The sequence below is a fragment of the Hypomesus transpacificus genome, chromosome 12 (assembly GCF_021917145.1).
Source record: "Hypomesus transpacificus isolate Combined female chromosome 12, fHypTra1, whole genome shotgun sequence".
NCBI lineage: Eukaryota > Metazoa > Chordata > Actinopteri > Osmeriformes > Osmeridae > Hypomesus > Hypomesus transpacificus.
Window position 1 is genome coordinate 4832010 of NC_061071.1, and position 142190 is coordinate 4974199.

General features: G+C 44.9%; 6 protein-coding genes across 14 annotated transcripts in view; 2 read left to right on the forward strand and 4 right to left on the reverse strand.

The window, feature by feature from the left end:
- Positions 1–303: 303 nt before the first annotated feature.
- On the reverse strand, positions 304–16036 carry LOC124474675 (poly(rC)-binding protein 3-like). The gene is made up of 13 exons (XM_047031045.1): positions 15975–16036; positions 9716–9886; positions 9555–9578; positions 8798–8830; positions 8441–8557; positions 8168–8299; positions 7817–7945; positions 6924–6998; positions 5987–6028; positions 4992–5070; positions 4233–4285; positions 3414–3583; positions 304–887 (listed from the first exon to the last, which is right to left on the reverse strand). The coding sequence occupies exons 2-13, from the start codon at positions 9788–9790 to the stop codon at positions 833–835; spliced, it is 984 nt and encodes a 327-aa protein (XP_046887001.1). The 5' UTR covers positions 9791–9886; positions 15975–16036; the 3' UTR covers positions 304–832.
- An 8745-nt stretch (positions 16037–24781) lies between these two features.
- On the forward strand, positions 24782–32896 carry slc19a1 (solute carrier family 19 member 1). The gene is made up of 7 exons (XM_047030385.1): positions 24782–24937; positions 25713–26459; positions 27853–28482; positions 28765–28942; positions 30163–30355; positions 30500–30641; positions 30820–32896. Exons 2-7 carry the CDS (start codon positions 26172–26174, stop codon positions 31021–31023), a joined length of 1635 nt encoding a protein of 544 aa, XP_046886341.1. The 5' UTR covers positions 24782–24937; positions 25713–26171; the 3' UTR covers positions 31024–32896.
- Positions 32897–33204: 308 nt separating this feature from the next.
- On the reverse strand, positions 33205–75367 carry LOC124474355 (collagen alpha-1(XVIII) chain-like). Of its 4 annotated transcripts, none has more exons than XM_047030384.1 (43): positions 75038–75367; positions 55219–55625; positions 54842–54976; positions 53925–54005; positions 53740–53796; positions 53463–53538; positions 52966–53022; positions 52330–52487; positions 52192–52209; positions 51755–51961; positions 51579–51605; positions 51360–51422; positions 51145–51228; positions 50881–50931; positions 50565–50699; positions 49953–50006; positions 49794–49835; positions 49014–49097; positions 48387–48518; positions 48174–48239; positions 48067–48093; positions 47856–47954; positions 47733–47768; positions 47431–47517; positions 47181–47216; positions 46875–46934; positions 46557–46634; positions 46441–46476; positions 46189–46242; positions 45837–45908; positions 45506–45565; positions 45247–45277; positions 44927–44980; positions 44800–44834; positions 38393–38509; positions 38121–38277; positions 37839–37903; positions 37606–37734; positions 37389–37421; positions 36655–37125; positions 36343–36540; positions 36059–36168; positions 33205–34743 (listed from the first exon to the last, which is right to left on the reverse strand). In XM_047030384.1, the coding sequence occupies exons 1-43, from the start codon at positions 75123–75125 to the stop codon at positions 34527–34529; spliced, it is 4284 nt and encodes a 1427-aa protein (XP_046886340.1). In that variant the 5' UTR covers positions 75126–75367; the 3' UTR covers positions 33205–34526. The 4 variants fall into 4 exon arrangements, with proteins under 4 accessions (XP_046886340.1, XP_046886339.1, XP_046886338.1 ...); XM_047030383.1 differs by lacking the exon at positions 75038–75367 and adding an exon at positions 63727–64223; XM_047030382.1 differs by lacking the exon at positions 75038–75367 and adding an exon at positions 63625–64223.
- Positions 75368–78910: 3543 nt separating this feature from the next.
- Positions 78911–95348, forward strand: obsl1a (obscurin like cytoskeletal adaptor 1a). 3 transcript variants are annotated; one of them, XM_047030458.1, is made up of 26 exons: positions 78911–79601; positions 80850–82162; positions 83169–83438; positions 83966–84226; positions 84633–84941; positions 85233–85499; positions 85661–85936; positions 86083–86358; positions 86912–87026; positions 87322–87482; positions 87801–88073; positions 88320–88595; positions 89004–89279; positions 89417–89692; positions 89918–90193; positions 90353–90622; positions 90811–91077; positions 91213–91482; positions 91788–92054; positions 92218–92484; positions 92678–92790; positions 93038–93191; positions 93414–93575; positions 93788–93892; positions 94103–94369; positions 94496–95348. In XM_047030458.1, the coding sequence occupies exons 2-26, from the start codon at positions 80956–80958 to the stop codon at positions 94765–94767; spliced, it is 6933 nt and encodes a 2310-aa protein (XP_046886414.1). In that variant the 5' UTR covers positions 78911–79601; positions 80850–80955; the 3' UTR covers positions 94768–95348. The 3 variants fall into 3 exon arrangements, with proteins under 3 accessions (XP_046886414.1, XP_046886415.1, XP_046886416.1); XM_047030459.1 differs by lacking the exon at positions 86083–86358; XM_047030460.1 differs by lacking the exons at positions 93038–93191; positions 93414–93575; positions 93788–93892; positions 94103–94369; positions 94496–95348 and having other exon boundaries at positions 92603–92685.
- A 2493-nt stretch (positions 95349–97841) lies between these two features.
- LOC124474396 (carboxy-terminal domain RNA polymerase II polypeptide A small phosphatase 1-like) lies at positions 97842–104279 on the reverse strand. Its single transcript, XM_047030462.1, has 7 exons — positions 103907–104279; positions 101144–101289; positions 100945–101046; positions 99238–99294; positions 98695–98787; positions 98411–98596; positions 97842–98098 (listed from the first exon to the last, which is right to left on the reverse strand). The coding sequence occupies exons 1-7, from the start codon at positions 103977–103979 to the stop codon at positions 97970–97972; spliced, it is 786 nt and encodes a 261-aa protein (XP_046886418.1). The 5' UTR covers positions 103980–104279; the 3' UTR covers positions 97842–97969.
- Positions 104280–104994: 715 nt separating this feature from the next.
- spega (striated muscle enriched protein kinase a) overlaps positions 104995–142190 on the reverse strand; it is a 42053-nt gene continuing 4857 nt past the window's right edge. For 2 of the 4 annotated variants that reach the window (XM_047030821.1, XM_047030825.1), the window contains 43 exons: positions 136904–137008; positions 134553–134700; positions 132255–133256; positions 131710–132155; positions 131490–131633; positions 131141–131323; positions 126847–127001; positions 126609–126697; positions 126231–126418; positions 125514–125700; positions 125299–125372; positions 124946–125104; positions 124498–124687; positions 123855–124084; positions 123519–123638; positions 123191–123295; positions 122015–122221; positions 121705–121828; positions 121275–121447; positions 120916–121028; positions 120584–120752; positions 119914–120013; positions 119421–119621; positions 118798–118855; positions 118626–118703; positions 118287–118459; positions 117895–117921; positions 117426–117578; positions 117161–117203; positions 116964–117029; positions 114820–116856; positions 113969–114672; positions 113502–113734; positions 113089–113256; positions 111451–111573; positions 110610–110774; positions 109884–110380; positions 109277–109422; positions 108373–108612; positions 107804–108027; positions 107491–107566; positions 107152–107301; positions 104995–106747 (listed from right to left, as the gene is read on the reverse strand). In XM_047030821.1, the coding sequence (XP_046886777.1) occupies positions 106498–106747; positions 107152–107301; positions 107491–107566; positions 107804–108027; positions 108373–108612; positions 109277–109422; positions 109884–110380; positions 110610–110774; positions 111451–111573; positions 113089–113256; positions 113502–113734; positions 113969–114672; positions 114820–116856; positions 116964–117029; positions 117161–117203; positions 117426–117578; positions 117895–117921; positions 118287–118459; positions 118626–118703; positions 118798–118855; positions 119421–119621; positions 119914–120013; positions 120584–120752; positions 120916–121028; positions 121275–121447; positions 121705–121828; positions 122015–122221; positions 123191–123295; positions 123519–123638; positions 123855–124084; positions 124498–124687; positions 124946–125104; positions 125299–125372; positions 125514–125700; positions 126231–126418; positions 126609–126697; positions 126847–127001; positions 131141–131323; positions 131490–131633; positions 131710–132155; positions 132255–133256; positions 134553–134700; positions 136904–137008 (10223 nt within the window). In that variant the 3' untranslated portion in view covers positions 104995–106497. The remainder of the gene's footprint in view (positions 106748–107151; positions 107302–107490; positions 107567–107803; positions 108028–108372; positions 108613–109276; positions 109423–109883; positions 110381–110609; positions 110775–111450; positions 111574–113088; positions 113257–113501; positions 113735–113968; positions 114673–114819; positions 116857–116963; positions 117030–117160; positions 117204–117425; positions 117579–117894; positions 117922–118286; positions 118460–118625; positions 118704–118797; positions 118856–119420; positions 119622–119913; positions 120014–120583; positions 120753–120915; positions 121029–121274; positions 121448–121704; positions 121829–122014; positions 122222–123190; positions 123296–123518; positions 123639–123854; positions 124085–124497; positions 124688–124945; positions 125105–125298; positions 125373–125513; positions 125701–126230; positions 126419–126608; positions 126698–126846; positions 127002–131140; positions 131324–131489; positions 131634–131709; positions 132156–132254; positions 133257–134552; positions 134701–136903; positions 137009–142190) is intronic. The other 2 variants (XM_047030824.1, XM_047030823.1) reach the window with 2 other exon arrangements.

Here is a 142190-nt window from a genome sequence, read left to right on the forward strand (position 1 = left end):
CACATGCAGAAGAAGTAAGCATGTCAAATAGAGGAAATAAACATTGTAAAGGGGGGTCTAGGAGTGATACCATTGGCTCAAAAGGGTAATGTGATGCAGCAAAGACTTATGGGTAGAGATTGGATTTGAAGGTAGACAAATATCTGAAACGGGGTGGAAATAGAACCATTCTGCTTTTAAAAAATATCTATTTTCTAAATAGCTCAAAGTATCATCAAAAGTTGATAATTTGGCTACATCCCACCACACATTCTGCCGATGGCATCACTGAGCAGCTAGAAAATGTAATGAAAAAGTATTTTTCTGACTTTTACAGTTTTTTTGTTTTTTGGGGGGGGAAGGGAGGTGGATTCTGAAATCCAATGACGCAGCACTAACAGAGAAAGATAGAAACAGAAAGAGAGATAGATGAAGAGAGAGAAGCGAGACAGAATAGAAGAATAACACAACTTTATCCTATTAAACATTCAACATGCTTCAACATCATTTCTAGAAAACAAAAGAAAAATCTAAATAATCAACAGACATTTTATTCTGTCCTCTGAAAATGTTGTCCCCCCCCTCTCCTTGAGCCCTTCAGCTTTAGGGGAGAGGGACAGGGAGATCATAGGGCAATCCAGGTTTTATCAGTCTCATCTAGACCCCGTTGGAATACTCTTCAAAATGCAAAAAGGGAGGAAGTGAGGGTGTGCGGAAGTGAGAAAGGGAGGATGCATTTCCTAGAGTATTGAGACGGGGCCCCAGAGTCCAGTGGGCGTGGTCAGGGTCGTGAGGTGCGGGTCATCATATCTGCCGTGGTCATGTGATGGAGGGTTTTCAGCCAGTCAGGTTCTCAGGATGTAGTCATGGAGGAGGGGTCGTTCCACATGGCTGCCACATCTCTGAACCTGCACAGAGGCATGATGGGAAAACAAACCAGCATTTAGTCGTAGGTTGAATCATTACATATTTATGTGTGTGTATGTGTACACAAATGTAACTGTGACTGTATATGTTTTTTTTTGCCTGCGTGCAGATGTTCCTGTTGAATGATAAGGTAAGGCAAGGTCATCTGAAGTATCCCCACAGGGCAATTTGTTGCACAGCCAGCAGTACATACAATCAATTCACAAACGATTAACAGAAAAAAACATATAATACAAATCTAGAATCTATTGGTCTTGCATCTTGGCAGATGATATCTGTGACCAGATGGAAATAACCTGAACTGCCTCTGACTGTTCAGTTGGGAAGAGGTTATTTAGGTTTGTGCCTGCAATTCTACTGCACATTTTAACAATATACAGTGCCCTCCAAAAGTATTGGAACAGTGAGGCCAATTCCTTTATTTTTGCTGTAGACTGAAAACATTTGGGCTTGACATCAAACGATGAATGTGAAACCAGAGATCAACGTTTCAGCTTTTATTTCCAGGTATTTACATCAGGATCTGATGCACAAATTAGAAAATATCACCTTTTTGTTCGAACCCACCCATTTGTCACGTGAGCAAAAGTATTGGAACATGTGACTGACAGGTGTGTTTTGTTGCCCAGGTGTGTCCTATTACATACATTATTCAATCAATAAATACCACTGAATGTCTACACTCAGGTTCAGATTGGGTAAGATAGGTTTTGTCTATGCAGACTGTATTCAGAGGTGAAAACAACATGAAAACCAGAGCGCTGTCTTTGGGTGAAAAACAAGCAATTGTGAGTCTTAGAGAAGATGGAAAATCAATCAGAGCCATTGCAGAAACATTGGCCATAGCCAGTACAACCATTTGGAATGTCCTGAAGAAGAAGAAAACTACTGGTGTACTAAGTAACAGACGTCGAACAGGTAGACCAAGGAAAACATCAGCAGTTGATGACAGAAACATTGTGAGAGCTGTAAAGAAAGACCCTAAAACAACTGTTAGTGAGATCAGCAACAACCTCCAGATGGCAGGAGTGAAGGTATCACTATCTACTGTTCGCAGAAGACTTCATGAACAAAAGTACAAGGGCTACACCAGAAGATGCAAACCACTCATTAGCAAGAAGAATAGGAAGGCCAGGCTGGAAATTGCCAAAAAGTACAGAGATGAACCTCAAAAATTCTGGGACAAAGTTTTATGGACTGATGAGACAAAGATTAACTTTTACCAAAGTGATGGAAAGGCTAAAGTTTGGAGAAAGAAAGGAACTGCTCATGATCCCAAACACACAAGCTCATCTGTGAAACACGGTGGAGGTAATGTCATGGCTTGGGCTTGCATGGCTTCTTCTGGGACGGGCTCATTAATCTTCATTGAGGATGTAACACATGATGGCAGCAGCAAAATGACCTCGGAAGTCTACAGAAACATTTTGTCTGCCAATTTAAGGAAAGATGCAACCAAACTGATTGGCAGAGCCTTCATCATGCAGCAAGATAACGACCCAAAACACACTGCCAAAACAACAAAGGAGTTCATCAGGGGCAAGAAATGGAAGGTATTAGACTGGCCAAGTCAATCTCCAGACTTAAACCCTATAGAGCATGCATTTTACCTGCTTAAGAGGAGACTGAAGGGAGGAACCCCACAAAACAAACAACAACTGAAAGAGGCTGCAGTGAAAGCCTGGGAAAGCATCAAAAAGGAAGAATGCAAAAGTTTGGTGATGTCAATGGGTCACAGACTTGCTGCAGTTATTGAAAGCAAAGGATTTGCAACTAAATATTAAGTCTTATTCACTTAAATATGTTTTAAGTATATCTGTTCCAATACTTTTGCTCACATGACAAATGGGTGGATTCAAACAAAATGTGATATTTTCTTAGTTGTGCATCAGATCCTGATGTAAATACCTGGAAATAAAAGCTGAAACGTTGATCTCTGGTCTCACGTTCATTATTTGATGTCAAGCCCAAATGTTTTCAGTCTACAGCAAAAATAAAGGAATTCGCCTCACTGTTCCAATACTTTTGGAGGGCACTGTACCTTCAACCATGTTCCTGTATCTCAAGGTAAGTCACCCAAACCAGCAAATAAAAGACAGGGTGAAAACAGACTCAATAAAACAGGAATAAAACCTTTTCATAAAAGTGGTGTCAACATTAAAACTTCTAAACTTCCGATAAAAGTACATACAAGGATGAGCATTGCACAAACAACATCATTATTTGGCAAAAATGTTAATTTATGGTCAATTATTGTCCCCAGATACTTGAACAACTTCAACAGTCTCGTCATAAACAAGAGCAGGACGAATAGAGGGAGGCTTTTTCCTAAAATCAATTATCATTTCCTTTGTTTTTGACACATTTATGTTCAAGAAGGAATGTTTGCCCCAGTCACTAAATTCATCCCACCACTGGACTATGATCTGTTTCAGTATTACTGAGGAAGGACACTGAGGAGGGACGGGAATGATGTAACTTGTGTGTGTTAGTGTGCATTCCCCAACCTGGCGTTGATGAGGTACTGAGCCAGGCTGATGTTGGCAGGGGTTCCGGTAATGGTGATCTGGCGTTCTGATGACCCTTCCATGGCATTAGCAATTTTGATCTGTGCCCCAGACATCTGACGGATCTCGTTGATTTTGGTTCCCTGGCGCCCGATTATGCAGCCTATTAGCTGGGAAGAAGATGGAGGAGGGACTTACAACAAGGGAATGATGAGGGAGGAGGGACACAGGCAAGGCAAGCCTCCATCCCCAGCTCAGGGCCCAATGGATCTTGGTGGTATTGCATTTCCATTTTGTAATTGTTCGGGATTGTTCCAGTGATTTTACCTATAAACTCCAATCAAAATACACAATTCAAAATTCCCCAATAATTATTTGTCTGTTCTAAAACCTTGCTCAAAATAATAGATTTTTCATAAAGAGTTTTGCTGAATTATGCTGATTTTTCAAACAAATCCCAAATGGGGAAAGTAGCACACCATTTCTTTGCTCATGTCAAAGGCGGCATAGATTAATTATTACAGTAAGCCAGGACCTTATCTTAGTTTTGCTAGCTTTAATTCACCACTCACACACACGGGCACAGACACACACGCACACAGTTCACGCATACAATCACTGAGTAACATACAGGCCCAGATCCATGCACACACACACCCACAGACACCAACACAGACACAGATACAATTAGTCATGGATACGAACAAACACTCTCTGTCTCTCTCTTACTTACACATACACATACACACACACACACACAAACACAAGTACGGGAATCCACTGAGATCCTGTTAGAGATTAAATGTCCCTCATACTCACATCATTGGGAATGGTGAGTTCATGAGTACTGGCCTGGTTACTGGCATCCAGACCTGCTGTGAATGAAGAAAGAGAGAGAGAGAACGAGAGTGGGAGAGAGAGAGGGTGTGGGTGAGAGAGGGGGGCGAGGAAGAGGAAAGATCCAAAGGGAAAGATAAAGGGGAAAAGCAAGAAAGAGAGGGAGGGGAGTTAAAAGGGAAAAGAAAAGGGAAAGACAGAGAGGGATGGGTGAAGAGAGAGGAGAAACAGCATAAAATAGAGGTGGATGGGGAAAGGTGAAATAATCTAATATTATGTAGCTTTCTAGACCTGCGACTGGTTTTAGGGATCTTCCTGGAAAGGCCACAGATGGTCAGGACCCACCTGTGTGAGCCCAACAAACACGTACTGTGTTTCAAATGTTTTTGTTAGTCGTCCATTTCCAGAGCCTCAGCCCTAAGATACATTCAGTATGTACCCAACACAACCTCAGACAAGACCAAAGAAAGAACGAAAACGAAAAACGACCTCCCCGTCAACGTCAACAATAGCAACCACCAGGGGGCGATGACACTGGCAGCACAAAGACCGACAGGAAGAGAAGGCGGAGGAGGAGGAGGAGGAGGAGGAGAAGGAGGAGGAGAAGCAGGAGAAGAAGAAGAGAAAAGGAGAGACAGACCTAAAGAGAGACAGTGAGAAAAGAGGAAAGGAAGAGTGTGTCTCTGGAGGTATAGAAGAGAAGGATATTGGTAAAGGGTTGTGTTGTAGGTGACTACGTACCGGGGAAGGCAGGGGTGGTCTGTCCAAGGGGGGTAAAGGGGGTTTGCTGCATAGCCAACTGGTGGAGCTTGGTCAACTGCTGAGGGGGGTAGGAGGGACAGCAGAACTATGAGGTCATTGTTAAAACACACGCGCGCGACTGAACACACACACACACACACCCAGGTCTGTCACAGAGAAAGGCTACAAGAAGACAGTGAGGATTGGCGGATCCGCAGAGACACAGAGGCGTGGAAGAGAGTGACAGAGATAAACAAAGAGAGAGGGGGGAGGGTGGAGGGATGGAAGAGCAGAAACTCATGGAGGACTTGGCCTGAGTTTTGGGAGCATCTGTTTAAGTGTCCATTTTAGTGGTGGTGAGTATTTGTTGATTGTATTTCCTGGTACTGTAGATTGAAACACGTGGGTCAGCACAAGCTCAGCCACCCTTACCTGACCATACAGCTTGTGGATTCCTTGTTGCAAAAAGAAGCACTGTCCTTGATTTCCATCTTTAGTGAGCTACCCTTCCTCAAAAACATGAATTGAAGAGATTTAAAAAGAGAATTGAAGAGAATTCAAAAGAGGTATATAATATCTGTAACCCACATGAATGCCTGGAAATAAGGTTACGATATGGTAACGATTTCATTCTCCACAGGCACCTGTGGTTGTTGGCCACAGTATATTCAAACAACAAATCTCTTCTTCTAATTTCTGTTTATTCTGTCTTTTTCTATCCCCATGTTTTCACAGGCCAAGCCTTATGGAGTTGGGCTCCTGACAGAATCCAGAGGAAGAGAGTAATTTCAGAGTTGAAAGAAACAGAAATTACCCTTTAGAGAAGTTTTATTAATATTATCGGTTAATATTAATACGAGGAGTGGAAGCAGAGAGAGGAATAGATTGTGGGGACTGGAATAAGATGGAGAGTAGAGAAAGAGAGAGAGTCATAAAAAAAAAGAGAGAGAGAGAGAGAAAGTGAGGAAAGGCTGCAGTGTGTTTTAGAGACTCACATCTGGATGCGGGATGGCATACTGTCCCTGGATGGTGTAGGCCTGGAGGAGGAAGAGGAGAGCACACTTACCATCTGTGGACTGTAGTTCCCCAGTACTACCACTAGATGGAGTGGAGTAGCTTCATTTTGAACGTATTACACCAAGCCACCTTACAACATCCTGGAAGTGCTTAAATTCTCAATAAAGTACCCATTTACATTGATTACATAGCCAACTAAAGTATACATAGTATATATATAATCAAACATACAATGCAAAACAATATGACAGCAATATGAAGCAAAGCTCATGCAGGAATATGTTTTCTGAATGGAGGTCGGGAGACCCATGTAATGTTAGAGAATGAGATCAACTGTGACCAGATTAGATTTTTTTTTATTACAAATGCTCACAGGAGTTAATTGAGAACTAGGCAACTAGCTCTACTCATGATGATCTAAACTGATCCCAGATCAGATGACCTGACACAAGGAGAGTACAGGGTGCTGGTGCTTGCACTCAGACAAAAGAGTCATCCATGGACCTATTATTGAGGGGGTCTTCAGATGAACGTATTTTGATTTTGTGACCAATTTCCATGTAACTGATTCAAACACAATATGTCCAATGGTGTAAGAACCAGTTTGTGTTCTCAGAATTGTGTGGAAATGTGCTGAGGTAATCAAAATACATTCATATTATTTGTGTGCTTGGGTGGGTCATAATAGGAACACGGTGAACATGGTCATGCTAGTGGGTGTGAGGCAAGGTTGTGGTGAGGTTGTGACAAGGTTGTGACAAGGTAGTGTTGAGGTTGTGACAGGGTTGTGTTGAGGTTGTGACAAGGTTGTGTTGAGGAGGGTGAGTAGAACCTGGAGACACTAACAGGCAGTGGCTGGTGCTGCAGTAAGAGGCTGAGGTTGGCTCCCGAGGCCCCCAGGGGGTCCGCTCTTACCTGGCCACCTGAAAAGAGGACCGGGGTGGAGGCAGGCTTGGGACGGTAGGGGATAGTGGCACCTTTAGGTGGGGACTGGGGAGAGGGGAAAGAGGGGAAAGAGGGTGTTAGAGAAGTGGGAAGTGTGCCGGAGAGAGAAAAGAGAGACTATATGAAAATAGTTGTGAGCGAAGGAATGCGTGAGAGAGAAATAGTCCGAGAAAAAGACACTGTGAGTGAAGATAGTAATAGTGTGTGTGTGTGTATGAAAAAGAGGTACAAGTAAGGTACAGACTAAGGGATAGCGCTTAGGGAGAAGGCAGACAGTGACATCACACATGCATGTTCTTTACAGACACCATGTTGTGACATCACTTTCTGGTCCACAAGCAGTGCCGGTCCTAGCCCCGGGCGAGTTTATCACTTGCAACCCCCACCCCCCCCTTACCAAGTAATCTTGTTCCGCCCCCTACCCCGCCCCCCGAGAGTACACGGAAGGAGGACCGCTACTACCTGGCGGCACAAACGACGGAAAATGCTGCACGGCACCGTCTCAACAGGCAGGGGTGCCTGCAGCTGCCTAAAGGGGGCGCCAATATGCCAATTCCTCATAAAGTGAACTGATAGATAAGAGAAAAACGCGCAGAGATGAAAAAATGTATAAATGCTTGTGCGCCCCCCACGTAACATGAAAAAATGCCGCACCGGGCGACTGCCCGGTCCGCCCGTGCCTAAAACCGCCCCTGTCCACAAGAGGTGCATTGAAAATGTAGATCAACCTGACTGAATCGGACAGTGTGGATTATTGATAACGAATCCTACAATGAATCCTACAGTTGACGATCAGCTGTGAATACTGTTTCTAAGAGTGGGTAGCCTTGATTCGACTCCTGAGTCATCCCACAGTACTCTACCTCCAGCATCACCACACAGATCTGCTTCACACACTGGATGATGGCCTCCGGGGCACCAGAGATGGTGACTGCTCGTTCTGTGGAGTTGGGCAGCATGTCCCCTGCCACCTGCACCTGAGAGCCGGTGGACTGGGGTGGGATGAAAGGGGGAAGGGGTGGGGGCGGGGGCAGGGTCCTGTTGTTAGTCCTCAAACCCTTCTAGTCAGGCAGCAATACAATTCTGTCATCACCACCCACCCCCACCAACTCCCCCCCCCCCCCCCATTGCACCACTCACCTCTCACATCTGTTTACTGTTGATCGTTCTCATTAAACCCATTATTAAATACATTAGTAGCCGCCATTGCTTACCTCCCGCATCTCTTTGATTTTGGAGCCCCCCTTGCCTATGAGGGAGCCACACTGGCTGGCCGGCACCACCAGACGCAGGGTGACCGGGGGCTTGCTGGTGGCTGGGCTGTTGCTCATGGAGTTTATGATATCCTGGGAGGAGTACACAGAGGATGAATGGAAGGAAAGAAGGAAGGAATCAAAGAAGGAAGGAAGGACAAAGTCAGTGTGTGGTATGACAATTTGTGTGTTGACCCCATGTCTGCAAATGTATTTTGTGTGTGTATGTATTACCTCTTCAAACTTGTAGGCTATCATGGCGAAGGCCTTGAAGATGGCGTCTGTGGGTCCAGTGATAGTGACTATCCTCTCTGGACAGTTACCCTCAGAAATGTTGATACGGGCGCCACTCTGGAGGACCAACACACACATATACACACACACGCACGTAAATACATTGGCTGTGTTTTTACTGAATATGCATATATGCAATATGCATCTTTTTGAACTTTGCCCCACAACAGCTTCACAATTTTTTATAATTTTTTATGGGAGATACATTATTAAATTCATTTATAAATCCATCCATCCATTCACTTTTGATTCATTGGCTCATTCATCGATTTATTCATTCATTTATTCTGCACTTACCTCCTCACGCATCTTCTTCACCGTCTCTCCTTTCTGAAAGGAAAAAACAGACAGATCTATCAGATACCTGACCCGACCTACAGAAAGAACAGATACGGTCAACTCCAGAATTATTGGCAACCCATGGCAAAGATGAGTTAAAAGTGTGATAAAAAGTCACCTTTTTGTAATTAATTTTCATTTCACATTAGAGCAATCCAAACTTTAATGGAAGAAAAGTCATTTTGAGAAAATCAGATTTTAGAAATCTGTCAATTATTGGCACTACATTGAGTGCTTTGTAGAAGCTCACTTTGCCAAAAAAACTGCACCAAGTCATCTCCTTAACATCTATTGAGATTGGAGAATACAGAGCATGGAATCTGAGAGCATTCCTGTCTCCAGAATCTCTCCAGACTATCCAGGGTCTTAGGTCCTCTCTTGTGCACTCTGCTCTTCAGCTCATTCCACCGCTAATAATTCTGGCACTCATGGTTCGAAAAATATTTATTTCTTAATGACAGATTTATTTTCTCAAAATAAATACTTCAATTGAAAGTTGGATTGTTCTCTTTTTACAATGTGACATGAAGTAGAATTACAAAAGGTTTTATAACACTTTTTACTCATCTTTGCCAAGGGGTGGCTACAATTCTGGAGTTGACTGTAGATCTATCAGAGTTGTATTTTCTTCACAGTTGGCTCCTAGCATGGAACTGATACACTTGTTTCATCTCACTGGGTACAAAACATAAGCGCTCAATACTATAGTTCTTACCTTGCCAATAATGCTGCCCACCTCCTGGAGAGATAAAAAGACCTGAGTCAGTATGAACATCCTGACGCTAGTGTTTGGACAAGACAGGTAGCTTTGATGTCCTTCTTATTGGACTACAACCACTTGTTGCTTGCAATTCTCAGAGGTGGAATGCAGCCTACCTTGCCGTGCATCAGAAGCCTGATGGTGAGGGTAACGTTTAAGCCACCTTCTGACTGGACTTTGGTGGGTTCCATGTCGGGATTAGAAGTATAGGAAGGGGTTTGGTTGTGTGAAAGAGGAGCGTCCCAGGGCCAATGAAAGTATGATGGAGCAGCCAGCCAACCAGTCACCTGCAAGACGTAAACAAAATTCCTTTGGTCTCCATCTTCTCTGCATTCTGTGTTTTTGATTACACAGCACAGGGCTGAATGTGAGATATATGGTAAAAACACTTAAAAATAAAAGAGTTACATATGAGGTAAATATATGTCATATCATATGAGTGTGTCAGTCTGTCTGATCCTAGGGACTAATTAAGGATGTCTGTGATTGGACGTGGCTCACTCAGAAGCCTGTGCACCTTTCTGATCTCTCTAACCCCTGTGATGTAACAACTCAGATTGTCGTGCTAGCGTTGACCACAAGGGAGCACTCTAACAACACAACCAGCAGTGGACCCATAAACAGGATAGAAAAAATTAATATAGAAATCTAAAAAACAAAAAGAAACTGAAAAAGAAACAGAAAATAGGGGACAGATTGAGATCGAAATAGGGTGTGGGTTGCACGAAGGATATCAGTTTCACTCAGAACACAGATAAAAGATATACGGTGTACAATCCTTCGAGCTGAGGTTCAGGCCATGTAATCTGACAGTCTGGATGGTTAGATGATCATTTGGGGAGATGATACAATAGTTAAATAGTTAGGTTGAATGTTGAAACATGGCATGGTTGGATGTTGGACGGATTGTTCAATTGTTTAATTGTATGGTTGTGTGGTTGAATAGTTGGATGATAAAGTGGTTGGATGGTTAGACAAGGTCATATGGTTTCATGGCAGTGCTAGGAGTTGTGTGGTGCGGTGGTTTTGGTAGTGCGATTGTGTGTTTTGGTGGTTGGTTAATGGAGTGATTGGTTGGTGCAGTGGCAACACAGATAGACTACAGGAGGTCTCACAGATCAGGCCAGGGAGGGATTCTGCTGCCAGATGTCTTTCTCTCCAATCTCCAACAGGAGGCCAGATTACGTAAACAGCCTTAATCTGGGTTTAAGAGGCGGGCCTGGCCAGTGGTGGAGTTTTGGGCAGAACCAAGGGACAGAAATAAACCCTGTAAGACTGGGGTCCTATAACCAAACACGCAATGGAGAGAGAGAGAGGGAGAGAGAGAGAGAGAGAGAGAGAGAGAGAGAGAGAGAGAGAGAGAGAGAGAGAGAGAGAGAGAGAGGGAGAGAGAGAGACCAATTCACGACCAGTAGGTGTGTATATGGAGTATGAAGTAGCTGTCTGAAGCTCTATCTCTCACTGTAAAATACTGTCAACCGAAGCTAAGATTTAGGACTGTCTTTTTTGGTTAACAATTTGAGTTTAATTCAACTGGAAACAATTAAATTAGATTTGTATTGTTTCCATAAAACATTTTGAAAGTGTGTTAGAGAATTTGTGTTTTGGTGAGTCTGTCCTGTGTTTGTTTTGGTGAATACGTGTGTGTTTGCATGGGTGACTATGTCTGTTGTTTGTGTCTGTGTTTTTACAGGGTGTATGTGTGTGTGTGTATGCGTGTGTACACGTGTGTCCATGTGTAAGGTAACACAAGGTAAGAATACGCACTTCCCTTTCGGCGTCTTTCCTACGTGAATGAGGTCATCATTAAATGAGATATGTACTTCCATGGTGAAAGCCTCTACTGCTCTATGCTGTTGCGAAGCACAATAGAATTAGGTCAAGGCCCTCTGAATCATACTGATGGGTAGGGGTGTATGTGTGTGTGTGTGTGTGTGTGTGGGGGGGGGGGGGGGGGGGGGGGGGGGGGGGGGGTTGGGGGTTCCCTGAAGCCAACTGGTTCTATGTTATTAAAACAGAACAAGGTGCAGAACTTGCAGCAACACACTATCCATCCAACTATCCAAACACCAATGGGATTCTGATGTTCATATTTGAAATCAATGCTAGGTGAATTTATTGAACTCCAAGGACATTGAGGACTATAGTAGTCTACTACCACTTATACATTGACATTATACATTGACTCTGATTATGGGGTTCTGAGATCACCAATGTTCACATCATCATAATGATCTTCATCATGCAACAAACATTTGCACACACGCTACACTTGGTTCCTAGTTTTTTCCCACAGTTACTGATGTTGATCAAGGAGAGAAGTTAGAACATTAACCAGCTGAGTGTGATAGTTTAATTTAAAAAAGAAATTGAAAATAAATAGAGAATTTCTCGTGACATCTGATGGTGAAAGTGGGTCATGGGCGTCGTGGCAGGGCTGCTGGCCTCCTCTAAAGCCGCTATTGAATTAATCACGCTTTATGCTCGGATGGACAGGACCGCAGCGCACAGAATGCCTCTTCCTTTCTCCCTCTCTTCCCTCCTACCCTTTCTCCCCCTCATCCTCTCTCCACTCATCTGCCAACAGAAAAGAGTAACACTATTCGCACTATCTGGGGAGCTCCACTTCGACTCCTTTTTCCTTCCATCTTTAGCTTCTCCTTTTGTGCGTCTCACAATGAGCAGTCTCCAAATATAAAGGTGCGCTGGACTGCACATAACAGGAAACTCTTCACTTTAACCATGTCTAGAATGGTAGAGTAGTGGGAAACATATGGCAGGAAGGTCTGTGAGGCTCTAAGTGGTTGAGGTTTGTCATCATGACAGGTGGGAGACTTAAGTCGGCTTCAATTTCCCCTATTCTTTCTCTCCCAGATAATAATATCTATCCTTCCAAATTACTCTCTCAAATCACAGACTCTGATTATTGTCAACATAAATAAGTGAGTGTGAGAGAGTCAGACAAAGAGAACCCTGAGATGTGTAAAAAAATCAATAAGAACATGTTGTGTGGTACAGTAGGAGCAGTATACTAATGTAGGCCAACCCTTGGTCATCTGTCCATATTAATCCTCAGAGCTACAGATATGTCATTATGATATTTTCACATAAACCCTCCATAAGTATAGTACACTGTTTAAGCCCAAAGCCACAGTATCAGAGAAAGAGAAAAATAGAGAGGCAGTGAGTGAGGGAGCAATCACTAACATCTGATTGGTGCCTGCTACCTTAAAATCTTGATTTAGACAAACAGTTGCAATGGTTTGTTCTTTTGGGGAATTGTATTTGCTTTTATTGTGGCAACACTGGTGTCTGTCAGCTCTAGTGGTCTGTAATCAGATTCTCCTCTGAATTATTTTAACCTTTAGACACTTAAAAAGCGAAGGAAGTCATCAACAAGTGGGTTGCACAAACAAACACACAATTTGTTGGTGAAAATTGGAGATTATATTTTAACATGAAGGGGGTTGAGGACAGAGACAGAAGTATTTGCCAAGCTTTAATCATTGAGAAGAACCGTCTGAAGTCTAAAACAACAGAAGTATCTGTACCATGAGTAGTCAACTTCTGTTGGCTACATTAACGTCACCAAACTTCGTAGGCTTCCTATGCGTGAGTGTCCTTGAATAGACCTCGCCCCATGGGGATAAACCCAACAATTTTTGTCCAACATCTCAGTACATTAACCAAACCTTAAATAAGACAGAATGGCAATTTAAACCCAATTTCTTATTAGTGCCAGGAGGGTTTCACAGAAGGAAGCTGCACATGCTCCATATGCTTTTACTTGAAACTAAATGTATTTAGTTTGGGTCCTGATTATCACCCATATCATTTTTTATTGTTTGGTGGTAAATCCTGGTTTTTGTTTTTACTTGTAGTGGTTCAAAATATTTCAGAAATTCATAACAGATGAAAACCTAAAGCTCTAAATACTCCTAATACTAGGAGTACTAAACCTACTAATACTAAACCTAAATACTCCAACTTATTTCAGTGAGCATTTATGTATGATAATTGGCCGTGTTTAAAATCACTTTGAGCATTTCATAAAGCCCCAAAATGAATGTTAATGAGGACCCACAACTTTTTGAAAACATGAAGTGGCGGGGCTCAGGCGGAAATTGGGGTGTTTAGTAACTCTATAATGAGTAATGTACAGAAGAACCACCTATGGCATGGCAGGTTTGTTCAGTCTCTCTATCTTTCAGCTTCTTTAATAAAACTGATTAAGAAAGATTCCAGTTATTAAAAAGCACTTCAAAAGGCTCTAAAGGTCCAAATAAATAATTAAAAAACAGACAAGGGTTGAATACAATAGTTGCCTATTGGGGTCTCAAATGTATGCTCCCAGTTTGCTGGGATGTGAGCAGTTCTGGCCTTGTTTGGCACTCACATGGCATGGTGAGTAGGCCCGGGTGGGGGCGTCTAGCAAACCAAACCAAACGCCCCTCCTCTACGCCACTATGACAGCATGCACTAGAGCTGTCACCCCACATCAACCGCTCGGGCGTTGAGACCAGCCTCCCCAGCCCCAGTGTCAGCCCCAGTCTCTCCAGCCTAAGCTTCAGTCTCAGTCTCTCCAGCCCCGACTCTCATCCTAATAGCCTCAGCCTTAAATTTAGCCTGAGGCTTCGCCTCTGTTCGCCTAGTAACAACCCCCACCTATATCCCCAGCCTCAGTCCCAGCCTCAGTTTGTCCATCCCCAGCCGTAGTTTCAATTTTCTTGTCCCAGCCGCCACCATTGAGCTCTAGCCTACAAACGCCAGAGCTAGCCTGTTCACTGCAGAGTGTAATAGTGAGTAGATGGCAGCAAATATGCTAGCTAGTCCTAAGCTAACATTAACTCTGGTTCCCCCTCAAAATCCCCCCTCCCTCCCATTTGTCCTCAGCAGGGATGACAAAAAAACAAGGTTATTAAACTCCTGTATAGCAACTAGAGTTCAGCAGAGAGCAGGGAAGCGGCAGAGCAATGCGCAGCAAGCGCACCATGTTGTAATGAGACAGAGGAGAGCGTGACGTCGGCCATTTTAGATTTGCCACGATCCAACATGAGATCATGATGAAGTCACTGGATACGACAGATGGACGGACGGACAAAAAAACACCCTGAAAAGCCAGACAGGCTGGCTGGAATGTCACTAAAGAAGCCATTCAAGCTAAAGAGGTCTCGTACAAATCATAAGATAAAAAGTAAACTATTGTGGAAGAGTTTGAATGTAATAGTATTACATTGTTGGTACCCAACTATTTCCATTCTATATGGCATGATATTTGATTGAGCACTTGTGAATCGTCGTCTTAACAGTATTCCATCCATCGGTGAGGATGAAATAATAAAACAAAAGATTCACAGTACAATAGTAGTAATCATGATAATAAATAAACAGCTACCTTGCTTGTTTTAACTCCTGATATCAATTCTAGATGTTGCTGCTTTTTAAACCTGACTGTCTCGTCATGGCCGTACATCTTTAGGTGCACCCCCTGCTCTACTTTCACCAAGAAGATTGGAGCTAACATCTAACGACATCTTCGACTAACAAGGCGATGGATAGAGCTAATATCGGCCTGATGATAATTGGGGATAACGATCGTTGTGAAACCCAGACACATCAACTCCATTGGCCATCAGGTTTAGTTAGCGCTCACAAAGGAACAAGGTCAACGCTCAGCTTCATTGTCGTTCTCTATAGAAAAAACATACTCATACATGTAATTTGTCAGACTGGTTAACGAGTGGTGTCGGAGCAATTAAAACCATCAGGGACTCTAGCATGTTGGAACAGAGTTTCTCGAAATGACAGCAAAGGCTCCCACACCAGGGACTATGGGGGAGACAACAGTTACCGGGGTACAAACAGGAGTCACACTGTCTATTCTCAGGGGGATATGGGAATATTTTCACAGCACATGGGGTTAGTCTTTGTATTTGACTACTAGAGGGTACGGAAAGACACAAATTGGTGGGACAATGAATTAAGTTGAACCTATTGTCATCGTACATAGGATCGCAAAGTAAACCTGATCTAAATAACGACGGCAAATTAGATAATGAATCATTGATATGTCAACGAAACACATCCGTGGTTTAGACTATGATACCGTTCACTGATGTAAAGATAAAGTCCCTTGATTATGAATTATTGATGCAGTTTCCTGACTCGGCATTGGTCAGCTTTTCATGCAAGTTTGAGAAAAGAGGCTCAACAAGCTTTTTTTATCCTGAATAGTTTGCTACTACTGTCCATACATGATCCTATATTTAGTATAATTTTATCCATGAATATTTTCATTGAGTTGATGACACCATTGTTACCAACCATGGCCCTGAAAAAAAACCAAATTTAATATCTTAAAAAAACAAGCTTTACCTTTGCGCTGCTTCAAACAGATGGCGACTACTTTCGACGTTTCGCAAAAGATGACAATAAAAAAAAACTGCACAGAGAGAAAATGATTTTTCCTCTTTGGCTCTACCCAGGTTGAATCATGGAATTTGATTGGACAGCGAGACCAGGTCACATGGGCGACGCGTGGATTCCGTCACTTCTCCGAATTGTACGAGGAAACGAATACGCCTGGCGTCCTGGACCAACTATACTGTACATGATTTGGTTGTGACATCCCAACAGGAAGGGTGCAGATATGCAAGGGGCTGACTGTCCCCTTATCGCCCCCATATCACCCCCCCCACGCCTCCCCCCCAAACACCACCCAAGGGGGCAAGGGGAGGGTGCCCAATGAGATACAGTGGCATCAGGGATTGGGGTTGGGGGGAGGGGCTGAGAGTAGTGGGGAGGGGGATGGAGAGGTACGCATCAGAGCTCAAGTCCCCCTTGGGCACTCCTGTGGGACAATTGAGCACCCAGTCAGTCGGCCCTCATCCATCTACCCAGGCAACCAGCCAGCCAGCCAGTCAGTTCATCTATTGATGATCATAGATGTGCGAACCAAAGTATTGAATCCGAAACTATGGACAGAGAGAAATACCAACCTTAATACCGTGACAGAGTCCTTGGCTCCCCTCATCCTCACACTATACTTCCTAACCTCTAGTGTACTATAGCCCCCAAGGCGCTGGGCACTGGAGGAAGGTATGGGGGTTCAGTCAAAGGGATACGGAAGGGATGCAGAGGTCACATGAAACCACAGACACACCAACACACACGTACACACAGACACACAGACCACTACCGTCCTCCTGATTCTATGTTCCCTGGATTTTAATCCATGTGTGTGTGTGCATATATCTGTGTGTGTGTGTGTGGAATTACAGTGAGATTTAGAGGCATTCCGTCCAGATTATCCAATCCAGAGTAAATCCAGCGCCTGTGTCAGATGGACAGTTGTGCAGGGTTTAATCCCACGTCGTTAGGCTTTGGCCCTAGCAGCAGCAGAATGCTGGGTGGTGTGTGTGTGCAAGGGGTGAGCGGGGGCGGGGGTAGGGGGTTGTTGTACACACATGTCCCCCACCCCCCACAGCAATGACCGCCATACAGTGTGTGTGGGGGAAGAGAAAGGGGGTGATGGGGGTACACATATTGGATTAGCGTTGACCTAGACAGAGTAGATGGTGAGGCAGCCAAAGAGAAAAAAAAATAACATTATTTAACCCAGATGCCCTCTTCTCGGTGCCATGACTGTAGTTGTAATCTCAGTTTAACATAGAAAACCATAAGATCCTATATCCCAAGGTTTCTAAAAATGTGCATCTTGTTTGGCCCCAACCCCCTCGCTCCTTCTAAAACACATGCTGGTAGCCCCCCCCCCCCCCCCCCCGTCAGTAAAACAGCCCATGGGATAAAGCTACAAATAGAGCATTAAATTTGCTCCACATTGAATCATAAAAGAGGAAGTGGATGTTGGCTAAAACAGAGCAATGCGTCAAAGAAGATGTGCTTTATATTCATAACAATGATGGCGTTCCTTTTCCAAATCCCACACTAGTATTACAAAATAGCACTAGCTCCCCCAGCTCGGCCCAGATCAATACCAAGCCCAGTCCAGTTCGGTACAGCTCAATACCCAGCCTATCCCAGCCCAGCACAATACCTAACCCAGCCCAGCACAATACCTAGCCAAGCACAGCCCAATACCCAGCCCAGCTCAGCCCATACCTAACCTGTCCCCGCTTGTCCAAGCCCAGCCCAGACCAATACCTAGCCTGTCCCAGCCAAACCCAGCCAAATACCTTGCCCAGCCCTGACCAGCCCAGCATGGTGTCAGGGCATGGGCAGCTAATGTGGGCAGACGGCCGTGAAGGACAGAGACATCAAAGGACAGTCGATCCCGGGGACTGTTGACTGGCGCCATGAGAGTAACCAAAAGGGGCGGAGCTGACCCCTCTGAGGCCATAGATGAGTCTATGTCTTTGCATGTATTTGTGTGTATGCCTTTGTGATCCAATGTTTAAGTAGGTTCCGTTGATCTTGTAAAGAAGATGTGAGTGTGTGTATGTCCTCTTTGTTAGACTAGAATAACAATCTCATTGATTTGAAAGGACAACAAATCTTGGTCTGGTGGTATTGGATGTGTAAAAGCCAGTTCAAACTCCAGAACCCCCAGCTCCGAAGAGGAGGGACATACTACACACAGTACGGTGTCCATACTTCATTGTCCTTAGACTGAAGAACAACACAAAGCACCTTTGAATTTCTCTGCTGCTTCTTTAAAAGACTTCCTTCAAATGCTCTCTCTCCTTGTTGTCTGTCTATGGCTAATGGAAAGTATGGCTTGACCCCCTTCTGTTCTGTGGTCAATGCAGCCAGTAATGGCTCCACATTGCCCCCAAGCTAAAACCAATAATGAATGTACCATGCTGTCTGAAATGGAACGTCCGTTATCCGTGACTCTTGACTGTCTCTGGCTCACAGAAACAAATGTGCCCTTGGCTTCGGACAACAGGAATGTCAGGGTCGGTAATGCTGGAATGGGCAACCTTTTTGTTTGTTCAGTCAGATCCCCAATTTTCTCGTGGGAAATGTACCTACGAAAACTAATACACAGCAAATCCCAATTAAAGATCCACTGTGACAGGCCAAGTCATAAGAAGATTTCGAAACATATTCTCAGTTGCCGTCCAATCTGGTGTGTTGTGTAAAGAGCAGGTTGGTGAAGCTGTCCTGTGTGGTAAGGACGGGATTACAAGCTGGAAGTATGGGTGGGTAGAGGGAGTAGCAGAGGAGGATGAGAGAAAACGAGAGGGGAAATGGATGACAGAGGAAAGGGGGTAGACAGAGAAGAGGGGAATGAGGGTGGGATAAGGTTGAAGAAGAGAGAAGACGGGGTAGGAAAGGTTGGGGCTGGGATTGGAAGAGGATCTGAGGAGGAGAGCTAAAGTGAGGACGAGAGTAGGAGGCTGGTCTCTTTATAATATCTGTCTCTTCAATTAAAGATGTCTAAAAGGGACTTTGCTTTTTTGTTACAAGGATGAAGCCATTAGCTGCAGGGTATCTCTCTCCTTTCTCTCTCTCACTCTGTATGTATTCATCTCTCTCCCTTTCTCTCGTCTTTCGCAATCTCTCACTTTTTCTCCATCTTTCTCTCCCTCATTTTCTCTCTCACTGACATGTCCTTCTCTCTGTGTCTCTGTCTTTCTTTTACAAGCTCCCTTCGGCCTCCCTACTCAGTGCAGTGACCCTGCCCTTTTCCCTGCCCTAACACAGCTCACACACTCACTTTAAACAGGGTGTCGCTTGGACACAGAGATTAGTCTCATAAATGTGTGTGTGTTTGTGGTGGCGTTATTGGAGGCTGCTATATGAACGGTTAGCTCCCATAGCTGATTGTGTGATACGTATTGAAGTTGAACATGCCAGGGGCTGAGATCCACCCACACACACGAGAGAGGTGACATCATCCATGCCCCTGTACCACCATCCTCAAGAATATGGAAATCACTCAAATCTTCACTTGGTTAGAGGGACTGTACACACACACAAAATGCAAACACACTGTTTGAAAGCATCAAGAGGAGGCCCCAGGAAAGCGGCTACTCCTCATATTGTGTAAAACACCAGACATCGCAGGACACACGGAACACACATGGCTGCAAAAACACCAGGCTAAGAGGGGTGTTGAATATTTCTGAGTAACCAGACACACAATCCCTCACACACACACACATATACACACCCTTATGAGCAATGCTAAGGCCCTTGGTGATGACTGCCTGTGAGCTAGAGCTGCCAGTGTGACAGAAGCAGTTGTGGTGACAAAGGACACAAGTTCCCCTGGGTGTCAGAGATCAGACCTTAGAGAGAGAGAGGGAAAGAAGCCAGACACATGAGGGCGGAGAAGAAAAGGAGAGATATGTGGGACGAGGAGGGTTGAGACAGTGGGGGGAGGCTAAGAGGAGAGATAAGGAGAGAGGGAAAAGAGAGAGAGACATAAAGGAATAGGCAGAGTGAGAGAGGGAAAAGGAGAAAGAGGAATACACACGCGGTATGGGAGAGATGACAAAGCTAGTTACAGTGGTAGAGGGGGAGAGGCCAGAAAGTTGTCAAGAGTTAAGCCAAACGCTGGACATTTACATCCAAGTCATTAATGCAATGTTTTATGTTTTGTTTGTGGCATCATTTTACCAGTGTATGATGGGGCTGAAAGCAGGCTAGCATCTCTACATAAGAATGTTATTTGCACCTGGGGATACTTCACACGGCTGGGAGGCCACACACACACACCATATGTGAACCTACTTAGCGAACCTATGCATGGCTGGCTTTCATCATTAGGAAATGTCAGAAATACAAATACTTTTTTGAACATCCGTTTCCCCTCTAGCATACACAACACATCTTTTCGATGAAACGTTTGTGGCTGCTTTGTAGTAAGCTCCTGTTTGTGTGTGTGAGAGAGATTTTTGGGGTTAGCCCTGCAGAATTTGTAACCCACCTTTGCTGTGTGATTATAAATATACGTGCATGTAGGTCCTAAATGTTTAAATCAGGTTGATTATTCCACCTGATGTGTAACACCACTGGAGGATGAAGAGTGTGTATGCACATTTGTGTGTGTCTTACCAAATAAAGGTCCGGTAGACCTCCCCGCTCGTCTCCCCTTGGGCAGTAAAGAACCTTGTGTTACCCAACATTCTGGAACATTAGAGGAGGTTCCACTTGTCCCTGCCTAAGCCTCCAACAGAACACAACCGCGGGCAGGTACAAGCAAACTAAACACTCTTCCATGACATGTTTAGAGACATCTGACTCATTTGTTCATCCACACATTTCAGTTGTCTAAATACAGCAAACTAATAACTAATTTCATAGAGAAAACATTTATTATCTTAAACTGTCAGAACAAAGATTTGATTATGGCAATCTTCTGGACAGTCTAACTGTTGCTTTTGTTAAGAGTAGAATAAACCTTGTGCTTAGATTTTTGGGTTTAACTCCTATCAGATAGCTCCTGATGTGGTGGGGACTGAAGAAGTGACTTGAGGTGAAGAAGACTTTTACACACACTACTGGACTAACTGGAAGACAAGCTGTAGGCCATAAAGTGGTCAACGAGGGGATGTATTCAGTTCAACATGTTAACAGTGCCCTCTACTGGTACCTGTGTTAAAATTCAATTCCATGGTATAACCCCCTAACAGCGCCTCCTTGTGTCGTTGTCTTGACTAGAACCCTTTTGAATCTGTCTCACTGTCTATGCTGTTCTTTCCACCACTACCAAAACACATATTACAAAACACACATATTATATATCTTGGTCACTACAATAGATTTAACCCTGCTGGAGTCACTATAAAACGATCAGATCCGAATTAGACAAAGGTGCTGAAAAATCAACTAAGCTTCCAGTAGAACACCTTTTAACATTTAGAAATTGTGCCTAGATAATGGAGGAATAGTTTAACAGTTCATTCCTCACAAGGCTGTCATGCATATATTTAGGTCAACGAAAATATGCAGTGACTCGGAAATCATGAGCTTTGATGTGTACCAAGGCCTCTACCTGAAACCTAAGGTGAAGTTGTGCGTAAATGCAGGTATACCTCTATGGAAAATAATTTACAGTGAGACAAGCATTGTGATTTGTTGTGTAAATAGTGAGAGACATCAATCTAATTAAAGTTAGCCAGTGGATAATTCACAGTCATTATGTCAATTAATTTTTTACAGCAGAGCAATGACCGTTGACAGGTATGGTCTCACGCCAAACTTGATAAAACTTGAGAGCCCAGATGATTGAAGCGCACTGGTTCGCCACATTTTTTTACGGTGGCCCTGAAGTGCAAAACACAACGGCAAATAGCGAAACACTTGCAAATAGCAAAACACAACGGCAAATAGTAAAACACAACGGTGAATAGAAAAACACAACGGCAAATAGGAAAACTAGAGCTGTCAAACGATACAAATATTTAATCGCGATTAATCGCATTAATGTCATAGTTAACTTGCGATTAATCTCAATTAATCGCACATTTGTATCTATTTTAAATGTCCCTTGATTTCTTTTTCATCCATTCTTTTTCCAAATTGTAATGCTCTTATCGACATGGAAAAGTGGTTCGGATTGCTTCGTGCAAATGTTTTTTTTTTAATTGAAAACAACATTGCAATCGCCTGGCTTTGACGAGCAGGCGGAGAATTCGCATCAACTGTGTGCTTGGCTGTGTGCCATCAAAATTATATTTTCGACTCCACGACGTGCTGCAATGATAGCTCATTCCCTCCGGCTCAGTTCACAACGACAGAACACACTGATCACTTTGGTCTTGTCAATGGAACCATTTGGCAACCTTTTAAAAGTAAACTTTCCATTCAGAATCTTATTGGCATCCATTTCGGCGTCTGGCAATCAACTCAAAACATAACGTTAGCCTACTACCAGAGAATGTCTAATATCCGTAAACGGGCTCTGCTACGACTGTTTAGCCGGCTCGCAAGCCCAAACAAGTGGGTGTGGCGTGCCTGTTGTTTTGTTTCCGGTCTAGGTAGATCCGGTGTGGTATTGTAGTTTTTCTAACGTCAGTGGTTGTTGCAACAGAATGTGAAAAAAAACTACAAAGTTTGCTAGGTCAAAAAGAGCGTTAATCGCGCGATAAAAAAATTGACGCCGTTAATTTGGGTTTGCGTTAACGCCGTTAATAACGCGTTAAACTGACAGCACTAAGGAAAACACAACGGCGAATAGGAAAACACAACAGCAAATAGGAAAATACAACGGCGAATAGGAAAACATAACGGCAAATAAAAAAACGCAACGGCGAATAGGAAGATACAACGGCAAATAGGAAAACGCAACGGCAAATAGGAAAACACAACGGCAAATAGGAAAACACAACAACATTAACTTCTGACGGAAAAGGTAGGGCCTATCTGGCAGAAGACAGACCCTCCTGATTGGACAGACAGACCGTCTGTCTTTTAACAGGAAGGAGAACGCCTATTTTGAAAACATGAATCCTCGAAGATACTATCGCTATTTTTAAGAATGATTTTGATGCAAGGCATAGGTGAAAAACACGTTTGAATGGTTTTCAACGGGACAGACAGCGGCACCATCTCGATTTACTGACATTTTCGGTATACTAACAAATAATATCAATTGGTTACTGGTGTGTTGCATCATGTATATGTCTCATACTTTATTAACACTCATGTATTACATGATTAACCTATAACAATAGGCAGCCATATTGTGAAGCAGAGCTAGAAATGGCTATGCTAGCTGCGTACTGTAGCCTAATGATTGAGGACTATTGACTTTCGACTGTTGAAGTAAATGGGACTTGTTAAACACGTTTTTTATTCATCGGTCCACTTACAATTTACCATGTTAACAACATGTGTTATGTTCTGTGTACTTATATGTTATGCCAGATTGCTTTGCTTCTTGTCGTAAGACTTTCCGTGCCGAGTCGGACCCTGTGTTGTTCTGTGCACCTGACAATAAAAGACTTGAACTTGAACATTTATATTTGTAGTAGCCTACTTGATGCAAGTTGAATTTAATCTAGATAGCAATCACACCAGCAACTGCTCAATTTAAAACAACAAAAGGAGTTTGGTAAATAGAACAGAATATACAAGGCAAATTGCATTCATTAAAACATTTTGTTATACAATATGTCCAGTGAGAGGGTCATTGTTTTTAGTGTGTGGACCTGAAATTTCTGCCGAGCGTTGAGAGCTAGCTGGACGATAGGAACCCTTGATCTGCAATTAATTGTTGCTAGCTCTAATCACTAACTACGCTAATAAGAGAAGACTAACTTTGTATGCCAACGAACACCGATAACTAGAACTCATTTGACAAACGTGACTTCAATTGCTTATACTCATCCGGATGTTGTGATTAGTTGACAACTTATCAACTATCACTTCGTATGTAGCCTATGCCTTGCATCAAAATCATTCTTAAAAATAGCGAAAGTATCTTCGAGGGATTCATGTTTTCAAAATAGGTGTTCTCCTTCCTGTTAAAAGACAGACAGTCAGTCTGTCCAATCAGGAGGGTCCGTCTTCTGCTAGATAGGCCCTACCTTTTCCGTCAGAAGTTAATAGTTGTGTTTTCCTATTTGCCGTTGTGTTTTCCTATTTGCCGTTGCGTTTTCCTATTTGCCGCTGCGTTTTCCTATTTGCCGTTGTGTTTTCCTATTTGCCGTTGTGTTTTAGTATTCGCCGTTGTGTTTTCCTATTTGCCGTTGCGTTTTCCTATTTGCCGTTGTGTTTTCCTATTCGCCGTTGTGTTTTCCTATTTGCCGTTGTGTTTTCCTATTTGCCGTTGTGTTTTGCTATTTGCCGTTGTGTTTTGCTATTTGCCGTTGTGTTTTGCACTTCAGGGCCACCGTAGGGTTTTTTAACCTGAGAAGCAATTCAATCTTTGGTTTGAGTCATGAGTCGGAACACAAACGAATCCAACTTTTTCCTATTTGCCATAAGTGAGTCTATCACAGTGGTTCTCAACTGTTCTAACCTCAGGACCCACATTTTACTTGGTTATTAAGTCACGACCCCAAAATATTTAATTTACTAACCATTTTAAATTATTTCACAAAACAGTGCTGTAAGTATTTGTGTTCTAGAACGCAGGTGGCCCTTTATGGACAGGGCCATAGAAAAAGATGGCTCATTTTCTATGGCTGTGGGTATGGAGCCTTCGTACATTTCAAAATAAAAGCGCACCATCGAAGGTTCGGTAACTTATAAAAAGAAAAGTTTGACTTTGTGACGGGGCCGAAGCGTCCGCCGCGACCCTTCCTCCACATTACCTCTTGAACTTCAACTCCCACAAATATCGTCTGTGAAAAATGACGGCCACGCCTACTTCACGAATCTGTTCTACACACATGTCACAAGTACTCTGTACAGAATGAAAGGTAAGGAAGAATTATAGATGCATAACTCTTTAGCTAGCCACAGTAGCTGTATCTCACTACTTGAGCTTTGTACTGAGATTTAAACTAGCTAGCTAGTTGGCTACCTATCTAGCCATAGACTAACATATCTAGCATAGCTAACATTAGCAACTAATATATTGTCTCCGTTATCAATTCATCCATTCAGTTTAACGGTGTTGACATCTTTGCTATGACTTACGATGTGACCTGCATATTAAACTGGCTTGCTAAAATGTAATACAACTAGTAAACAAATGTAGCACTAAATGTATACTAAACTGCACGTGTAGCAATTGCCTGCATTGGGCAGCAACTAAGACACAAAGCATGGCAAGGATTGACCGTGGATATTGGCTTGCTATAGAGTCACTGGTTTGCTGCCAGATTGCAATAAATCAAACACTTTTGAGCAACTAGTTAGTTACGAGTTTTGGTTCCTTTGCTCAAAAGTGTTTGATTGCAAACTGGCAGCAAACCAGTGGCCCATACACGTAAACAGACGCAGGAGGAGTAAGCCCTGACAATAGAGCAATAGGTTTGTGTTACAAAACACAGTTGTTTACAACCAATAATGTATTATTTAACCTCAGGGTGTGTTAGCTAATTAACTATTTGGGTTCTCAAGGATCTGTATCTATCTTCCTCTATACGCCATAAAAAATATAGTAGACAGTGTTTGTTTAAAACTTATACTGATGTACTGATGTACAGCTAGAAAAGGATTGACTTGATGCCTACAAACTTTGTTTTTCAGGGTCAAAATAACCGCAGATTCAGCTGTCAGCTACTGTCATTCAATCATTGTCAAGTTTACAGAATGAAGCAAACGTCTCATTGTCTCTTGTGTGGACTGTACATGCAGAAGAACTGCATGTAGCATTTTAACTCCATTCATTTCATTGTCGAACACCCTCACTCGCATTTCCATGTAATGTTTAACACCAGATTGAAACAATGAGGAAAACACGGACAGAGAGATAGGGCCGGCAGAACAAGCTGGCTCACTAACTACCAGAGGTCTTCTGATTTTGAGGACTTTTTAGCTGCATACGTAGTCACAGCTATTCCCTCGTTTTACCACCTCATGTCTATGGAATATTGACTCCTCTTCACACTGTTCAAAAGATATACAGATGGTCGTTGCACACAAGAGCAGATAACCCCACTGTTGATCCGAAAGTCAATATATACACCTACACAGACACGACACATAATGGTGGACAACGATTCTCCATCTGGTGGTGACCAGGTTCAGGGAGATGAAGAGGAGGCCAAGCAAGAACTGAAGGAGCCTGTCACTGGAAGTCAGGAGAAGGGGCTTCCAGATGTGGCTTCCCCCGTGACTGAGCCCCTCTCCCCCCAGTCTGGCACAAAGGCTGGCACACTACAGTTGTCTGTGTTGTTCCTGTGTTTCTATGGCTTTATGGTGCAGCTGAAGCCCGGAGAGCCCTTCATTACTCCTTACCTGCTGAGTTCTGAGAAGAACTTCACCATGCAGCAGGTCAGTGGGCACGCTTGTGTGTGTGTGTGGTTTGTGCGTTGTCGTGGAGCTCGATGTTTCTGGTGACCGTAAACTTTAAGAAATGTTGATATCAATATTTTGGGATGGCCATACCTAGTTAATTCCACATTCTTTGGGACATTCACAAAAAGGGGGTAGTATGAGGGATTTTTGAATGACAGTACATTTTCATTACACACACTTTGTTTTTTACACATACAGCACACGAAGTGAAGCATTTTCTTTTAACCGTTGGGCTGTCTCAGACCCCCCACATTGCGAAGGTTAATAGAAAATAATTTGCTTTTGTATTGGGTAAAATTGGGTAAACACAATGATGGTTCGTTAGGAACCTTTGGGTCATGTGACCCGAAGGCAGCACAATCAATGAACAACCCACCAACAAAAATTTATCATTCTCAATTTTCTTCCACTGTACTGCTGCAACACACTCTGGTTGTTGATTGCAATGGGGCAGAGGTTACCTTCCTGAAGCAGGACAAAGTTCACATTCCTGCTAACTGGGTCAGTGTTGGGCAAATCGGATTGGTTAGTGTAGACTACTAGACTCAGCAGGATCCAAATGACCCTAACGGCCTGAAATATGCAGAATCATGTGACGCCGGGGTGGGCGTTTATTTGCAGTGTTGTTTAACCGAATATAGAGCCAGGGCTTCCGACTAACTTTTCCACTGGTAGCTCTGGTGCTATCAACTTTCTCAGTTGATTGCACCAGAACCTGATTTGGTTCATGCCTTTGTTTTGGTACAACATGGTATTTATTAATGACCGTGCAAATTGATGCATAGCTGTCTTCATTTGCGTACCCTAGTTTTGCATAGATGTAAGGATTAACTATGGCTGCAGATTTATGTCGACAGTCGAGCGCAATATAACGTTCAGGGTGAGCCGATATTATTCCACAGGCACACATTAACTAACGTGTTCAATATATAGTTCTGCTTGGAGAGCTCTCACAGGGTAACTCTACCCACTCATTAGAGCTCGTTTGGCACTGTTGTTGCCTGCTCTCACAAGTGAATATGACTAGACAAAGTACAGACGGAACCAAAAGAGGCACTGGCCTTCTTACGATTGGTCACTTTCAATGCCACTCAACACTTTCGAGCAACAGGAATCAGATGCCATAATCTTGCACTCGCACAAATACTCTCAAAACACACTCAAAAAAATTTGGTCGTAGTCTGGAGCCTTGAGTTTAGGGATTAGTTGAAACTCTTCCTCAAGGACCCACAACCGGAAAGTTTGCCAAGTCTCTTTTTCATCTAACAACAACATGTTTTCACATTCCACCATGTTGACTGTGTCTCCCATGCACACCATGTCATTAACCCCCCCCCCCTTCCCTATTGTCCTTTCAACGCTGCTCCAGGTGACCAATGAGATCACCCCACTGTTGTCCTACTCGTACATGGTGGTTCTGGTCCCTGTGTTCCTCCTGACTGACTATCTTCGCTACAAGCCCGTCCTGATCCTCCAGAGCCTCAGCCACGTCTCCATCTGGCTCCTCCTTCTCCTGGGCTCCTCGTTGCTGGAGATGCAGCTCATGGAGTTCTTCTATGGCATCACAATGGCCGCTCGCGTGGCCTACTCCTCTTATATCTTCTCCCTGGTCACCCCGGAGCTGTACCAGCGGGTGGCCAGCTTCTCCCGCTCCTCCGTGCTAATGGGGGTGTTCACCAGCTCTGTGCTAGGCCAAATGTGCTTCTCCCTCGGGGAGGTGTCCTACTCCACCCTCAGCCAGGTCTCTCTGGGCTTCGTCAGCTTCGGCCTGGTCCTCTCCACCTGCCTCCCCTGGCCCAAGAGGTCCATGTTCTTCAACCGAGCCCACCGCAAGGCCCAGAGAGAGCTGGCTGAGGCCACCCAGGCAGAGCTGACTAAGATGAAGCTGGATGGAGGAATAGGAGAGACGGGGACTGCAGCCCCTGAGGGACCCACCGCTCCTAACAGCAGAGATTCCACCTCATGGAAGGATTCTGTGTTCATCCAGATGCTGAAAGAGGCAAATACAACTATATAGCTTTAACAAAAAACAAAAAAGTTTTATATACATCAGTGCTTCTCAACCCTGGTCCTCAGGGACACCCTTTCCTGCATGTTTAAGAAGTTTTCCTGCACCAACACACCTGATTTTAATGAATGAGTCGTTATCAGGCTTCCGTTGAGCTTCATAACGACCATTCATTTGAATCAGGTGTGTTGCAGCAGGGAAACAAAACATAACATGCAGGGCAGGTGGCCAGGTTTGGGAACCACTGGACTAGACAATATGTGGTTCTTGCAGGTGAGAAACCTGGTGCGGCGGCCCAGTCTGAGACTGTGGAGTCTGTGGTGGGTGTTCAACTCCACTGGATACTACCTGGTCATCTTCTATGTCCACATCCTGTGGAACAAGGTCTACCCTGCCACCGAAAACAAGAATGTGTACAATGGAGGAGTGGAGGCCGCATCCACACTCCTGGGTAAGGAACAAATGAATCAAAAAAATAGAAAATCTAATTAAAGAATTAATGCAATTCAGGATGCATTTGGCTGAAAGCCAGAACCAAAAATTACTTTATAATTTTTTTTGGGGGGGGTATCATTGTATTAATATAATACTTTTTTATCAGCTCTATTCCCCCTCCTTATCTTGATGTCAAATTTGATGTCTGTCAGAAACTTTGTATTTCCAAAGTATTTACACAAGATGATCGCCCTTGTTTGACGTAAAATCACGTGAGATGATAATGGACAATCTAATGGGTGTGTATAATAAGGCTAATTCATGGATAGTCTTAAAACTGTTTGACGTTAGTAGGTTACATGACCAAGAAAAAAGAATATATATAAAAATGTGAATTGAAAATGGACAAAAGGATGTGCAACATGTTCTCTCGTTGTCTTAGTACTTGTACAATGAAAAAGTTGAATCTCATGTCATTGTTATTGGGTTAGTGAGAACTGGTTTTAGGAGTAATTAATTATTAAGCTATCAACATTTTAATAAAACAACTTGTCACAGCGGACGTAAGCAAAACTAATAGGGAATATGTCAAATATCCAATCTGCAACTAACTTGACATGGTCCCGTTATAAAGGCTAGATCGAAGCATTAGATCTGAGCACCGGCATATATTTTCAACCTCTTTTGGAAAATGCAATTTTTGGCCGAGATTTCTGTGCATCCCTAATTATACTCTTTGTATTCAAATGAATGGTCATAAGCAGGCTTTTGCAGAGCTGTATTAACGACCCATTTATTTGAATCAGGTGTGTTGGAGCAGGGAAACATCTAAAACATGCAGGACAGGGGTGCCCTGAGGACCAAGGTTGAGAACCACTGCTCTAGATGTGTGTTGTTTCAGTTAAGATGTTTTATAGCAGTGGGTCTCAACCCTGGACCTCAAGTACCCCATGTCCTGCATGTTTTAGATGTTTCCCTGCTCCAACACACCTGATTCAGATGAATGGTTGTTAGCAGGCTTCTGCATAACTAGATAAAGACCCATTCATTTGAATCAGGTGTGGGACAGGGGGTACTTGGTGACAAAAGGTGTCAAGTCTTCCTCTTGGAACAGCTGTTCAGAGTTTATACCTCACCTTTTTCTCTAAAGGAATCATGTGATGCTGCAAAACAAATCCTGGGCACACGACCCACACTTTCCCCAGTGCTGACCTGCCCTCCCCCTTTCTTATCTAGGTGCAATAGCATCGTTTGCGGCAGGATTCGTGAAGATCCGCTGGACGGTGTGGTCAGAGCTGGTGATTGGTGTGATCACGGCGCTCCAGGCCAGCCTGCTGCTTCTTATGGGGACCACAGACAACATCTGGGTCTGCTACGTGGCCTACTCCCTCTTCAAGGGGTTCTACCAGTTCCTGGTACCCATCGCCATGTATGTCTATGATTAGAGTCCAGTAGAGAAAAGACCGTTTCTTGGAAGTATCAAATCAAACCGTTGATCAAAACTGATAATTGTATGTGTACAACACACGTTTAACTTGCCTCCAATCTGCTGTCCACTTCCATCTCTGGGTAGATTCCAGATCGCCTCGTCCATGACGAAGGAGCTGTGTGCTCTTGTGTTCGGCATTAACACGTTCATGGCGACTATCCTTAAGTCAATCATCACCCTCATAGTGGCAGACAAGAGCGGCCTGGGCCTACCAGTGCACTCTCAGGTAGGAGTAGGGTAACCACAGACATACACACAAACTAATAAAGGACAAATGCATATGTAATTGCAGGATAAAGCACACTCAAGACAGATTTGTAAAGTTGTAGACTAAATATTAGTTCATCACATGCTTGTCATGTGCATTGCATTGTTGTCGTTAATATTGATGATGTTTATTCCAGTTCCTGCTTTACTTCTGCTACTTCGCTCTTCTGACCGTCATCTACTTATCCTGCGCTGCCTGGGTCATCTTCCGACACTACAGGAGCCAATCAGGAAGAGAGGAAGGGACCACAGACCAGGCCACACCCACTGAACTCAGCCCTGTGGTAATGGACCAATCAGAGGCAGAACCTCTCTCTAATGGGAAGAATGGGGATGTCTGAGAAAAGCTCAACAGGAAAAGGTCCTCACAATATACTGTTATTCATTTCCTGCCACGATAAACATCCATAGATGGGGAGAACGTTCTCCTCAGAGGATGAAAAACACTGGAGGTTGGCAGTCATTTAGGATGTTTTGAGAAAGTAAATCCCATGTAGAGGAAAGGACAAACAACAGAGTTAAATGTGCTGTTGAGGAATTCTCATCTGTCTGTATAGTAATCAGTGCCTTGGACCTGTTGTGAACACTTGGACCAAGTGTTCACGCTGCAAATCCTCTGAAATTGATTGGAAAATGTGTAATGTCACTGCCTAGTCTTTCACTAGTTAGTGATTTTTTTTAATGAATGCAATCCACTTAAGTATGTTGTTCTTTTGGAATTGACAATTTATCAAATCACTGGTTTACAGGGACCAATCTGAAACAGTCAGTGAAGTTGGTCTGACATTAGATTTCTGGATTCATTTTCCCAGGAGTTTTATTTTATTCATAATTGCCTGTTTTTGAATCGTAAAAATTAGCATGATGTACTAAACCTCAATTATTTTTGGGACAGCCTGCTGTGTACTACTCTTTCAGGCTACTTAAATGTTGAGAATGCTGTACATTGTGTTATCACGGTGTCGCTCTTCAGTACTGTGTCCCCCCTCACTTCCCCTCACTGGGTTCTATCTCAGGTGATCACACTTTACATGGCCCCAGGGGTTACATTTTAACTGAGGAGTGAGTTTAACCAATGAATGTTGGTTTAACCAATGAATGTTGGTTTATAGCTTATAATGAGTTTTCTCATTGAAGGTTCATGATTGCTATGTGATCAATAGGTTTGGCTTATGAAAAAGCATGACGCCATATAGGCTTTGATGATTGCGCTGCTGAATCTCCCTGAGATGTTGAATGAGTTTACACTCCGTCATTCTGTTCATCCTGATCCATTAACGGTCCTGGCGGTTCTAATCATTCAAGGATTAAAGCTCCACTACTTCAACAGTCGTTGAAACCTATTTTCCATTGTGAATACAAAGTGGAGTACAGTCTAACATTATAACTCAAAGTATTACGTCTATTATTAAGTATTTTTTAACACGTTTTTCATCATAGTCAAGTTACTGGAGTAAAAAAAACATGGCTTATGTTGCTATGAAATTCAGATTCATTTTTCTTTGTGCTGTTCTCCTGGTGGGTTCTCAGGAGATGCATTGTTTTGAATGAGCATGGATAGATGGTTGCTTTAGCAGTTGTGAACAAACTCACAGAACAAGCAGTTCTGTGATCCAAAGGAATGGCTTAGCTGGAGCCATATTAACCATTTTAATAGGAAATTGTTTGATCTATTTTATCACAGTTTTATCAATTGAATTCAAGTAGATCAGACATTTTGACAACATTCTCACACCAAAACTATATTTTCCTCTGGTGTCACATGCATGCTGTAACTGTAACTTTTAGTGAATGGTATTTCAAATGGAGCACCTACTAACCCTAGGAATATATGCAGTTGGTTATGGAGTAGAAAACAATTTTTTGGACATAATTTAAATGTTACTTAAATAATTTTTAAATATCCCTGGCCTATTATTATGGCAAGTTACTATTATGTATGAAAGTACAGACTGTTATCTTTGTTTTTTTAAAACACTATGTATGAGATATTTGTACTGATTGAAATCAATGCAGAATTAACATGTTTAGATACTGTGAAAATATTTGTTGCTGTAAAATAAATTTACACTGAATACTTTTGAGCACATTGCTGAAATATTGTTTTGATTCACAAATAAATCCGTTGAATTGAAGTTTGTGTGTTAATTCTGTCTCATACATTTATACAGAAAAAATGACTTGGTGAACAAACAATGAATCATTAACCAGTGGCTAAGGAGACATATTCACACTGTCTGTCTGAACATATCCAATGTCATGTCTGCATGTTTTTGTATCTCAAAAAGGCTCATGAACTTGTGGGAAAAAAGAAGAAAACGACATGGTTACAGAGAGTAATTAAAACACATGTTTACACTATTATTATCAGCCATTTTGTATGATAGGTTTAACTACAGAGCATTTAAGACAAAGATTGTGTATCTCTTACAAGTAATTCAATTTTACTTGACAATACTATGTATTACTGTATTAAAATACTCATTCTTGAGAATGCGTTTTATGATGGTTGACATTTGAAGTGTTATGTCTCTATGGAGGCTGCTTTATTCATGGTTTCTATTCAAGCATGGTGATTAAAACGAATTTTGTGTCAATCAAAAATAAATATTCCATTGTTATCAAAACATTATTGGAAATATCCACTTCCCTTGAATGTCCAGTAGCAAAATACAAAAGTAAAATACATATCAGTCAAGGTTAAGACTAACAACAGTGCTAAAATTGGTTAAATGTACAGATGACAAGACAATGATACAAAAATACAACAGTGGATAATGAACGAAACAGTTAATATACAATACTGCAATGTTTGGCTTGGCTGGAATGGAAGTACAGTTATGTGCCTAAATGACTGGAATGACATTGGTCAGTTCTATGTTTCAAAGGCCAGACTGGCTTGTTGATGAGACAATGCTCTATAAAACATCTAACTTAAAACTCATCTAACTTTAAATTAACTGACAAGCTTTTAAACCAACTGTTTATAACGTTTAAATTTCAACTATATTTTCTTATGTTACTCATCTGGGGCATTAAAGATGGAATGCATCTGGTGGTTTAGATCTGTCTGTCGGTCTGATTGTATGCGTTTCTGTGCATTTGCTTCTTTGTCTGAGGGAGTTTGCATGGTTGTTTATGTCACTACTTGCATGCCTGTGTGTTTGTGTTAGGACTGTTTGGTCAGCTGTAGTGAGTGAGCCAAGAGAGAGGACAAGACCAAATCCAGATGGTTAGGAGGTCAATCCCCATCTGCTTCTTTCTTATCCAGACCCAGAGCAACCAAGCAAGAGGTGATGGGTTCACATGACCCAGTTTGGCCAGCTGGGGGACAGAATGTGATATATTTCACCTCATCAACTCAGTGTGGGGCACTTACTGGGTCCTGGGTTGGATCCTGGTCATTGATTCACTGGTAACCTAGTCTGTGGCTAAAACAGCTCATCTGGAAGATGAACGTGAGTAAGTGTACAGTACAGTACAGTACACAGAAGGAGGTAAAAACTGTAAGATACTATTGTTCTATTTACAAAGCACCATACGCGGTGTGTTAATGTGTGTGTAAATGTATTTTAGCCTTTGACATGTCAATGGAGTAACTATTTATAATTAACAGACTGAAAAATGGAAATGTTTGCGAGGTTTGTATGTGAGATTGTCAGTGCACGTACAGTATGTACACCTGTGTGTGTGGCGGTGTGTGTATGCACACCTGCCTCTCTGTGTGTGTGTGTGTGTGTATATATTTCCTGGCTCGCTGTGAGTGTGTGTGTGTTTCTGTGTGTGTGTGGTGGAGTGTGTGCGTGCATGTGTGGTGGAGTGCGTGTGTGTGTGTGTTCCAGGCCTATCTCTTGGAGGGCCCGGTGTAGCTATTCTCAATGCAGAGCACGGCGTAGGAGTTGGCACAGCTACTGGGGCTCTGCTGGAGAAGATGGCCGCCATCCCACAGCGAGGAGGCCATGCCCGTCAGAGCCTGCTCGCCCACGCGCCATGCCTCACAGTAGTTGTCCACCTGATGGCGACCCCCGCTGGTCGAGCCGTGCCACAACATCTTCTCAGGCCTAACGGAGAAGGAGATGACGATCAGGGCTGCGTTTCCCAATAACGACGGATCGTAGCAACGATCGAGCAAAAAACGAAACCATCGATATTTCTTACGGGAGTCTCCCAAACATGCTCATAAGGAGTAGGCTAATCTATGCGCTTTCAAGAGCTACAAATTTTCAAGACACACAGGTTTCTTGTGCATTTAGGGTTAGTATAATGTACTATCTATTGTTATCTGTAATTTAGGAAGTTTTAGTATTAGGGTTAGTATAGTCGATATTTATTGCTATCTGTATATGTAGGAAGTTTCACTTATTTAAGCTCAGCATTGATGTAAATTGTGTTCCGTGTACTTATTTGTTATGCCAGGTGCTTTAGTTGTCTTGACTTAAGAATTTCAGTGCCCAGTCTAACCTTGTGTTGTTCTGTGTACCTGACAATAAAAGACTTGAACTTGAACTTTAGCAACAATGTTTTTGGGAATGGCCCGTAAAACTAAGATTCGTCGTACAATGGATTCTACAATCAATTTAGGCTTAAGATGCTTTCGGGAAACGCAGCCCAGGCTGGTTTATGAACACAAATGTCCTAAAATAAACAGCAAACAAATGATAGTATGCTATCTATAAAGAACTATAATGTAAGAGCAAACTTTACGTCTTGTTAGTGTGTGCATTATATTTCCTGCTTTACTTTGATACTCTAACCTCTCCTGTCGTTTCAGTTCCTGCCCTTGTGCTTCTCCTGCACCCAATTACCTGCTCCTGGGATTAAATGTATCAAACTCTGTGTGAATTCACCTCACGCGACATATTATTTTCCAAAATCTGAAACTCTGTAGAAACACCCATACACATGTTTCTGCACCCATTTTCCTGTGTACGTGCCTTCTTACATTTGGCCCCTGGTCTTTGTCTCTGATATCCCAACTCACATACTCTCTGTCCTTCCAACTTGTAAGATTGTTTTTGTTCTCCTAGTGAGTACATAGCTTTCCAGCATTTCTTCTAGTATTTAATCATTCACTCTTTGACTTGTTGCCACTCCATGGCTGGATTTGTTTGCCTGGTTTCCGACTGCCTTCCCATGTATGACTGCCTGGTACTAGTAAAGACACCTACTCCCGCCTCGTCTCCTCTGTCTGTCTTTGCATTTGAGTGTCTGTTCTGCCTGGGATCATTACAGACACTTAAAATGATTACCTGAAATGTATTAAACTAAAAACAACTACATAAAAGCTGATATGTTTTCAGCCATTCAGGGACAGTCAGGGTTCTAAGGAGAACTCCTCAGATTTGGTATTTAGACCATCGAGTGTGGGTCTCTTACCAGGCGTTGTCCTTGAGGATGTCCCTGCCATCGAAGGAGTATATAGGCACATTGTCTTTCACTCCCACATCACTGAAGATGGCCTCCCAGCTGTCAAACAGCACCTCGTCCTGAGACCACAAAGAGAGCAACCCTGGTTTAGACTAAAACCTACTATATACTGTATGTATGTATGTATATATTTTATATACTGTTAACAATAAAACACCCATCAAAATCAACTGTAACAAACCTAAACAGTGTGTAAAGATTGATTACAGATACTTCAGTTTGGACCCCTGTACCTTGAGGTTCACTATGGGTATGCGGTCGCGGTCCGACACACGGACAATGCTGTGTAGGTCCTGCAATCTGGACGACAGGAAAGCTCGGAACGTTCCTTTCATGCCTATTGCCCGTGCCTGGTTGAAGCACAGGAAGTCTGCCCCACGAATGCCCCTCATGGTACCCGTTTGGGGGGCATTTAGGGCCATAAGATGAAGCTGTAGCGGGTGGAAAAAGAATTATACTGTTAGAACAAAATGTCTTCCACAAAATGGCCTTTGCAAAGTCAGGTTGAGCAGGTGAGGCTTGAGGCGTCTGTCGTCTCTACTCACTGCCTGCCCAGCGGTGTGGTCGTGGATGGGGGTATGGGGCTCGGGGCGTCTCTTTGGGGGTGTCACTGGATAGCGTGGAGGGTATTGGGGGGATTCGGGCTGAGCAGGTTGGGCTGGCTGCCTGCTGTCCGTATGGTACCGGTCCGAGTAGCTAGGATAGCGTGGGTCAGTGGGGGAAGGGTACCTGGGGTCTGCATGGGAGGGGTGCCTTGGGTCTGGCTGGGATGGGTATCTAGTGTCCGGTTGTGAAGGGTACCCTCTCTCTGGGTATCCTGTCTCTGGGTATCCTGTCTCTGGGTTTTTGGGGTTGGGGTACCGTGGGTCGGGTAGCACCGGGAACTGGCCCTGTCCCTCTCTGAGGGGGCCCTCAGTGGCCCGTCCACCGTAGGAGGGGTGTGTCCCAGAGTGTGGGGGCGGGTCTGGGGCGTAGTGGACCACAGGGGGGGGCTCCACAGCAGCTACCTCGTTACCCTGGAAACGAAGATTGTTTATGATGATGAATGTTGTGTGTAATGTGATGGTGTATAGTAAAATTGTATTTGTAATGTGGTGGTATATAGTATGAATGTTGTGTTTAATGTGGTGGTATATAGTATGAATGTTGTGTGTAATGTGGTGTATATTATAAATGTTGTGTGTAATGTGGTGGTATATAGTATGAATGTTGTGTGTAATGTGGTGGTATATAGTATGAATGTTGTGTGTAAAGTGATGGTGATATTTAAAGGGCTCACCTGATCAGGGGGCAGAGGGATGTAGCCTCCCAGCTGCAACAGAGAATAAAAAACACCAGTGCATGTAGTACATATATACCTATGCATTAATATAAAATTAATTGTATATGCAGTATTTGGAACCTACATGTAGACTACCTTTAGTTTGATGTGTGTTTAAGTGTGAGTGTATGTGTGGGTTTTTGGCGTGTGACTTACAGTGTGTGGGTGTGTGTACCTGTATTTGCCTGACACCGTCCCTGACCCTGAGGTAAAGATCGGTCTGGTCCAGGACGTATACCAGGGTCCCCTCCGCCTGCCTTCTGGCCGTGGCTGCCATGGTGTCATACGAACGCAGCACTGTCACCTAGGAGACAGATACAAGATCATTCCTCCCATACTTCCACCCATGGAAACATCTGTTCATCCATCCATCTATCCATCCATCCGACAAAGTTGTAACTAACTCACCCCATTAGTGGAGCCAGGGTTCCCAGGAGGGCCAGGAGGCCCTGGGGGACCTGGGATACTAATGGCTGGAATAGGAAAGAGGAGTAGTCACCGCATTAGACAGAGAAGTGTTTGTGTGTATACGCTTGTGTGTGTTTGTGTGACGAATGTTCACCTGTGTGTGCAAGATCAATGTCTGTGTGCATGTGTGATTTAAATGTTTGTGCGCACACAGTGTGCAATGTTTGTGTGCGGGTCACTGTCCAACGTGTGTCTGTGTGTGTGCTTGTGATCACAGCTCACTCTGTGAGGGTCTGTAGGCCCCAGGCAGAGCTGATCCTGGAGGACCTGGGGGTCCAGGTAGTCCAGGGATCCCAGGCTGCCCTTCATAGCCTCTCCCTGGGACACCTGGAGGGCCCTGGGGACCTGGAGGCCCGCTGACTGACTCTCCCTTGGGGCCCTGAGGACAGACCATCAGTCATAAGAACCTAATTGGCTCAGCAGCTCCTGATATTAGGTTTTCAACCAACTGAATACAAAAGACAAATGCATAAATAATTGTTATTCTGGTTTACCGGTGGTCCTGGAGATCCCTGTCCTCCACTGTAGCCATAGCGAGGGTCATAGTAGCCCCCTCCCCCGCCTGTCTCCCCCTTCTCCCCCTTCATGCCCATCTCCCCCTTCATCTCGTTCTGGTGACATAGAACACATAACACTCAGCCATCTGGGGTCCATTCTTCGTACGTCGCTTATTACATCCGAGATCAAATGACACATCCAAGATGACATCATTTTGCTCATCATGATCTGACTAATTAGGTTCTTCGAACAGTGCACCCCTGTTGTTTAGTAATGCTGGATTGAGTTGTCTGGAATAATTGCCATTCATGTGTTTGTTTAAAAGAGGGTATGTGTCGATAGTAGAAACCTTGATCAGCAACCCTGCTCACCATGGCCAAAAAGAGCGCCCCGTTTTTTTCCGCAAAAGAGCCAAACAGAGCAAGGTTGCTTGAAGGTTACTCCGAATTTAAAGATTTAATCAGAACGCCAGGAAACACCTCAAAGTCTGCAAAATCTAGGAGAGAGGGCTGGCAAAAAGAAGCGGTAATAAAATAAATGTATTGTGACCACGAAAGTTGTTTGATTGCATATTACAGTAGGATAAGCCTATATGTTTTTGTATTTTCATAATTATTTTGTTTAGCATCTTTACTGTCATATAATTTCATGTGGTTCCTGTTGCGTTGTACATCTTAGGGTAGGATAACCGGTTTACTTATCTACACATTAGTGATGTGTCGTTCGTGAACGACTCGTTCATTTTGAACGAATCCTTATAAGGACTCGGGAGTAACGAGTCCTCTCAACGAGTGATTCGTTCATTTCCCGACTCGGTCTTTCTACGAGTCTTTGGATCATTTTTCACGTGACCTGCATAGGCTCTGTAGCTAGAGGAAACGAACGATTCGTTCCTTTCCCGACTCGGTCTTTCTACGAGTCTTTGGATCATTTTTCACGTGACCTGTATAGGCTGTAGCAAGAGGAAACGAACGATTCGTTCCTTTCCCGACTCGGTCTTTCTACGAGTCTTTGGATCATTTTTCACGTGACCTGCATAGGCTCTGTAGCTAGAGGAAACGAATGATTAGTTCCTTCCCCGACTCGGTCTTTCTACGAGTCTTTGGATCCTTTTTTCACGTGACCTGCATTGTATTTTTTAGTAGAGGAAACAGTTTCCTTATTCCCTTTCGCGTGGCCGCTGTTTTAGTAAGACGTGAATGAATTATATTCGCTCAAGTCATCATACTGACTGGTTTTGTTATTTTCACTCTACATTTACACTTACAGTTTAGTGCAGTGTTTGACGTGATAATTAAATGCTAGTGTGATAATACATGACCAAATCATACAAACTCATGATACATTATTTTAATGCAGGAATTTATTTTGAAATAGTATTTGCTGGTGCACATGTCATGCACTAACCTACAGTGGACGTATAGGGGCTATACGTCCTTTGCAGTGGACGTATAGCCCCCAACCCCCCCCCCCCCCCCCCCCCCCCCCCCCCTCCTGAAATGAACAAATGACTCGAAAAAAGATTCGTTCATTTTACTGAACGAGATTCAAAGAACCGAATCAGTAAAAAGAACCGAACTTCCCATCACTACTACACATGCATGGAGGAATAAGTGACACATTGCCATCGGAATTACTTACTACTCGGAAAGAGGAACAAACATTTATTGTGCACGTGCTTATATACCATACAGCAAAACGTAACGTCCAATGAGATTACTGTATGAGAGCATATGACCCCCACTCAAATCAACACCTGCTCTCTAATAAAAAATAAAACAATATGTCACATTTGACATTTGTTTTGGAGCTTAGGCTACATTCCAAAAAGAAAATGTCTAAACTGCTCAATCTTAAACTTTGTTGCAGGCTTACCGTGCGTGTCCACTACAGCGGAGCGGCACGGAGCGCTGGCTTCCAATCCATTTTCAATTAAACCGGGCGTTGACGCTCGTGTAGGGCATTGTGGGAGCGTACGCGAGCGTCAACGCCCGGTTTCATTGAAAATGGATTGGAAGCCGACGCTCCGCGCCGCTCCGCTCCGCTGTAGTGGACATGCACGGTTAGTCATAACATCTGCTACCATCTCTGCTGTTGGGCAATATTCAATGGTTATATTGCCATCATTGAGTGCTGATCGAACAAAATGAAAACGAATATCAACAACCTCTGACAATTTACAGGGTTTTTGGACAATTGCTCCTTGGTTGTCTTTCCAAGATTTTGACTGGCACATATTTACACTTACTATCCATTCCATTTAATAGTTGTATAAGGTATAGGCATTCCTGAGTAGTCGCAGCCAAAGCCATATATTCAGCTCAGTGTTTCCCACAGATTAGAAATCTAATTGTGGCGGGGAGGGGTGGGGGTTGTCAGACCAAACAAATTAACAACAACTAACATATCATTTCTGCATTAGGCATGTAGCAACGCTAGTGCTAAACAACTATTTAACTGGTCGGCTCCATGACGCCGGGTAAGTAGCTAGCTCTTGAGACTTCTCACCAAAAGAACGGAGGGGAAACTTCGAGTACTGTAAGTCGCTCTGGATAAGAGCGTCTGCTAAATGGCTAAATGTAAATGTGAGTAAGGTACCTAGCGAAAAGTAGCCTCAACTTTCCTCGACTTTTAGCTACGGCACTAATGCTGAAGGCTCGCTGATATAGCTGTCGGTCTTACTAGAACGGCATATGTATGCATTGTTGCTAACGTGTGCTGACGTTGTGACTGTGTGCATATGTGAGAAAGACGCATGAGTGACAGAGAGACGGAGGGAGAGCAGGGGAAAGGAAATGCAGCTGAACGAATACGCTGCGTGTTTTAACCTAAATAGCGATAAAAAAAAGTTTTACGAAACGCAATGTGTGGCGGCCGGTGTTGATTCTGTGGCGCACCGCCACACATTAGTCTATGTGTGGGAAACACTGCAGCTTCACATGTGGATAACGCAACTGTTGGCTGCTTTGATTTCCATGACACAACAGGATCCTTTTAATCCTTTCATTTAGTCATTTAACATTAGTCATTTAGCAGACGCTCTTATCCAGAGCGACTTACAGTAACTACAGGAACATTCCCCCCGAGGCAAGTAGGGTGAAGTGCCTTGCCCAAGGACACAACATCATTTTTTTGGGGCTCGGCCGGGAATCGAACTGGCGACCTTCAGATTACCAGCCTGATTCCTCACAGTTCAGCCACCTGACTCCTGACCTACACAATACCCTGTAGTACTGTGTCTATCCCTCAGGTCTGCTGCCTAATCAGCATCACTATATGCCACAAGTTTCAGTGCCTCTTTACTTTTCTTACATAGCATAACTCCTTGTTGATTGTGCATTTCAAGTATCTCATCACATGTGATAGGTACTGTGAAAACTTGCTGACTATCCAACTTAGGTCTGGTCTTGTACATGTCATTACATAAATCAAGCTGCCTATCACCTCTCGATATCTCCTAGAATCGCAAAGTTTCTCATCACCATCCAAGTTTAATTTCTGTTCACATGGGGTGGACCTTGACCTCTGACATACCAAACTTCTCCAGTATTTTTGATATGTATTGCTTTTGGTTCATTCTTACCTCTCCCTCACTCTGGTTAAAATCTATGCCTAGAAAGTGTTTAAGTCCTCCAAGATCTTTCATTTTAAACCTTGTTGTCAACATTTTCTTCACATCATTGAGTGAATCACTGTCCCTAGATGCTATGAGTAGATCATCAACCCAGATGATCAGTATGATCCTATCATTTCCCGTTTCTTTGTAGTAGACACAATTGTCTGCTGGATTCTGAGTAAATCCATTTTCACTGAGGTGATCGTGTAACACCCTATTCCAATTCCGTCCAGACTGTTTCAAACCATATAGTGACTTGTTTAGTTTACTGACAAGTTTTTCACCCGCCTCTGATTTGACTTCAAAGCCTTCTGGTAGCTCTATGTAAACATCACAATCTATAGGAGCATTAAGATAAGCTGTCTTGACATCCATTTGATGGATGTCAACTTTGTTTCCCATATCTCATAATTATTTTAATCTCCGTCAAAGCATAACCTGCTCCATCGGTTTCCAACGTCCCGCCTGGGCCCATAACCTGTTGCAATGTACATCTTAGGGTAGGATAACCGGTTTACTTATCTACACATGTACGGAGGAATAAGTGACACATCGCCAACGGAATTACTTGACCGGAAAGAGGAACAAACATTTATTGTGCACGCGTGCTTTTATACCATACAGCAAAACATAACGTCCAATCAGATTACTGTATGAGAGCATATGAACCCACTCAAATCAACAGTTCCAACAAATTAATTATGTAAATGACACCCTCAAGAGAAAATACCACGCAATGATTAATTCGGGTTCATGTTAAATTCTGCTTATTATCCTTTCACCTTCCGCCAGGGGCGGCACCAGATAATTTTTAATGCAGGTGCTAAGGGGGTGCTAGATCATTGACAGGGGGAGCTGCGCAATTCTATATATTATATATAAATAGCAGAGAATGTCTAAACAGGGTCTGTAAATAATATCAGGGCTGCTTGGGCCGGAGTGGGACCCATTTTCAGCCCGGCAGTGTAATGGCCAAAGCCAGCCCATCCCCCACCAGGGGCCGAGCCATACGTTGAACAATCGGGGCTTAACCTGAACCTAGTCAAGGTTTTGATGCGAGGTGAATTCGCTTTTTTTTGCATTAATTTCTGTGCAAAATAGTTTTTTTTTGCTTTCTGTAGGCTAATATAAACATTTCGTTGGACTCATATTGTAATATTTTCCGAAAAATTACAACCCGAATTTGTAACTGAAAGATTCAGGGCTTTTGGGAAAAAATATTTTTCCCACCCTTGCAGGAACCTAGATTTATAAAGTGACAGATCTTTCTTACCTGGCTTTTTCAGTTCCTCCTGGCATCTTTTTCCCATCCATTTAATTATTTTTGCATCAACTTAATCTTGCTAACTCCACAACAATACATGATTGTTTAGGGTTGTCTCCGTGGCAACAAATTTGGTACGCACTGGTGTTTGAGAAAGAGAGCATGCGCGACAACTGAAAACGGCACTTTTTAATCCACCAATCTGATCATGCGTTTATTTAGATTAAAACCTAGTGTAGCCTATTAGCTTAGTTATCAGTCACATAGTAACTTAACACATATCGTTTTATTCGGTGTGTGAAAAAAACAAAGAGAAAGCAGGCGATCTGCTGGACCAATTCATGAGCAGGCAGAGCAGCCCACCGTGAATTCTCCCGATGGCCTGAATACTATTAATAAGTTAGCAATATTTTGGGGGGTGCTATGGGGGTGCTTTGGTCTTTCTTGGGGGTGCTGAAGCACCTGCTAGCCCCTCCCTAGCGCCGCCCTTGCCTTCCGCAACAGGTTGTTGTCGTAAAAATTGACAAGACATGGCTGTGTCAGACTTCCTGTATCGCCTCTGCGTATAAAGCCGCAATCAAATCTTGTTTACATAAAATAAGCCTGCTCCCGAGCAGGTTTAAGATAAAGCACTATGACAGCAAGTCCAGAATGAGAATCGAAGAACCGAACAATTATAGCCTGGGTGCCAGCCGAACTAAGCCCCGCCCACAAGAAAATGTGGTCGGGAAGTTGGGTCTGGGGTCGCTAGTTTTGGGAAAAACGATGTCCGAACAAGAGCTGTTCGGACCAATCAAATTGTCAGGGCAGCATAATACGTTGCTCTGATTGGTTGCAGGTCTATCCAATTTAGCAAAGAGACATTTTTTTCCGGGTTCGGTTGAAACACGCCCCATACTCACAGCCCAACAGAGCGGTTTCAGACTCATGTTCTGACTAGAATTGGCCGGGTTTCCCAGATTTGTTAAGAAGCTTTTAACGCTAAGAGCTTCTTAGGAGCGTTCTAAGAGCGTTCTAGAGCGTTCTTAGAACTAGAGCTTCTTAACGAATCTGGGAAACCCGGCCATTAGAGTATGACCACGTCATGCTACCAAACAATCCAAGATCATGAAAAATCAAATAATTAAATCCAACCAAGTTAGCGAAGAACGGGCCCCTGGGCTGTAACCGGGTTTTCAACTCATCTGTTAAGTGTGCTACCTCACATTTAGAATATCCATAACTATCAATTGATAAAGTTCTAGAATATTAATATTCTAGAACTTTATTCATATTTCAAATACTCAGCTTTTATAAAACAGTATTTATACATTTGTTCATTTAGTATGTGTTATATTTTCAAGAGCAGTCATTAACTTCATTCATTTTGATAATCATAGCTGTTAATGACTATCTTCTATGTGTATATTGTTTTTCTTTTTTTTATGTATTTTGTAACTGTACACAGGGGCGTACCTAAATGCTTGAATTTTGAATACAAAAATAAGTTATGAAGAGGCCAAGGTAGTGTGGCTGATGCTTACCTTGAAGGTGTAGATGTCAAAGTTGGAGGTAAGTCCTGCGATGGAGATATCATATTGACAAACTGCAATATGGAACAATATACTAGTGGTACTCTCCACACCACTGAGTGTGTGTGTGTGTGTTTACCTGGTGTCCCAGGTATTCCTGGATTTCCTCTGTCTCCTTTGTCTCCTTTAGAGGCTGGTGAAAAAGAGTGACCAGATGACTATATTAGCACTCGCCATTTATCTACAGTACACAAACCCTATGTACAGTACTAGGTCTAGTGGAACTTTTACGTTACATGTTAGAGACAACATATATCATTACTGAGCCTATCAATACCGTGGTCCAGACCTTTTCCAACATTATCTACTAGGCCTATGAATGCTACACATTGGGTGTTTGTGTTAGTATACAATAGGTCTGCAGGTCTGTCACACACTGGCCATGGGCGGCAGACTCACCGGGATAATACTGTGAAATATCACCATACCTCTGGAAAGAGAAGAGAGTGCAAGGGAACACATTACGTCAATCAACATATGTATATTTACTTGGACATGTCACTGTTGCAGTGCATTTCATCTTTTTTCTAGCATGCAGGTTCAAATTGTATTATTTCCAAGAACTGCTTGGGAGAAGGTAACATTGTATAAAAGGTTGGTTGTGTTTGTGTGCTTTTGCTGAATTTTAGCAGAGCAGATGTTGTTTGGTATTACTGACCCCTTCTGCAGACACAGCAGGACCAGGGGGGCCAGGGGGGCCTGGGGGGCCAGGAAGACCCTAGGAGACAAACACAAACACATTAGTATAGGAATTATAATGGCTCATTTATACTTGAAGAGTGTACACACATTTTAAATTCATACTCAGCCAATATTTCCTTCTCAGATCAGTTCAGTCATAATGCAAGGCATTTAGATTTCCCTGGGCTCATGTTTGATCAATCTCTGACAATGAGGTGTACTTCCTGGTGAGTGTTTAAGACCTGTGGCAACCGTCCAATCACAGCAACTTTACCACTGAACTTACCAATCGGAGGGGCCATACTTACTGGGTAACCGTATCCTGTACCTGAACCTGAGTCGCCTTTCTCTCCCCTGTCACCATTGAGTCCCGGACGACCCTACAACCCACACAGAATTACAAAACTATCGAGAAGATACAACCACACCAGTGGCCTGTATGATGACCAACACGAAGGAAGACATAATGTATGAACATGAACTGACCGTAACAACTGTCATCAGAGGACTGTGTTTTGTACAGAATTTATTTCAATAATTCCAACTTATAACCCAAATGGTTCCAATGGTACAGTTGATATCAATTCAAGTAATATTATGGATAGATATTTTTATGAGTATAGATAAATGGTCTGAATGTAGTAAGTGTAGTTTACTCACTGGTCGGCCAGGAATTCCTATCTCTCCCTTTAGTCCATTAGTACCAGGCAAACCCTACAGGAACACAACCAAAAGACGCCTAGTGAGAACTATCACAATACCTACATCCTGCTTGGCCAATCCCACAGAGAAGACTTTTGGTAGATAAAGGACACTGGGTGACCATTCAGTGGTACTGCAGAGTGTTTGAGAGTTTAGTGTGCTTGTAGAAGAAATGAACACAACATGTGAAGATAACACCTCAGTACTTACAGGAGGTCCTTCAGGTCCAGGGGGGCCACTCTCTCCCTACAAACACACACACACACTAAAATAAAGTAATACAGTACAATCATTTGTCTTCGCCAAACAGGTGGTGTGGTTCTGACCCGTTCTCCTCCGGTTCCCCCAAGATAGCGGGGTATTCCATTACTGTCCAGGATCACACCAGGCTCCCCCTTCTGGCCCTGGGGAGGTGCAGCAGAAACCATGTCAGAGGCTAGGCCAGGCTAGCTGAGGATAAACTAGGCTGGGTAAAGCTAGGCTAAGATACGATAAGATATATCGTGTGCCAACATAAACCGAATTAAAACAAAATAAACTCAACTGAGCCAACCTAGGATAGGCTAATTAAACTAGACTAAATCAGACCAGGCTGGGTTTTACGATTATATTCCGATTATGGTCAAATCCAGCCCCTGCTGTACCTTAGAATCATAACCAGGCTGTCCTGGCTCCCCTCTGTCTCCCTTGGGTCCCATGGGCCCCTGTTGAGAAACAGAGACATTATTATCAGTCATAAAATGAAGGGTATTTGAGTTATTATCTAACTCTCTGTGGTGGGGAGAAGTGAAGGGTGTGTATATGAGTCCGAGAGAGAGAGTGAGAGAGAGACAGGGGAGAGAAAGAGACAATAACAATATGTGTGTATGATCAAGCATTGCAACAGTTGATGATACACAGTTAAAAACACAAAGTTTGGGATTGGTTGGTTCAAATGTGGTAATACTTACTGGGAAACCTGCTCTGCCAGGGACACCAACTCCATCCTGACAGAGATAACAGGTGTCACAACGCATTGTCATTCATCATCATTGAGCACCACAGTGACAAAACAATACAAAAGCATGAATGAGTGCTGAATGGATTCTCATCTGCTGTCCTCCACTGGAATTAACTCCATTGTACTTCAGAGAGACCCAAACACAGGTGAGTAGGTGTGTGTGTGTGTGTATTTATCTGCGCATGCGTAGCTACACTCACACTGTCTGAGGTTCTGTAGATGATCTCTCCTGGGGGGCCAGGGGATCCAGGGGGCCCAGGAGGTCCTCCCGCCCGTCCAGGCAAACCCTACACCAAACGCACAGAGCAGGACAGAGACATCCCTCATTCTACCCTCACAGTATCTCAGAAGAGAGAATCTATCTCGAAAATAGCCCCATTTGTCCAAGTGGACAATCAAGAATTGTCTATTGACAATAAGAATTATATTTTGAATTATTCTTAATCAGTAAAAAAACACATTTTATGTTTATAAAATTGATGCTCAGCAAATATGAACTTACCACATTCCCTTTCACTCCCCTTTCTCCCTTTTCGCCCTGTTGGAAGCGACGAGAGTTCATGAAAAACACAGCCTCCCATGATAATCTCAGGCAGTGGGACTAGGAAAGCGATATTACTCCTACCCATTTTCCTGGGAATCCATCTAATCCAGGAGTCCCGTCCCGGCCTCGAGGTCCTTCACTTCCCTTCTCCCCTGAAATCCCTGGGAATCCAGGTCTTCCCTAATGAGGAAGGGGAGGAGACACGAGAGAGGATCAGTAACAGTCTCCAGGTAATTGCAAATGTTGTCATTCAGCTCATTTGATCGGTTCAATGGGTTCAATGGGTTCCTACCGGCAGACCAGCAACACCAGGCGGACCCTGAAACAAAGCAGTTGTTTAATGACTGGGTGTGTTTGTGCGTGGGTGTGTGTGTTGTATGTGTGACACTCGACAGATACCTGGGGTCCTGGTATTCCGATCACTCCTTGAACACCACTGACCACACTGGAACCTTCCATGTCGTGCTGCAAAAAGAAAATGTATACACGTTGACATTGACTCCTGGTCAATACATGACCGGGACACAGCATTATTGATTTACCAATATATCCATCCATCCATCCATCCACCCCTTCATCCATCCATCCATGTAGATTAGTGATAATCCTTACAGTGCCCACACGGTAAGATGGTCCAGGGGGTCCCGGGGGCCCTGGAGGTCCAACAGGCCCCATAGGTCCAGGTAGCCCAGCTCGGCCTCCCACCCCTGGGGTACCTTCCACACCAGAACTGCCTTGAGAACCCTAAAGGTCCAGACACAGGAGGTCAGAGACACTGGGGTAGTAGAGAGAGAGTGAGAGTTTGTATGCATCTATGCATCCATATTGATGAATATATTCTGTGTCATTCCACTGTTTAAACCAACTGGCTCTGAGAAATAGTCAGGTGGCTGAGCGGTTAAGGAATCTGGCCGCGCCAAATGACGTTGTGTCCTTGGGCAAGGCACTACTTGCCTCGGGGAGAATGTCCCTGTACTTACTGTAAGTCGCTCTGGATAAGAGCGTCTGCTAAATGACTAAATGTAAATGTAAGTCATTGTGAATCCAAACACATCCTGCAGCACATTCAGACCGGCAGACACAGACAACACTCAGATGCAGAAGTCAGAAACACAGTTAGAATTACAGTCAGACACCCAGCCAGATTCACAGCCAGACAAACAGCCAGACATGGTATCAGGTCAACATGCAGAGCATCCATGAGAGGAGAAGAAGAGAAGAGCCCAGCAGAACCAGTACCTGGTACCCATCACCGGAGGATGAGGAGGGGCTAAAGTAAGACACCAAACCGGAGAAAAAGTCGCTGGCAGAGTAGGAGCTTTGCTAGAACAAAATCAGCATTAGGGACACAGTGTAACATATGAGCGGCAGAAGCGACACATACTAGATCTGCCTGCTGAAGAAAGACCTGATCAGACCAGATCTGCTCTATATAACCCTTGTGTTATCTTCGGGTCATTCTGACCCATCAGTAATTGTGGCCCACCGTCGTATTGCGACAACTTTAGCGCATACAAAAACACAGTGAAGCAATTTCTTTTAACCTGTTGGCTGTCACAGACCCCCACATTCCAAAGGTTAAAAGAAAATGATTTTTATTTGTTTTTGTATTGGGTAAAATTGGGTAAACATGACGATGGTTTGTTATGAACCTTTGGGTCATGTGACCCGAAGGCAGAACAAGGGTATGAACACATTCACCAGATCTGCTCAATACAGACCTGTTCCCAAGACCTGCTCTATAAAAACACAGCCTCTGAATTGTGTTTAGGTTGCATATCAGTGTTCATCTGCAAGCAACGGTTAAGCCTTTTGTGACAAGAGAATGTAAAAAGTATGACTAGTACACATACAATTTGGATTTGATTATTCCTTAGATCTGCTCAATCGAATAGTCACACACACATATAGAAACACACTGACGAGATCTGCTATAGAGTGAACAGTGAACATGGCTGCTCAATTGTGAGCGAGACCATCTTGGCTGAAATGCGGCTCTGGATTCATCCCAAATCTCACCTTCGCTCCCACCGCCCCTGGCAGGCCAATACCAGACTCTCCCTATGGATGAAGGAGATGGGGAGAGAGTTAGGCTTAGTGGAAGAGAAAATAGAGACTAAATAGATCAAAATCATACAGAGAGACAGTCAGGAAGCAGACAGCGACACACTCTCTCACCCTCTCTCCTCTTGGTCCAGGAGCACCAGGTCTACCTGGTGGCCCTGGGGAACCCTGAAACAGAGTCCATCAACAATCAATAAATACCGACACCTACTACTAAATCAAAATCTTACCAAAAGTACATGTAAAATCTCTAGTGAAATGTTCTTAAAATAAAACACAATCCTCTAACAAGGAACATTTCAGTGAGATAAAAGGACGTGTTTTAGACACTGCATCTCGTTAAGTGAAGAAGTAAGAGTCTTGAAAACATCTTGTTTTGAGTCATATCTCAGATGAAACACGTTTTCAAGTGTTTGTATTTTGTTTAAGATGTTTTAAGAAAGAATAAGAAAGCTGAAGAAGCTAATTTTAATTTGTTCCATTGGCAGATGTATCTACTTATTACAAAGAAAAGCAAAGAACTTCTTGTATTGATCGTTTTTTTAATCTTATCTTTGAAATTGTATTTTTCCCAGTGTACTATACATCAGTCAATCTGCTGGTGTCATGTTTAAACGGTTCGTAAAATGTATATTACAAAATACACCTTAACACGTGATGGGATGTGAGTATAAACAGATTAAAAGACAGAGAAAGACAGAGTTAGAACGGCAGGGAAGTTCTTACCGGTCTCCCTGGGACCCCATCCTGTCCCGGTGGACCGGAGGGGCCAAAGGCAACCTGTCCATTGAGTCCCGGGGCACCTGTGCTTAAACACGGTCCGCCTGGGGGGCCAGGGGGGCCAGGAAGACCAGGAGAACCCTGGATACACAGGTCAGGTCAGGGTCAACACAACTTTGACTATACAAAGTATGGTTAGTCGTTGATTTGAGATGATTTGAGATGGCAAGCGTAAGAGAGGCCAGAAACCATTTCAAATTTAGAATATCTCCAATTTAATGCAATGCATGAATATAATAGTTAGACGTCACTTTGGACATACCCTAAACCTCTCCAGATCAGGGAACCCAGAACCTTCCATGTCCACAAATGTCTGTGTAGAAGAAAACACAGGAAGACAAAGGAAGGTGGGTTAATATATGTTATTTAAGTACTGTCAAAAGTACGTTCAAATCAAACCTGTCAGGCACACAATGTTGAACAGTAAGCTGTGAATGTACAGTATATTGTAATTGATAGACTGATAAGTTGATTGATCAATGAGTTGAATGGTCACAGTATGACGACCATTGACTGTCTGACTCACAGGGTGATCTCCTGTGGCGGGTCCTGGGGGGCCAGGTGGACCGGGGGGCCCGCGGAGGCCTGGGTGACCCTCCCCACGATCTCCCTGACAGAAACATAAGGGTCAAGCAGTCACCAGAAGACACAAACCTATGTATCCAAAAGGACTGAAGACAGATCCAGTGAATAAAATCCAGAAACCTCTGTATGTTCATCCACCTATTTGCCCTATTTTACCTTGGGTCCTTTGATTCCAGGGATTCCTGGTGTTCCTGGGAAACCTCTCGGTCCAGCTGGGCCCTGAGAGGAAGAGGAGGAGGTGGAAAAGGAGGAGGGGGTGGTTTGTGAAGTGGTGAGAAACATGGCTTAATGTTAGTCATGTAGCACAACTGACCACCACTACAGTGACTAACTGTTAAAAAAAGTATGAAGTGAGTTTTGTGAAATAATACTCACTGTTTTCCCATCTTCTCCTGGGTCACCCTGGAGAATAAGATGCATTGAGATGTTCATATAATATATACATATTATTAACACAAAATGGCTGCTTCTCGCTCCAGAACAAATACAAAATGGCTACGGACTATTTCTCCCTCCAACTCAGATCAAAGATGGCTAAGATGGCTACTCACTGCTTCTCCCTCTGGTCCAGGCGGTCCTTGTGTTCCCTCCACCCCTGGCGGTCCCATCGGCCCTTGGGGCCCGGATATCGGCTGAACCACTGACCCATCCCCCAGCCTCACTACCTGGGCGGCTGGGCCTGGGGGCCCAGGGGGGCCGGGGGAACCTGGGGAGCCACGATCACCCTTGTTTCCAGGGTATCCAAACCCTGAGGCTCCCTGAGGGGAGATGAGCAGATATTGGTCAGTGATCAATTACCTTCAGTATTTTATACATCAAACAATTGGTTTATATGGAACTGATCTATTGATTTCACTGATATGAAGTGCACGCACATACTTGACAGTGTTAGCAGATAGTATTGCAACATGCAACTCTTAATACGGTGAATGAAGAGTCGTTAGGCACTAACATCAACTGTCATGAATGTACAGTAAATCAAACCAACCTTAATCCCTCTGTCTCCCTGTTGAACAAATGAGAAAAAGACACATGAAAATCAGGCGGACATAGAAAGGCAGAAACTTCAATCACATAAACGGACGCCACACATACACAGGAAGCATGCTTTTGTAGAAAACCCTACCTTTTCTCCTCGTTCTCCTCCTCCTCCTCCCTGAGATAAGGAGCCAGATCCAGAGCTGAAACGTGTCCCTGAGTCACCCTTCGGCCCCGGGGGGCCCTGGTCCCCTTTGCCTCCCTTCTCTCCTCTGTCCCCCTTCTCCCCCCTCCCACCAGAGGGACCTTGGTGGAGACACAGACGGAGGAAACCAGTGGAGAGGTCTGCTATCTCTTCCTTATCTTAATCATCACATCCTTATCATCATCCTTATCATCTTTACCATCAAAGACATCATCATCCTCCACACCAGCAACAGCAGCCCTACCACCATTACTACCACCATTATCTTCATCGTCCGTCAGCGAGGATGAGCACACCAAGCAATCTTCTCAAATCCAAACCATCAATCTCTTTGGCACTGTGCCTTATCCCACCTCCAATCCGTTTCTGATCCCCAGAAAACAAGACGAGGCCCCAAAGCCATGACACAAGGCATGCACACGGCTTGGTATGAGCAGAGACATACAGTGAGCAACGGAAATCCATCCAATCAGCTCATCCTATCAGGTGTAGGATGGCTCAAAGTCACCGGGACCAGTAAACCAATCAACACATATTTAGAGGGCGAGTGATCCGGTCCAGCTTTGGTTGGTCACCCACCTTGGGGACCTGGGGATGTGGTTCTGGACTCTACTGAAGGCTGACGGTTCCGGCCAGCTGGTGTCAACGATAGCAATAACAACAACAAACAAATGTATACAATATGTCTGCAATGTGTACACTTAACACAATAAAACAAACCTATATCTGTCAGTATCTGCTTTATCACTAACACAAAGTTCAACGTCATTCCCTGGCAAAGAAAAGTGCATTATACTGCATTGTCCACAAGGGGGAGGTGTTCAGTGGAGGGAGAATAAGAGAGGGGCAGAGAGAGTTTTTCAAGTCTAGACTGGTAGGTTTACGAGCGTATACCTGTTTGACAGATTGTTTCAACAAGAGTTTGTGTTGGCTTTGGAGGCGAGGTGAACTTAACAACCTTCTGTGAAGTTGGTTCTATCATTGCCACCATGGAAAATTCCATACACAGTCAAACAGACACATAAAACGAATGCAGTCATGGAATATGTCATCAGAAACAGCACATATCCACCCACCTGTCTCTGTGACCCGGGCTCCCTTTGATGATGTCAGAGGGGGCTCTGGGACAGGCTTGGGGGATGAAGAAGTGACCTGTCAGCATAGATACATGAGGTTGATTAAACTTTCATTTCAAACTTTCATTACTGCAATTTGGAGTGGGTAAAGTAAATCAATTACACAGAGAGTGTTTGACAGTATTTGACCAAAAGAGAAGATGGTTCAACAGCTATATATACATCCATTATTCATATTCATATTATTCATATTCACATAATATGAAAAAAGAGATACCTTTGTTTGGTCAGTCTTTGATCCATCTCCTGCTCCACTACCATAGTCTCCAGAGGCCTGAGAGAGAGTTGTTGATTTAATTAGACAAATATCTGAATTCTGAAAACCGTATCCATCCTCGCAATCAGGCGCATAACTAGCTGAACGACATTTAAACAACGAGTAAACAACATGTTAACACTCACAGCATCAGAATCGTCGTCGTCTTCACAGAGTCTTTCAGCTGCTGAGGGGTTCCCCACAACTTTCAAGTCAGCTATTTCTCCCTATAAGACGTACACAGACAAACACACATGCACACACACATGCAAAAACACACACACAAATACTGTATTTAACGCAAAGATTATTTTACAGATGTGTACACAAACACGAAATTAACACATTTTGGAATACTACTGTGTATCATATGTGGATTTAGTAACGCCAAAACCTGGAATTTCAGCTGTTCTGAAATTACATACCCCCCCCATACACACACACACACACCAACACCCTGCTTCTTCAGGAGATGGAAAGAATAACAAAAAGAACAGGAAGAGAACACTCCATCATATTGGCTAGAACAACAACAGCTGTGCCTGCCTCTCTCTTTTAGACTGGTTCTGGAGCAGGTCTGGAAGAGATCTGCTACTGTCGGACTGTTGGTACTGAGGGTAGACAAAGGGTTGACATGCTGTATAATAAACCACTTTAACATGTGATCTCATGGGGAAAGTATGATTGGATGAAAAATGATCTATGGTGTCAAAGACTGATTCCTGAGGTATGAGAAATGACAATGAACGAAATAATAAAACAAATTCATTTGAAACTGCATTCTGGCAAAATCCCCAACAAACACACACACACACACAAATGGTCTGCATAGGTCAAATTCCATGTGACCATCACATGTTGTCAGATGGGTCACTGATTTTCTGCAAGGTCAGAGTTGAAAAGTCAGTTCATAGATTTGCGGAGGGGAGGGTCGTCAATGGACTCTGGTGGCAGTGACCCGGACACATACCTTGCTGAAGCCCCTAAGGGGACCATTAAACAAGATTTACTCTTAACTCTTAAACACGCTCAAGCACACGCACACACAACATGGACACCGTACCAGGAACTTGTCAGGGTCGGCCCCACCAGCCTGACCCACAAAGACGCCTGCCTTCCCGTCCAGCTCCATGTCGTCAGGTGAGCGCTCAAACTTCACCACCTGGGGTGTCGCATCGCAGCCCACGTAGAAGGACACCTGTGCAGGGTACAGAGTATAAACATACATGGATTAATACCGAGAGTACATGATTCTAATCCCACATTTGGTCCTGACTCCTGGCCTGAAACTCTCTTGACTGTTCTCCCTCTCTCGTTGGCAATCTTTCTGAATAAACTGTAAAAAAAAACATAGCTCCAGCCGAACTACTGTCCATCCTTGCCATTTATTCTAACTGAGTTTAGATCAGATTACAAAATGAAGAAAAAAAATGTATTTACTTGGTCGTCAGTGACAGCCAATGAGAACCGGGTCCAGACGCCCTCCAGGGGGGGCAGGTCGAAGCTGGCAGCCTGGTACGAGGCGTCAGAGTCAGGCTCGGTGTAGAAGAACAGCAGCTTCTGCCTGCCCCTCTCCACGGTGCTTAGCTTCACGCCCACGTACATGAACTTCTGTAAATGGTCTGTGATGGAGAACAACACGGCGGGCTTGGCGGTGTCGGGCTTCACGTGGAAGAGCAGCGAGAAGTGGCGGTAGAAGGGGCTGGAGAAGTGGGCCAAGGCGAGTTGGCCTGCCGCGGCGTCATGGCCGAACACATATGCCGGGAGACCACCTGGGCCATAGATCCTGCTGATTTGATCAGGGGGCGGGTCGCCAATCAGCTGAAGCAGCGACACGCCACTCTCCTCTGCAAGGGTTAAGGTTAGGGGGAGAAGGGGAGAAGACCGGGTGTCAGGACTCACACGGAGGAAGTACTCTAGTTGGTTTGTGAAAACTTAGGATCGTGAAAACAAAACTCATCTTTGACTTCGTAGGAAGGGGCAACATCCAAAACATTCGATAAGCTGAAATATATGGCCAATGGTATACGTGTCAAATTTTGTGGAGGAGAAGGTGGGGAATGGGGTTGGCATTTCCATGATGCCCATGGTTTTGGAGGGATGTCTAACAAGCTCATATAGTTGCAAGGGTCAGATGTCCACATCCTTTTACCATATTGTGTAGTGATCTGTTGACACTGAGGTATGTCATAAAGCAAAGCAATGATTGACAATATTCATTTATTCTCAACTTTGTCATTAGCTTTTACTCGTTTGGTCAGCTCAGATCACAGGGATCAGTCACGGAGGGCATAGAGTAGCAAGGTCAAAGGTCAGAGTGCAGTTGCAGCAAGTTAGGCAGCCCTGTCAGTTGGTTAGTTTCTTAGCCAAGACCACCTGGCCTAACCACAGTCCTACACTAGCATAAATGTTAACCTCTAATATTACTTATTTATAGAAAGGTATGCTGAAAATACAGTTCTGACTGGAAGGGACACTTGGTCAATGAGTAACCAGAAACAACCACCAGGATGGGATTCAAGTAGTTGTTATCATTCACGTGTGTCACAGAATATCTTTTTAGGCATTTTAAAAGTCTCTATTGACTAACTCCAGACTGTATCTACATCTCCAGACTATTGTATCTCTAGACTATGTCTACATCTGCAGATTAACTTCATATCTCTAGAATATGTCTACATCGAGAGACAATGTCTGTATCTCCAGACTAACTCCACATCTCCAGACAATCGCCGGGTTTCACAGATTCATTAAGAAGCTCTTAAGGCTAAGAGCGCTTCTAAAGGCGCTCTAGAACGCTCTTAGAACGTTCTTAAGAAGATCTTAGCGTTAAGAGCTTCTTAACAAATCTGGGAAACCCGGCCAATGTCTGTATCTCCACACTAACTCCATATCTCTAGACTGTCTATATCTCCAGACAATGTGTACATCTCCAGACAATGTGTACATCTCCAGTCTTCTGCTGGAAGTTTCCATCCCTCTGAGGCCTGGTCTGCCTCTAATTACCATCGCACGGAAACACTGCAGAGAGTCCCAGTTCCCATACACTAAAATAGCCTACAGGGAAACATGCAAGAGCTACTAGAGACCCATAACGTTCACATGAAATTACACCTCCAGGGAACCAAACGCTTCTCCATAGACAGAACAGGACTGTCCAGGGACAGATAGAACGAGACCGGATCCTCTTCCGGGTCATAAGATCTATCAGTAATCATTTGTTCCATTGCACAGTGGGTGTGATATGTGTGCGGGTGTGTGAGAAAGAGAGAGAGATTTTTATCTCTCTTTATTGGTCAGTCAAAACTGACAGCTATCCAACAGTTACACCATCCTGGACATTAGCTAACGTAATCCCATTGATGCAGGATCTCAGGACGCCCCAAAAACATGTTAAAATGTTTATACCTCTGGTACAGAGAGAGAAATTGTCTGGGTTGTTCCTGACTTTCGGGATGTGAGTCCCAGGCTACGGAAGTAAACACTTAACTGGACAACATGAGCTGGCACAAATTCAAAACATATGTTTTCACACACCAACACCAGACTGTTGCTCTCTTTACAAACACACACACATACATATATACTGTGCACACACACACACACACACACACACACACACACACACACACACACACACACACACACACACACACACACTCACACACTCACACACACAGACCCACACAAAGCCTTATTATGTTATGTTTTCTGAATCTATATGTCAACTGAAGCTTAGCCAAAGATCCTCAGAGATTTCAGACGATTAGAAAAGGTATTGGGTTGAGTGGGAGTCAGGATCTCATGTTAATGCACCTGCTATTGGTCAATCTGACAACACAGACACAGCTGAGAGCTGTGTATAAAGATAACTCACAATCAAGTTATACCCATTTGAATGAAAAAAGCTAAAATAATTCATGAATGAATGAAACATAAGAAGCTAGTTTGTGTGAGTCAGCATGTGTGGCCATGTATGTGTGCATAAGTGTAACTGACTGTGCTTCCAGACACTGGTGAGTGTGTGTGTGTGTATGTGTGCGTGTGTGTTTGTGTTAATGTGTGCGTGTGTCCATGGGAACAGGGAACCACATTGGAATTCAGTGAGTTCCTCCAAGCCAAGGTCCCTAATGCCTGCTCTCGGCCAACAGGGCTTGCCAGTTGAAACATCCTGATCGGCTAGGGACACGAGCTAACGACCACTCGCAGACTGTAACCAATCACAGCTGTTCAGGAGGAGCTTTGCATGCAGAGATTACAGATGTGATAAAAGCATTCCAGCCAAAATGGATGTTGCAGTGCTTTAACATTTGCTGCATATGTACCAAAATGATGATTCAACAGTAGGAGTTTAGTAGATTGAACTGAGAATTCTTACAATATATTTAAGCCATGCAAACAATTTTTTTTTAAAATACACATACATCCAGTATCTAGCACTAAGAGAAAACCACCTGTCTCCGATGCTAAAAAGTCAATGGGTTCAACTATGGAAACCCCCAGCTGTGACCCCTATGGAAGAGCACTTAGCGGGTTGAGCGCTTCCGAATAATGAGTGTGCGCGTATGTGTGTGTGTGTGCATGTGTGTGTGTGTGTGCATGTGTGTGTGTAAACTGGGCCAGAACTCGAGCCCGTCAGTGAACACTGCTGACAGAGGTGAAGCAGCTGTCACATGCACAGCTCTTTGTTCTTAGGTCAGCCCTTAATTCATGTTTGGCACCACTGAGTCCATGGGCAATTAAATATGACAGAGAGATCATAGGGAGAACACACACCAGGCCTCTCCAATGAAATCTGCCCATTTGGGCCTGGTTGGCAGCTGGGTAGAACCCTATAGTACATGCTAATGGTACCGCTCAAGCCAAATATTTTAAGATGGCCTCTGTCAACACTGTGAATTTAACCATGTTAATGGGAACACTCTAACTAAAGATCCGCGATTTACCAAGATTGCCAAACCACAACAAATGTCAACACTCCTCAAACACTATTTTGACTTTGTCTGTGCTTTAATGACTTAGACTGACCTGCAGTTCCCTTCCCTTGAGTTGAGTTCCAGATTGACATATGCGCTGCAACAACTTATTACTGAAGTAGAGCTGGTTCCCCAAGGCACAGACACACACTTACAGTACTGTATGTGAGGGAGAGTTGGGTTGGGAGAGCTTGCCCATACTTGGACATCGGGGGGGAATTGAACTCTGCATTGCTGTTTGATGTGTCAGCGCTGCAAAACACTACAGTCAGAGTAATACTCTCCAAATGGCACTAAAATGGCTCTCTGCCTGACACACCATGCCTGCACGGTGTTACGTTACATTTGATTCAGTTAGAAGACGCTTTTTTCAAGGCAACGTACAAATAGTGCATGAATAAAATACAGCAGAAGATCAAGGATCAGAGATGGATAGTTCTACAGTATTTTGGTGGTCAGAGTCACGAAACGGACTGTGTTTCCTTGCCACATCACAGAGTAACCACAACTCAGCTACCAGGCATGGTAGACAATAAATTATATTACAGTGCTACATGACCTCTCAGTGACATAAATATCTCGATCACAGTAGGAAGCAAATCAATCAGTTGCACTTGTGGATGACAACATGTGACAGCCTATCATCCTGCTACAGACAGCTAGACAGCTGTGGAACCATTGTATGTGATGCTGAGAGGCCTCACTCAGACCAGGAATTCCATGACTCCCACCCAGTAGAGAACCCAGATGAACCTATCCTGGTGCACCATGGTTAATTCCTCTTCCACACAATGCTCTCTCTCACTTCCCTGTTCTCTCCATCTGTTCTCTCTCTCTCTCTCTCTCTCTCTCTCTCTCTCTCTCTCTCTCTCTCTCTCTCTCTCTCCCTTTCGTCTCTCCCACATCCATGTCCTTTTCTATCCTCCAACCCTCCATTCTCTCTCTCTTTCCACCTCCCCCCTTCATGTCTTTCTCTGTTCATCTTCACATGACCAACTGGTGATTTGACTGCCTTACATTCTCTTTTAATAGTTTCCATGGCCGTGCGTGGGCGTGACCTCTGACCCTTGGGGAAGATTCTGAGCAGGCCTGTCTGGACACCAATCTGATGGTTCCTTGTTCTGGCGGGGGCATGCAATGACACCCTCGTTCTTTTTCCCTGGCAGAAGGGCACAATTGCCACACTCTTCCTCCAGAGCAGATTTCCCCCTGCCTCTCAAGCATGTCCTACCGGCACCCTGCCCCCCCTCAACCTCAAGACCCCCCACCCTGGACAGGATGAGATGGGGGTATTGTTCCCCTGGAGACGGTCCAGCCATCTCCCAGCCTGTCGCTGCTGATCCTCCTGTCTGATTGAGGCCCACACAGAGACCAGGACCTCTGGAGATGCATGTGGGCTTCCTAAGATAGCCTGGGGATGGCCATGTGACTGAGAGTCTGGAAGCCTGTGAGGGTGCGTGAGTGTAGAAGATCAAGGATCAGAGATGGATAGTTCTACAGTATTTTGGTAGAGACCTAAACAGACCTAAACATATAGAATTCTGAACATTACAAATAATATTCTTCTGCATCGGTCTTTAAAGGAATACCCCTGCAATTAAATCCCATAGAGACCTAAATAATAAATAAAAAAGTTAGTTATTTTCACCCTGCATGTTATTCTATTTTAGCCTGGCTGCCAGCCCAACTTTGCCCCGCCCACAAAACAATTTGGTGGGGGGGAAGTTGGGTCTGGGGTCGCTAGTTTTGGGAAAAAGTATGTCCGAACAGGAGCTTTTCGGACCAATCAAATTGTCAGGGGGGGCTTTATACAATAATGGACAGATGATCAACAGTAACGTAATCAACCACGTCACCAAAGAGCGCTTGGGTTGAATTCGTTTTCAACAAACAACATACTACGTTACTCTGATTGGTTGTAGGTCTATCCAATTGAGCGAAGAGGAATTTTTTTTACGAGTTCAGTTGAAACACGCCCCATAGTCACAGCCCAACAGAGAGGTATCAGTCTCATATTCTGTCTAGAATTATGAGTATGACGACATCAGGCTAATTCTATTTCACTCCAGGCTAAGAATTCAGTTCAATTCTGTTAAGAATTTTTCTTAACAGCTTTTCTCAGGAGCCTATATTATAATATTGATGAATCTGTACCAAATACAGTGCAACATGCCATCATCAGGCCCGTAAAGAATACCCCTGCAGTCCCCGCACTGCGGGGGGGCCTCGCAGGGACGGGGGGCCTCGTGGGAGGTCTCCCGTTTTTTTTTTTTTTTTATCCAATTTGAATTACATGGGATGCACACTATGGTCTTATTGTCTTGTCTGTGTTTCCAGAGGTGATTTGAAAATGAAGAAAAGTATATTTAATTGTGCTTTCTTTGTTAGCTAGGTAAGTGACGTGACGAAGCAGGTCAGGTGGTCACACAGACCGGCGAGCCCGCTGCAAATAGGTAGCTAACTGTAGGAAAAATGAAACGCACATTTGAAAGCGGTGCCCAAAAGCGGCATTCCAAAAAAAAAAAAACTGAATTAAATGCCAAACTTACTAAACTTAGTAGTCTTTTACGACCAGCCGGTGAAGGAGGGTGCACAGAAGACTGAGACAGGTATTGTACTGTTTGATATAGTGTAAAGGGCCCTATTATCGTCCACTCTAAATCTCCAACGTTCGGGGCCCCATTATCGTCCACAACCGTTTTCTTCCGTTAATTTCTCAATGAAGATATGCAGCAGCAACGAAAGAAAGTAACTTATCGATATGTACACATCTTATATAGCTGCACACCAAATTACATCTTCTTACTTTGAGATTTGAGTATCTAAATACGCTCTCAAACCGTATGTAGCATCTGCCTTGCGCAGCGTCAAACTGACATTTCCCCATTGAAAGTGTTTGGGTGGATGATAATGGGACCCCATGGCTAACTGCTAAGATCAGGAAAATAGCTAGCTAACGTTATACTTTGACAGCTATACTGCTCTGTCTGTTTTGTGCTTCCTAGCGTTAACAGCGAGCCTCCTTTCCAAGAGCCAGGAAAATTAGCCTTCTTGCTCCTTTATTGACTTCCTGTCAAGCTGACAACATTGAAATGGAGTGAAACTACAAAAAAGAGAGAGTAGAAAAAGTGCTTAATTAGCCTATAAAATATATTACATAACTGACATTATTAGCAAACATGCTAACGTATGCGACATAGTAGTATCGTGCAGTTGCAGCGATTGCGTTTGACTATTTACAGTAAACATACAAAAAACATGATCAAAGTTATAATAACTCATTGTATTTCAGTTATATACATATTATGATCGTGTAAAACGTACAGTCATTGCTTTCTACAAGTTTCCCACGACAGATCGAAAATACATTAAACTTCACAGCTATTTGACAGTTGCTATGTGAACGATGCCCGGTTTGTGTACGTTCCAAACTTCCTTTGCTTTCCCGATCTCTATGGGCGTCAAAGTAGAAGTCCCATTCACCGTTTACACTTAAATCATATTCTGTGAAAGAGGATAAGAAAGAGCCAGGCGTGCGCCAAACGTTTTTTTCTGATTGAATACATTTCCCTCACAAGACAAGCTTGAGTTTTGATATCGTGCATTTATTATAAGGCTCTCAGAATGTTCCAAAAAGTTCAGTTGATCGCGTCTGGGTCCTGTTCGGCCCGTCGGTATTTGTATTACATTATCCCTTACATATGTGGGGGGAGGGGGGAGGGGGGGCTCTCAGACTTATTCTGCGGGGAGGCCTCATGTGTTTCCGTTATGGGCCTGGCCATCATCCCTATGTGCAACAGTGGACCTCGGTAGCGTTCTCTGTGACATGAAGCACGGCTCTGTCAGCTGGTGTATTTCTGGTGAGGGTAACGCTAATGGTTACAGTCTACCTCACTGAGCACGTGCAGTGTAGCAATCGCAATGTCATGACAACGGCACAAGCGACGAGTGGCGACAAACTTCAGCCCATACATGGTTTGGACAAACAGCAAGAACGCAGATTGCGGTGGCTACGCCACAACAGTGAGCTACTGCAAACGCACACGTACCAACACACATGCTCAGAATCACATTCACACATCACTATTATACACAGCAGGTACAGACACATGTACATGAACACAAGCAACACAACAGATTGCACACAGACTGCAGACATGAGACCCGCGGGTTGAGAATGTATCTCGGGGTGACGGATGCATTCTAACCCGCTCCCGTTTACCTTTGCGGTTACTAACGGAAACGCACGTCGGACAGCGCTGCTCCTGATCCTGCTCGGGGAGGAAGTGACACGCCACAGGAAGTAGACCCTCATCCAGGACCGCCCAGCAACTGTCTTGGAGGATGTGGCAGAAGCTACGGCAGGGTAGTAGAAGGTGAGGGGCCATCTGGGGTGGAGCTGCCTGGCGAGGGGGTACCTGGCGGGGCAGCTTGCCAGGGGGAGGACACTGAGGGGCGAGGAGGAGGCAGAGGAACCACTCAGCCCCATGGTGACACCCGGCTTGCGCTAGCCACGCCCACTTGTGAGCGACAGCCGCCACCTCGTCTATGGAGGTGTGGTTGAGAAAGTTGGGCAGAGCGAAAGACTTTCCAGACTTGCCAGAGCAGATTGGCCAATCAGAGGGCATGGGGAGGCATTGTGGGTGAACCAACGAGTCAGACTCCTCCCGCTCTTGGATTTGTGAACCCGCCCTCTCTGTTATATTTGTGGGGAGGATCAAACTATCTTCCTCAGAATCTATGCTGATCCCTGACTCTGAACTAGACCCAAAACTAGGCACCTCTCTGGACACAGATCCTGAAACTAATAAACCTGCCTCTGATCCCACACCCGATCCCGTCCCAGCCTGCTCAGTTGTGCTAGAATTACCCGTATCCTGCCTGCTTCCTGGTGTGGTCGGGTCCGTCCCTCCTAGTCGTTCGTCAGCACCCACTGGTTCTGGGTTTTCATCCCATGCCTGCACAAACTTACTGATGCCGCTGGCCACGTTGATGATCTCAGCCCCGACTCCAGCCAGGTTCTCATCTTCTCCTCTTCCTCCAGCCTCTGGCTCTTCTGTGGGTGCCTGAGTTGGCCCCGCATTCTGGGACCAGAACCAGGCCTCCAGGTGGACAGGGCTGAGAACCAGCAGGAATAGCAGAGCCAGCCTGGCGATGTTCCGAGACATCCTGGAGGCTTCAACCACCAGTCACTTCTCCCTGTTTCTCCTCTGGGTCTCTGGGAGCACAGTCAGCGATGATGGTACGCCAAATATAGTCCGGAATAGTCCCAGAACTGAAGTGTGTTCTCTAAGCAGTAGTTACCAAGCCCTCCTTCTATTTGGCTGATCGACAGTTAAATTCAGTCGGTCTGCTAGGTATTAGTTGACCCACACACTCTGTTTCTCACCCTCCTCCTCCTAGATATGCTCCGGTGGACAGACTCTCTCATTTGGCCCTCTGCACAATCTCTCTCTCTTTCCATCCCTCTCTCTCTTCCTTCTACTTCACACACACACACACACACACAAACACACAAGCACACACACTAGAGGCAGAGCTGTTCTGAATGAGAACCTTTCATTGGTTAATCTAAATCTCTTTCTGACAGTGGCTCCTCCCTCACATAATTTTGTGAGTGTGTCCCCTCAGAGAACACACACACACAAGTTTGCATTGCTATTCTTGTGGGAACTTAAAATTCTGTTTCATTCAAAATCTTGTTTTCCCTAACCCCAACCTGAAACGTAACCTTAACCCTGACTCTGACCTGTGAGAGAATGATTCCCAATTTAAGAGACCCATCGTCAGCCGGCTTTAAAGGCAAACTTCCAAAAGTCTCCACAGATACAACCAAGAGGAACTCAGAGAGTGGATCAAGTTGCCACACAAGTAAACACATGCAACACCACTGGTGTTGTGGGAGTTAGTTTATGAATGATGACCAAAGAAGGAGGAGAAAAAGAGAAAACAAGTGAGAGAAATGGGTCAGAAAGAGGAGAGAGAGAGAGGAAAAAGAGGGAGAGGAAAAGACAACAGGAGAAACAGATAGGAGAGAGAGAACAGGAGGGTGCTGGTGAAAGGAGAGAGAGAGAGGGGGGGGGAGAAAATGATAGACAGAACAGGAGAGAGAGAGAGAGAGCAAAAGAGAGAGGGGGAAAAAACAACAGGAGGAAGGAACACAAAAGGATAACAAGAACAGGGGAAGGCAGAGGATGGATACAACATAAGGGAAAGGGGACCGATAGAGCAGAGAGAGAGAAAGATGGGGGAGAGAAAAGGGACTTCAGAGCACATGTAAGGACAGAGGGAGGCCCCTAACCCAGCACATCCCCACAAGACATGTCAAAGACCGGCCAGGAAGAATGTCTGATTGATGACGAGGGAAAGAGGGAAGGGGACCGAGCGAGGGATGGATGTAGGGGTGAAAGGGATGGGAGAAGGGAGGCCCACTAACAGGGTTACGTTGTTACACACCTCCCCCACCTCCCCCCACCTCTAGCATGAAGAACGAGGAAGGACTTTGAGTGTTACTAGTTGGGTGATCCTGGTCTCAGCCTGACAATAACGGTACATATTAAACTGTTGGAGCAAAAGGTTGGGGAGAACAAGAGGAGAATGAGAGATGATGAGCGAAGGAGAGCAGCTGAGAGAACACACATATACACACAGACACACACACACACACAGTGGGCGTAACAGATTGGATAGCTGTCTTTAAGCCTCTTGTTCCCATGGGGTTCCCTGTTGCCTCATAGGAGGAAGAACCTCCTTAATTACCCAGCAGCCTCTCTCCTCCACCCTGCTGCCGGTTCCCACCGCCTGGCTCAGCTCTCCTGATGCCCACGCACCCTCCTGCCCCCATCCCCGCCCGCCTGCCACCGGCTCAACCCTTCCAGCTGCTGTACATTCCTGCACAGCCGTCTCTCTGCGCGCACACGCACACACACAGCCGTGTGTGTTGTTCACACACAAAACAGCATGTCCCTCACACCTCCACAGGCAGCCTGACCCAAGAACGCACCCTGGGAAGTGGTGAAGGTTCAGTATGATAATCCTACTACTGTCCAGCTTGAAATGTTCATGTTCACACCTCCTCTCTTATGCCCTAATCTTTCCTCCTCCATTCCTCTCCTCTACCACCTTCTCTCATTTGTCTCTCTGTACCCCTGAGGGGCTAGGAATGGTAAATCAACAACCAGACCAAAACAGAGCTAGACAGATGACCTGGCTAGGGCCAGGCAACATACATCAACAAACGTGCTCCCATGTGCCAGTGCTAGATGGGCATTTGTGTGTGTGCTTCTACAGTATGTGTGTGTGGGAAGGATGTCCTTTGGTGCACAAACTGATTGTACACACACACTATCTCTCTTTCTTTCTCACACACAAACAAACGCACACACATCAATCAGTAATTATATAGCCTGTGAACTCCAATCTGGGGCCATACAAAGCCACCGTGAGACCATATAGCTAATGCACAAAGTATGTGACAAAGTGTGTGGGGGGTAGAGAATGATGTTAAGATGTAGCAGCATGAGTAATTCCTTGTATCTGGGGATGTATGTCCCAAGCTAACCAGTAGTGGGTGGTCTAGATAATGTACATCGTAACTGTCCGGACGGCGGGGTCAGATGGCTGAGCGGTTAGGGAGTCGGGCTATTAATCAGAAGGTTGTTGGTTCGATTCCCGGCCGTGCCATATGACGTTGTGTCCTTGGGCAAGGCACTTCACCTTACTTGCCTCGGGGAGAATGTCTCTGTACTTACTGTAAGTCGCTCTGGATAAGCGCGTCTGCTAAATGACTAAAATGTAAAAAAAAAAAAAAATGTTATTAGCTGCTTATAATACGATACAATTCTGTGTGATTACAAAGGATGCAAAGGTCCTCCCACTCTTAACAGCTGTGACCCAACTAAAAGCACTAGAAATCGGTAGTCAGGTAAAAAAAAAAATATATGTAGCCTACCAAAAATGTAGCACTTGTCACTATCTCTCTACCTATATCTCTTTCTCCATAGCACTCTCTCGCTCCGTCTCTCCTCTCTAAATACCTGTCTCAGTTATTCCTTCCTTGCTCTCGCTCACAGACACACACATACACACAGAGATCTTCGGTTGCTGGCAGTGCAGGAGACCAGTAGACTTTGTTTGCCAGATGATTAGTTCAGGTTTGAGGAGAAATTTAGAGAGAGACCATGACAGGACCCCACAATGATAACTCCACACAGCTGTGTGAAGCTACCCCCCCCCCCCCCCCACACACACACACACACACACACACACTGTGGTTGTTTCTTGTCACAGTGACAGTGTGTCATGAAGTATGTGACAGTAGCATGCCATCCAGTGGTGAGTACAAGACATTAAAATAGTACAGTACAGTAGAGTACAGTACAGTAAACCAACTTAGCTACAGTGATGTAACAGGTGTGCGCTGCAAAATTCTTGTTTGCCCATAGGCAGAGCTTGTGGTGGTCAATTGGATTGACTTTCAAATGACTTTGAAATTATTTTGTTTTAGTTTGTGCCACAATACTTTAAAAAATGCATTTAAAGGAAAACTGAACAGCAAATGTGCTGCAATACATCCACCCACCAGAAGAGGGACCCTAGGTCCCTGAATATTATATATTTACAAAAGAGTAAGTATACATTGGCCGTAAGTGGTAATTAGAGGTGTAATTAGACAAGGTTAGGAATTAAGAAAATATTTTGGAGATAGTAGGCAGAACATTTGACCAGCTCAATAGCCACTTACACTTTATTAACAAATGATGCCATCTGCTGTCCAGTTATGACATGAAGTGTCTCTCTAATATCAAATCTATACAAGAGCCTTTATTAGATTGTTTTCATTTTCACATACCTGTAGAAAAGATATTTCACAAATAGGAATCAGGCAGAGCATACAGTGCAGGAGCTAGAGACTGGAATGGAACCAGGCCAAAGTCTCTAAAAGATTTATCTGTGTGCCCTCGACTATAACCTCAGCAGACTTTGTCAACCAGGCCCGTTAAGAGGAACAGCAACCACGTAGACGAAGGCATTAAAGACTATGGCTAGACAGACTTGGCAGAGGTGGAAATGCACATTGCAGAGACTTTCATCCACCGCATTAAAATAGTACAGCTGAAGATCAAGGATATTGAGAGACATGTTGCTCTGTTGATTAGTTGTAACTGACTTAAAATAATTGTAATCGCTGTGAAATATATTATTATTGTTTATTGTTGCTTGCTTTTCTACAGGTACACTCTTGCACTTTTGAAGTTCATGTTGTTTAATTGTAACTTGTTTAACTACATGCTCTTTTGATTCTACCCTTTGGGACTCATTTGTTTTTTCACAATGTATGCTTCATGTTTGGGGCTATCTCGTTGTTATGATCAGTCCCTATGCACTTTTGTAAAGCTATCTCTTGGAAGTCGCTTTGGATAAAAGCATCTGCTAAATGCATACATATTTACCAGCCACAGTGTCAATCAACCAGAGCTATGCTACCAGGCAGGGTGAAGAATATTCATATTTTGTGGCAATCTCTTAGTCGAGGGCGGAGCTTGAAAAGGAGTTCGAAGGTGGGGATGGAGAACTGAATATAGAAAGATGAAATAAAAATGACCCTCCATGATGCTCCTATCACACCCTGCTACCCTTTCTCAACCTAACTTCGGCATTTCCAACGGGGATGTTGGCAGGAAGAGAGGCATAGCATTGTGAAAGCAGAGAATGTGAGACGCCAAACATTTGTTTTTTTATCTCAAGCATGAAAGCACCTATTCACTGAGGAATACAAGAACACATATGGAGTATAACACAGTACAAAAGTAGTTCTAGTCCATCAGGCACCAATCTGAGACCCCACCAATGTTGAAGCCCTATCAGGTGGTCCTATCACTCCCAGTCCCCAGAGACAGAGGGATTGTGTTTCCTTCTTCCCTGTTTTGTCCTGTTCATCTCCTCTTTCAGCAAGAGTCTCAGAGGAAAACCAGAGGGGGAGAGAGAGGAAGAGGGGTAGAGGGTTAAGGGAGGAGGAGATACATTGTTATCCAGCAGAGGGAGGAAGGGAGGGAGAGAGAGAGAGAGAGAGAGAGAGAGAGAGAGAGAGAGAGAGAGAGAGAGAGAGAAAAAGGCTGTAAACCTGCAGACTTCAATACCAGTCTGACATTCCTGAACTGGAGAGGCCCACACCCTGCAGCCTGGATACCACACAGACACACACACATGCACACACACATACATACATACATACATACACACACATACACACACACAAACACACACATACATACACACATACACGCGCACACATGCACGCACATTGCAGATTCAGGAAAAGTGAACAGGAAAAAACAACTAGGACTAGGTCACAGTCATTCTCACACACTCATTCTATAAGCTATAAGGTACAATATGTGACCTGTACAGTGCACAGAGAGAGCTGTCATATGAACTAGTGTCATGTCTTCGAGCCCACCTAACTAAACACAGCTGTCACAGCTGGTCATACACTGTAAAACCCTCGGGGTGGCTCTGACCTGGGTTGAAACACACACACACATCACCTACACAAATCAACCACCCACACACATACACACTCCCATACACACTCACAACTCTCAGTACACATACAATGCACACAGAAAATCAACATAACATATACACACCCATCACCCCAGGACAATCACACATACATAATAAACACACATTATAACAGGAATGGCATCGTCAGACACACATACACACATACACACTTGTCATATGTCAAACCAAATGACACCAATAGGATTTAAGTGGGGATAATATAAATTAGTTGCAGGATCAAAATGCAACCCAATATTTCTGGGGTAGTGACCATTGCTTTTGGCTGGAGGGGGAGCCATGATTTGTGTTTGACCTCCATGAAAAAAAAGAAGTAACCTAAACTTCCTCTCATGTCCCTCTATCTCCAATCCACTTTCTCACACGTACACTCTCACACGAACCCACTCACATGCATTCACATACACTTGACCTTATAATGCGAGGTGCCACACAACACCCCCCTCCCCCTACCCCCAACATCCTGACATGGAACATTGAGATGGTATCTCCCATGAGATCATACCCCTCTGGGGGTCATAGATAGTTCGGCCGTTTTTCATCTATTGTTTCCAGAAGGAATCCCTCCCTTTGTGAAACTGGTTTGCTGCTGGTTTGCTGCTGCAGATTAGGAGCTAGGGTAGACCACTGGACAGAGATGACCATCTTTGAATCTTTCCTAGACATCCATCTACTGTATTTCTGATCATATTTGTCCACTGAGGTTCTCCATGGAGAGGGCTTCTTCAGTTCTGGTCCAGAATAAACCTTTACTCGGTGTCTGGGAAAACAGTCCACACTTCAGGTTTGAAAAAACATGATCAAACCCCACATGTCTGCATAGTAACATGGAAGGGGCTGAGTCCTACTGTTGAGGAGAAGTGCAGATGAGGTAGGCTACAGGTGTTGCAGGCCCCCACGTTCACCCTCAGCTCCCGCTCTGAGATAGCAGCCCAGCTGGGACAACACTGCATACCAGCGCATCCTAGAACAACTACTGACACACCCGCTCAGATGGAAGGAACGATAGGACACACACAAGGTGGAGGATGATAATGAGGAGGAGGATGAGGAGGAGGAAGAGAAGAAGGAGGAGGAGCCTATCATTAGCATATTTATTCCACAGAACTGGGCCATTTATATTTTATTCATTTAGCACACGGTTTTATCCAACGCAACATACAAACAGAGCATATAATAAGTACAGCAGAAAATTAAGAACCAGAACTGCCCAGTTCGAAATGTATTTCAGTAGAAATTGCTGAACGGTCGATATTTGACCAAGCAGTGCAAAAATAACCAACTACAAAATGGCACAATCCTGATCATAGAACAGTCCTTCAATAACAAAAGCATCATATCTCAAGTGCAGCATCATCAAATATTTTGTAAATGCAGACTTTTTAGAGCACGATGATGAATACCCTTTGCAAAAGTCGCTCCGGAGTATAAATCGCATCATGAAGAGGAAAAAAACATATATAAGTCGCACTGGACTATTTGTCACATTTATTTAGACATTTATTTCACAAAATCCAAGACCAAGAACAGACATTTCATGTGGAAAGGCAAGTTATTCAACTACACAATAGCACACAGAACAGGCTGAATAGGTGTCCGGTATTCAGCTACACAATAGCATAAAGAACATACCTGGGAGGCTAAATAGGCTAAATTAGCCTAACAAGCCAGCGAGTCCAACAAGCAAATTACCAGTAAGCTAGTTCACCAAGCTCCCAATCTCATTCCACATCACTGAATCCATTGAATTATATGTATTTTGACTATGAAAAAAAGTTTGACTTACTAGTCCGGAAAATACGGTATTGTGTTAGTATACCTATGTGTATAGAGGTATAAGATGATCAAAGGTTGATTAAAGGGTTGAACTATGGTGACCTGAGAGACGCTAGAGAAGAGGGTTCTCTGTCACCACCTAAGCCCTTTACAGGCGGGTAACCAAAGTGATACTGATTACTCAAGAACACTGGTATTATACATGGTAACCTTGGTAACTGCCATCCTCTAAGATTGTTAAGAGGAAGTAGGGAGACAGAAGGAGGACAAAAAGGAGGATAGACACATCACTTGTTCTTAGGGCATCAATAAAACCATCATAATGGAGACCTGAGACGAAACTAACTTCAAGAACAGAAGACTGAATTCTGTTCTTGCTAACAAAGGAAACTAGCTTGAAGGCCAGTTGTTGGTGAGTGTGTTTGTCCCTGTCATTGAACCTGAGGTAAACATTTAGGGTCGTCAGATACCCGCCAAACCTGCTTGATGAAGGTCAGAGGCATAAGCCCTCTCATTTGACCTCGACACACCCAGGCTAATCGTTAAAGGTGCCATTTAGCTCAATTGGCTTCACTTCCTGGACAGGACCATTGTGATTACAGTGCAGGAGTATTACTGCAGTAATACTTTGAGCTGGTACTACAGTAGCAACAAACTATAAAGCTTCAAATATAGATAACACTCAGCTAAATAGACATTTATAAACACAGCATTCACAGGCAATGTAGTGAAGAGGAAATTAAAGTTGAAAACTGATCTCATAAACGTTGTTCTGAAGATGTTGAAAGTGAAATCCAAACCATTGTCAGATCAATCAGAAACTGATACAAGAGCTAGACTTTTGGTCTACGGTGAGGACTTAGCAGGCTATTAACGGACCAGCTCACTTGCTAACCACATAGTACACAGTATACAACCTTTTCTCTCGATTCTGAACCAAGCCAGACATATTCACTCCCACACACAACCAAATGCAAATACACATGCACACGCGCATGCAGTGCACATGACCTCCCCGCCAAGCCCCACAGGGCTGGATTCCTCATCAGAGATTAAGTACAGCCCGTGGCTTCACAGACACAAAATAATGAGCTACAGACGTCTCTCACTCAGATGCCAAGTTCCAACCCTCTGTACCTACACACTATACACATGAAAAATGTTGCTATGTAAACTTTGTAACAACAAACACGGATCAAACCATCCATTAAACTCACCCTCACTTCCTCAATTTCACCCCTGACATTAAGCAGATAACCTGTTGAATATCAACAGACTTCTGTTGGTGATGAGTGGATATTTGCTGCAGCGTCTGAGTGACACAGAGATATGAGATTACTTCCGATCATCATAACATATTCAGCTGTGTGATTATCACTGTTATGGAGGATCTTGCCTTTACAGGTATATGCAGCAGCTGTGCTTAAATGCAGGAATCCAGATGTTGTTGAGAGGTTATGGAATAAACTGCCGCTGTGACAGCCTGGCTCCCATGTAATCATCCTATCAGATGCAGGGCTACACAGCAGGAGATAGTTCCTCTGCGATCGATGACATCCTGTATAAACTTCAGCTAAAACAGCAGTTGACACTTATAACTGCTAACAGATCCTTTAGAAATAGACATTCTAGTAGATTGTTCGATTTAATCATCGAGTAGAGTCAGAACTACCAGTTTTTTTAATCTTTACCCGACACAAAGTTGTAGTAGTAACGTAACCATCATGTAAATGGTGATAGATAATAATGTTGTGATTATGTTACAATGCAGAAACTAATTTAAATGCTTTTATAAGTTGCAAAGTGAAAATACATAATATTATTTAATATGTTAGAATGTTCTGCTGCAAGGTTAGAATTTACATTAAGTCATTTAGCAGACGCTCTCATCCAGAGCGACTTACAGTAAGTATAGGGACATTGCCCCAAGGTAAATAGGGTGAAGTGCCTTGCCCAAGGCACGTCCGGGAATCGATCCGGCCACCTTCTGATTACTAGGCCGATTCCCTAACCGCTCAGCCACCTGACTCCCCAGAATTGTGTAACTGATCTGCCATCTGCCATACAGACACTTGGCAAAGTGTCTTTACAAAATGATTACAGACTTGGTAAATAATTGATTGTGATGGCAGAGTTGCAACACCTCTGGCTTTGTCAATTTATCTGGGTGTCGCATGTCTGACAGTGGTGGGGAACAAGTGTGTAACTCGTTGAAAAGTTGTGTTTATCACTCACTGTCTTAATATACATTTTTATATTGAAAGCAGAAACTGTAAAAAGGCCTCTCTCCTGCTGCACGAGAAGATGGCTTCCACTACTGAAATCTGTGAATTAATCCTCTCTTTTTCTGTTTGTTAGACTGAGATGGCTACTATAGTAGTGTACAATGAATGTAGTGTACACGAATGATGATACATTACATTTTATCCCGCCTCCACTGACATACAAAAAGACAAGCATTCAGACAGTCAGGCAGACATTCAGAACAGACAGACAAACTGTACACAGACAGACATGCATACTGTATACAGACAGACAGACAGACAGACATACTGTACACAGACAGAGAGACATGCATACTGTACACAGACAGACAGACACTGACAAACTGTACACAGACAGACAGATAGACAGACAGACAGACAGACATCCAGGAAGACAGACAGCCACACACACAGAGACAAATACACACATGGACACACACAGAGACACACAGGCATACTCATATACACACATCTCCTCCCCCACGCACAGAGACAAAAGAAGCAGTGATCTTGAGCACTTGTACTGTACTTGAGTGTGAAGCAGAAAGGCCGGGGGACAATGTGGCCAGTGACACCCTGGCCTGGTCAACAAGACATGGAAACAAAGCCTGATGAAGTCAGGGGGAGAGGAGATGAAGTGTTGCCTGTTTCCTGGGAAAAGAACTGTCCAAGCTTGGAGAGGGGAAATACTGAGCACACCGCAAATCACTGCCCTGAAGCAAAGTAACACAACTGTGAAATACATGCACACACACACACATGCACACGCACACACATACATACACACACATACAAGAAGACACGCACGCAGACAACACTGGCATGCCTGCACTTTCAAATACCCTTTTGACAACCCAGGAACAGAGCTGCTCACAACTCTGCAGCTGATTGATTTCAGAGTGAAACAAGTGACATTTTACACTGAGAGCACAATCATTTGTAGAGAATCAAAAGACCATTAAAGTTTTGTTGGTTTACTTGAATAATATCACATTGTCTGACAAAATTGAATCAAGATATGAGACAAGATACAACATAGGTTGAGCAGCAAAAAAATATGCAGTACCATCTCTACTTTTTATCTGGTAAGATACATTTTTTGGTAACTAGTGATCGCTTGTGTCTGACGAGGGTGCAGGAGGGATTTCTGTGAGTCAGAGCATTGATGAGAGCTGGCTATTCACAGTTCCGTTACAACAAGTCCAGGCATTGAGCAAATCTACCAACCTCATTCCACAATCCCACAGCATTGGATTAAATGTGTATCAAACCTCTTTATAACCTTTAGGATGTCAATTTCTCTGCATATTTGTGATTAAGAAGCAAATAACCCATACATAGTTTATTTCTGGTCTGAAATGGTTTTGTGGAACCTTAAGAACATGAAATGAATTAATTAATTAATAACTCAAGAAAGTTATATCGTCCCACATTCTATTTAACAGGTCTAATATGGTGCTTTTAGCTGGCAATAGCAGACAAGCAATAGCAGACAGTTCCAATCTACCCAAACCCGTTATGATTTGTTATGACATGATTTTAACACAAAAAGCTATAATGGAATCAATCAATGATTGCTCAAAGTTCAGTACAGATGTAATACTGTTTTTGCGACTTTCCATCAGTTGGAAAGTCCAAAGGGAATTCACGTAACTTTACCTGGCCTCTGGGATTGCGTCCCGGTGACAACCAGAAAGATGAAGCAGGTACACAATCCGAACCGCGACCACCTGCCCACTCCGTGCATCTTTCCTTGCTCGTCTACCTCTTCCAATTACCTACCGAAATTCCCTCTCTGATAACTTCAGAAGCTTTGTGTGGGTTGCATGTGCATGTCCTGCCCGATAACAGCCTACCACAGCTACTTTAAACCGACGGAGAGAAGAGGTTTGGTGTTGCCCCGCCACGCACCTTCAGGTAGAGAGTTAATAAAATAGACACTATGACAAGCGGTAGGAGAAAATCCGCTTCTAGTGTGGAAACCCCCGGGTCCTAAAGAGCTGCAGGATAATTCTGAGAGCCGAAACAGCCGCCCATCTTTTGATTGACAGATCCAATCTACACTTGGAATTCGACTGTTCTCCCATTCCCAAGGACAATTCACATTCTTTTCGAACAGGTGCAAGATACTATTTTACAAATGAGATCTGTAATTATGTTGATTTCATTTTTTAGAACATTTATTGTTTGCCTTGTTTGCCTTGTCTACGTCAACACGGCAGTGTAATAAGAGTCAAGGGAACTGCATTTGAGGCACGCTTAAATGTGCATTATCAGCAATGCACCCAGCTCGAGTTATTAGGCTTATACCATACCCCATGTCCAGGCATGTTGGCCTGGTATGACAGCATCTGCCTATGACCTGGTTTCACTCCTTTGTTACACTCAGAAAGTGAGAGATATCCATAAAGTACTAGCATTTAAATTGTATAGCTCTTTTGTACAATGCATGTCACAACGAGCTTTACATTGTTCCACAGATCAATCAACTTCAACCCAAAGAGAAGACTAGAATGATATTTCCTTGGTGGTACAGTACGTTACTGGGCATGCTCAGGTACCTAAAGTTAACTTAAGTGAATTCGAAGTTGGTGCGGCACATTGACATTGTGATGCAGGTTTACATGTGGGGTGTTGCACAACCTACAGGTTGCTGACCAACATATGGTCATTGTAGTTCTTTGTCACTAGAGGGCAATGTGTTCTATTTTACCAGGCAAATCAATTAAGAACACATTTTTACTGACAAATAAATACAATGGAGGACAGATCAAAACAGAAACACAGTAGACAGACAGCATACACAGTTGGACCCAGTACAAAATGATAAAAAACACATACCAAGTCACAAACCCGACTGGACCAGAACAAGTTTACAAACAGAGCACACATTGAGATCCAGTATTACAGATCCTTCTGATTCAGAAGGATCTGTTAATGTCATCGGTTTTCAGAGTCAAGAATAGGGAACTCTGCCAAAGCTTGTCTCCTGGCCCTACAGTAGAAGAAACTCAGCCGAGTCAAACTAAATATGCGAGTCTGGCAGCAGTGGGTTGTGTCAAGACATGTCTCCTTAGACGTGAGAACCTTCCCAACTAAATGAAGAATCCCCCTGAAAGAGCTAAGCTGTGGTGGTCAAAGCACACAGCCATCACTCAGGAATCCATGTTGTCTGAATCCCCATCTCTTCTTTTCTCGACGTCAGTCCTGTCTGCACATGTAAGATAAGTCCGTCTCTCACTGAGTTGTACTGTACCTGCCACCGTGCTGCCCCGGGCCGTGTTCTCCAGGCTTAACTGGGGCCCTGTGCTTCCAGAGCCTTCCCCACACATCCAGATTCCATCGATCTCCTCGCTGTCAGGAGCACAGGAAGGCAATTTTGAAGGTGCCACTTACTCGTACGATGTACACACTACAGGGAACACCTGTGTGGAAGCTGTCTCTCTGGTCTTCAAGGTCTACAGTCAAATCATTGTTATTGATAAAGATTATGGCAGGATAAAAAAGTTAGTTTTCAATGGTTGAAACGATGCTGGAAAAAGCATAGCTGTAAAATACGTTCAATTACTGTAATGCCAGTTGTTACTCTCTATAAAGACATACATCCCAAACACAACCACACGGACACACTAACACACACAGACACACACCCACAAACAGACAGAGACACACACAGTGAGGAGGTCTTGATTTAGTGCAGAGGGCATGGTGATTATCCTGTGAGTGTGACCTTGATATGGATGTTTGATATTGAAACACAATCTGAAGAGAGAATCTAACTCTCTGCTTTTGAGTTCTATAACTGTCATCAACCTCAGCAGCTGGTGAGACAGGAGAATACCAGGAGTACCTTCTCACCTTGCCAACCCTCCACTTCTCTGGGAAAGGTCAAAGAAAATCTAAATGAAACCAAAATAACGGACTAAATAACAACACCCAGCGTAAACACACGATGAAAACAAAATATTCGGACAATACTGTAATACAAACAAAACATTCAGATTACAGAAATATCATCATCCTAATAGAACTCCTGGATCCTGTAGAACCTAAGATTGGCATCAGCTGTCCCAGCTATCCTCTGATTGAGTGGTTCAGTGTGTGTGTGTGTGTGTGTGTGTGTGTGTGTGTGTGTGTGTGCGTGTGTGTGTGTGAGTGAGTGAGTGACAACACCGGATTCAAAGGTGTCACCAGGAGACGATCACAGAACATGTTTATCATTCAACTGAATGTTCCTATACCAAGTAGAGTTCTATTGTTAACCCTGTGAGCATTCTCTTGGTTTTAGGCCAGCAAAGCATTGTAACATCAGCTAGTGTTCAGAGATGTGATAGGGCATGTGTGGGTATTTAGGGGTCCTAGCTAACTCACCAACACCTCCAGAGGCTTTCAATAGTGATGTCAGCCCTGCCTCCACCATTTCCATCAAACAAAGGACATGACATCCAGACGCCACAACACAGACACACGCACATAGGGCATGTGCCAGATCCCTATAGGCTCAGAAGCAGACAACACTCTCATATCTCAGTCCCCTGTAGAGAGAGAGCGAGAGAGAGAAAGAGAGAGAGAGAGAGAGAGAGAGAGGGGAGAGAGAGAGAGAGAGAGAGAGAGAGAGAGAGAGAGAGAGAGGGAGAGAGAGAGAGGTTGAGAGAGATAGAGAAAGTGAGTGACTGAGTGAGTGAGAAAGAGAGAGAGAGAGAGAGAGAGAGAGAGAGAGAGAGAGAGAGAGAGAGAGAGAGAGAGAGAGAGAGAGAGAGAGAGAGAGAGAGAGAGAGAGAGGGAGAGAGAGAGAGATACAGCAGTGAGAATGAGATATCCTTATCTCCCTGGCTGTGTATTAGGAAACACACACACAAAATAGCATGGTTCCATGAGATGATTCTTTCCAGTCACACAGTTATACTTTGAATAAGGCAACATTATTTTGTAACTTTAAAGTAATTGATCAGTACAATTGTCTCACATCTGTAGATTGACTGGAAACTCTGAGGAGTGGAAACTCTGACTTTCAGATAACATGAAATGACTCATGACACATATTAAGGACAATGCGTAAAGGGGCAGGTATTTGGATGTAACAAAATATACATGTGATTTGACTGCAAGTGACACATCTGTCACAGATCCACAGATCCACCTCCACAGATTGCTTCAACGGACAAGTCAAGTGTATCCCAAGTATTTGTCAGTCTACAGAACTGACCCCAGGTCTGATATACACACGTATTTAAGATAGAGATCAGCTGGTGTTCCCGGCTCCAGGAGTCACCCTGTGTTTGAGCAGGTGTGGTCTCCTGCTCTTCAGCCTCCAGATCCCCTGGTAAGCTGAGTGATCCGTCACAGAACTGCTCACCGGACTATCTATAGCCATCATGGAGGGGCTGGTGAATGGAGGGCTCGACTCTATCTCCCTGCCCCCCTCCCCACTTGCCCCCCCCCTCCCCTATCCATCAGCAGAGCTGGGGGTATTTTTAGGGGATGGCTGCAGCAGCTGCAAAACCATTTAATGCTCTCTCTCTTTTTCTTAGTCATTCCTCCGCCAGTCTCTTAGTCATACTTTTTCTGTGTCTCCCTTTATCTCAAGCTCTATGGTGTGTCCAGACTTCTCTCTCTCTCTGTCTCCCTCCCTCTGTCTCTCTCTCTCTCTCTCTCTCTCTCACCGCTCTTGCTCCCTCCATGACTTGAGGTGGTGGCCAGTCAGAGAAGGAGTCAACGTGCTCACAGTGAGTCTCCATACCTCCAGACTTCTCCCACGCGCTGCCTTGCACACACACGCTGAACAAAAGAAGACAAGGAGATCACAGTATTTGATTGCGGATTCCTCATTTTTCGCCTCAGCCGTCACCTTGAGACTTCAGAGCCTCCAGGTTTGAAAAAGATTGAGGAGTTTTGGACCTGAGAGTTCAGAAAATAAGAGCAAGAAGCCTGGACTCAGTTGAACTGTGGGACACGACTCAAAGAGACGACACGAATCATACAAGCCAGGATTGGAGGTATCGGAGCTGAATCCAGACCACACAGACGTCAGCCATTTTTAAGGACTCTCAGAAACACTTACTCTGGCAGGGTCAAAGTTCATTGCCATCAAATCAGAGCCGCGGACACAGGGGTAATATCCTCTTAAACACAGGGCGGATGCTGTAAAGAGGAGTGATTAGCGAACCGGAAAATAAGCCATTGCTGATTAGGCTGGATAAATACTTAAATATAAGTATTAATGGTAAGTTTACTGTGTTTGTTATTGCCTTGTGAATTTATGATCCTTTGTGCTTAAATATTAACGGGAGAGAACATTGTAGTTAAACCACTAGTGCGTTCAAATGCTTGAGGTACAGTTATTTTAATCAACCCAGCACAATCCATCCAATGCAATTGTGACATTTCATGAGACGCACGTCAAGTGCTTCCATGCTGTTAAGGCTATGAAGGCTTTGGGGGTGGGAAAAACTGATTGGTAGAGCATTTGACTGCAGATCAAGTGGTTGCAGGTTCAAATGCTCCCCTGTACTCTCAGTCGCTTTAGACAAAAGCGTCTTCTAAGTGAACACATTTCATTACTACTCTGAAGGGAGAATCTATGTGCAAGTCTTCAGTATCACCTAATATGAGTGATGAAATCGGAATGGTGTTCTCTTAGCAACCATACAATGAACATGAACCTAGATAAGGCTCAACGACACAGACAGACACATAAGCAATGCAGAAGGAATTTCAAGAGCTCACTTGGTTTCTGACAGGCCTAACTATGGACATATGCACTCAGACAAAATGAATACGCTAGTTTTCAAAATCCGTTTTCTAAATGCACTGTGTCTAAATGTGGGGCTATGGAATGTTTTCTGTATTAGTCGGCACATTTTATATAGGCTGGACCTGCTCCAGATCTATTTGAGAGCATTCGAAAGTTTGATTTAACTCAGACTTTGCACTTCAGGGGTGCTTCCACAGTTCCACTATACTGGGAAAAGCAAGTGCACCCATACTTTACAGTAATATGTACTGTATTTAGTACAGATAGTATTTAGTTACTCAAAGTACAGGTACACGTGTTCATATGTTGATTCCCAGTGCTCTGACACAGAGGCCTCAAAGCCTCTGCCATTTTTGGACAGACTATTTTAACAACATAGCCCTAGTGAGCAACAGCACCAGCTGAGAGTTAAGGTTAACAGAGTGAGGCAGCTGTGTGTTCAAAAGTCCCTTTCTTTATCCTGACAAAAGAACAAGTGTTTTCAAAGGCCATAGGAATGATATGCATCACATTAAGACTGAGCAGTGTGTCATAATAATGTATAATAATAATAATTGACCCATAGTGTGTAACTGTAAAATGTAATATTTCCATATATTGCACTGATCATCATAAAATCATAATAACTGATGAACTAATACAACTGAAATAAACAACTGAAATGTATACCCCCCCCCAAAAAATGCTGTAGCTAAATCTGTTTTCTTTCTTCATCAGTGCTTCATGAGGTAAAGAGAGTCATTTGGTCCTCGTTCTGCACGCCACAAACCATTTACAGTCAGCTAAATTCCACAGAGAACCAATCAAATCCATCCCATCCATCATGGACATCTTTGGCGGCGCCCCTCGCGTGCTGGGCTACCCACGTCCTGTGATTGTCAAGCCTGGCACCGATGCCACCTTGAAGTGCCAGATTGACGGTGACCCTCGTCCAGAGGTGGTGTGGGAGAGAAAAACAGTGGCCATTGTTCCGGAGGGACGTTACAGGATCTCGGAAGAGGGCAAGGCCTACATCCTCACCATCTGTGGCGTGACCCTCCAGGATGCGGGCCAGTACATCTGCAAGGCGAGGAACTGCGTGGGGGAGACGTATGCTGCCGCTACCCTGAAGGTGGAAGGGGAGGTCAGCATGGAGGTCAATGGGCCGCAGCAGCAGGCTAGAGTAGAGAACAGGGAACATGGGGGGCAACAGAACGGGCTGGTGTCGCAGCCAAATGGCACCTTCGAGGGGCAACAGAATGGGGAGGTAGAGAGGCGAGACAGAGACGGTGAGGCTAGGGAACTCCAAGCAGAGACGGTTGAACCGTCGGAGGACAAACCTCGCTTCCTGATAAAGCCCCTGTCTCTACGCGTGGACCGCGGCGAGGACGCTGCCTTCTCCTGCAAGCTCTGGGGCACGCCGTCCCCCGAGGTCTGCTGGGAAAAAGATGGCAAGAAGCTCGGCGACATCTTCGAGAGCTCCCACTTCAGTGCAAGCGGATGCCAGGAGGGCGGCTGGTGCCAGCTGAAGATCTACCGCACTCGCATGCCCGACGGCGGCGTTTACACCTGCAGGGCCGCGAACCGCCACGGGGAGGCACTAGCGGGAGCCGTCCTGCTCGTCCAGCCCATCCCGGAACGAGAGGAAGGTGGGGCGACGCCATCGCCGTCCAACGTCTACTCCAATGGACATCCGTCACCACGCGCCGGTGGAGGAGGGAGGCAGCGGAGCGGACGGCACGGATCGTCCCGCTGCTACCCTGAGGAACAGCCCCACCTGAACTCGTCCAAGGTGAAGAAGTTTGCGGTATCCGAAGGGAAGCACGCCAAGTTCCGGTGCTTGGTGACAGGGAAGCCCAAGCCTGAGATTGTGTGGAAGAAGGATGGGCTGCCCCTAGAGGCTGGGAGGCGGCATCTCATCTTTGAGGACAGAGAGGGCTACTACACTCTAAAGGTGCTGTACTGCAAGCAGCAGGACACGGGACTGTATGTGTGCGCTGCCTCCAATGCCCTGGGAAACACACTGAGCGCTGTTCACCTCACTGTTAAAGGTAGGCCAGTACAGTAGGCACAACAGTATGGAACTGGTTTATTTCAGCCCTCTCTCTTTCTCCGTTCTCCCTTCTCTCATCCCCTCATCGGTCTCTCCAGTGCTCCATCTATCTTTCTTTCCCCTACACCCCACACATCTCTCTTCACATCTCTTTCTACTGTAATTCCTTTTACTCTCTCCCTCCGCCTCTCTCTGTTCTTTCATGAGAAGCAGCCTTGTATGATCAGCTGTTACATAATATCCTGGTTAATTGCACTTCATACATTTTGTAAATAAGCTGTATTATCCTCATAATGGGTAATCATTTTGTGCTGATCCTATCACAATACAAATATAATCCTACAGTTATTCAGCTGTCCCTGTCTATTGAATGTCCTCTATGGTGTACGTTTATATGTGTACATCTAATGGGAACTCTCCACAACAGAACAGTTGCTATAGTGATCCAGACAGTGATGAAATGCCTCACTATGAAATGCATCCTGGGAGAAGCAGGAGTGAAAGGTCCAATGGTCCCATGTCTCTTCTTACCATCTGTTAATGGGGTGACGGATGAACTATGATGTCACTTGTTTACAACCTCCATCATCCTGTAGTGATAAACGTTCTCCTATTCCTCTTGAATCCCCGCGCCTCCTCCCCCCCGCAACCCCCTTTCCTCAGCCTTCCCCAGCCTCCCCACCTCCCCCGGCCTTCCCTAGCCTTTCCAGACTCCCCATGCGAATCCCCCGGCCAATCTCCTTCTCCCATGCTTGCATGAGTCTCTATATTTAGCACTTGAACCAACACAAAGGTATGTGGCCTCTGTGCGACAAAGTTTCGGTTCATGCCTTAAGCTAAGTAACCCCTGAACCACTGGTACTACCTTGAGTTACAAAACAATTACACCTTCCTGAATACCATGGTACTGTCTCAATGGATGAGAACATGCAGCATACTCTCTTAATTTGTTTGTCAAGCTCATGTCGTCACAACTTTCTCCCATGACTTCCTTTGTGACCTAGGCCCTCCGGTGCGGTTCAAACGTCCGCTGAAAGATGTTGAGGTGGTCGAGAGAGACGTGGCGGTTCTGGAGTGCGAAGTTCCGGAAGAGTCCATCCCTGCGGCCTGGTACCTGGAGGATCAACGTCTGCAGCCCAGCAGCAAGTACGGGATGGAGCAGAGAGGAACCAAACGCTGGCTCACGATCAGCGACGTGGGAGCGGACGACGATGGGGTCTACCTTTGTGAGATGCCCGATGGGGGCAAGAGCATCGCAGAGCTGACTGTCAAAGGTGGGTGCTCTGTATGTTATTGTCATGAATCTCCTTCCAATGGCTAAACATAGACATGGCAGGGATCTTGTTTTATTCACTTGCATGTCAAAACGAGTCCTGCATACTCGTAGCAACAGCTGAGCACATCCATTCAAAATCCGCAAATATTTCAGCAGTATCACCACATATTCCAAAGATTATTGACACGTAAACTCGCTCTGTAAATCAAAAAATGATACATATCTGCTTTGTAGTTTTTGCATCACACATCAGGTGTCACAACAACATTTGTGAGCACGGATGTATTACTGCACACTACATGTTGTCATGTGGAAATGATGACAGAAATATAACCACAGCTTGAGCAAAGGGACTAGACTATTGCATTCAAATAAAATAAAAAATCTCTTAAAACCTGTCGCTTCACAGATATTCATTTTTTATCGACATTCGTACAATTTTTTTCTGGTACATAATCCCTCTAGTTTTTCTACTTAACCTTATATTTCTCCCTTTCCTCCACTCTCCGTCTTCTCCTCCTCCAGGCACGATTGTGCGTAAACTCCCCCGTAAGCTGGAGGTCCTGGAGGGGGAGAACGCTGTCTTCTGCGTGGAGGTACAGGAAGAGGAAATGGAGGTCTACTGGTACAAAGATGGGCTGCAGCTGCGAGAGTCCCACCAGATCATCCTCAAGTCTTTTGGCAAAACCCACATCCTGGTCTTTGTCAACGTGGCCTATCAGGACACAGGGGTGGTGACCTTTGTGGCGGGAAGGTCTAAGACCTTGTGCAGGCTGAAGGTCAAAGGTGGGAACTCAACAGCAATAGTGTCTGCTCTCTGGACTACCACTACTGGCTAGTCTGGTGGACTTTATCATTGAGATCATGTGTACTGCCTTTTGTTATTGAGATGACCAACAATGATCACTAAATCGACATATTCTTTACAGAACTGTAAATGTGTAGAGCGTCTGCTGAATGACTGAATGTAAATGTATACTTTATCGCTCTTTTCTTCTTTTCTTTCACTTTCCTGTTCATCTTTCCCTCTTTCCTTTCCCCATCTCCACTCCATATCCGTCCTCTTCCCTCCCTTTCAATCCATTCCAATCTCTCCTCCTCGTCTATCATCCAAAAACCTTTCTTTCATTCCTCAATTCCTTCCTCTTGCCACTTTCCCTTATCTTCCACTCCTCCTCTTCTACCTCGCAAGCTGCCAAACACAGCCCCCCCACCTGTCCTGTGGCAGCCCAGATGGACGTGGACCGTCCCAACTGTGCTCTCCTGTCCTGGGCGCCTGCCTCCACTTCCTCCCAGGCCACCACACGCTCCATCTACGTGCTGGAGAGACAGGAGGTGGGTTCCCAGGAGTGGCAGAAGTGTGTGACCACGGACGTAGACACCTCGGTGGAGATCATGGGAGACAGCGTGCCCTACGAGGGCGACTTCCGCTTCCGTGTCTGCTGCGTCAACAAGTACGGCCGCAGCGGACATGTAGAGTTCCCCAAGTTCGTCCATCTGGGTGAGTGTTTGTTCGTTTTCTTACATTTACATGTAGTCATTTAGCAGATGCTCTTATCCAGAGCGACTCACCGTATGTAAAGGGACATTCCCCCGAGGCAAGTAGGGTGAAGTGCCTTGCCCAAGGACGCAACGTCATTTTGCGAAGCCAGGAATCGAACCCGCAACCTTCTGATTAGTAGTCCGATTCCCTAACCGCTCAGCCATCCGACCCCTTATAGTTGTCAGTGCCGTACAAGAAAACACCCGTCCTTTCCGACCCCATTTAATTCCATTATGTTAACTCCTTCAGTCCCAGGACCCAAGATCCGCTCCCCTCTGCAGGAGTGTGACGTGCTGGAGGGGGATGACGCTACTTTCTCCCTGGAGCTGTCTGCCTCCATGACAGGCACCTGGTTCCTCAACTCCACCCAGCTGCAGAAAAGCGAGCGGTTCTCCATTTGCCAGAAACAGACTCAGCACTCTCTGGTTATCCACAGAGCCGGGATCAGTGACCACACTGCCGAGGTCACCTTCATTGCCAACGGAGTTCGAGACTCTGCTGTCCTCAAGGTCCAAGGTAAGTAAAATACACACACACACATACATACCAGACACACATACATACACACAGCCACAAGCGCATTTTCGCTTTCAGATAGACATGTTGTCTTGAACTTTTGTTACACAAAAAAGTACTCCAATTCGGATACAATCTTCCCTCTGTCTGTTCACTTGTAGCTGCTGTGGTCAAGTTTAATCCCCTGTCAGAGATGGACAGCAACAAACGCATGGAGACAGGAGACCCTGTGGTACTGTACTGCGAGGTGTCCCATCCCTCTGCTAGGGTCTGCTGGTACAAGGATGGGGTTGAGCTTCAGATGACGGACGGTTTGTCCATCCAATCAGAGGGAAACATGAGGAGGATTGTCATCCAATCGGCCGAGTCTACCGACTCTGCAGTGTATACCTGTGAGACCATGGGCGATGTTGTCAAATTCAACGTCAAAGTGGATGGTGAGTTACATGGTGTGTAACGGCATACATGCAGTTGCCAACGTATTGTATGAATGCAGCCCTCACAGTCGACGGACCCCACCTATCACCAGCTAACAAGTCATCTCACACCATCTCTCACATTAACCAACCCAAAATGGCCGTAGTGGCGCCAGCCAGGTTCTGTGTCGCCCCCGAAGAAGAGAGGAGGCGGAGCCTGAGGACAGGTGAGGCGGTGGAGCTGCACTGTGACCTGTCCGATCCCAGCGCTCAGGTGTACTGGTACAAGGACGGAGAGCAGATCTTCAACCAACCAGGGATCGACTTAGTGGAGGAAGGCCTCAGGAGGACACTGATCATCCAATCAGCTGACTGCTCTCATGCTGGCGTGTACACATGTCAGAGCGTTGACGATGTTACTGCCTTTCAGGTGGAGGTCCAAGGTGATTGCTTGACGGAGGAGGGAGAATGATAATAACAATGGTTAATCGTTTGATGGTTCACTAATTTAGCTGTATTTAATGTTGTTGGGAATGTCACATTTTACTCTGAATGCTTCTCTAAATGAATAACCTAACCCTTATTTTCTCTATCTCTCCTTTTTGTTGGTCTTCACTTACCTTCTTCTTATGGTTGCTGAATATACTGTACTGTTTTAAATCCGATTCTACTGTACTGATTTCGTTATTATACTGTGTCTCTAAAAGCATGTAGCGTTTCATTAAATCTGTTTCATGCTCATTCTTATTTCTTCTTGTTTCACATAATTCCATGACTTGCCATCTCTCCTGGTCTCTCCTAATACAGCACTCCTAACAACAGCATAACCCATCGTAGCCTATTCAACCAACTAGTGTCTAACTATTACTGTACGTGACCTTCTCTTCCATCCCTCTTCTCTCTCCACCCCCCCTCTTCATCTCCTCCCTCCTCCTCTCACTTCCTTTCTCCCTCTTCAATTCTCCCTTTTCCTGAAACCCACCCCCTCCTTCACAGGGCCCCCCGTCACGTTCAGTGCCATCCCAGAGGATGACCTCCATAAGAGTGCCATGGAGCTGGACCCTGTGGTGCTTCACTGTGAGGTCTCCAGAGAAGATGCCACTGCCCTCTGGTGTGATAAAGACTAAATAAAGCGCTTCTAGGGGTTTTGATCTGTTTTTAAGCATTTAGTGGGATGTGTGTTGATTTACCATATCAACGCATCACCTTAAAGTCTTTCCTTCTTGCAGTCAGACAAACTAAAAATACAATTGTGACAGGACTGCATGTGATTGACACCAGCGTTTAGACTCCTAGGGCTATTCAAGTGGTTTTATCATGACTATGAATGACTAAAATCCAGTTGCACCTCAAGCTGACTTGACTGCTGTTTCATCAGTCTCCTGTGCTTCGCTAACCCCACCCAGGTACAAGGATGGCAGGGAGGTGCAGCCCAGTGAAAATGTCACGCTGCAGGCTGAGGGCACCATGAGGAGGCTGATCCTCCGCTCTGCCGAGGCCTCAGATGCAGGCAGCTACACCTGCCAGGCTGGCAACAGCAGCATGACCTTTACTGTCCACGTTAAAGGTAGTGTGGGGTGGGGGGAAACCCTGCGCAAAACCGGACACTCTTCTCGAAAAACCCACGCCTCTCTTTTAATATTGACGCTGCTTATAAAACGATGGCCTCCGAGTGCTTTAAACATCAACTCCTATCGTCGTTCCTTCGCCCCCTGATTTTTTTTAATACCTTTTCATTGGGAGGTCTTTATGCCATACATTGTTCTCATCTTTATGTGTTTGATGTGACCTTTTGTGATGTTCTCTCCTTGTTTTAGGCTCCCATGACATTAATTGTCCACAGTGGCATGCTGTGAGATTAATAGCTGTTTCTCTACTCTGTCAGAACCACCGGTGATGATCGTGGAGCCCAAGGAGGACGTGGTGATGGAGCGCCACCTCTCCGAGGAGATCGTTCTGCAGTGTGAGCTGTCACGCTCCAACGGCCAGGTGCGCTGGTTCAAGGACGGCCTGATGGTGGTGGAGGACGACAACGTGAGGCTGACGTCCGAGGGGCCGTACCGGAGGTTGAGCGTAGCCAGTGCGGTGGCCAAAGATTCCGGAGAGTACGTCTGTGACACGGATGGCGACTCTGTGTTCTTCCAACTCACCGTCTCAGGTAGGAACGAAGGAATGGGAGGAAGGACGGAGGAGGATGAATGGATGGAGGGATGGAGGGATGAATTGAAGAAGGTAAGGAGGGAGGACAGATGAATGGATGTGCGGAGGGATGGATTGACGGAAGGGAAATAGTGGATGATGGGACAGATTCAATTATGAATGGGTAAGGATGCTTGGTTCTGGAAGCTGTTTTCCAATTCTTTTTTGTTACAACAAATTCTAATGACGATTCCTCTCTTCAAAGAACCTTTAGTTCGGATTGTCTACCCCAGTGAGTCAGAGCTGGAGTGGACACATCGGGCTCCGGAGAGGCTGGAGCTGAGCTGTGAGATCTCTCAGGCCGATGCCCAGGTACGGTGGTACCGGGATGGACTGGAGGTGGAGGAGAGCCCTCTGCTGGTCCTGGAGGTACAGGGAGCTCATAGGAAGCTGGTCATTCCCAGAACCAGTGTGGACCACTCAGGAGAGTATGTGTGTGATACAGAGGATGATTCTGTCACCTTCCTGGTGACTGTCACAGGTACTTATAGTACTCTATATTGTAAATATTTTATATATAAATTATTTCCTGTTCTTATACTTTTAGTAAAATGTACACAGTATACAATATATTTTTATATAGACAGGTTACACACCATACAGTCTATTACATTGAATTTAATAAAGACGTTCACAGGAAAACTCATAAAAATTCATGATAGTTTGGAGCAGACATCGGAATCATACCATACATACTGCCAGTATCTGTAGAAGATACAATTATTCCTGTTAAACATGAATGGCCATCAGCTCTAACAGTTCCAGTGCACTATTGTGTGGCTGTATTGCGTGACAAGTGTCAAAGTATAAGAACTTATGGTATGTGTATATATACAAAAGGCTTTTGAGGTGTGGACAAATACATTAATTCTTCTTCTTTCTTCTACAGAGCCTCCGGTGAAACTGGCCAGACCTGAGAGACTTTCGGATGTGATGGAATGTTTCTCTGGCGCCCCCCTGGTCTTGGAGGTAGAAGTGTCACGCCCCAGTGCCAAGGTCATGTGGAGAAAGAATGAAGGAGAGGTGGATGAGAGCGGCCATGTCACCATCAGTGAGGACGGACTCCTCCGCCGGCTCACCATCCAACACCCCACACCAGGGGATTCTGGGAAATACACGTGTGACGCCATGGACGACACCATCGATTTCCAGGTCAACGTCTCAGGTGCGAGGTCATAAAACCAATTATGGGTGATAGTCACTTGATGAAACGGATTGATTAATCATTCTGAGTGATTGATTTTGTTGCTGTTTATCATATTTATAGTTTGGTAACACTTTATTTCCAACGTCTTCCACCAGAGGCTCCTGTCAACATTTTGAGGAAGTCTGAGGTGAAGACGGAGCAGAGATCGCGGGTCTCTGACGACATTGTGCTGGAATGCGAGCTCTCCCGTTCCAATGCTAACGCCAGCTGGTTCAAAAATGGCCGTCGGCTGGAAGGTGACGAGCGTTTCTGTGAGGAGGAGGAAGGTGCTTTCCGATCGCTGGTCATCCTCAACGCAGAGCTCAGTGACTCTGGGGAGTACCTCCTGGATGCGGGAGACGACAGTATCAGCTTCCAGGTCACCGTAGAAGGTAAGGAAGAAGCCATCAACCAATCACAATAAAACTGTCAAACACACTGGATACTGGTTCATGTTTATCATTTCTCTTCGGCCCTTCTCCTGCTCCCCCCTTTTTTGTCTCCTCCTTCTCCTTTTCTACTACTTCTCTTTTTTCTTTTCTCTTCTCTTGCATTCTCCTTCTCCTCTTCTTGCTCCTCCTCCTATGCTGCTCCTCCTCCTGGCCTTCCTGCTCCAGAACCTCCTGTGGAGATCATTGGGAACTCGGGGGATCAGGATTACCAGGAGATGGTCGCTGGGGACGATCTCATCCTGGCATGCGAGGTGTCCCGCGCCAATGCTCCCGTCCAGTGGTTCTGCAACGAGTGCCTGCTTGTCAGCGACCAGCGGACCTACGTCGAGAGCTACGGCACCCTGAGGAAACTGATACTGTCCGACATACAGCCAAGCGACTCTGGGAAGTACACGTGTGACGCCGTCGATGATAAGATGGTGATCGTCGTTAAGGTCTTAGGTAAGGAATGTGGCGGCGTTGCTGATGTCTAGGTCCAGTTTCAGTGAGCGGTGGAGGAAACTGGACGTGAGACAATGTGTTGACAATCTCAATGTGGGTTTTGACGAAACTATATCGTCCTTCCCACTCTTCCTCCCGTCCCTTGCCCCCACACCCCAGAACCCCCTGTCACTTTTCTGAACAAAGAGGAAGTCAACATAGTCACCGGTTACGAGGCGGAGAGCATAACTCTGATGGGCGTGGTCTCCAAGGAGAGAGCAGTGGTGCGTTGGCTCCACGAATGGTCGCCCGTGGTGGGTGACAGGTTCAAGACCGGCGTGGACAACCACCAACGCTTCCTGATCATCGAGCCTCTCAGGCGATCTGACGCTGGCGACTACACCTGCGATGCCGACACAGACGAGATGCACTTCACCTTACTGGTCAAAGGTCAGTATTATCCTGATTTGTTGTCCAGACACATATGTTCTTCCTGACACTTCCTGACAGACTATCCTGACACATTATCTGATACATTATCCGGACATATTATCCTGAGACAGTATCTGAGAACACAACACATAACAAGAACTTAACCCATGACCTGCCTGCTCCTCTCTGTCCATCTGCCCACCCAGAGATGAGGGTTCGCTTTGCCCAGCCACTCCAGGACACTCTGGCTCACGCGGACAGCATGATCACCCTGCGCTGCGAGGTGACCAAGCCCAAGGCCGACGTCCAGTGGCTGAAGGACGGTGTGGAGGTGGTGCCCAGCCGTAGGTTCACCATCCGGGCCGACGGTGTCGAGCGCAGCCTGACCATCCACCGGCTTACCAGAGAGGACACCGGGGAGTATGCCTGCGTGTCTAAAGATGACCGCACCGCCTGCACACTCCGAGTGGAGAGTAAGCACTCCTATGTTGTGGTTATTGCAATGGTTAAGGGTTATTACAAGGATTACTGATTTAGTAAGGGACAAGATTTTTGGCGCAACACAAACTCCTCTGCCTCCCCCCCCCCCCCCCCCCCCCCCCCCCCAGTGCCTCGTGTGGTCGAGTTTGTCACAGAGCTCCACAACACCACAGTGCTGGAAGGTGAGGATGCCGTCTTCAAGTGCGTGGTCTCCCCTGAGGATGTGGCCTTGGTCTGGCACATGGACAACGAGCCCATCATCCTGGGAGAACGTTTCCAGGCCTCCAGTAATGGCCTGTGCCACACGCTGCTGATAAAGAAGTGCCAGATGCTGGACTGCTCCAAGATAACTGCAGAGGCTGAGCAAGTGGTGTCCAAGGCCTCCCTTAAAGTCCAGGGTAAGACGAGGTGGGGCTGGGGGTGGGGGGGGGAGTGGTCGGGGGGTGGGGGGGGAGTGGTCGGGGGGTGAGGGGTGGGGGGGTGATTAAGAGTGAGGGAGGTGAGGGAAGCCAGAGAGGGTGGTGTCGAAGCAATGCCTGCTTTAAAGTACAGGGTGAGGAGGGGGGGGCGCGAGAGGGAGAGGAGGAGGGGGGGTGATGAAAGAGGAGTAAGAGGTTGTGTAGGAGAGATCTCACTTCCTTCCTCCTCACCCCTCCACATCCTCTTCCCCCCTTCTCGTTCCCTTAATCTGCCCCCCCTCTAGAGGCCCAGGTGGTGTTCACCAGGAAGATGGAGGCCATAATGGCGGAGGAGTTCGGAGAGGCCACCATGGAGACGGAGGTCAGCCTCGAGAGCGGGGAGGTCCAGTGGATGAGGCAGGGCGTGGTCATCCAGGCAGGGCCCCGCCACACGCTGGGCCAGAGCGGCTGCCGACGGAGCCTGACTATGCGCAACCTCACCCTGTCCGACCGCGGAACCTACCGCTGTGAGACGCTGCACGACCGCACGCAGGTCAAACTCAACGTGGAGCGTAAGAGGACCGCCGGAGTGGAACTTGATGTGACGAATACACATCTCCCCCCACACACACACACGAAACACACACATACACATCAACTGACAGCAACCCTTTGCCCACGCACGCATCACACATCTTTTCACCAGGCCCCTCCTCTCTCCCTCCTCTCCTGCAGCTCGTAAGATCAGTATCCGGAAGGCTCTGAGTGACACAGACACGTTTGAGCGTGAGACGGCCTCCTTTGAGGTGGAGCTCTCCCACACTGACGTAGAGGGGGTATGGCAAAAAGACGGCATTCGGGTCAAACCCCACAACCAATGGCGCGTGAGCACCAATGGGCGTGTCCATGGGCTCACCCTATCAGGTCTGACGCTGGAGGACACAGGCACCATTGTGTTCTCAGCAGAGGGCCTGCGAACCTCCGCCAGACTCAATGTTCAAGGTACGTGTACGGGTGTGTGTGTGTATCTGTATGTGGGTGTAAGCATGGGTGTGCATGTGTACAGGTGTGAGACTTTGTGTTCCAAGTGTCTGCTGACAGTCTCCTGTGTGTTCAACAGGCTGACGTTCTCATTGAATGACTGAATGATTGTTCAATCGTGCGTTTGTGTGTGTGTGTGTTTGCCATGTCTCAGAGACCCCAGTGATGCTTCTGAGGAAGCTGTCGGACGTCTGTCTGGAGGAGGGGGCTCCTGCCACTCTGGAGTGTGAGTTCTCCAGACAGAACGTAGACGCCAAGTGGTTCAAGGTAACTGGGCCACTCGTTCCGTCACACGACATGATACATACAGGCAGAGATTCAAACCATGTTAGCCATGATGAGCCAAGAATGGACCTGTGCTTGATCAATGGACTGTGATTAGTAATAATCACAGTCCTGGCTAATAATCTCTGTGTCCAAGATGAAACGAATCAAGGGGAGTGCTTTTCATGTCTGTCTCCCTCTTCCTGTCCATCCATCCATCCATTTGTCCTTCCATCCGTTTATCCTCCAGAACGGGGCAGAGCTGAAGCCAGGGAAGAGCCATCGCATCTACTCCATGGGCAGGAAGCGCTTCTGCCAGATTCTTCAGTGTTGCCACGCCGACGCCGGGACCTACACGTGTGACATAGGAGACATGACTACTTCCTGTAACCTGGAGGTGAACGGTATGACCTTTGCCTCCCCACGTCTCACTTCATGCACTTCATGTTTTGTCTATGGTTTCCTGTGGATGACCATCCGTCTAATGACTAAAGATGGATTCACATTGGATTCACCTTCAGGTCGACAGCCCTCCAAACCAAATGGACTTGACTTTCTTGAAACACACCCCAAAAAGGCTCATCCTCTCCTGATCTCTTTGATCTTTGACCTCCCGTCCTTCACAGAGCGTCAGTTGGAGATCCTGCAGGATCTGGAAGATCTGTACGTCCAGGAAGACCAGAATGCTGTCTTCATGTGTGAGGTCTCCGTGGAAGACGTCCCAGGCGAATGGTACAAGGGCGGACACAAGATTCGACCCTCCAGCTCCATCAAGACGCGAACAGAGGGTCAGCACCACACTGCACATACTCATCTGTGGTGCGATTGTTTGATTTGATTGATTCATTGTTTGTTTATTGGCTCAGTCGGCCCGTAAGTGAATCAGTTAATCAGTTTGCCACCAGTCGTTCTGTAATTTTTACTCTAGTTCATGCATTCAATCATGAAACTGTTTCTGTTCTCAACTCAGAATAAGTCACAATTGGGTCCCTCTCCATAGGCACTAAGCACTTCCTGCTGATGTGTAACGTCAAAGCAGAGGATTCTGGGGAGATCCGCTTTGTGGCCAAACAGATTGAATCCATTGCCTACCTGGAGGTTGAGGGTGAGTAGGTCTTGTGTCATCTTTGCACTTTTGGCAACCTGGTAGGCCTCTTCACCTTTTGGCAACCTGATGGCAACCTTGTTTTAAATTGGATGTAAATCCTTACCTCATCCAAGTTCAACCTTATGTTGACCTAATACCAACCTCAACCTTTCTTCTTTTTTTTTTTTACTTTCTTTATACAAATCTGATGGGTTTCGTCTCTTCCAGAGCTCCCTGTTTCGATCGTAAAGCCCCTTCGTGACCGCACGGCTCTGGAGAAGCACCGGGTCATTCTGGAATGTACCGTCTCCACGCCGCACTGCGAGGTCACATGGTACAAGGGCAGTGAGGAGCTGGGTGGCTCGGATAGGCTGGAAATGGTGTCAGAAGACTGCTATCACAAGCTGGTCATCCAACAGGTGGCGGTAGAGGACGAGGGCACGTACAGCATCAGGGTGGGAGAGCACACGAGTAAAGCCAAGCTGATGGTAGAAGGTAGGGAAAGGGGGTACTTTGTGTTTTGTTGATTTTTGGGGGGTTGTTCTATACCTTTATTTGTTTATACCACTTCACCATCCCTCCGCCTCATCCCTTCCTCCCTCCTCTCCTCTCCCCTCCCAGCCCAGGCCCTGGTGATGGTGCAGGACCTGGAGGATGTGAGTGTAACCGCCCCGGCCTCGGCCTGTTTCCAGTGTGAGGTCTCCGTGGCTATCAGCAGGGCCCCTGTTTGGACCCTGAACGGTGTCACGCTCCAGCCAGGCCCCTCTGTCCGTCTGGACGACCTAGGAACCACCCATAAACTCACTCTGAAGGAAACCAGCGGAGACATGAGCGGTCCAGTGAAGTTTACCACAGGGAAGGCAAAAAGCTGTGCCACTCTTACAGTAAATTAGAGGATGCGGGATGATGGCCGAGCTCTTATAACATCTCCTTATTCTCTCTTGGTGAAATCACTGATCTAACATGGTGCCATTGATGTAGAGGACATATTTTTCTACTATCCTGTCATGTTAAATCTAAATGACTTGAAAGAGGGAAGGAAGAAAGGATGACATTTTGAGAAGATTCTAACAAAACCAGTGCAAGTGGAGAAGAGGGGAGGTAGACTAAGCAGGGAGGGAAAGAAAGACTATAGGAAAAGTTTGTATTAAGGAGGAGAGTGAACGTCTGTATGTATGGGAAGAGAAACTGACTTTTGGTTAAATATATTTATTAATTACATATATAATCAAGAAAAAAAGAAGTGATCACAAATAATGCAAAATGAATGATAGTGTTGAATTATTGAATATGATGCAATCATTTCATATAAAAAGATTTTTCTATAGAGCCCTTTTGTAATATTTGTTTTTAGGAAATCGTGGTGCAGCCATTACTGAGTAGCTTGAATGGAGGGTTATACCCACCTTCAGTGAATTTACAACTGACACTTGAAACCATCGGGCTTTTCATAATTAAATTGAATTGTATAGTTTCATAATGTCTCATTTTTTTATTGGTTGTGTGTAGTGGAAGTTAAACACAAGGGCACTTCGACTGGTCATTTAATTACGTATCATTTATGGAAAATGTCATTATTACATACAAGTTCAACACAATTTGGTATGATAAGACTTGTCACAAACTAAATTACAGCTATTTCAATTGATAAGTAACATGAATGATCCATATATTAAAGTAATTTGTTTGCTTTATTACTGTGCAAAACAAAATATACATATCTGTATATATATGCATATATTACTGGATGTGCATAAATATGAAACAAAGGTTTAAAAGGCAAAAGATTTCCATGGCGATGGAACGCTAATTTCCAATGCATTAAGAGAATGATAAGAACAAGATACTTTGAGCCACTGAAGGAGATACGTCATACGTTAGATTTTACTGGCAGATCTTGATTTGCAATACAAGCACAACACACAAGTCTGAAGATGACTAAAACTATCAGTACGTTTTCAGTATTGCAATCCAGGGTCCACACCCGTTGATGCTGCCTGGTACATTGAGTCCTTGTTGGACATCTCTCAGGTACCTGCTGGTGCTTCTTAGCTACAGTATACTTCTAAAGGCATTGGACAACATAGAGAACCAATATGATTAATTGTTTCAACATTATTTCTCATCAGATCACAGTAATGGGAGGACAGAAAAAAACAGAATGTAATGTAATCAGTGAATTGAATCGAAGAACATTTCTTCAGCATCTAAACTGATTGACACAGGCACTGGGGTGTTCATCGTGGAATGTGATTTTATATTCTTTTGTTAAAATCATAGAAAAATAGTATGATTATTTTTAATACTGATGCTGACTTTTATTTGTGATTAATTAATTGAAGCGCCCATTCATATTATTTTACAAGCCTTTTTTCAAAGCTTTTAGTCAAATACAACAATGCCTCTCTCCTATGCTTTTGTGGATGAGTTTAAAACATGTTTTCCATTAAACATACAACAAAGATTCTTGGGTTGTTCCAAACCCAGATAAGTACCGATTATTCTTGCTGCATCACATCAGAAGTTTATGGAGTTTAAAAAAATAAACTACCCCAATCACCACTACTATATGGATAGCATAGCATTTGCAGTCCTTTACAACAAATAGGGAAATAAATTCAAGTACTGTTGGTGGTAAAATGGTGAGGAATGAGTACTTTGGGCAAGCAGAGCCTAAGCACATTTCTTCCTGATGAGAGCAAACAGATGACAAACAGGTTTGTCAAACTCAGCCCTCTATAATAACAACATCATCTGGGACTCAATCATTCAAACTAAATTAGATAAGAAGGTCACATGTTCTCTGACATCCATGTAATCATTGATGCCATGATATATATTGGCACCATGGCTAAGAGAGCTAGAATGGCACATAATCTAGCCACCCATGCAGGGTGGTCTGTAGTGATTAGAATCGGAATAATTTAAAGTGCTGCTTTGTCGTTAACTCTTTTTTTTTTTTCTCCAGGTATTTGTCAAGTGAATTCTTCTATGATCTTACATAACCCCAAGGTTTCAATGAAAACATTGGCAAAGAAGAAAGTCTTCATAAATGCAGTAAGCAGGTTACAGTACTTTAAAGTACTGATCACACTGGTTGGTGGTGGTTGGTGGCTGGGATGTGCTATGTATATTCACCCATTGTGTGCCTTCAATGGGTTTGGCCAGCAGTTTACGGTATGCACAATATTTAAATTGTTATACTTTCTGTTGATTCTGTTCTAAGTTGGGAAGGAAGTATGAAAGATACAAAAACAATAACACATTATTCAAGTGTTAAAGACTCCCAACTGTCCATTGATTGTTTTTCTATTAAAGATAACCATCATTCGGCTCAGTCTGTAACTTAAAGTTCCCACTCTTCACAACGTCCAGTCTCACCATCGCCTCCAGTCGCATTGTCAGTATTCTAACGTTGCAGCTCAGCCTGGTACACTTGTCCTCGCAGGAACATCACTGCAGGCCCATCCGTCGAGACATACATTTCATTCAAAAAGGCACTGTTTTTCTCTTGCATCTTCTTTTGCATCATGACATCTCTAGACCTTCAGACAGTCAAGGCTGTCCTCGAGTGACCCACTGGCACCAAAATGTTCTGGCTGTATCCATGTTTTGAAATTCCCTAACACATTCTAGAAGTTCAGGACCAGACCTACAGTTTACATGATGATCTATTGCACTGTCCATGGTAGGGTGTATTGGGAATCTAATGATGGAGGACGAGAGGGGTGGGATGGGATCGCTGTTGTGCAATTCTTTTTTTCTCCATTTGGTGCCGGCAGAAGCACGGTAAAAGCACTGTGATATTCTCCAGTCCTTGGGGCACTGGAGGTTTATTGGCTGGTGTAAGAGGCTGTGTCTGGGGATAAATACTGAGGGAAAAGTTTGGAAAAAGGGGCTGAACACTACAGTTGGAGCATGTGTTGAATTGGTGTCCAGGGAAGGCATTGGGAGCCTGTAGATGGCAGTAGAGGGACCTGGTGGAGTGGTTGACAATGCTAGCTGGTGGTCGTAGGGCTAGTAGGGTGGTCCTAGCGGTTGTTGCTAGATGGTGGTGGTGGTCCTAGCAGTTTGTGCTAGCTGATGGAGATGGCGCTAGCTAGTGAAGTTCTGTTGTTTGAGGATGGTGTAGACGTTGTCCACTTTACTCAGTTGCTCAAAAAACGGGATGAGGTCCAGGAGCTCAGTGTCAGACATGTCGTCAAACCATGAGGCCACAGGCACCTGGACACACACACACACACAAAGTAGAGGTAGGATGTATTTCAGCAAGCAATAAATAGTACAGAGCAGACATGGAGACAAAACTAATAACGTTGTGGAAAAACTATTTCCACAACTTTTCAGTGTATGTTGGGTCTAGCCCTGAGTTTTGACAGTTTTGCCCTCAAAAACAGGTAAGAAACGAGATAAGAATTACTTTATAAATCCCATACAGGAAATTGGTTTGTCAGCCAGTAGCTTAAAAAACTGCGAAAGAACATCTACCAAAAGAACAAAGCTGTTGTCAGGGATGAACAGGGAGAGGTCTCTTACGGCGTTGCCAGGGTGAAAGACGTAGGAGGCAGGAGAGTTGTCTATGATGATGACCTTGTTGAGATCGCGACCCAGCCTGCTCAGGTCTTTGACATAATTACCCCGATGGAACACGCACGACTCGCGAAACAGGCGGCAACGGAATGCTCCCCACTTATCCAACAGGTCTGACACTGGGTCTGCATACTGGAGCACACACACACACACAAGTAAGTAGAACAATAGTCAGAAAGTTAGAAAGTCATCAGTTAGAAAGACTGTATGCAGAAGTTTGTCTTTCTCACCTTGGCAAGACTAGCAGTGAAAAGAACACATTCAAACAGCTCCCCCATGCGTTTCAGGAACTCATCCACATGGGGGCGCTTCAGAACATAAACCTACAGACAGAAAGACACAAGATATAAAGGGCCAGCCGAGAACAACACAAAGGACAAGGGCTGGTATAACGGTTATTACAGGCCATTCCCGAGCAGCTACCAAACCAGAAGATCTTATTCTGTCACTACGAATGAGTCTTTGATTTGAGATCAAAATCCTATGGAGATCAGTTCAAACGTATAGTACATTTACAGAGTAACACTCTACATTGAAGCTCTTCTTTCAGGTGTCCTTTGGTTGTGGCCAGAGGTATTTGATGACAGAGGGCGTGCTCCTGAACCAAGTCATCCAGAATAGGCTCTGTCTGGTAAAACAAACTTATCCTGGATTACTTGAACCAGGCTCACTCCCTGGTTCTGATGCGTATGGTTCTGGTGGGTGTACGGTCCATCTTAACTAAGGACTCAACTGAGGACTTGGAAGGACGTCCATGATGAAGATGACCTTACCTGGTGGACAGTACCATCGATCTCAACTGGGATGATGAAGTCTGCATTGCTCACAGGCTGTGAGGAAAATAGAAGTACATTAGAAACACACTCTCACACACAATCTTTGAATACACATAACTATATAGTGAGTAACTGTATATGTTTGGTGGTGGATGTGTCTAAATTTTGTTTAAAGATCCCATGACATGCTGTTTTTGGATGCCTTTATATAGGCCTTAGTGGTCCCCAAATACTGTATCTGAAATCTCTTTCCCGAAATTCAGCCTTGGTGCAGAATTACAGCCACTATGAGCAGTCCCACAGTGAGCTTTCCTCAGGATGTGCTGTTTCTGTGTCTGAAGCTTCAGAATCAGAATCAGAAGGGATTTTATTCGCCATTCAAATGTTGTGAGGAAGAAAAAGCCGGGGCTAACTGCCATGCTTCGGTCGTTTGCAAGCCATGATGTCTCGAGGAAAAACCAATGTCGCGCTTGCACGGTCGTAGCTTGTTTTTTCATTGGTGGGCCAAATTGTCTGTGCGGGCAAAGCAGAGAAGGGGAGGTAACTTTCCGTATTGTGACATCATACTAAGGGATTTTCAAAACCGAGCATTTGAGCTCTCATTTACTAAAAGGTGGAGAACAATACCCAGGGCTTGGTTTACACCTATTCAAATTTCTAGCCACTGGGGGACCAAAGGCAGGCTAGGGGAACTTATATTAATGTTAAATAACCTCCTAAAGTGAAGTTTTCATGTCATGGGACCTTTAAAACAACAGCAAAAGGCCAGCAAAGAACCCAGTCTCCACACTGCCAGTGGTTTCATGAGAACACATTTATCTTGTGTCGTCATCAACCCTGGCCTCTTTTCATAACACCTGCGACACACTGGCAGCATGTACCCCGAAGCGATTGGACCTACAAAAAGTAGATTTGAGAAAACCAACTTATATGCCGAACTCCCCAGTACAGAAGCAAAATAAAAATTTAGTGGAAGTACGTAGGAGGGCAGATCCACGCTAACCCTATTCTACAGTTTAGAAATAACTGTTGGCTGGACAGCCAACACCAATCATGATCATTCAGTTTTTAACTTTTTTATGTTTCCATTTTTTTTATAAATCGGTAAACACACGATTGGCCGTTTGTTACAAGCGTTGTGAAGTTAGGTCTTATAATATGATAGTTCTATAGCCTCTATACCCTACAACTAACACAGTAAAATCTTTTCATATTCGTTTAGTGAAATATATAAAATAACAATGTGTTTTATCATCTTCTAGCCAAATTCGCAAGCGTCACACGTAAAAATTAGACCAGCTGCTGAAATGATTGCTGCGAGCGCGAGCCAACCATGGCACTTCGCAGTGCTTCGCAGCCTGTATGGACGGTCCAATTTGATAACATGGGCGCCAAAAGGAAAAGGCTGTGCTTCCAGGCGCTTTGCAGCCAATCACGGCGCTTCGCAGCCAGCGTGTCCCAAGCGTTATAAGGATACAACAATGACATAAATAAAAACAGAAAAGTACATTAACTTCGAAAATAATATAAAGTGCATTATGTGGCTTTATAAGGTGGTACCACTTTGATATCAACTGATGAAGATGGAATACATTTAATTTTACTAGGATGGTACACTAGCCTTCCTGGTCACATCCTTTTTAAACACACACACACACCCACACACACCCACACCCACACACACCCACACACACCCACACTGACCTTGAAGGAGCTATGGACCAGTGTTTCGTCCAGATCAATCACCACACAGATCTTCCCAGCATCTTTTGACTTGGCCTGAGGGAGCAGTGGCTTCATCTGGACCTGCAATGATCAAGAACAAATTACTGACAATTCATGCTTAAAAAAAAAAGCCTTCCAGCCACTCAATTGCCTAGTTGGTCAGCCAGTGTTTAGTTACCTTGGAGACAGTTCCATTCTCCTCCACCAGTAGCGGGGCATTGTTGTTGACGGGCGGAGATTCAGCCTGGTCATGACACAGGCAGCAAAACAGGCTGCCAAACAATCCTCTGTTCCTGGGCTTCTTAGAGGTAGAGCCGGGGGGGCCTGGTGAACAGGGACCAAGTGGTAAATAAACCAGCCAGTCAGGATGAAACAGTCAACAACTGATATAGATCTAATGTGAGCGGATGAGCCACACCAGTGAACTAATATGACTGATCTAATAAGGGATGAGGCCTTATTAGTGAGCCATCACAAGGTGTGTGTGCCACTGAGGCTAAGGCAGGGGCCTGGGTTAGACTCCAGCCCGGGCCATTTCCGGCACATCCTCCCCGCTCTCTCTCCCCTACATTTCCTGTCACTCTTTACCCTCCTGTCCCAATGAAGCAGAAACTCATGAAAACATATCTTTAATATGTGGCTGAGGAAACTAGTCCACCACTAACGGTAAGTTAGATAACTCCTAACCAGTTAACTAACCTTAGTTAAGGCGCTGTTTAAATACTCCTAAAACCACATCCCTCCTTTGACCTATCCAGAAATCGCTGATCTGAAGAGAGCATAAACATAGGCTGATGTATGTGTAGAGAAACACATGTTGATTTCAACCCATGTACTATCAGAGATCCTGAATGTTCTAGTCGAGGAGGGGGGACGGAAGGAAGGAAGCATTGATGGAGGACTCAGACAAGGCCACTCAACTTCACTCAACTTCCAGAAAGTTACAGTAACCTAATCAGATGCACCTCCCACTCAACATGACCTACTGTGGTTGCATAACTGCTGAAACATCCATTCACATTCCTCATGGACACACACATACGTGAACTAAGCTAGGATCTGTTTCCAACAATGTCCCAAGGGTTCAGAAAAAGAAAAGAAAACGACCATTCAATCCTATTTATGTATGTGATGATGATACTGGGCTATATGTTCTTTTACTAAAATGATGTAATGCAACCAGATCCTGATACAGTATTACAAAGAGATCATTTATAAAAGTACAATTTTGAATAAAATAAACTAAATAGGAATCAATTAGTTTTTGGTTCAGTAATATTTTGTTGGTCAACATAATATACATACATTAAAGGTACATACTGTAAATATAGTAAAGGCCTATATTGCATGTATGTCATGTGTTTGGTCAACTTTACTGTGTACATAAATATGGTTATGAGCAGGCTGTAGGAAGAAATGTTCATTAGAGCCAGTGACAGGATGGTGCACATGAATGCTAAGAGACAGTTTATATCATCGTGCAAACAACCTGCTAGATTACACAGGGAATCACAACTGCATTATATAATTTAGGCCTAAATCATCCTAATGGTGCATTTGATGATGCTGTAAAATGTTTTGGATAAACGTAACAACTACGCATGGAGGTTAGATATCATATTTATTTTAGTAAAATATATATATTTTTTTGTAAGAGATTTTCTTTCACTGCTCCATTTTGGGCATGGCCTTTTGAAAAGGTGCAAACAATCTACTGTTTCTCTCCTTTTTCTCTACATTTGATTATGTCCTTTCCAGTCTCTCCTTCCCCTCCTCTCAAAACGTGACTGTGTTACAAAACACACAACTCTGTGTTGTCCATTTCATACCACTCCTTGCTTTCATTCTGTCCTTTTTTCTTGAATTCCTCACTTTCTTTCTTTCTTTTCTTCCTTTTTTCTTGAATTCCTCACTTTCTTTCTTTCTTTTCTTCCTTTTTTTCCTTCTCGATCTCTGACCCTTTGCTGCCCACTATCCCGGTGGAACCCAAACAGGAAGAGGAAACATGAGGGCAGATTCTTACAGCACACCCACGCCATGGTCAGGACTGTCGTCATACTTTACACAATGAGGGGTACTAACCTAGGACACACCACCACCACCACCACCCCGCACCCACACACACATACACGATACAATGTGACAACATACATTCAGACTTGCTTCACACATTGTGCGGCCTGTTTAGACCTTGGAGGACATGTGTCTAGACTAAAGATTAGGGATGATGTTATACACTAGAATATATTATTAAAGCTATTTTGAATTTCAATCAGACAGTCTTTCTTTTTGAGTAAAATAAGTAAGTAATACAGCACATCTTGATGTCCAACAGCTGCTGTGGGCAGAGTCCAAACTACTTAAAATGTAATAACTAGGTCTATGAAGAGAAAACTTTGGTTTGAAGAAAGGTTTATACAAAACGTGTCCATAGAGTGGTCTACATACTTAGCCTTCTTATACCTTCTTTTGTCATAAACACACAGTAGCTATAGGCCACCCATAATCTCGTCTATTGCTTCACCATAACCACCACTGATGCATTTTCTTTAAATTCGCTATAAGTAATTCACTACTGCACTCGTGGTTGTATATGACCTGGAGAGTGTCTGCATTTTCGAAACTGATGAGGTAAGAGCACACAGTGGACGGTGCAGTGACCATAAGTTGCGTAATGCACCAAGACAGCGGTGCACCACCCCTTTTCAAACTATTCAATCAGTACAAACTCATGTTTGATAACGATTAACTGAACAAAAAATTATCGGAGATTTCTGAGAGAGCAACCGTTGGAGGAAGTATTTGATCATAAAAGTTTGTTTTTTTTGTTGCTAGAACTGTCGGAATAGCTGGCATCGCCTCTTAATTCAGCAAAAGGGTTTGACATGTGGGGTGCAAAACAACTGTGACGTACGTCTAGAAAACTTAATGAAAAACTTACTCTTGTCTCGAACTGAGTTGTTTGCTTCTTCATCTCTACTAACTTGCGTGATTACTGAGGACTGATTGTCCATCACACCTAGAATCCTAGGAAGTCCTTAAGAGTCTTTTCACCAGAAGTTCAAGTGGCCTTTTTATGGCTCGTCTGCTGTCAATAAACTTGCATTAAAAATTATATTTCCTCAGAATATCTAACCCGCATAAAAGCATAATACAAAAACAAACACGATCTGTTCAATTGCATCTCTGTAATATTAGTCATGTAGAGAATGGGTTTAAAGTAAAAAAAAAAAATACACGGTCAATGCATTTACAAAGAAGTTAGTTACTTTGTTTCAATATGGAGTTCAACTCCGCTCTCAATTTCAAGATACAAACATGGAACTGTGCCGTTTCAAGGCCTCCCATTTTACTTAAAGTGGCAACACATCCAGTTTGTCTATAGTGAGATGCTTGTGCATCGTGATAATTGCACGTAAGATCACGACAGTCCCTTAACCTAGAAGTTACATTGTAACTATCAAGGATATGAGATCAATTTTCAAAATGGTCCTGGATACATTTTGGCCGAGTTTTAAAAATCTCCGTTTAAACGTAACCCGCCAACTTAATGTGTAGGCACGGTTTCAAGCTCAAGTTCACAACTTTTATTCGAAACCTTTCAACCAATTTATCGTTGTCTTGGCCTTGCATGTTCATATTTCAGGTTAAATATGCCGGGCTACAGACAGTTTATTGTGTTTCGCGTTCTTTACTGTATTTTACTGCTGGCATCACAGCTACCAACTGCACTGTATTCCGTGCCCAAAGAACTTAGCCGTGTTCAGTACAACTTTTTAAATCGCAAGAAACGCCCAACTGGGGTACACTTGAAACCGGATTGCAAACAGGCGAAATGTCAGGGAGCGTCAATAAAGAGCACATACAAATTTAACCATGTTAAATATTCAAAAGCCTAGAGTAGACAAATATGTTGCATTCATGTTTACTTGAGCAATGTCACATGTATAAGTGAAAAGACCAGATATGTAGGCTATAGGATACCAGATATGCAATCAAGTCAATAATTTTATTAGAGACTTTCATAAAAACATTTCAAACCTTTTCCACTTTATAAACACAGCAAATCGAGACATTTACAAATCTTCAGCCATTCAAATTTGTACAAAAGAGAAACACTGTATGGGAGAGATTCACAAGAGTTTTTCTTCGACCACAAAAATGAGTATATAAGTAAATGTTTTCGTCCATAAGAGATGGTATCAGTTATTATGATATGACAAGTCAATAACGAGTCAAACGCACACCTCACCTATTGTGAATAAGCCATGACGACGGATTTACAAAATAAAAGTTTTGTGTTTTCACGTCATCGAAACCGATAGAGGCACTAACAGATTGACCAAGTCTAGAGTAACCTAAACCACCACCAGGGAGCACTGTGGTCCAACTGACACCTCATTGATATTTATCTACATTGTTGAAGTCGTTTTACAATAGTGAAATAAGATTGCAGTAGAACTTTAACCTCAGTATCTTTACTTTAACAGGACATTCATGTTGTATCACAGACTAACCTAAGTAATTCTAAATTACAGGTATATTTATTATTATAATCCTATAAACATTGATCATGAAGGTGCACTTGTATAGTTGCTTAGTTTTCCAGGAGAAATTCAGAAAAATAAACCCAAAGAAATGCACACATGCAAATAAATTAACATGAAAAAAGAGGGAAACTTCTCATACAATTCCAGGAAGAGAGAAAACATACAATTCTTTTTGGTTTTGCATTAAAAAAAAATTGTAAATAAATGCAACATAAATTAGCAGCATAAATTAGCATACATTATGGTACTTTCACATAATCACTACCAAATATACGAACTGTCAAAACAAGTCTGTGCTCTAAAAACAGATAAATAATGTCCCAGTTTAATTGTGCTGAACAAATCTGTCAAACCGTAATATATTTTGTGTTAACTGAGTGGTTCTAAATTGCAGACACATACACAGAGAATACTCAGGGTAGTAGACAGTTGTCCTCAAACAACCAAATCATGCCAATCAAGTCAACAGAACATGTAAAACAAACTTTAAAAACATCTGTCCATTAGCAGTGTTGTTTTTCCTTGACTCAACGAAGTGATGATTCACTTTGAGATTGATTTTGTCTTGATGCCATAGAACCCTGTAGGATAGAAACAGATCAGTATGATATCACAGGGTCATTTCCTCCCATTAGGGTACATCAGGGTCATTTCTCATCGCAACTGTTCCCAGCTTTAACCTTATGTCTATTTCTCTGGAACAGAATAGGTGGACTGCTGTAAGGATCAAATGCTCATCCAACTCCAGGTCACTCCAAGACACACAGCCTCCATACCTGACCCACAGCCAAAGCCATCGATAGATCAGCAGTGGCCATGTGAATCCCATCCATTCAGATTTGTCCAGGTCCTATCCAAGCTGGGGCCCTTATCATTTCCCCCTCGCCTCACAAAGTGTGTTCCCTCTTAACGTCCAGGAACAAACAGGAGCCAGCTATATCTGAACCCTAACTACCCTCACCTCTTGGCCCCTAGCTGACGCTCACTCAGCGCCTGGCGTGCCAGGTAGTTGTGGGGAGGGTGTGGGCGAGGTGGGCAGATGTGGCGAGGTCTGGTAGGAACGCAGTAGAACCTTGTGTTTGGTGGAGGACTCTGCACGGCGGCGTTCGTCCTCCCCCAGGAACTCTTTGAGGCGGGCAGTGGTGAAGGTCAGAGTCTGTCTGCGTAGCTTCATCAGATAGGAGTCCTGGAGCCAGGCATGGGTGAAGAGGTCCTTAGTGGTCGGACGGGCCCTTTGGAACAGAAGAATTGAGGTAACATGGACCAAAATGTCAGCAACATGAGGTTAATCTATACATCATTATAATATAGTAATATTGTATTGTGATTATATAATCATATTGTTGTATTCCCTGTTAAAACCATCTATTTTCAGATGAAATACCTTTGGCTGGTATTGTATAATAGTACATTTTACTGTACGTAGTACAATATATCCTGCACATTATGATCTCAATGATGATTACTAAATTAAAATAGAGTAATCTTCACCATACAGCAATGTTTTAAACAAAGACACCACTTGCTGTTCATGTCATTTGACACCTAACACCATCTCAAAAAGACGATTACCAATGGACCACAATACGCAAGCAAGGAAGAGAGATGGATGCCTCTTTGAGGGTGCCGTATTTACCAGGCATAGCTGCTCAGCATCTTCTTAATGAAGGTGGAGGCACTTTGGGAGATGTTGGGGTACAGCTTGGTTGGGTCAAACTTAGCTGCCAAGATCTTAGCTTCTGTAAGCTGGGGATCCTTATCCTGGAAAGGTAGTCTGCCACTCATCCTGATAATGAATCCAGACAAGAACTGTCATGAATCAGTATTTGAAAGAAACAACTATACAACAAATTCCCTCTAATGTTGTTTATGTTAAATAAGTATGTATTATAATATAATATAATATTGAAATCCAATGTTGTATCGGTAATTCATAGGGTTGCAAGGACATTTGGCAATGGTCACTGAAACTCACATTATGTAAGTAAGCACCCCCAGGCTCCAGATATCTGCGGTGGGACCCACAACCTCTCCCCTCACCATCTCAGGGGCTGGGGATCCAAGCAGGGGGACAGAAAGGGGAAGGAGGGGCCCAGGGAAGACAATAGAGGAGGTTCAGATTAAACAAAGCACATGGGTGTGTACAGATGGATTTGATTTACTTCACAGTATGAATTTTGGGGTATTGCATCTAACTCAATCAAATACACCCTAAGTATTTGACCATCTGTTTGGAATTCCATAACATCAGCTGATTCATCTGAGGCCATTGTAGTTTAGGATCTTACCCATGTACTCCAGAGTCCCCAGCCCTGGGTTGTACTGCTTCAGAGACAGCGGGTTGAAGTCCTGAGCGCTGCCAAAGTCCACGATCTTGATCACGTTGAGGTGTGTGACCATGATGTTGTCAGGCTTCAGATCCAGGTGCAGGATGCGTCTGTTGTGAAGAAACTCCAGACCCTGCAGGATCTGCACCAGGTAACACACCACGTCATCCTCAGAGTACCTCAACCTACAGTAGAGTAGAGTACAGTACAGTACAGCAGAGTATAGAGTAGGTTGAGCAGAGGAGAGTGCAGTAGAGTAGAGCACAGAAGAAAAGAGTAGATTAGAGTAGGATAAAGTTGTGCAGAGTACAAACGAGTAGAGTGGAGTAGAGTGGAGATGGGTAGAGCAGGGCAAGGAACGGTAAAGAGGTAGAGGTAGTGGAGAGCAAAGAAGAAGAGGGCGGTGTAGATTAGGGTAGGACTGAATGTATCTGTGTGTGCACATGTGTACGTGTGCACGTGTCTACGGCATGAGTGCATGCCCATGTGCGTATGCATGCATGTGTGTGTGTGTGTTCTGTCCCACCTACCTGTCCATAAGGCAGTAGAGCAGCTCCTTGCCCTTGCAGTACTCTGCCACCAGGACCAGGTAGCGTGGAGTGACGTAGGCCTCGTGCAGAGCCATGATCTTGTCGTTGTGCAGAGACTTGAGGATGTCGTACTCCCGTAACACAAATGGTTTGGTCTCCTGGTCATAGGGGACAATCTTTGCCATATAGATGTTCCCAGTGGAGTTCTCTCTGCACTCCCTGACCACCCCGAACCGACCCCTGTAAAGGAGAATCAGGATATTAGAGGCTGTGGTGCTAGGTTGCAAGTGTGCCAGTTCTCTGTGTACATATTCATCCTCCCATATAGACTAAGGTTGGAATCCTGGTACCTAGTAGGATTACCTTGTACTCTATTCCCATTCTCGGTGGGAAGTAGTTTGAAGTTGATAAGACGTAATGAATTTAACAATTGAGCAAAAAAAAAATGAATCCAACTGTACCCAGAACAGTAACTCTTATTGACACAAATGCATTGGTGCATAGTGTAGTGCTTGTCTTATGTGTCTCTCTCTCAGCCTAATAGTATTCTGTGTCAAATCTGTAGGGGATTAGCAGCTATGGAATTATAGTTTAGGAATAGAAGCTATTTCTTAGCAACAACAGGTGTGGGACCCTAATAAACAAACAACACTAAAACATTTGAATGTAGTCAGCATTCAACCCAATCAGAGAGACTGACTCCAACAATCCCACCTGAACACCCTCATATAGTGTTGACTGAAAGCTACATTAAGGACCAGTGTTTATGAATGACTAGACTCCAAGGGGAGAGGGGGGAGCCAGGTCCTTGTTTGCTTCTTATCTGACAGTGAAAAAAACAGTGTTTCGTCTGACAGGAAAAAATCCAAGCCAAACTTGAATCATTGCATCCCATTCCTCTCACCTGGCCTTCTCGTCCAGGAAGGTGTAGGGTTTCTGAGGGACCCCCTGGCGGAGGGAGGTGGAGGGGGTAATACGGCCAGATGGGGTGCCTCTGGACGGGGTACTGGTCCCTTCCCCAAAGGGACTGAGACTGGACACTTGGAGCACCTGGAGATTAGGTCAATCTTTACCGATTACATCACAGTAGTCAGTATGTCAGTAGTATCTTCACAGAACACAATCTGCTAACCTGTCGACTTGAGAACTTAACAAAGAGAAATGCGTTGTTTTGTCTGTTACAGTACAGTTACAGTATGCTTAAGCAGACGCCGTCAAAAGGTACACTGTGGCAGTTTGCATACTCAAAACTGCACCATCATCTGTCCCTCCTTTTGTTCCCCCCTTTTCAGCCCTTCTTCAACCCAATCATCCTATCCACACTGTCACCCCTTCTTCTCACCCCCTTATCTTCTCTCCTTTCGCCCCACCCCTCTAATCACCTCATTCCTATACTCCTCTGACCAGGTGTAGGTGTATGAAGTCTGTGTTAGAGGACGAGTCGACCAGGAAGTAACAATATTGGTATTTGTGTTTACGTATTGCTTCCGAATGTGAGCATCGCCAGTTACCTGGGGAGAGAAGGAGGGGGCTGCCAAGGGGGTGGGGGTCACTCGGGCGGTGGTGGCAGGTACGTAGGAAGGGATGGAGGCCAGGACGGGCTTGGTGGGGGTGGGAGGGGGGCTGACCAGGGGAAGAGGGGATGTAGGGGGGGTCTGGGTCATGGGGGGCACCACATTGACTGGGCTCTGGGGCTTGGGAAGGACGAAGGGAGGCGGGGGTTTGACCATGGGGGGAGGAGGGAGAGACAAAGGGGGGGTCGGGGCGGTGACGTTTGTGGGTGTACCTGGGGATGTCTCAGTGATAGTGCTGGAAGAGTTAGAGGGTGGAGGAGTGGAGGGAGGAAGGGGGAAGGGAGTGGGGGAGGGGGAGATGGAGGACACCGTTTTATAATGGGGTGTCATTTGGATTGGTTTGAGGGGGGGGGTGGTGATTGAGGAGGAAACATTTGGAGCTAAGGGGGCGGGTACAGTCTTTACTATGGCAACTGTTGGTGAGGATAGTCCAACTACAAAAAAATAGAAAAAGGCCATCAATCCATCAGTCAATGAATCAACCAACAAATCAATGATTTAGTCAGTCTGTCAGTCAGGCAGTAAATAAATAAGTTGTAGTTCTGTACTTTAGTTAGTAGTTGTACTGTACTTTGTTAGACCAATTATTAAATCATAGTAATACTGTCGCTATACAGTGTAAAGCTTTGCTTCCTATGTCTAGCTATCATCTGTGAGCCTCACCTGTGGCATCCAGGCTGACTTTGTCAGAACAGTTGCTGTAGGGCCCCTGTCCTGCCTTGTTGACACAAGCCACCCTGAACCTGAACACGCCCCCTGCAGGCAGGTCCGTGACGTTGTAGTAGCAGTCACCCACGCCCGTGGCGATGATCAACCAGTTAGTATCTCCTGTAGGGAGGAGAGGGGGAGGTCAGGCAGGGATGGTGGATTGAAGGATGAGGTGAATTGTAGGTGGTGGAAGGTATGGAGGGGAGTTACAGTAGATCGATGAAAGGTTAAAAGGATTCTAATGAACATCAGCTGTGGTATTTAACAGCAAGCCCAACTGGAATGGTTGGACATGTGCATCAGTACTGTGACATTCACTGTGACCAGCTGCAGTACCAACATTACCAGATGGTAATGTTTTCAAGAGCAAATGCAAGATTGCGTGAAAAGGATTCATGAAGAGAAATAGAGAGAGACAGAGAGAGAGAGAGGGCGAGAGAGAGATAGAGAGAGATATAGAGAGATATATAGAGAGAGAGAGAGAGAGAGAGAGAGAGAGGGCGAGAGAGGGCGAGAGGGCGAGAGGGAGAGAGAGAGAGGGCGAGAGAGAGGGCGAGAGAGAGATAGAGAGAGATATAGAGAGAGAGAGAGAGAGAGAGAGAGAGAGGGCGAGAGAGGGCGAGAGAGAGAGAGAGAGAGAGAGAGAGGTGGAGCTAAAAGTAAAAATGAGAGGGGAGACAGGAAGAGTTAGGCAGAAAGAGGACTGATAAACAGAGATAGAGGATCTCTGTCTTTCTAACAAAGATATAGAAAGAGAGAGAGACAGAGAGACCCAGACAGCAAAGAGACAACTTACCCTCCGTCTTCCTCTCCAGGATGTAGCTGCAGGGGGCCTTGGTGTCAGCTGGCTTCCATAGCACCAGGGCTGTGTTGTTGTAGGTCTGGGGGACCTCAGGGGTCCCTGGTCGCTTAGGAACACCTAGGGCGGGGGGGGGGGGTGGTAGTATGGTATATAGGGTATAGGGGTCAGGCGATGAAAAGGAAGGGATGAAATGGTGGTATGAAAGGGCATGAGAAGAAGGCGTGACCGTGTGTATTCGAGGATTGCATAGGAAAGTGTGGAGAAAGGGAGGTGGAGGAGAGGATTGGAGAGGAGGGAGTGTTAAATGAGGGGAGGAGAGATAAAGCGAGGTAGACGGGTGTGGCGGAGAATATGATTTCTTTTCAGAGTGTTGTTCAACCAAACCAAATGTGACACTAATAACATTCATAATGAAGCGCTGTCCTGACCACCATGCACACAAACATCTAGCCAATGAACTGTCTAGAGAATCCTCAATCCAGCCAACGAGCTGGGACACAAATTAAATGATGAGGCACACAGCTCGAGCAGACGAGATTAGTACCACTCCTCCCGGTTTTCCTAGACACTCAATCTTTTTCCTGGTAACTAGGCTGAAATGCATGGTATTGAATCTGACAGGCATTTTGTACTCTGGTGGTCAAAAGTGACAAAAGTCACCTTGCCACTGCCGTTCATGTCCGTGTTTGTAATCTCTGAGAGTTTTCATTATTTATGGTCAAATAGAGTGGACAGAGGCTCGATGGATGGAAAATTTAGTTTATGGACATTAATGTAAAATTCAAATGTACTCATACTTGATGATAATTTAAGACTCCATTAAAACAGAACATTTTACGTTAAGAATATCAGCTTGTCAGTATACAATAATTGATTAGAATTTAAGCACAACATCGAGGTCTATCCTTCTACGACTCATAGCAATATTTCTATAATGTGAATGTCACAAACACATGGAGGCCATAAAACGTTAATGTAATCTCCCATGAACTCATTAATATTCATACCTATTCATATGTTTCCACACTCTTAATTCAAATCCAATTATCTAAAATCTGCAGTGCTACATCACATTATGAAGACTATTATTTCTTTGAAAGGGCAAAACAGTATTTTTCCATGATAAGATTCAACTTGAGTCCATTAAGACCATTAGCTCTGCTCTCTCTGAATGGAAAGTTCTGTTCTTTCTTGGTCTTGGTTTTCTTAGTTTTTCCCCCTTATTAAACACCTTTTACTGATTTAGATTATTGTTACATTCTGGGTTCTCCATTTTCAATGTACTGTTTGGTTGTTCATTTTGGCTGCTGCTTGTTAGAGCAACCCATTTCTTCAGTTTAGTTTCCCATGTTCTATGTATTGTTTTGTGTCTACACAACATCCAACGTGTTGTGTTCATTACACTGAAAATATGTATGGTATGTCTCGGAGAATGTACCCATGAAAGCCATTCAAAAGTTCACAGGAAAAGAGAACGATGCATCTAAACCCAAACTGATCTTGTTTCCTCATTCCAACCTCGACCTGCCAACACGACCATGGAAGAAAACGGCTAGCGAAACAGTTTTCTTTCTAAATGAATTGAACTTCACTGCATCTGAGCCCAGTGTCGGTGTGCAGTGTATGACTCACAGGCGAGGGATAGCGTGCAGGAGCTGGTGATGGTGGCGAGGGTGTTGGTGGCGACACACTCATACAGCCCGCCGTCCCTCCTCCCCGTCTTCATGATGGTAAGCAGCTGTCGGCCGTCTGGGTGCGAGATCAGGTTCATACGATCGTCCAACTCAAGGGGGCACTTATCTGGGAGGCGAGGAAACAGAGAAAAGAGAGAAAGACAGATGGAGAGAACAAAGGGAAAGGGTGACGATTAATAAGCCAATCCGGCTTATCAAACACTTTATTGCTTTGATATGTTTTGATAAATAAATAAGTTGCAATCAAAACGGTACCGTATGTCACTTAAGCCTGGTGCATAGAAGCCTATTGTCTAGGTGTCCTGTGTGGATAGTACATTTCCACCATGGATCTGCAGTGGGTCCACTCACCTTTCAACCAGGTGATCTGTGGGTGGGGACTTCCAGCAGGGAGGCAACTAAGAGTGACAGGGTCTCCCTCCAATAGCACGTGGTCCCTCAGCTTGATATGAAAAACAGGTGGGAAGTCCGAGGTCGAGCGAGAAGACGATTGGCTGCGTGAGGGCTCCTCCTCTTTGGTGGCGGAGGAGGGCAGGTCAGTCTGAGATGGGGTTTTGTCCTTCTTGTTTCGACTGAGACCCCACCTGAGGGACACAATGGAAAACGGACGAATTAGCCCAAAAATCCTTCCATTCATCCATCCATTCCTTTTCTCTCCCATCATCCTTCCATCAATAAACATGTATGCCCACACCATCCACCCACTGACTCGACTATGTGTTTATCCCTCCCTCCATCCACCCCTCTTTTTCCATCCATTCCTTTCTCCACTCATCATCCCTCCATTCCTTCTTCCATCCCTCCATCCCTTTGCCCACCTGTCCCAGCGTGACCTCCGGTCGACCTCTGGGGTGTGGGAGGCGACCTTCTCAGACTGGTTGCTTGTCGTGGAGTTGACGGATTCCCTGGACGCCTCCGTGCCCGTCTGTTTGGCCAGCTCATTCTCCGGGATGCCCATACCCCTCAGACCGCCACCCTCGGAATGGGAATGGCGATGGCGCGAGAACAGGGGAGTTCTCTTCCCCTCAGTTTTCCCTCCCTCCATCTCACCACCCTTCCTCTCCTCTGACTGGCTCCTCATCTTGGTAGAGATTACAGCCATCTTGTTCTCGAACTTCCGTCTCATGGCCAGGACAGGCGAATCACTGACCTTCTTAAGATCTTTCTCTACTTGCTCTTTGCTGTTGTCTTCTTCTAAACGTGCCCCAAGCTGTTCTTTCCCTTTCTCTTTCTCCTTTTCTTCTTTCCTCTCCTTCCTTTCTTCTGACTGGGTCCTGATCTTGGAGGAAATACTCGCCACCTTGGACTCAAATTTTCGCCTCATGGCCGAGACAGATGAGTCATCCACCTTCCGACAATCTCTCTCCTCCTGTTGCCTGATTGGCTGGCCACTGTCAAGGTCCTTTGTGTCCAGAGACTTGCTGCGCCCAATAGCCCAGGTCACTCTGCGCTTGCTGGCCGAGGGCTCCACCACCTCCTTCGGTTTCTCTTCCTTGATCTTCTCCTCTTTGGTTTTCTCCTCCTGTAATATCAGGGAGCTGACAGTGAGTTTAGTGGGTCACATATTTGAAGAATAAGCATCAATCTCATCAAGCATCATCATCATCATCATGACCATCATCTTAACTATTACAAGGACCAGCGGAACAGCAGGCCGTCATCAACTGACCTTTTTATCTACAGACGACGTCCTCTTCGCCCTCATGGAGAACCGTCCAATCAGGCCAAGTCCCGGGTCCTTCTCAACCTCCCTCAAGTCCTGCACAGACTTGGACTTCTCTTGGAGTCCAACGGACACCATCTCCAGAGGGGCCCCCAGGGCCCCTGGACGGTACACCTCTTCTCCGCCTTCCCCGGCCTTCCGCCCCAGCACCGGGGATGTCTTCTCCTCCGACTTAGCCCTGGTCAGTCTGCGCAGGCCACGGGTTAGCGACGACTCGCGCTTCTTGAATCGGGCCTCGAACAGCTCCTCTGAGTCTATGTCCTTGATGTCGGTCCTGAGGAGGGGCTGGCGGGGCGTGGTGGGGCGGTCCGGCACCGTGGTGGAGGAGGAGGAAACGTTGGAGGAGACACTAGGGCTGCGTTCGCTGATGATCGCCACTTTGGCAAAGACAGCAGGGTGCTCAGGGGACACTGGGGAGTCAGTGGGTTTGGAGGGTGAGGGTGTGAAGGTGCCAGAGGGAGCATGGGCTTGGATGTCAGACCGTTTACCGGAGGGCACGACAATGGCCTGCATGGTGTCAGCGTAAGCTGATGTTTTCCTTTCTTTCGCTGAGCCGGAAGGGGAACCCTTGCTAGTTTTCTTTTCATTTTGACTCATTTTTATCTTCTTTTCGTCATTCTGGTCTTCCTTATCGTCCTCTTTCTCTATGACAATGATGGGAGCTAATACAGAGGGAGACCTCTCCTGGGAAGGAGCCCTCTGCGGTTCTGGAACACCTCCTCTTCTTTCCTCTGTGACTTTGGTCCTTCTCTCAGTGCTTTTATCTCCTGCGATGTCATCCTGGCTTCTGTCCGTCTCCTGCGGTCTAGTCTTCTCTCGTGCCTGTTGGTCTTTTCTCTCTGGGCCAGGCAGGATGGAGGAAGAGGGTCCTCTTGGAGAAGCTGGTCTGGACTCCAGCTTGGTTTGCTCTGTCAGAGCTGACACAGAGGTGGCCTCCTGGAGCTTCGTAGCGGCCCCAGTAGTCCCACTGCTCTGCCCTGCTGAGGGGATCTCTAACGGGCCTCCGAAGCGCCGGCGCAGGGGCATGGGCTCTGAGTCCCCCTGGGTGAACGATGTACTTTTCCTGAACACTTTGGTCTTTGGCGTGTCCTCCAGAGGGCCGTCGGAAGATACTGCCTTGGTGAGTGGCGCTTCCGCGGGTTGACCCGACCTGGATCTCCTCAGGTTCCGGTCGAGCGATCTGGTCCGCCTTTCATCGTCCATCCCTAGCGTTTCGAACAGCGGCCCTCGGAGTCCGCTCATCTTCTTGTCGGAGTTCCCTCCCCTCAGAAGCCTCTGCCTCATCAGCTCCAGTTTCAAGGCGTAGTCCTCCTGGCTGAGCCTGGCCGTCCCCGGGCTGGGGCTGCGGCCTGGCAGCTCCATGGACACGGCCTTCTTCAGATTCCTTTGGCCTGCTGGGTTGGCGTCCGCCTCTACAGTGCCCTCCTCTGGCTCAATGTGGAGCAGCAGGGCGGAGTCCGCCGAGCTGCCTCTTCTCATCGTCCGCCTCCTCGACTTGCTCTCCGACTCGTCCGTTTCCACGCTTGATCCCTTCTTTAAGGGGACTTTCCTCGTCTTCGCCTCCATCTTCTCCTCTTCCGACGACCCCCCCTCCTCCTCTTCCTCCCTCGTTGGGATCCTCTTCCTAGTCCTGCCTCTCACACCGCCACCATCATTTCTGGCCGCCGCGATGGGCTCCTCTTCTTTTTGCGGGGCTAACCCTGCCCCCTCTATTGTCCCGTTGGAGCGTCCGGCAGAGGAGAGGTCATCGTCCCCGGGTAACTCATTGAGGGAGACGCGGGAGCCAGAGAAGGCCATGGACAGGGGCATGGGGATGAAGGGCAGCTCGTCCACGTCTTCATCGGAGTCGGAGGACGAGGAGGGCGGAGGCGAGCCCTCTTTGAGGTGGCGGGGCACGGCAATGGAGATGTGGCTCGACGAATCGTTGAGCAACTCTGGGATGGTGCGCATCACCATCTTTGACTTGTAGCTAATAAGAGAGCGCTGGGGAGAAGGAGTGGAAGACAACAGAATGAGAGAGAACGGAGGAATGAGTGTACAAAAAAAAGCCACTGATACAAAAATAATTTTACAAAAAATCCGGAATGTACCTGCCACCGTCGACGAGACTGTACTTGCTTTAGCATGGCTGTGTGGATATTCTTGTTGTTGGTGGACTGGGTAAAAAAACAAAACAGGATTAGATTAAAGCATATTGAGTCAAAACATTTCAATTTACACCTTCCTTAAAGTGCAAATACAATCCAACAGACATGGCTTCATTTTGTTTCAAACTTCCTTTACCAACCTTGAACCAGGGATGTCGAAGGCATTCTGTATCAGTAGGCCTCCTGAGAAAAAATTATAATTCAAACAATAAATGTATATTCACCAAATCAACCAGGAATCCAATCAATCAGGAAACCATTACGTCAGTCAGTCAACAATCTATCAACCAATCATTCAATGAATCCTACAACCAACCTACATTACATTAGATTGTGTCAAAAAGATTTGTAGCCAGTAGTGCTAGCTAAAAGCCTGGGACCCAGCAGCAGCGGTCTTCCACTCACAGGCTGTCAGACACGAGCAGCTTGATGACGAAGCCCTTGGCCTCCCTGCACAGGCCGCTGAACATGCTCTCTTCAAACGCCACGTTGAAGCTCCTGATATTCAGCACCGTGCTCCGGTCATTCTCACCAGCGAACGGAGACACGCCTGTCAGGCTGCAGGAAGACAAGCATTGTTCAAAGCTTGGTCTATGGTGAATGAAAGGTGCCTGCCGTGTTTTGTGTCGTTGTCACATAGAACGTTGCTAGACGATGGATTCTGTTTCAAATCTTGGATTCACTGGCCCCAGTGTCAGAGCTACAGGATACTACTATCTGCACATAGTTATGGTTTTATTCTCATACTGAGATAAATATTTCTGTAGGGCACACCGGGGATGGTTGTTGGTACCTTGTTTGGTAAAATGTCTGTCATTTTAAATGTATGATCATGTTTAATTCACTTGTTTTTTTTGTTTGTTATAACACTCACCAGAGATAAGTTATCACCCCAACAGGCCTAGAAGAGAAGGAGAAACAGAGAGAAAGAGGGACAGAGAGAAAGAAAAAAAGGTTGTACGAAAGAAGGAATAAGGAGAAAGAGAACGCAGGGGAATGATGAGGAGAGAGAGAAAGAGAACGAGGAGAGAGGGGAGAATGGAGGAATAGAGAATGTTTTAGATTCAGAGAGCTGAAGGAGAAGGAGCCACAATGATTCATCACAAAAATGATCAAAGGCTCCAACCGCCCTCCTCGCCCCCCCCCCCCCCCCTCCTCCTCCCCCCCCCCCCCCTCCTCCCCCCCCCCCCCCCCTCCTCCCCCCCCCCCCCTCCCCTCCAATCCCCCTACAGGCCCCCCATCCCTCTGTGTTACCAGGTGGCTCACCAGATGTCTGTTGCCTTGGAGACAGGCGTTTGGTTAACAATCTCCGGGGCAACGAATTCGGGCGTGCCATACTTGCAGTAGTGGGTCTCGCTGGCCTCCAGTCTTGTGGCATTGCCAAAGTCACACAGACGGATCTGGTCGCTGGCAGAGTCTGCCATCAGTATGTTCTCAGGCTGGAGAGGTGGAGATGGAGGGATGGAGTTGGACAAAAGGAGGCAGCGAGGAGAGGTGGGACAGGTATAAAGGAAGACAATTAAACAAACATAATTCGAAAAACAATCTGTTCAGCCTAACTGACCAGAACCCTAACCATGACTGAGCCAGATAACACAGATCTACCTTGATGTCCAGATGAGCAATGTCTTTCTGGTGGAGATAGCTCAGACCTTCCAGCACCTGGCGGATACAGGACCGGATCTGCAACACAAACACACACACACACAAACACGCACACTTTCAGAAAAGCTATGAACTAAATGTGTACTAAATGCGTAGTTTAAAATGAACCCACCTCAGACTCCATTACAGAGGTTTTCTTGCTCAGTCTCTCCAGCAGTTCCTCCTGGCAACTTCACACACCAGTTGAGGATCATAAAGAGTAACCTTTCATGGCGATTGAGTATTTATTAGAGACGGAGGTGGAAAAACACACACAAACACGTGCGCACACACACACACACATTCCCCCACGCAGACACACACACACACACAAACACATCAAAGTGACCCTGCGGTGCCAGCGATATGTGAACACAAACGAAAACCCCATTGCTCAGTCCTAGAGGTGGGTGGCTGAACAGGGGATGAATACTAAACTAGGAGAACTCCCACACGCTAGCTCCCCGGTTAATTCTGTCACTCTGGGATGAGTCAGAGGGAGAAGCAAGGTTTCGGTACATTGATGCCTGGAGGGGAGCAGCATAGACATTAGGCTTTCTGCTCTGTGCTCACCACACACAGAGAGCAACATCGAGGATGTAAGCCCTTGCTATCCCTCTCTGTTTCTCCATCTCAATGCATCTCTCTCTCTCTACATATCAAGAGGGAACTGTGCCGAAAGCATATCACGAGCCATTTCGAGTCTCCGCACTCCATGTCCACCCTAGTGAGGACGACACACCCAGGTTAGGATACAGCTCCGTGATGATGACGACCATGTTCTTCTTCTCGAAGGCGTCGTGGAAGTAGAGGATCCTCGGGTGGTCCAGGTCTGACAGCAAGCTCAGTTCCCTGAGGGCAGACGCCTTCCGCTTGGCCCGCGCCGAGATGAACTTGGCGGCAAACTCTGACTTTCCTTTCTTCTGGACCACTCTCTTCACATACGAGAAGGCCCCCCTTGGGATGCAGGCAGGCGCACAGTGATGATCCAGTCCCATTGTTTCATTAATAGAACCACGTCAAAGAGTATGCAATATAAGTTCTTTGACCAGGTTGCATAGGGATGACATCATTATGACTAGTTTTAAAGGAGCATGTTGCATATTGATGACATCATTAGGACTAGTTTCACTGGAGTACGTTGCCCAGTGTTGACATCATCAGCCAAACTCCACAGGAGCGAAGTCACCAAGTGTTAAACTGGATTGAAAAGCCTCCATTTGTTAGTTTTGCCGTGTGTGTGACTCACCGGCCTATCTCCTTGTGGATGTTGAAGTAATCAGTCAGTCTCCTCATTTTCCTCAGGATGGTTGCCTCGTCCTCCACTGGCTCCACTACTTTTTTTCTCTCTGAGGAGAGAGGTTTGGTGTGTTTGTGTGTTTACAAGTGTGTGTCTAGATCAACAGATGGCTTCACAGTGTCAGACCCCCTGTGTGATCCCACCCATATGCTGCAAACTCGGATGTGTGATTTCCAATTAAAACTAGATGAGGCCAATATATTACAAGGACAAACACAACAAATCCACCTCAAACTCATATTACTGGCAGCAAACAGTTGAATATTCAGTGATTAGAATATGATGAACAGTTAAGCTTCACAGGGATTTAAACTGAATCATCATGTTTTGACAACATCTCAAACCAAGAAAGTCAACTTGGACTGCTGTAGTTCTTACAGAGTTATGGACGTGTGTTAGAGGTTTTCTGACTGAACGAAGGTCCAAGTAAAAGTGTTTTAATAATGATAAAGTATCTCATAAATTCTCTTAAATATGTATAAATATTAAATAAATATGGTATGTGTACATATAGTTATCAATGTCTAATTTCTGGTAACTGTATGAATAACAAAAACAAAAGCCAAACAGATTTGACATAATTAATGCAGGGACCAGTGTTTAAGGGTGTGTCTCTGACCTGTGTGTACTGTGAGTTCTGCTTTGCAGGATATGGATCCAGCCAGGTTCTTAGCTGTACACGTGTACACCCCAGAGTCTTCTGGCCGGGCGTTCAGAACCACCACGGAACACTCTGCGTCGTCGTACACAAAGGTGAAGTGACTGCTCTCTGATAGGAGTACATCGTCCTGGAAACAAACAACCAATCAGGTCCTCTGTAGGGAAATTTGACTTTTCTTTTAGATTTTTATGGCAATCGTTTAAAACTATTTATTTTGGTCTTCGTGGATTAAAGTAATATGTCCATGAACCCTAGGAAGTCAAGATTGTGAAAAGGAAGTACTAGCCTACCTTGTACCAGAGGATGTCAGGGTCAGGCTTTCCCTCCACCACCACTGCAAAGCGAGACGTTTCTCCAACATGGACGTCCAGATCCTCCATGATGGTTTCAAACTTGGGAGGCACTAGTGGAGGACAAAAGAAAGAGTCAGTCTTTCTTTCTTCAGTCACTACATCTCAAACTAGACACTTGTCATGGATCGGTATTTGCTTAACAACTACATCCATCCTACTTCCAGTTTTTCAATAAAACTCATTGATCACAACATCAAACTCACAATGACTGATGAGATGTGTTCAGATTCTAAGATGTGTGGCTTGGAACACTGACCAATGGCCCATGACCTAGGACCTGTGACCTATGAGCTCACCTGCCATAGCCAGCTGGAGGGTGCAGAGGTCGCTGCCAAACTGGTTGGCAGCCGTGATGACCAACTGGCCGGTGTCTGTACTCCTGACCCGTTGGATCTTGAGCGAGTGCTGGTCGTCATCAGGCATGCTCATCTCATACATCCCTGGCTTGTTCAGCAACACCACCCCACGCCTGGAGAGGATACAGACGTCATAAGCCTAATTAGACTGGACTGGATTCTTCAAAATTAACTGTCTTGATAAAGAAAGTTCTATGATTTAAAGTATATTTCTGTATTTTGTGTACTGTACTACCCTCTATGAGACTTCCTGAGGAAGATCTATATAGTCTAAACTACCATATCTACTACTATATCTACAAAGGCTTTGCATGTAAAGGACTTTTAAAAGAATGTTCTAGATGAAAAATATGTCCACAAGATTACTGACCTTTTCCAGGTGACCACCGCATGGACATGGTTCAGCGTTATAGTGATGGTCACTGATTGGTTCTCCACCACATACATTCTATCTGGTTTGTCCATGATGATTGGCGTTTTTCTCAGATAAGGACCTGATGGTGACCAATGAGAGACGGGAATCAATGGAAACTAGACCTACGGTCCCACAAAACCACAATTCTTTATCCTGCATCAATTCTATCGTTTACATTTCAGTTAAACATTGATTTCCATTAAAGATAAAAAGACAGTAAATGAGAATCCAAATCTTCTTAACAATACTGCTGAGTGCCACACACCTCTGTCCATGAGCTGCACCAGGTCTGTGGAGGGTGAGGGTTTGCTGAGGACCTTGGAGGTGGCGGTCAGGACCCGGAAGGCGTAGCGGACACCCTTGGATAGCGAGGAGACGGCGTAGCTGGTCTCTCTCAGGTTGGAGGCAATGATGGTCCACTGGATAGAGCCCAGAGCCTGCTGCTGCACAGCATAGAGCAGGGAACTGGAGTCTGGAAGCATACAGGTTGGTATAGCTCCATAATCAGTTATCAATACTATGTTTATAGTTATAGCATGTCAATAGGAAATAATAATGCCCATGTAGGCTGATTATAATTGTCTGCTATCTGTATCCTGTCATTTTTTTTATTTAGCCTTTTCAGAGCCAGGTTAATATGGTAATATATGTTGTGCTCTTTGTACTGCAACCCTAGCCGCGGGAACATATTTTGTCAGGGGGGTGCTGGGGGGCTTAATGTTGCGAGGCGGCAGGGACGTACTGGGAGTAAAAATAGGCCCAGGACTTTGATCCAGACCGGCCCACCAGAACTGTCACCCATATACGTCACCACAGCTGCCCTGCTAATGCAAGCATATTCTGTGTTCAATGTGATGCAAGTTTGGGAGTTGTATTCTTAATGCAAATTTTGGGGTCTTCATTTTAGTGCAAAATAGTTTAGCTTTATGTAAAATAAACATTGCAGTTTTTCAATTGGTAAAACCTTGTCTAGTGGAGGTGATTTCTTTGTCTTTTAATTTTTCAGCCCCACTCCACGTTTTTTTGCCTGGTTTCCATCGTTATTAGTCTCCCGGTGCTCCCGATGGCCAGTCCGATACTGTGGAGCTGTGCCACGGTGGTGGATTTTTAAGTCATATCATTTTAAATTCTCGTGCTGTCAGGGCTGCAGCACCCTCAGCACCCCTAGTTCCCGCGACCATGACTGCAACATATGAATGTCAAATAGTTTACAGTGACTCGATCCATAATAAAATAACATCATGAAATTCCCATTTTTTTGATGGGGTAGATTATTGAAGAGGGATTTATGAGAAGCTGTCAGTAGCAGGTGGAAGACTGAAAACCAAAGATGGAACCCCATAGAGGACTACTTAGGGCCAAAGCAATTCTCAGCAACATTAGGACACCTGTGTAAACACCATAAATGTCTGATTAGCAAAGTATATAGCCTACTATGTACCTATTGACGGGTCAAGTCTCTTTGGTCTCTTCCAGCTCAGTGTTATAGTCTTCCCTGTAATGGACTCTACCACTGGTGGCCCGTCAGGGGGGTCAGGAACAATATCTGCCAATGAGGAAAAAATATTTGAGCCATCTAAAACAAGCTATAAGCAGTAACTAGTTTGTCTAGGTACAGAATGGGACTAGGGATGTCACTGTGACATCGAAATCACATCACCACAAAATCAACAGGAATATTACAGATGAAAATCACCATGGAGGCCAACGAAATATGCAGCCGGTTCAAATTGGCAACAAGAAGGATAGCAGGAAGTGACACACTGTACCTATAATGTACAGGTGTGCATAGCACGCAGCCTTGCCCAGCTTGTTGGAAATGACGCTCTTGTAGACGCCACTGTGGGCGTGACACACACTCCTGATCACCAGACTATAGACATCCCTGTCTGGAGGAGGAAGAGAGAGGGAGTGAGGGACGCAGCAGAGAGAGGGAGATGGTGAAATCGAATGAATTGGAGAGAGAGAGAGAGAGAGAGAGAGAGAGAGAGAGAGAGAGAGAGAGAGAGAGAGAGAGAGAGAGAGAGAGAGAGAGAAATACATTAAAATAGAGAGAATGATGGAGCAGGGTAGGGAGGGATAGATGGATGTTGTGGTCTCCTTACACTGGGTCATTTTGCGCTCCTCTGTGCTGTCGATGCGTTTGCCGTTGTGGTACCAGGCGATGGTCGGGTAGGGCAGGCCTGCTACCTTGCACCTTAGAACAGCCTCTTTCCCCTCAATCACCTCCAGGTCAGACAGGGGTTTGACAAAGTCCGGCATGGTCCTCTTCTCCACCTCACTCTCCAGGACCTCAGGCTCTTCTGGGATGGATGGCATCTTCTCCAGCTTGGCCCTGCCAGCGGTAGGAGACCGAAGGAGTGAGAAAAGAGAGGGAGGAGAACGAGAGAAGGACCGGAAGGAAGAAGGAGGAGGAACAAGGACAAGAGGAAGTCACTTTCCACTTGCTATGGAAAACTTCTCATGAATCCCTTTTCAGTAATCAAAGCCGTTAAAATCAAGCCTCGTTGTCAGTTTTTTTGTGCAGCAATGATGCTTTGATGTCATTCTGCTTCACAGGCGGCTCAACAGGGTGCCTGACAGTATGAGGCTAACTGAGCAATACCTCTTATGTCTAAAACCTCACTCTCTTCATTTCGGTGTTTTTTATCCAAGCTCACTGAAGCTCACCACTCCACCAGTCTAGTTCAGAGGCAAAAGGAAGGGGGCGTTGCTTTGGGGATCGGCAGCTGGGAGAAAGTCTCGTACATGTGTGAGGAGATGGCTTGTCTTGGCTCCTGCATGTAGAGTTCCGCAGCGCAGTCCGCCTTCCCGTGGACGTTCCGGGCGATGGCCGTGAAGAAGCCTTCGGTATCACTGGTCACGTGAGCGATGACCAGCGAGTGGCGCCCACCCTCCTGCAGGATGCGCACGTTCTCACTCTCCTCCACCAGGTTCTCTGAATGAGGGATGAAGGAAAAGTTATTAAGCGTAATGGAAGAATGGACAAAGACAAAGCACAAAGACAAGGTAGAAAAGTAGGAGTTCAAAAATGGAAGGTGTCTTAGAGGCACCAACGAAGTATGCACAGAATTACAACGGAATCATCAAAGAGGAAAGTTTGAGGCAACTTTTCGAGGACTTTGGTGTAAGAAACCACAGCAAGAAAGATTTGTAAAAAAAATTAGGTGAAAAGTTTGACACGTATTGCTCTCACCAAAGTGGTTCCAGGTGACCTTGGGTGGTGGCATCCCGCTGACCTTGCAGTCAAATCGAGCTGTGCGACCCTCGATGACCTCTAGGATGTCCAGCTTCCTGGTGAACATGGGCTCTCTGGAGGGTGTGACCTTGAGAGTGCCGCTGGAGGTCAACTCCTCTGGAATGGAAAAGAAAGGCAGTGTGAGCATCAACATCAGGTAACCCCTTCACACCACGGGAAACCCCTTTTCAAGGAGCGCATACTTCAGACAGCCTCTCAAAAGACTCCAAGGTAAGCAGGAATGCGGACTACAAAGATCCGCCACAAAATGTCAAATTTAGAATCACAGTTCTGTGTCACTAATACTCTACCTTTAACTGTGCTCAGTTTACACATGTAGGTCCCACTATCATCCTCATGTACTGAGTTAAGCAGAAGTCGACACCTGTAGGACAAGGACAACGCCATGGATTAATCCATTAAAAAATATATATTTCTACTTATTCTAAGTGTGTGTGGTTTTATGCCAAGGTAAGGCAACACCTTTGAACATTGAGACATGCTCTATGTCAAAGGTTCACCCCACCTCTTCCCATCGAAGTGCATCTTGCAGTTGAGAAGCGCTGGTTGGATCAGCTTCCCATTGGCCAACCAGTCCACCTCCACATCCTTGGGCCCAGTCATGTGACACTCAAACATGGCCGACTCTCCCGCCTTCACTGACACGTCACGGACCTGCTGGGTGATGGTTAACACCATCTGGACCGTGTGGACTGAGAGGGAGGGTGGTGGGGGGATGGGGCAGACAAACAGATCAATTACTTAAAAGACTCCAGACTAGGGGGTGGAGATGAGGGGATAATTGTACTGTATAACTGATGTTTTACTGCTACCTTGTAAGTTATTGCCCTCATAGGGAACATTTAAGTGGAAACAAAAAAAACGTTTACTTCCATATAAAAAAGATTCAAGTCTAAGGATACTTATGTACAGTATGTTTAGTTATGTGCTGTAGTTGTTTGGCTTTAGTGAAGCTGTCTTTGGTCAGAGTCTCAGTCTGAAAAAGTGTACCGCCTTGGTAAAATCGATTGTCATCATGAGTATGCCAGATCGTTCTATCAACCTGGAACTAGAATTTCTGACAGCAGAAATATCTTGCACTGTACCCTTCAATACATTTGTCAATTTAAATTGACAAATAAAAAGCTGCAAAGGCTGAAAATGTTTAAGCTCAAATATATATCAAATATTTCCCCGTGTAAATCTATTTTAAATTAGGCACAATCGATTTCTGGCTGTTCACCTTTGACCTCCAGCCTCGCTTCACACTGCTTGGTTCCGTACTCGTTGCTGATCTTGCAGATATATGGCCCTGCGTCTGAGCGCTGGGCCGAGGTGATTTTCATCTTGCTGGTGGAGCTATCGCCGTTGTCCTCCGTCTCCTGAATGATGAAGCGTCCGGCCGTCTTCAGAGTGACCTTGTCCCGCAACCTTCAACGGACGGAGGAGGATATTCATCATCAAGACGTTTGCAACTCACACACAGCAGCATACACTGTATACAGACACACTTTTACAAATGCACACACCTGCACACACAAACAATATCACTTATGAGATTTATCAAGGAGAAAAGAAGAGCATGAGAATTAGAGAAGCCGTGGAATGTGTGTATTCGTACCAGTAGATCACGGGTTTGGGTTGGCCTCTGACTTTGACCGTCATGGTGACGTCCTGACCCTCAGTAACCACATGGTCGGTCAGAGACACCTAGCCAATCACAGACCAACATGTGAAGGACAACAACATTTTCCTTGATATATCTTTGGACTATTATTTTGAAAGATGGGGTTTGTGAACTTGCATAGCAACAATAAGGTTCTCATGTTTTATTTTATTTTATTAAATGTGGTGATTACCTGGAAAGAGAGTGGTTCTCTGAAGGTGACATGTTTACTCTGAGGCCCCGCCTCCATCACCTCTTCCAAGGGGCTCAGGTACTCCTCGTCTGATTGGATGGGGCTGCCGACCTCCAAAGGAGAGGTTGGTTTCCCACGCTGCACTTGTGTGGGCTCTGCAATAAGAAGATGAAGAGGAAACTCATTTCACATATTCATCTACAACCTCCAAACAGTGACCGTAAAACAATGAATATATTGATTGAATTGGTTACGTTTTTGTTTATTTTTGTTTTGTCGTTGGTCTTGGTATTTGCCCACGGAGAGGATAATAATAATTACTGCTACAGAGGCAGAGATCCTTATGCATTCATAATAAAACACTATGAACAATAAAAAAGTAAATACAAGTATAAACCAACTAACGCAAATAAATGATCTGATTTTTGAGGTCTAGATTGATGTAACATGGCAGGAATTAAACACTAAGCACCCGTGACTGGAACATTCCATGTGTGGACAAAGATGGCTGCTTGTAAGTTAACCTCATTGCTAGTGTGTTGCAATGCTTGTGTCACCAGGGCGATAAATGTGTTTGCAGAGATGAATAGTTGGCAAGCTGGGGTAAGGAGTGGATTAGAGAAGAGAGAAAGGCACACACCCAACACTGACTACACACACATACCGTGGCCGTGCAGAGGCAATTTAAGGTGGCCAGTGCTGGACAGATAATGGATTAATCCCTGAGTCCCTGACCCAATCATTCTCTTATTCCCAGAGAGACACTGTCTCCTACCTCTAGCCCCGCCGATTCCGAATCAGTCCTAGCCTCCAAGCCCCAACCCCAAGCCTGCCCTAAAAGTCACCATTAATTCACTGAGTGTTATTGGAGTAACAGACATGAAAATGTCCTCTGAGCAGAAAGCAGTCCCAAACCACAGCCCTAGACATGCTTACATACCATCTTGTCAAAAGCCACCAATAATTTACAAAATAAATACAATAAGGACTGATATTAGAGCTACCGGCGTGTGGTTGGAAATTATATTCAAAATGAAAGCAGAGAATGTTCTAACAATCAAAGAAGAACAAATTACAACTGTAAATAGAATAGGAATAGAATAGAAAATTACCCAACAGAGGACAGGCACAACTCAGAACTGTCATCTTTAAGTGTACACTTGAGTTTGAAGACATGCAGCGACAGACACAACACAGGCTACTCCTAGTAGGGCCATACTCTGTGAGACCAGAAGAAAAAATATGCAGGCATGATCAAATCTTAAGCGTCTACGAAAAACATTGTGAGAATTGACTCACAGCCGTTCGGATGTCTCTTAAAGATGAAAGCGCAGAAGTCTCAACACTTACAGAGGAAAAGTGTTCAACAGAGTAACCTACCGAGCCACATCTCTGTGCTGCGTCTGTGTAACGAGAACCAGCCTCGCTCCAAAACCAGAGACCAGCCCTTATGTAAACCTGCCAACATTTCCTCTCATGCTGCCTGCTTGAAGCCAACGAGCGAGATTAGTAATCTACTTCCATCTTTCCCTTCTCTTCCTTTCTTTTTATCCTCTATCCCATGCTGCCTCATGTCCCCCCCGATTTTTGTCTTTCACAGTGGCAATAAAACGTTCACAGCATGTTTTAAAACATTTCTGCATATTTCATGTCTGTGTTTGTTTTGTGTATATGCCGTATATGTGCAAGTGTTTTTTTTTCTTACAACATTTAACCTTTGGTTCTCTTCGCTAAAGTGGTGGGTGGTCTAACTGTCTGTGTCAGGTTCTATCTGTCAACTGTGAAAGAAGAATCTGAAGTTTCTTACACCATACCCTCTCTATCACTCTGCTATCCGCTTTGCCACTGACGCCCCTTTCCACACTCACCACTGTACTCTTTACTCCCTGGTAAATTTGCCCTCACTTCACACCCGTCGTAATATTCACTGGCTTGCCCGTCATCTACAAGACCCTTCTGCGCCGGACACCCCCCTACTTGTCTCACCTGCTGCATCCTCTTCCTGTCACGCACAACATCCGGTCCTCCCTCCATATCCAGTTAAAAATTCCCAAACACAAATCCATCCTAGGTCTAGTATCATTTCAGTCCGCTGCCGCCTCTGACTGGAATGCTCTGCAAAAACACCTCAAACTGGACACATTCATTTCCATCCCTGCGTTCAAAGAAACCATTTCACTCATCCTCACTGAACCCTGTAAATGCTTTCTCACCTTTTAGTACCTTCTTGTCTACCCCGTTAATTAGTAGCGTCACGTATATGTGATTGTTCGAAAGCGGGCCCCACAGAGTACCGTCACACATATGTGATTCTGAACATTCCAACCGACTATTTTCCGATAGACAAAAACGATATGACAAACGCTATAGTATGGCTTCAAAATTTACAATTGGGAGGCTAACAAGTAACACTAGCAGGTAGTAGCATTGCTACGAGTATTATGCTAGGTTGCTAGGTAACGGAAGCTAACTAAAGCTAGCTAGCTTTCGTTTCGAAAAAATAACTCACTCTGCTGGCAGCGTCGGTAATATTTAGAACTCACTCCTCTAAAGGCTACTCATCCCCCTGGTTTGTCTTTGTCTGTTGCCAACTACCTAGTTTGTCCTCCTGTTGTACTTATGTTGCCTGCTTTGTTTTCTCCTGCCTGTATCCTTTGTTCATACCTGCCAGCGTCAGTCTGTGTCTTTATTGTGGTTGTTGTAAATAATATCTGTCTTGCTTTGTGCTTTTAACATTTGTATCCCCCCTGACTCCCTATGTTCTTAATGCCCTGCTTTGTGTAACCTGCTTGTTTTTTGTTGTAGTTGCTTTTGTGTTTTTCTTTCTGTATGTCTGTATTGCTTTGATTGTGTGCCATTGTGCTTTTACGTAACCTGATTTTTATTCCATAGCCCCCTTCCCCTCTCCCTCAAAAAGCTTTTGCTTTTTGCCAGGCCATCTTTGGAAATAAGAATGTTGTTCTTAAATAATTCTGCCTGGTCAAATAAAGGTTAAATAAAAAAATAAAAATAATACTAACTTCACAGAAATCTATATTGTGGTACAGAAATTGTTTACTTGTAGTTGCTGTGCAAATGATGTACTATGTACAGTTGGCTATGTCACTGTGTAGTGATAGCAGAATGTACCTGTTTACAATTTTGAAAACTTGAATAGACTTCTTTTTTTATTTATTCTTGCCTATGTCAACACCTCATATCACAGCTTGGGTTTAGTTTCACATATACAAACACATGCAGACAAGTGACACATTTTGCTCAGAGCTAACCAGACTGAGTCATCATCTCTGTTATACTCTTTACAGAATCTGACCATGATCAACTTTGACTTGTTTCCCGCCTGGCCTGACTAAAGTGAATCTTTGCCTGAGATTGCAACATTAATCTCATCCATTCAGACACACGCCAGACTGCAATTACCACAACAGTACAAGAGACAGCTGGCTAAAAATACCGCCTGAGCTAGTCTGCACTGTCCTAATATGGGAACACATAGCTAGCTAGCACAGGGAGGGCGAACACACACACAAACACCACTTTCTGAAAGCACTGAGAGCACTCTATCAGGTGCCACAGCTAACAATTTAGCTTTCATGAATGATCTGGAATGGACTGGTCTCAAGAGAGAGAGAAACAGAGAGAGATAGGGGGAGATAGAAAGAGAAAGAGGGAAGAGAGAGAAGGATTGTCAGTGAAGTATGCATACTAGTTTGAAGCAACAGTAATAACTCTACACAATAATTGGTGTAATGTAACTAACATACCAACCCTTTCTCTTTGCTGAGTTACAGTACCACATTTATTCAAACATGTAGTCAACTTGCTGCTTAGCCATTTTCATGACTTCAGTGATCTCTTTCATCTGACTATCATAATAGAACTCTTCCCTTGGAAAGGTCAAAAAAAGACTGTGGACCTTAGGATGGTCTGGTCTGGTCTGTGAGGGTGGGGAGGGGGTTGCATTGCAATACAAATGCCTTTAACAATCTTGGGGATGCAGATTGTATTGGCTAACTTATATATACATGTAGTCATTTAGCAGACGCTATTTTCCAGAGCGATTTACAGTAAGTACAGGGACATTCTCCCCAAGGCAATTGGGGTGAAGTGCCTTGCCCAAGGACACAACGTCATTTGGCACAGCCAGGTATCGAACCGGTAACCTTCTGATTACAAGCCCGATTCCCTAACCGCTCAGCCACCTGACTCTAACTGTCTGAAGAGTATTATTTGGGACCCCAGTGAAAGCATGTGTGTGTGTGTGTATGAGTATGTTGGTTTTCCCAAATCCTACCTGACTTGATGTAAAGCGTGGCACTGCAGGAAGCCTTTCCAGCTGCGTTGACAGCTGTTAAGCTGTATGTCCCTGCATCGCTGGGCTGCATCTGCCTGATCACCAGAGAGTGGACCTCCCCCTCCGCCCTCATCACCATCGACATGCTGCTCCTTATCTCCACGTTGCTCTTCTTCCATGTCACTGGAGACACACACACATATAAACACACACATACAGAATCTCAACATTTCTTTACACTTACAAATATTGAACGAATCACCAAATGATTCAGAAGCAGTGCTGATATCTCTTTGACTGCTTGAATGTGCTTTTGGGGAATGACGGTCGGATCTGGGAGATGCCATACCTTTGGACAGCGGGCTGCCAGTGATGATACATCTGAGGATGACCTCTGACCCTGCCTGGGCGGTCATGTCCTTTAGCGGTCGTTCAAACTCTGGGGCTTCGACGGGGCCCTCGTCTGCTGACATATAGGAGTCGTCTGAGTCCGCTAGAACACAGAGAGTAGGTTTCTAATCATTCATTCATTCATTTTTTCATAAATTCAACCATCTATTATCTCGTACCTTCTTCAGGAGACCTTGGAGACCTTCTTTTGTTCTTGATACACCGCCTCTCCTTTTTACCAGTCTCCGTCCTCCTCCACCCATCCTTCTTTCCTCCATCCTCCTCCTCCTCCTCCATCGGCTGGTCTTCCAGCAGGATGGTGGGGATGGTCAGCTTCAGGGCAGGAGAGCCGCTGCCCGTCTCACTTTTTCTCCGCTTCACCAGAGGACTGCCAGGAATAGTAGGGGAAGGGGTGAGCCTTGGAGGCCTGGAGGGGTTGACAGTGGTGAGGGGTCGTCCCTGGGGTGTGGGGCTGGGGGACCTGTGCTCCATCCTGGGATCTCTACTGGGATGGGCTTGGTCCAGGTCACTGGAAGGGGACTGAGGTCTGGGCAGTAGGGGAACAGACGCTGGCTTCTGGGCTGTGAATGGAGTCCTCTCCCTTGATGAACTCTGGAGGGTTTCCCTAGGTGGGAGACACAGCATTGCAAGTATTATGTAATACTAACACACCTAGTGAGAGAGAGAGACACACACAAACAGTTGATGAATCTCCCAAACCAACCTGGTTGGGCTTTTCCACTCCTCTACTAATGATGGTTGCCCTGGCAACTGGTAAACCGGTGCAGTCTCCATGGAAACAAAGATTTTACCCACAGCTTGCGGTGTTGCGCTAACCACTGACACCCTCTCTGTTTCTGGGTGCGATTCTGGAACATTCTCCTGTTTGGGAAATTCCCTTTGATCATCTAGAACCTTCTCTTTGGATTGGGGAGACACTCTTTCATCCTCTCTCCTTCCTTCTCTCTTCTGCTCAAGGGCCCTCTCTCTCTCCTCCAGCTTCTTCACCACCTGGGGGGGGATAGGCTCTAGCTTGCCCAGGGAATGCCTTTCCTTTTGGGGCAGTTGCTCTGTGGAGAAGGCCTTTTTCAGGTTGGGTTTCCCCACCAGCTTCTTGATCCTCTGGAGCTCCTCTGTGAATTTGCTCTGGAAGCTCTGAACCCTCTGGGCGTAGCTGGACTTTTGGTCCTCCAAAGACGATGCCCTCTGCTGCTTGAACACAGAGCGGCGCTGAGAAGCCTCCTGTCTTGCCCCGTCCTCCTTTCCCGAACCTCCCATCTGTTGGCCGCTGTCGTCTAAATTGGAGGATGCCATCCGGCCAAACCTGGCCCAGGACTGGCCCGATGCTGACCCTGGTCCCAGCCCACCAGGGAGCTCCACGCTGCTCCCTCGCCGCTCCTCAAACACCCGGACCTTGTCAAAGATCTTGGTGCCAGTGGTGCGTGCAAGTTTAGGCGTCATGGTGATAGCACTGCTAGCATTTCCTACACTGGTAGATGGATCTCTTCCTCCACTAGTCTGGGTTGAAGACCTTCTGTCACTCCTGACTTCTGACACCAATGTTGTCCCTGGGAGTCTGGTTTTGGCCACAGCTCCAGCTCGGGCTGGGTCCAGGCCAGTGTGTGTGGCGACTCCGTTCTTGCGAGGGGGGTCTAGGAAGGAGGACTGGGGAGATGCAAGGCTGGATATACAGCCTGGAGATGGGGAGGAATCAGCAGTTTGGGTCCTGGAACAGCAGGGGCAGGGTTAGGAAACCAGAATTTGTACTAGGGCTGAAGAGGAGGCGAGGGCAAAGGGGGTTCCAGGTTTGTGGAAGAAAAATGAGTTTATTGGCAATTAGTTTGCCAATACATGTGTGTGTCTGTGTGTGTGTTGGTTTTATAAAGAAATTTACTGGAAACAGCTGATGGAATGATTGGAAATAAAGGGATTTAGTTTCAGCACAGATTTGTGATTTGGCTACCTACACAACTCACACTTAATGAAATTTAGAAGATAGATGATCTGTGTCCACAACATGACTTATCAATAATTGCTTTCATGTCATTGCACAAAATGTCAATAAAACGGCTTTTGTAGCTCCCTATCATCTTCTAAATCAAAATTTTCCACAATAACCAGGACAGACCCCTCAAGAATCAATATCAAGCACACAACCAAACACTTCCAAAAATCTTCTAAAAAGCACGCAAACAAATTACATTTTAGTTAGTCTCAAACCGTCTTCTAGCTACAAGCACATCATTATCACTGTTTGACTCAATTTAACAATCCACAGCATGCCTGTCACATAAAGACGATGGAGATTTTCTGGGATTATCTAACATTAATCCACAAGGCAAACATTAGTGTGCAAGAAGGCCATGACATGCAAAGCAAGGATGAAAATTACAATCCTGAAATTCTTCAGACATTTTGACTCTACTTCAGACATGATGATCTAACGTTAGAATACATTAGAACCACCCTCAGGTTAGAACTCAGAACCACACTCACAGAACTCATCACAGGGTACTTTGGGTCCCAACCCACTATATACAATCAAGACAGGCGTTATAAAGCTGTTAATGAATTAGTGCTGAGGAGGAGGAAAGTATGATCTGAAAAACTCGAACCAAGAGTATATGAGAGATGATGTGATAATGTATAAAAAGCATGAGATAAAAAAAAGGATATTCTGAGATTGAAAAACATGAAAGCTCTGAAAGATATGTTTATCTGGACATAATGCATGTATGTGTCGGTTGTAAGGTCAAAGTTTGTGATTTGGTCTAATTGGTTTAGTGGCCCATCTTGCTCCTTGGTAGAGTCATGGAGAAGCCTTTCCTACAAAGGCATGGAAAACGTTCTCCCTCTGTATAAACTGAACATGCTTCCATAGTAGTCGCTTCCCACAGACACACTTTCCTCTGACCCCAGAACAGGTCTGGCCAGGTTAGCATGGGAAGCCCGTATCAAGGGCTCCACACCCAGGTGTCTGACAGGTTGGCCCCCTTCAGCGGGAACCCCACCCAAGGCTTGCCTGGCGGCGTGTGATGGGTCATGGGGCCCTGGGGGCCTGGAGCCCAGAGCCATGAGCTCTCTCTCCACGATGGGGTCATGTCCCCCTGGGAGGGTAGCTCTGTGGTCCACACCGTCGGAGCCCAGGTCCATCACTCTGCCTCCCTCACCTGAGGATGGGGACAGAGGGAGAGAAGGGGGAGAGCGGGAGACGGAGAGAGAGGAAGGAAGGAGGACATAGAAAATGTGAAGGTTTCTTAAAGGAAAGATTGTCAGTGGAGGTCAAATGGAAAGGAGAGAGAGAAGAAGACCCATCAAGACCGAATCACGATAGAGCAGAAAATTGATTCATGGGGAAAAGGGAAATGAATGACTATAGTCCCATTCCCAGGGTTCCTCCCACACTTAGCACACCATGATTGACATTTGAGTGATTAGAGAAGGAAGACAGAAATGCATGGCCAGCTAAAAGAACTAGAAGCATCAGCATCTCCTCTTAACGACCAAACCCATTTACTGGATCTGCCTAGGGAGAAGAGGGAGTGGGGGAAGTGAGAGTGTGGAGACTGCTAGCTAGCAGCCGTGAGGAGCTAGAACTGACTCAGCTCCACAGAACCTGGAGCTCAAGCCAGGCAGTAGGAGGATTCTTGGCAGAGAGAGATTACGAGAGAAAAGAAATCACACCCTTCAAAATGTTTGAGGCTCTGATCCTTAAACGGCTTTTTATCTCACTGCGCAGTAACCTCTGACTGTCTCACCTGTTCTCTGCTGAGGGGCTGAGGGTAGGCACAGGTGCGAAAGGGGGAATTCAATTTTATAGACTTGTTTTGTGGTAAATGGGGAACACTATTCTGACAAACACACATTCGGTTTATGTACCTTTTCAATCACAAACGACTCAGTTGGACTGGAACCAGACTAATTAACATTTGAAGACGTTCTGGTGGGAAGGAAGTTAGCGCCGGTGGGAAAGAATTTCATGTATTTAATTTGGCTACACTCAAACTGGTTGCTATATTCTGGGTGCGTTTTCTACCACAGTACTGCACCTTTTATTGCGAGTGTATACGTCACTTTCTGTACTTTTTTTGCTAGTGTGTAAATGTTATTTTAACAACACTAACTTCAATTTAAATGATTAATTAAGTAAACATTTGAACCATTCAATAAAATACATTATTTAAACCAGATACGTTTGAAAACATCTTAATCAGACATGTTTCAGTTTTAGAGTTCGAGTTTACGGTTTCGTTTGGATGCTTCTTCTTCCCAGGGCAGGTAAGGCAGCACTTTTTTCTTACTTTGTTAGATAATGAAGGTGACGTGGACTCACTCCTCCACCCCCTTGCCAAATGTTATTTTTTCTCTCCCCCTTCCTTCAATACTCTTTTTCTACACATACCACAGTGGACAGAAACTCTCAGGCTGCCAGAGTGAAACATGAAAGAGCACAAACTGTTCAAGGGACAGAATGTCAAATTAAGTTGTACAGCGACAGGGGGTACTGCTGACCCTGCTTGGACGCATTGTGCATGGACAGCGTCAATGAGCAAATCTCTGTTCTAACTTTCAATTGCATTCTCTTTTGTTTCAAAGTCTTTTTTATCATCATAGCCAAAACAAGCAAAATAAGAGCTGCAGAGGAGTGTGCAAATGCATGGTTAAAGAGCCTGTTTGAATATATCAAAAGACTATGACACTGGACAACACTGCCATATCTTCAGATCATTTATTTCAAGATGGAATTCTTCTTTTCAAATTGTTTTGATTTTTCCGAGCCACAACATCTTAAAAAAACAACAACAACATATACACCTCCATAGCCTGTCACCATATATCCAGCCCCAGTCTGATTCAGTTGCCCGACCCACAGCCAGAACGTGCAAGCCCACCACACGCATGGAAAGGCCCGGTTATCTGCCTAAACTAGGTCAGTGTGTCACACAGTTGCATCACAACTGACGGTATTAAAAAGGCCCCTGGCTGTCGCCAACCCTGACCTCGGTGCCTCGCGACTCGTGCCAACCTGCCTTGCCTGCTCTCCAACCAACCCTATTAAACTGCTGTCTGCCAGTTTGGTTTACAGCGACAAGCCTCTTCGAAGAGGGCCAGTGATAAATCTCATTAGAGCTCCAAACTCAAGCACAAGGCCAGCTTTTGCAAGCTAGCACTGACACAATTTCACCACAATGATAACCATATCACTCGCAAATGTCAATACAGTGAATAAGTTACGTCACCAATAAATAAGTAAGAAACTGTTCATATTGAACAGTCTTTGAATGATGTGCTTTGCTAATCCAAGGAAAACAGACTAGATTTATAAGGACTTTTGAGTCCCAGACCGTGCTGGGAATGAAGGCTGTGATTTACCTGAAGTCACTCTCCGACCAGACTTATCATGCTGTCTCCCGGATCCTTCCTTGGTTTCCATGGGTACCTGGGGCTCTGTAGCTTCATCTTCAGTTGTCTCAGAGTCTGGGGGTGAGAAGAAAAGGAGGATGAGTGGAGGAAGAGGAGGAGATGAACAGATGGAGGGGAAAGGCAGAGGAGGAGAGTAGAAGGTGAGAAAGACAGGGTCGAGACAGGAAAGGGAGGGGAAGACAAGGAGGAGAAAAGGGAAATGTCGCAAGGAGGAGAAGAGCAGGCAATTGAAAGATGACAAAGAAATAAGGAGGAGGGGGAGACAAAGAGAGGAGGAGGCGTAAAATAACAGCTGAGTCACACAGACAAATGACACTTCATATTCACTTAGCAGCAGAGAGGATGATGGGTAATACGGCGAGCAGTGCAAACCCTCCTGGGGAGGAGTAAATGAGGTCACCACTGAACCCTGACTCACAGCCAGCTGGGGCTCTCTCTTTCTCACACATACACTCACACACCTACAACTCCCACAGGTTATCTGTGATAGAGATATAAAATATGTCTACCAGTGAAATAGTCTTACACGATAATGCCATCAGACCAGAAGTGCATAGCTGCCAAGATATGACAGATACAGCAACCACTAAGAAGGCATACCTGTGTCAACCATTGTGAATACAGTTTTAGACTGACTGAGACAACCGTAACAGCACCTATAGGTCTAGATGGCTGGGCTGATGGGTTTTCAAAGTGCATGGCTGTAGAGCCGGCAACTGAAAGTGCTGAATCAGATCTGACCTTATTTGAGTTTATGGCTTGCAGGACTCTCAAAGAGGACTTCCTCAACATGGTTTCCTGCTTTTCTCTTTAATTTGACCCACTAATGATGTCTAGACTCTAGTTCTATTAGGGGCTTGGCTCACATAATTACTTAATTGTGCCCTTTGATACAAAGGCCTTTATTCAAAGCGTTTCAAAGCAGAGAAGTCGATTTCATGACCTTTAATGGGGATCAATATGGATGTAGGAAGCTGGCTGGGGCAGATTTGTGTCAGCAGTGTCGAGGATATAAAAAAGTAGACAACATCAGTCTAATTGAAGACAGAATCAAGGCCCTTAGCTGGGATAGGCAGCTCTCATTGGAGGCAGAAGGCTGGTACGTTTGAAAGAAATACATTCCACCCACACAAATGCTACCCATGGATGGCAGGAGGCCACTTGTATTTTGCTCCGCCCATCTGTTCCCAGACAGCAACTATGTTATTTTCTTCGAGGGATGGGGGGGGGGGGGTCAACAGATACAATAAAATGATTAATGACCAAGGTACTATAGCTTAATATGAAACATTGTCAGCCTTGAGTCATACCAAAAAGTCACAACATAGATGGATGACTAATAGAAAACAAGGGAGTGAAGGACAGAAAGAGAGATAACAAAAAGAGTGAGAGAGAGACAGAGAGAGAGAGCGAAAGAACGAGAGAGAGAGAGAGAGAGAGAAAGAGAGAGGAGAGAGAGAGAGAGAGAGAGAGAGAGAGAGAGAGAGAGAGAGAGAGAGAGAGAGATGAATGTGAAGGAGAACAACAGCAATAATTCAGGTTTACCATAGCTTTGCTTTCGGCAGGAGCGGAAAACTTCGCTTCCATAGTGGCAGCAAGAGAGGGCAGACAGGAGAGCACCGTTACTATGGAAACCACCCTCTCTCTCACCCACACGGCCAATCCTCTCGTCCGTGCCCATTAGAATCTAAAACCACCCAAACAGCCCCCCTGACACAGAGATACAATCACTGGTTAGAGCCGATATGGGCCACAAAAAGAAAGAGAGAGACAGTGAGGGAAAGGGGTGTTGGGAAAGAGAGATAGTGAGAAAAGAGAGACAGAGACAGAGGGAAAGAGAGGCAAATGAAGCTATGCCTCATTGCACTTAGCTAATGTCAAATGAGCTTCTCCTGCTAGATGACTACAGGAAGTGCATTGTACCGTATTTTGTTGGTTAAATCGACAAAATGAGGGTAGAGTCAATGAGGAGGGAACAATAACAATTGTAAGAGAAAGTTCACAGCCCATTTTCTGTGTTCATAAGTGTGTGTGAGAGTTTGTGGAGGCGTGTCAATGTGAATGTGTTTGTGTGTGTGGATGTGTGTGTGTATGAGTGTGTGTGTACAGCAGCTACCACCCAAGTGTGTCAAATCTACAGCAGCAGGCTAAATAGTTTACACACCATGTTCGGCACACCAATTAACTCAACAGTTTTGTTGAGTATAGGAGGCTATGTGTTCACCCTGTCTTGCTGCGGTGTACTGTGTGTAAGTATATGAATCCAGTGAATCTGATATGCAGCAAACAGGAAATCTGATTTGGAAACATTTGTTTTGGTAGACGACAGATGTAGCACCATCAACCAAGGTGCACAGAAATCATTTTTTGGAGGATGTTATGCAATGATGAGATGCAACAATAGGAATACAATAAAATTGCTTTGTGGGGGCGGACTTACTTTCGCACACTGAATATTTAATAATCCCACTATCTTCTCCAGCTCTGATTAAGGCATTAAAAATGTATGGATAGCAACCCAAAGATTTTCAACTGGGACTTTAATATAAGAATGAAATGTTCGGAACAGATTAAACTTGACTTGTATACACAGTGGGGGTTTACACATGCACAGCAGAAATGCAGTCTGTCTGCCTGTGGTACAGTAAGACTGCGTGTGTGTCTGTGTGGGTTTTAGATAGGAGGCCATCCTGACCACACACCATGAGTTAACCTGCCGAAGGTCCTTGTGGAGTGTCCAGTCCTCTGGAAACAAGACAGACACAAGATCATTGTTAGAAGCTCAAAAACAAAATACGATCTCAGAATAAGACACAAATCAAATAGAATCCTAAAAGCAATATCAAAACCAGGATATTTTGTGGAAAACTGATTGACTGACTGGCTTGCTGCCTGTCAGTAATGCTGGAGGGAAACAGCAGTGTAATGACTCATCTGATCGATGTCCCTGTGCTTGCTAAGCACCCCTTGGCTTCGTGTGAATAATATGAAACTTGAAGATGAGAAACATTACTCTACTGCATTCTAACTGCCGTTGGTAGATGTGCTAGGACCAGTGGTGGATGGCCTCAGCCTTCAGCATTTTTCTGTGATAAAGTTTTCCTTGTGGCTGTAAGGCCTATAAGTAATGATCCCCGGGATAGATTGACCCTCTGTTCCTCTTCTTGTTCTCTCTCTCTCTCCCCCCTCCTCTCTCTCTCTCTCTCTCTCTCTCTCTCTCTCTCTCTCTCTCTCTCTCCAAGTACCCTCTCAGCCACTAGCAGTTTGATGAAGTGTTTCTGGTGTCTATTGTGATGTGCAGCCATTGAAATCTTCCATTGTCCTCCCCTCACTCTGATGACACAGAATCTCCAGGCAATTATATCAGCAAACAGCAGCCACGCAAACAACATCCAACTGGATGCTACTGCGCAATGATGCCAAAGAGCTTTGAAAGACCCCGCAAAAGCTTCACAAAGAGCTCAAACCGAAACGTTTTGAAATGAAAACAATTTCATTGCATCTCTATTGATTCCGCTGGCAAGAAGTGGAGGTGGAGGAATTTGCCGCGGATCGTTGACAATGTGAGAGCCAGTAGAGGTACAGAGAACAACAGTAATGCGATAGTAAAGCTGTGTGGATCCTTGTCTGCTGCTTCTCTGACGGTAGGTATCAGGTATCTGTGCTGTGGCCCACTGACACACTTACCTGCGCTCTACACACACACATTGGTACCCAGACCAAGACATAGGCAAAACAATTACCCTTTCAAGACTGCAAAAGCATATTTGCAGTGGGCTCAAAGTATTTTAGTCATTTTTGACACATGCTAAATATATTGGTCTGTTGCCCTAGGATGACGAATACAACACTTAGCAAGCCTTTGTCTGTAAAAGACTCTGTTTTCTTGAAATGAGTTTTGATGTTTCCTTCTCCACCCCGGGGCGATTCTTTGTCATCATGTCACAGCGGGTAGCTGGGTCGTCCTCAGAGACGAGGAGCGTCACCCCGGAGATGGGGAGCATCACCCTGTGAGATATTTTCCATGTGTTCACAACCTTCATAACCCTTTCTAGTCTAGAGTCATCCTACTAGCAATAACTAGAATGTACAGGGTAGGAAGTAAATATCAAGTAACCTTAATCTGGATGTTTCTACTTAAATGCTGTGGCAGTTAGATAAACGTTGATCGAGATGAAGCCCAAATAATATCTTGACAATGAGGCTTTCAAAGGATACATTACTATGGAGCTAATTAAGTGTCAAAAAGAAAAACCCACCTGAAATCTTTTCTTGGACCAGATTTTCTTCATGTTTGGAAGTAGTGTTGAGGTTCTTCTGTGTAGCAGTTTACCTGTGGCGTTGGTTACAAAAACATCCCCGAAACCTCCCTTCAAACCACCAGGGTGTGGCAGCCCAAAAAATATCTGTCCCAGCGATCCTCAGCTTTAAGATGTGTGGGTGTGCACATTCTCCTGGCCGCGAAGAGAAGCAGAGAGAGAAGAGGAGAGGCAGAGGAGAGGAGGATGAGAAAGCAGGAGCAGGTGTCTTTGTGTCAGAGAGTGTTTCCTCTGTGCGATTAGCCACCGCAGCCCCTCTCTGACGTGTTCTGCTGGAGGGGGCGATTCTCCGCCTCTAAAAACCTCTGCCCCCCCCCTCCCCTTCCTCCTTCTCCTTTATTAAAGCCCCTCTTAACAGCAGGCAGCCGGGGGAGAGACCGGGGGAAGAAAGGACGGAGGAATGGAGGGATGTGGAGAGGAGAAGAAGAGGAGAGAAAGAGGGAAGGACAGCACAGTCAGCCTCTACACAGCATCCTCCTCTCTCTGCAGCGTCAACAGCAAGTGAGAGACAGACGGCGAGGTAGGAAGGAGGGTGGAGATGGAGAGAGAGAGGGATAGACACAGAGACAAAGGAGGAGAAGAAGCACAAAAGAATGAGTTTAAGAAGAAGAACTAAATAAATAGCAGGCGTTTCAGGATGAGAGAGGAATGAGGGATGAATAAAAGAGAGATGGAGAGCCAGGGGTAAAAGAGCAAGAGAGGGAGAATCACTCCTCTTCTGGGGGGTGGAGGGGGGGGGGATTTCCTCCTCCTCCTCTCGACTGCACCCTCCCTAAATCCTTTACCCAAAACGCCTTATTTTTCTTTTCCTTTTCTTCCTCCCTTAGCACTGTTCCCTTCTATCACCCACCAGTGCCTTCTCCACAAGGCAAAACACACAGAAGGAGAGAGGGGAGAGAGAGAAAGAGAGAGGGAGA

Excerpts from the sequence above, each read along its gene's own strand:
- LOC124474675 (XM_047031045.1), bottom strand. The coding sequence starts at position 9,790 with ATGGAACCCACCAAAGTCCAGTCAGAAGGTGGCTTAAACGTTACCCTC. Across the intron at positions 8,300-8,440 it reads TAGCCTACAAGTTTGAAGAG|GATATCATAAACTCCATGAG; the intron begins GTAATACATACA and ends TACTCCTCCCAG. Across the intron at positions 3,584-4,232 it reads AACTCACCATTCCCAATGAT|CTAATAGGCTGCATAATCGG; the intron begins GTGAGTATGAGG and ends TCTTCTTCCCAG.
- slc19a1 (XM_047030385.1), top strand. The coding sequence starts at position 26,172 with ATGGTGGACAACGATTCTCCATCTGGTGGTGACCAGGTTCAGGGAGAT. Across the intron at positions 30,356-30,499 it reads TTCCTGGTACCCATCGCCAT|ATTCCAGATCGCCTCGTCCA; the intron begins GTATGTCTATGA and ends ATCTCTGGGTAG. Across the intron at positions 30,642-30,819 it reads GCCTACCAGTGCACTCTCAG|TTCCTGCTTTACTTCTGCTA; the intron begins GTAGGAGTAGGG and ends TGTTTATTCCAG.
- LOC124474355 (XM_047030381.1), bottom strand. The coding sequence starts at position 63,382 with ATGCCCTCTGATTGGCCAATCTGCTCTGGCAAGTCTGGAAAGTCTTTC. Across the intron at positions 51,229-51,359 it reads CTGGAATCAAAGGACCCAAG|GGAGATCGTGGGGAGGGTCA; the intron begins GTAAAATAGGGC and ends TGTTTCTGTCAG. Across the intron at positions 44,835-44,926 it reads AGGAATACCTGGGACACCAG|GACTTACCTCCAACTTTGAC; the intron begins GTAAACACACAC and ends TCTCCATCGCAG.
- obsl1a (XM_047030458.1), top strand. The coding sequence starts at position 80,956 with ATGGACATCTTTGGCGGCGCCCCTCGCGTGCTGGGCTACCCACGTCCT. Across the intron at positions 85,500-85,660 it reads TGCTGTCCTCAAGGTCCAAG|CTGCTGTGGTCAAGTTTAAT; the intron begins GTAAGTAAAATA and ends GTTCACTTGTAG. Across the intron at positions 90,623-90,810 it reads CTTCACCTTACTGGTCAAAG|AGATGAGGGTTCGCTTTGCC; the intron begins GTCAGTATTATC and ends CTGCCCACCCAG.
- LOC124474396 (XM_047030462.1), bottom strand. The coding sequence starts at position 103,979 with ATGGACAATCAGTCCTCAGTAATCACGCAAGTTAGTAGAGATGAAGAA. Across the intron at positions 101,047-101,143 it reads AGAATGGAACTGTCTCCAAG|GTCCAGATGAAGCCACTGCT; the intron begins GTAACTAAACAC and ends TGATCATTGCAG. Across the intron at positions 99,295-100,944 it reads TGGTCCATAGCTCCTTCAAG|CCTGTGAGCAATGCAGACTT; the intron begins GTCAGTGTGGGT and ends TTTTCCTCACAG.